Here is a 144,179-nt window from a genome sequence, read left to right on the forward strand (position 1 = left end):
ATTATACCATCTATAGCAAACAATAATAAATTTATTCATTTAATATTTCTTGTCTTTATGATTATTATTTTTAAGTTACGATGAAAATCAAAATTCGATTTTATCGAAAAATGATAAGCTGTATATTTAACCGAATAAAAATATTCGTCAGTTTTTCGCGATTATTGATAAAACTGTTAAAAAATTCATAAAATGCCCCAGTTGAAAGTATTAAGTAACTAAAATGTATTACCTATTTTTTAATTTTTGTTTCATGATGATTGGAGCACTCTTTCTAGTCAAAATCGTATACTCAGTCACAATAAAAACACATCAAGGTATCAATATCCAATACATTTACTTGTCACTTAAAATATAATAATGAGAAATTAATATTTTACAGTTTTTAAATCTCAGATGTTTGTAAGTATTTGTTCTGGGTTGTTGTTTTTATTTACAATTTGGCATTTTAATACTACATAAAATAAAATACTAATAAATGTAGTTGAAATAGACAAATATTACTTACCGTTTGTTATAAGGAATACTATTTTCCTATAATTGTAGATGATATATTAATTTATAGGTAATATTTTTGTAAAAAAAAAATAAAATACTGTATTAATAATATGATAATTATAATGATGAATTACTAAAACAAAAATGAGTAATTGTGATTTAATGAGTATTAAAACATGTACTGTTTGATGATTATAATATAAAAACAGTACTACTCGTATTTCAAAATCCTGAACAATAAAGATTATTTATATTATTTTTATTCAAAAATCTATCAAATCATTTTGTATTTTAAATTTTTATATTTTATAGCAATGTTCCATAAATGTCATAAGAGACAAAACGCTGATTATATTTTGAATTGAAATTCTATGAATACTAATCTGTTTTAACGAAAAAACAATCGTTTATTTTTGAATTTATAACAAACAATGCTAATAATAGTGTATGATTGATTTCCTGTATAAATTATGAAGTCTGATTTTAGTTTACAAGAATACAACAACCAACTCGCCCTTTATAAAAGTGATCGGTGAGACAATTAATTTCGGGAAAATTATGTTACCTGATTAAAAACTGACAATGCACGCAAACCACCTGCCGAAGTATGTAACACGCCCATTGCTCGACATTACGAACGGTACTCGTATGTATCATTAATTTTTCAACAGACTATTGTCGTATTATTTATGTATTGAAACAATAACACGTATAATCAATTAGTTTCACGTTTATTTCTGCTCGAGCAATAGTCGACCACCGAAAAAACGTAACTGTACAGCGTACAGTCAGCATATGTTTAGGCATTCCGTTTCATTCGTTATTTGCTTTTTTTCGAACTCCACCAGCGCCGAAATGAAACGACACGATAAACGTATATTAAACTTTTTAATTATACGTCTTCGCCGAGGCATAGTAGAAAATCGCCTGCACCCTTTTAAAAATCGTTACGCCGTCAACGTTGCGGTGACTGTATTAATGATTTTCGCGCGTGTAAATGAACTTCGTCAACTCGTGTTTGACTTTTTGAACGTGATTACCGTGTTCGCGGCGTGCGTGCAACTGCCGAGGAGAGAAACGTGTCGTTTTATAATCAATATGCAGCCGTGTTTCCGGTGTTTCCGGTCTCGTAACGAAGTTTTACAGTTCGATACGAAACAATTATCTAGCTACGTCGGCGCAACGCACTCGGAAATCAAAATTTCGAATTTTGTTTTTTTTTTTATCGAGAATGTACTATAATTTATAACCCGAAAATTGAAAAGTATGACTAAAAGCATAACACTTAAAACAACGTTCGGGTTGCTGCTGTGCTGACGAAGGTGAACCAACTATCGCTTGTCTTTAATATCGTCACTGTGTTGACAAATGTGATGGGAGGACGAGGGTAATGACACAAAAACGGAAAAAAACAAAACTGATTTTGACTGACCGTGTACCGTGAACCACATTAAGCAACGTATTGATGGTGGTTTTTCAAATCAACCGAAAGTGATTAGATTAAACGTCACAAATAATAATACCGCGAACTTTTTTTTCTCCTCAGAGGGGTGGCGAGGCCCGGGAACTTCCTCCCCTTCTCCGGAAACACGCCACTGCATAAGTACGTCAACGCTCGAATCGTAGTTTGAGCACAATACAAACGGCCAACCAATGTCTAACAAAAAAAAAAAAAAGACAGAATCGAGTTTCTCCTTGACAAATGTATTTTCCGTTCGTCGTGAGCACGGCACACTCTGCGAGTTATGTTATTAAATACGTCACGGTGATACTTTTCTATTTTATGTTAAACAATATATCACAGTACGTACCTGTGCCCTGCAAACTGCAAACAAACAATACGTCAACAAAACTCGACACGGGTTCGGTCGATTATATGTTAATATCGTAACGGCACGATCATTATACCGGGCAATAACTGAGACAAACGAGTTTAGAGAGGATACAAGAATGCTACCCCCTCCTATCTTACCCATAGGACCATGGTATATTTGTTTTTGTTCTTGAACGTGAAAACAAATTTTTCGTTTTGATTGCAATTCCGCTAAAGTTATTTTAACAAAAAATTGTCTTTTAATTTTACCAACTCAAATGGTTAAAATTGTTGAGACTTAGTCACGATGAAATACTAACCGATGGAACAATAATAACATATCGCACAATAAGTCGTGTTGAACACATATGAACATAAACAGGTTCACACTGCAATCTATACAATTATGGGCACATTTTCCATGAAAAAATTATCAGTTGAAAGACTTGGTCAAAGCAACCAGTACTTGTCTTTTTATTCCTTATGACTTTTTCAGATTGTTAGTATAATATATATCATATACATGGCATGTTAATAAATACATTGGTTATACTCGGATAACAGCTTCACAGCCTTTGGTCAAATTTAAATCGATTTGAAAATATTTCCTACAAATCGTTAAAATGTTAAAACCGATAGTTTGAATGGTTCTCAGCCTATTTTTGTACTACGAGTCCTAAATTAAAACCAAATGACTGTCGACATTTAAATTATAATTAATTGTCTTGGAAAAATAGTCAACGTGTGCAAACTATTATGGAAGAGGATTATTAAAAATATATTTCAATAATTGATAATTATAACGCCGTAATGAGTCATTCATCTGCGATTAATTTTATAATAAACAAGAAAAATAAATTTACATTTATAATTAATGATAATATTAATTAGTAATGGATCGAACCCTGATTTTTTAAATCGAATCGAACTTGGACCGAACTTTAAATTATTTTTTGGAACTCGAACCGAACCGAACCTATTATGATTTTAAGTCGAACTCAAACTCGAACTCAGTACTTTTTATCGTGTACATTGTACCTACCTACAAATTAAATCAACCATAATTATTAATTACTATTGTATTTTAAGTTTTCGTTTTACCTATTCTACATTTTAACTTTTAAGTCTAAGTAATTGTATTATTTACAATACGTTTAAATTTTAGATAATTTCTTATTATTATTATTATTTTTCAAAACTAGTATTGTACTCTCTCGTGTTGTCTTGTAACTTATAAAATATTCATTGAGTATTGAGTATTGAGTGTAATATGACAATACAATCAGTATATTTTAATGATATATAAAAAAAATAGTGATTATAACTATAATTCACAAATATAAAATGATTAGTAGAATTTATAATGTAAGACGTAAGCTCTAAACATGTTTTTATTAACAGCACAGTCGCGGTATCGGAATATTGTCATGGATTTACCTAAAATAAATTTTAACCTCTACAATAAATATGATAAAAACAAAAATAGCTAATTTATGAATGTAGATACACTGCCTATATTGGCGATAAACAACTAATTAATGTTTTGGTCGGTGGAGGGTGGATATGTAACATGCAACTGGAAAAATAACATTATTATTATTATAAATAATGCATAACGTGCCCTCTACAGATTATCACTTTCCATCGTCAACAGTCTAATTATTTCTAAATAATCATTATCAATTTTCATTTTTCAAAAATAACGTTTGAAGAATTGTACAAATATTTGGTTTTCGAACTAGCGTGGCCAGTAAGTCTTGTTCAACAAGTTCGATTTTCAAACAATAAAAGATGCTTAATAATTTCGATTTTTTTTCATTGCGAGTTCGATTTCGAACCGAACCGAATATCAAAGGATCGGTTCGAAATTCGAACAGTTCGACCCATCACTAATATTAATATATTGGTTGTGCTTTATAATGATATACTACGGTACCAAACAACACAATCCTTGCAAGTAACTTCGAAGTATTACACCAGTCCGCCAACATATTATTTTTGTATGACATTCCAATGTATTATTTTAAATTATACGAAATTATACGTATGTTTTTAAACGAATGCATAAAATACAATTAAAAAGCAACAATTGCTAAAATTAGTAAATAAAAATAAAACTCAAAAAGAAAATAAAACATTATACCTGTGACGGTTTTAATTGCGGTAAGTGTAATTTTTATACGTAAATAATCAACGAAATTATAATTGGATAAAAATAATTGCAATAAATTTGTCCCGATTCACAGCAATACATGAAACAAAAAACTTTTGAAATAATTACCTAAAGGTACATTCAAATGAAAAAAAAATGCTAACCGGTCAGAGCGTAGATGAAAATTTTATGTTTAATGCTGCTCATAAAACTTAAATTTACTAGAAATATATTTGAAAACTAGAAAGTATGGAAGCAACAAAAAAAAATATAAAATTATTTAATAGCCTCCAAGTATATAGTTTATAAAGTGAAAATAGCAGTATATTAATCTTAATTTAATTGACGAAGAACGCGCAAAAAGTTTTAATACTTTTAAGTTTAAAAACTCTGATGACGCAGACAAGTTTGACGGGGTAGTAAACAATATTTTAAAAAACATTTGAAGAAAAAAATTCTACTCCGTTTATTCATAATAGTTTATTTCTCTCATAATAGAGTATACAAGTTTGCACTTACAACTATTACTTTTACCAATTCCGTTACAGAACTTAAGAAATTGAACATTGTTACTTCGTCGGCTCATTTATTCGATATTTCGAAAATTCCGCAATGCGCCTATATATAGTGTATCAAAATATTATTTTGTTCTCATTGTCTATTTTTGGCGACTTAGTTTAATACCTTTGATTGTCTTCGTATTACTTGTACTTAAACAATCTGGAAAATTAAATATTTCAATTCTCGAATATACAATTTTATACCGGTACCAAAGAAGATCAAATAATATTACTAAACAATTTCTACTGCTATTATGATGCTTTTTATTAAATCGATTTTTATTTTAAACACCCGTAGACAAATAAATATACGATGTCTAAACATTCAGTATCGTTCAATAAAATATATAACTAAAAAATAAAATCAAACGAAAATAATGAACGTTCGTCGTAATAAGTACTGCAAAATATTATAATTAGATAATTTTAAATATTTACTAATTATACATCTGATAATAAATTGTTTTTATTTAAATACATAATCGTTAATCATAATTTATGAAAACATTCAAAATAAATGGTAAAAAAATGGTCACGTGCCTAGGATCAGGTACACCATAGTATATTTAACCCATGTACTTGATACCTATGGTGATAAGATGTAACCTGTAATTTAAGAGAGTTTCTTGATTTTTCAAAACGCTTACAATATTGAACATTTTACTTTATTTCATTTTATATTTAAACGTATGGGTTAATTTTATTAATTACTCGTACCTACTAGAATACTTGAATCTATTCTGTGATTAAAATACGAACGAGTGAATTGTGCATTTCAAAAAATAATAACTGTACAGTATGTACCTAATATGTGCTGTGGTTTTTTTTTCTTTAAAAATATGATCAGAACCTTGTTTTGTATTACATAGTATAGTTCATGTTTTTTGTTTCAAAACCAACCGATTATTATTAAAAGAATTACACGTTTTTAACGTTTCAACGTTTATAAATAATATTTGTAGCAGGATTTTATAGACAAAAACTAAAGTTATCAAATTGTTAATCCTTACTCGATCGTTTTTTTTTTTTTTTTATTATTACAATATTATTAATAATTTCCAATTTTGTATTTTATTTCAAATACATCGCATAAAATAAACAATATAATAACGAAAATAATAAATAAATAAAAATAAAATTAATCATTTTTATATTATGTGTATACATTTAAAAGCTATAATTTTAAACATCAACAATTTTTGATTACGGTATTTTCAAACATATTTTTTATTTAAATATATTTTTCACGTTATAAATAAAAAAATAACCATCAAAAAATAAATAAATAAATATAAAATAAAAAAATCCATAACTAACCGCTTAATTAATTTTTCGTATCGTTATTTGATTACTTACCTGTTTAATAATCCTAGTTATCAAATTAGTTATCAAATCAAGTAAAAAGTATGTAGAAAACCTTAATAAAATATGTAAATAAATAATAGCAGCCATTTTCAATAGTTTATTTTATCTGCCCCAAAAAATTGTCTCAAAATATTTTCACTCCGCGAGCCTATTTGTCTCAATGGAACGTAGTCTCAACTCAGAAATTACTTAATTCATAGGCTAACAAATTATACTGTCATAAGATTATCAGAATAATTCATCTGGTTAAGATTATGTAGTTAGATAAAGAAATATATATGTAAATACATTATGGTAAAATAACAAAATTTAATTTGTAGTAAAAGTAGTAAGACCAGTAAAGTTTTTTTTAGTTCAAAAATGTATTTTATCGTTTTTTTTTAAAAAAATAAAAATAAAAAAACAATCATTTTTCTTAAACGAATGGGATAAGTACGTATACATCTATTTACTCATTGTAAATTGTTTAAACTTTGTTCACTTGTTCTTTCTTTTCATTTCCAGCCATAGATGTTCGGTATGAATCGTTTCTAGTGAACAAATTGTGACATGCAAAACTTACAATTTGGCGATCTCATTTCGATCGCCAACGACGCGTGTGGAATCGATTTACTGTCAAGTAATTGTACTTCTGTCAAATTCCTTGTTCGAAGATGACTTACTAGTGAACAAAAAAACCTAATCTATGGTGACTTTGTGGTCGAGGTGAGCTAGTAGCCGGATTGTTTAATCTCGTGCATAAATATAATTTATGTTTACAAAAATGTTGTCGGAAATGCGTTAAGTCTGGTAAAAAATGAGCAGGAAAAGTATAACATTTATGTATTAGCTAGGTTTTTGGTAATGTGTAAAATATTGATTCAGAATTATACATATTTAAGTATGTATTTGAGTAAATAATAAACACATTGACTGAAAACATTTGTGATTTCTAAAGACTAAACCATAACGATCTGTATCACGTAGTAATTACAGTCTTTATACTCGTAATTCCAGTTTGTAAAAATTAGTATAATCCTAAATTATATAATAAAAACTGATACACATATGATGTATTATATTATTGGTGTGCTGCAATAAAAAAATAATACAGTTTTATAAATGTATACACATATTTTGATTGATCATTTTTTTTTCTATGCTGAAGATACATGACATTATTAAAATAATTAACTTTCCCCAATATAGATTCAGATTTTCATAGAAATCATAGGAATTGTATACAGGCATAATTTAAAATGTGTCAGCATACTATATTATATATTACTCTTAAATGTTGAATATTGAGTATTGAATAATTATATTATATACAAAATTGACAGTACTTAAGTGTTTAAGATACAGTGAATGATTTTCACAATATAAATTTAGCACACTGCCAAAGAGTTTGAGCAGAACTATCTTTGGCTGTATAAGGACCCTTGAGTACACAGAGTTTAAAGGCCCTTTTACTAGCAAAATTATGATAATTATTTCACATCATCTACTAATTTCAAAATTATAACAAATCTTTGGACTTTTAAACGATATTTTTAAACCTATCTCTTTGTTCAGAAACGTATTAACGATATAATATTACCGTTAATCACTGTACGTCGATAACTTTTTGTTAATCAAATTTATCGCTTAAGAAGTAATCGTCGTATCTACAGAATTCACACTTTGAGTTGAATATTATTTTTAAACTATCACTTATTATTTAAGTTCGACAACTTCACAGTCAAATATTTAGTTGAGATATGTTGCGCCAACATGTTACAACGTGAAGATGTATATTATATTTTTCATAGCCTCCGTTGGCCGAGGATCCTGGGCTCGTGTCCTATGAGTAAATACGGCATTGAGTCAGAGGGTTTCCATAGAATTCCCAATATTGAATTTATATTTGTGTCTGAGAGTATATTTTGAATCTCGAGTCATTATCCGCTTACCGTGTCCAGCCCACTCGACCGTATCCGACCGTTACTCGTGAAGTATTAAGCCCACCAACGTATCTACTACCTACTTTACCTACTACTACTATTTTACCTACTCGATAATATAATGTCATGTTATGTATACCGGTATCACCACTACCTACGTCATTCAATTGTAATCACTGTTAAAATCATTGTTATCGACAGACTACATTGATGAGTGTAGGGCCAAGTGTTTATCGAGGGTAAGTAAAATATAAGCGAGATTATAGAAGCTACAACGGCAGTCGGAAATAAAACAGATTCTTTTAGATTTTTTTTTTTTATAAAATTCAATACTATTCGGCTAAAGAAAAACTTGAATTTTTTGCTTTCCTCGTACAATTTACATCGACAAGAGCCTATCCATTCGATTTTGAAACCTCTCATAACGCAGCGACAATTACTTCTCTAGAGTAAAACTTCCATTTTTGTTCGTTAACGATTCTTTTTAAATATAACGTTCGTTTCTTGTTCGTTGTTGCTTGTTAGTCCTTTCGACGACCGTAGTTATATGACATGAAAAGGTTTATCATATTTCTTTACTACGTATTTCTTCAATACACACTTCTTCAATATAATTTATTTCTCGGTAGCAAATAATAGTAGTGTATGTAATAAATGTGGGTTTCATTAATATTATTATTATGATTATTATTATTTTGCTTTACTACAGGCCGGTAAATTTATAATGCTGGGATTAAATAACAATATCATCTGTATAGTTAATCTCAATAATTTTAAGCAAGTCTAGATTAAGAATAGCCAATGCTAGCCAAATCTGGATTAGATAGGATTAGTCCTAAACCCAAAAAGTTCAGATACCCATTGAATAATCTATTCAACTATTACGAATTTTGGTTGTGTTGTAATCATAATTTCCGCTAAATGTTTTTTTAGATATGAATGGAGCGACTGAACATTTTGATTTTTCTACAAGTTTTTCAATTCACCCTTTTCAGAGCAGTCAAAAAGTTCCTCGGACAACCTTTTTAAATTAGAAATTGAACACAGTCATTTTAAACGTACAATGTTTAGCATAAGGTCTTTTAAAAATCCAGTAAAAAAAACTGTTAAGTAAATATTGTAATATATACAAACACACCCAATTTTAACGAGAGTTTAATATTTTTTCGGAAAAATTGAGCTATACATAATCATTTTTTAAAGCGATATAACTATATTGTTCAGTTTAAAATAATAACATATTAATAATACGACTACTCTTCAACGGAAATTATTAATTCAAGACGGATGCTTGCCCGTATTGCAGTAAGCGAAGAAATAAGTATACATTTAAAACAAATTGATCGCTAAAAATAACGCCATAGCTGGGCCCATTATACTCATAATACCTACTGTTCAAGCTATTTAGGAAAAATTTTCATAATCTGCAATTAACTTTAAACAAAAGTGGTTTTTATGTGTAATAATTTCAGAACTGTCAGCACATCCACTGCTTTTACCGATTAAATGTGATGTAAACATTTTCATTCGCAGTCCCCGTCCAATCTATGAACATCGAATGCGTTACAACATTATATTTATGTACACATTGTCTGACGTTTTATGTTATAAATTAAACGTATTCCGACCTTTAAAACCACACGTTTGTGTAGCTCTAATATGTGTACGGAGAGCTAAACATAAATTCGTACGGAAAATTGGGAAAATTGTTCGAGAAAATCGAAATTCATATGTTATACGTTTTACGGTTATTACAGTGTTATAAATATCGCTAAACAGTGTATACACATGCAGTGGAACAATTATTATTTCATCGTCCTAGCACATAAATTATTTAATAATATTTCACGTACCTACGCGTACAATAAATTAAAACTTAACGGCGCAATGGATATTCATTTTATAAATAAATTAATGCTTAGCCTAGGGTATTATTATATTTGTGGCATACGACCGGTTTCGAAGTAAAAATTCGTCAAGTACAGTGCATTTCTTAAACTAGTTAACTAGACGACACAAATATCGCCCAGTGCATATATTTTATCGTATAGTTAATAGTATTTCGAAAAACTGGGTGAAACATAATTAGTTTTCGAAAGCAGATTATTTTTCAATTATATAAAAATAAAATTAGGTAACGTATGATAGATAAATTCATATACAATACAGTATACTCGTATTGTCATTTTAAAGATGTTTACTTTTTCTTGATTCATTTTTAATAATTAAGGGAAGTGAATGTGAAACACTACCATTATACTATTATACATTGACTCTTTTGAGAAAAAAAAAGGTTTGTCGCCCAGCGTAAATGTATTAAAAAATGTATTGGTCAAGTATACACAAAGTCGATGAAATATATTGAAATTAGACTCGAGTTAAAAAAAAAATAGTCGCAATTTCGTTCACTTTGTACGTACTCGTTTACCCGACGATGAATTTTTAATTCGAAACCAGTCGTACTCCACAAATCTAACAATACTTGGGGCTAAACATTTATTTATTTATTTATTTCTATACGTAAACCATTTTTTTATTTATAAATCAATTTACGGGTGTTAACCGTTTACTAATTTTTGATTTTTATACTATATTTTTATTATTTTATTATTTATTTTTTGTTGTAACTTTCATCGGACCGTCTACGTGACGCGCCGTACGCGCGCGTTTCGCTGGATTTTTAGAAATATTAACTATTAACGTCTCTATGTTTTTGTATTGCACGTGTTGCGCAACACGAAGTCGGATTACTTGGTGAACTTTGCACCAGCCGCAGCCGTTTAATTATAACACCTGAAATGTACATGTTCCGGTGTATGTACACATGTAACAACACTTCCTGGTCCGCGCGTACGACCGCCCGCACCCGTGCTAAGTCCGCGTGCGAAGTCTGCGCGTGTACCGCACACGTTTAAATATTGGTCGTTTCGACTTCGCGCCCGGTCCGATCCGAACGAATCGGTCATGGTGTACAATCGAAAACGATAATTCGTAATAACAAAAAAAAAAAAAATGCGCGAACTCGACGAAAAAGGTTACGCGTAATTATATTATTCTAAATTAACCGACATCTTCGGTCATGCAGAAGCAATGATAATGTAATGCATCAAATTACTGAAAGTAGGGGAGAACATTTGTTGTACAGTTGAATATTGTCTAATTCGACGGATTCGACCGTTTTCTCTCTCGCGGCCACATACGTGCATGCATGTGTACAACAAGTAAGAAGTAACAAATAAAATACAGACACGCCTGTACCGTATTGTGTTATAATATTATAGACTCACGTGATGTGGTTTGATAAACGCGATAAACACTCTCTGATATTTATTGGAATTCGATACCACCAATTAACGGGTATCACGTTCCGGACACGCGCCAAGATCATGATTTGACCTTTACACACGAATAAACGTTTCTGGGCTACATCATGTTGTGTATACGGCATATGTGCGATTATGCACGTATTGTACATATTGTTAAAAATGAGCGGCTTCGGCTGTTTTTGGCGTGCAAACATTTACCCAGGGCAGTAGGCTACGCCATGGAACATCGCAGAGCATTAAATATTAAAAATTCTCGTAGCTTTTTTATTTCGCCGTAAAAAAAAAAAAAGGGAAAATGGAAATATAAATACGAGGCGAAATAAACCGAAAACGAGGGTACGGCGTGTAGACCGGTTATGGTTGCGAGTACTCGCTCAAATGATAATTGCATTAAAAAAAAAAAAAACACCATTCCAAAAATATGCATACGCGCGTATATAAATACGACTACATGGTTCACTTCAGCTGTATAGCGAGTCACATAACACACGTACAAAACATTGTCGAGGTTGTTGCACTAAAAATACTAATTCGAATGCATAAAAGAAATATAAAAAGCGCAATGTTTTAAACATATATACGTACGCAATGAATAAAAAAAAGAAAAAAATTAAAATAATGCTACGGTTTTCGAATGTCGCATTATACAGTACATCTTTGCTCATTTATTTTTATTTTACACATTACTCGGAGGAGAATTTTCAGGCGCTTTTATAACTTCGGTTTTTTTTTTCTCTCGGTAAATATTTACTTGACTATTTCTTCTATTGATATTGAAACGATACCGTAGCAGCTATAAGACAAGCACGTACTTACAAAGTGTTTCATACTAAAAAAAAAAAAAAATTGAGCTTTTTCGCAAGAGACGCTAAAAACGTAAAAACATTATATCTTGATTACGACATTGATTTCAGTACTCAGAAGCAATGATCAAACAATTTTACAGAGTATTTAAATAAGTAATTTCAATATAATTACTTCGAGGAAAAATTATATGTTCTGAAAAATAATTATTGCTGCGACTGACAAAATAATATACAATTACGGTAATAACTATTACGTTAACGGACGGTTGTTAATGGATTTTCAATAAAATCTACAACGAGCTGTCATGGCGTATAATTATTATAATTTTTATCGCGGAGATTCCGCAGGTAATAAGATGTGTAATAACTCTTTTTCACCCGGATCTGTACCGGCACGAGTGGCGCGAAAAGCTGTAAGTCCATCGTGCGGAATCCGTGGTGCAATTTCCGCAGTTTTCAATTATGACTGTTGTGAAATGGTAAAACGATTAATTATTTTACAGGACCTAATCTGACTAAATTGCAATGATTCTCTGACAGTTTTTACTGATTTGTTTTTACGGTTCATTGGTGGATCAACATACACATTTTAACAACCAATGATCGCATAATCGTTTGTTTTTGGCACTCAAGTCAGCACGTAAGGACCTGTTAAAAATGTACTGCGTGTACATAATATATATTTTCAAATATAACGAACGATTGTCAGCTCCGAAAATATTAGCTAGGCGTACGGAAAGCGTTGTAATAGCTTCGGGATTTATTGCCGATGATTCAATGGACTCGATCGCAACGATCTGTGCTGTTACGATCGAACGGTTTTGTACATGCGTGTTTGGTTTCGTAAACGGAGGAAAAAAATAATATAAAACCCAAAACCCGTCCTACGATCGTGTTGACGCGTTTCCGACGGAAAGCGCTTTTCATCGCGATTACATTTTAAATTTAAATTCAATCTAGTCACATCGGGATGGCTGCTTTACGTTTACATAGTGAAGCGTTGTTATAGAAGTGAAAAAAAAATGCTGGTGTTGTTCGAAAACCGAAGCGATTGTGTTGCACCAGCCGTTACGACCCGCGCTCGTAACCAGCTCCATCTTTATCCTATGGGCACTCGGGGCACGTGCCCGGGGCCCCGAATAATAGTAATGACAAATTTGAATTTTAATCTGTAACGTATTTATACAACTGCCTGTAAAAAAAAAAAAATCTTAATCGCAGAAAATTTTTTTAGACAAATAGCAATTTTAAGATATTAATGTCGAACAAATAATGAACGCTTAATTGTGTGAGATTGCATTAGATTTATTTTATTTTTCATTCCATTGTTTCAAAAGATTTTTCATTCAAATTAATAACTCATATCTTCCGGCTGCACAAAAATCATCGTACAAAATAAGCTTTTGATGTTTTTACTCACCGTTTTTTGGTTTACTAAAATTACCCCTAAGCTTCAGGTGCCCATGGACCCTTGCATAGCCCAAGACGGCTTTGCTCGTAGCCATCATACTCCGATGTCGACTCATTGTGTGAGAGGCGCTCTGTAAAAATTCCGTCGAAGATTTTATCGCCGCTGAACCAAAATTATCGGGATTTCGGGTTTTCTCGTTTTGCTCTGGTCGGCAAAACCCGCGTAAGCCAAAGAGATTCCTCGTAGAAACTTATGAAATTCAATATAGGTATGCCAGTGGCCGCCATCGATTTTCGGTTTTCAACACCGCATTGTTCGGATAATTCGAACCCTTCGTGTATTGTTCAATTAGGTGTACTATCGCCCGGGTCTTTCAGCATCATAACGTGTGTATTATTGTTTACGTTGAAGAATCTTTATCGGACTTAATGTATTACACTATATCACTGTACATAAGATGTTCATAGTTTTTAAATCTTGTATCAAGTTGATTTTGAAAAATTACTGTTCTTTATCGGAACTGTAATCGTGTATTGCGGTTTGTGAACATCCTTAACCTGAAGAACAAACGTTCAATAATGAATTCTACACAATTTGAGAAAAAAAAATGAATTCACCTGATATTAAAATATGATGGTATAGCGAATTGGCAAATTGATCAATAGGTAGAATTTATTATATCATATAGTTGCTCACTGTTTAACGATAGCATTGCTATAAATGGACATCAATCATTATTGGCGAGTGCAAATCGAATATAATCAGAATATTAAGGAAGGGCACAGGCACACAGTTGAATATTGCAATCGTTATGGTGTAATATTATACATGTATTTTTTCTTCCTAATAAATAAATTCGTATTATTTATAACATAACACGTAACCACCTTGAAAAATAACGAATAGAAAATATGAATAATTATAGGAATACAATTTTAAGAATTATACCTGTCAACCGCTCGGACTACTTGTATGGATAAACGTTCAATAAAATAAATCGAAATCGTACAATTCCTACAACAAAAAACGCACTGAATATAATTATAACTATTAATTAGCGTTTTCTAATTTTATATACGATTTGTAAATACACTTTTTTGAATTTACATATACTATCTGTGCATATAATGTGTACTTTATGTTGTGAAAACACATTACCTTTAATCCAAATTGAAAACATTTACTGTCTGAAACAAGTATCTAATTAATACAATATTATATTTACTGAACACAATCAATGTAATATTCGAGATAAAGTGTATTTAATTAATTTCCAATTCACTCCGATTGAGTAATAATAATAGTTATACCTAAAATAAATAACAATAATATATTTTTAATTTTCTACCGATAATAAAACAATCAACTTACAATATTCCGAAAATACATTACGCTTTGTTTTAATTTTGTTTTCAAATAAAACTCAACCTTTATTATAGTTTCGATTTTTAGTAAAGTTTTTGCGAAAACAAAAAACAACAATAATAAATTAACAGCGTGAAAAAAAGTCATATTTTAACGGTTTGGTATTTTTTTACCGTATACGAACGATATTTAATTCTTACCGTTATCGTATTATTAACGAACTTAATTTCAAAATCAATAAATTCGGAGTGATTATATTTTTCGTCTCGTCATAAAAATATTTTAATAATCATCCGATCCCGCAACGCCTGGTATTATATCCATTGAAATGGTTCCAATTACACAATTAAAAAAAAAAAAAATCCTGGTTCAACTATTATACAGGTCATGTTTGCGCCCCGACGATCGCAGCCTTTCAAGTATAATTACTATTCCGTCGGAACCGCGCGTCGCGGTACGCATTGTCCGGATACGATTAAACCGCGAAAGCTCATAGACGATTTTTCGATTTTTCGGTCGCTGCTATCATTTCCAAGTGTACGAGCAAAGCAATCACTCCATAACACCGTACAACGGTATACACAGTGGTCGCATAATCATATTCATCTCGGCGCGGTTTCTGTTTCGGTTCGGATACGGTTTGTATTTTTTTGTTTTCCGTCTCCAACCGGTCCAACCCCGAGTAACTTTCGTGCACGCGTAACACGCGTCCCCGACACATCGTTTTCCGCGGCGCATTGTGCTCGTGTTAACGCGCGTGCGTTTACGCCTATCCGCACGTACATTTACGTACACATATTCGGTCTCGGATGTACGATTGCGTTTTCCCCGTATACATCATACACTACACGCTGACGTTCTGTAATGAGTACATTACAACGCTTTGTACCCGTGTGGCCGTGTCGCACTCGCGAAAATGCTGATTCGCAATCATTTCCATCTGGGCACGGAGCAGTGGCGCACACAGGGTGGTGTTAAAAGGTCATAACGCCGCCCCGCCCTACCGAAATGTCTTCCTTCATTAAATTTTAACCTTAACTTACCAAGTTTTACAAACGATTTTACAAACAAGATTGCCATTACGTTTATAGGAACTATACTGTTATGCCGTACATTATTCTATTATAACACGTTGAAAGTTTTCGTTTAGTTTTCGTTGACCTTATAAACCGTTCATGATAAATTAAGAAGTTATAAGTACATAGAACAATAGCAAATAATATCGTGTTAGGCGTTTATTTTCCATGTACAAATATAAATAGTATACACTGTTTTTGTACAGCGTTTAACAATATGCTTGCATAGGGTTGACATTAATGTAGCATTAGGTACAACATCAATTAATATAATAAATTATTATTGGCAACACCCCCCCCCACTGAAAAAAAATCCTGTGTCCTGTAGATGGTGACGTCGGTCAAAAATCGGAAGAGTACTCGAAGAATTACATTTTTGTGTAGAATTCCATACGACCGTTAAACTAAACTTAGATAATTATAAAATACTTTTATAGTGTTTGAAACTTTTCGTTATTAATTGTTATTTTGGTTCAAACACAAATACTCGTACGTTAAAATACTAATAAACCGTGACTATGAAAATAAAACAGCCAAACGTTTTCACCTTTCGATAATAAATTTACCCGTTTTGTTCTACGTGGCTCTTAATTGTATTAAACATCGAGCATATTTAATTAATGGCAATCTACACTACATGGAACAGTAATAAATAATTAATAATATAGTTAATAAGAAAATATAATTTCAAACACTGTAAGAATATATCATGTTTTATTATTTTTTACTTCGTAATGACTAGACATTTAACGAAATTTTCGAGCGGATGGTTATATTACATACAATTTCTTGTCAATTCTGAAATCTCTAAATATTTATTGATAATGCTAAAAATCTAACTAGTACACTGCTCTTGCAACAATATTAAATTTTTCTCGAATTTATAAAAATATAAAACTAAACAGTTATAAACGAAAATTATTGAAAGTTTTTATTTAAAAATTTCTAATAATCATTACAGCAAAGTCACTTAGAGTTGTGACCATAAGTAATCATCCCACATTTGAGTGATTCATTATTTCTCGACCGTTGGTTTTTAATTCCAAGAGAAGCGAAGAATTCATTTTTATTTTTAAATAAACGTATCATTTTCATTTGTTATTAGTTTACTGTCACTTCATTTGTATACTATTAATACACACCGTACTATATTATTTTATTTCGTTCCTATTTTAGTGTTTAACTTAATTTTCCTTTCAAAGTAAAAATCCTAACTGCGCCACTGCACGATGTACATTTAGATTTTATGGATAAGTCGACAACATGTGATACGATGCGACATCTTCACAATCATGTACTAATAAAAATAAAATAATTCTACTCCCCGAGCATAGCACTTCAGCTATTGTATTGTACTTTGAACTACAACTCATTACATATACATACCATAGTCAACATTACTTCATTATTTACAGTAAACCATTTTTCATATTTTAATCATCTGGCCGCTCTTTTCTCCAAAATTATAATTCCGCAAAATATTTATGCTAGAATCGTCAGGCGTCGCCGAGTAACTGACCATAATGCATTATTTATGGGTTTCGAGTACAACGAACACATTCCACGATGGTTTTGTCCAAAAACATATATTATTCAACGTAAACAATAACAATGAATTTTATATACAATATTGCACAATACAAAGAGATCAACGTTTGAAAAATAACGAAATTAACAATAATGTTGTAAACCTTAAGCACATTATAATAGACGTAAAGGGGTTATTAGGATAAAAAAAAAAAAAGAAAAAATCGTTTTGAATATTGTGATTTCTGTGTGTCATGAAATATTCATGTTTAAATACAACCGCTGTAGAACGTGGTTAAAGATCATATTTCCATGACCTAAGGAACATTGAACCTGTACGACAATGGAAGCTTAATACGAAAAAACCGTTTTAAATCCGTATAGCAATTTTAATAATATACCGACGGATAATATGATATAGTATGGACATCGATTTTAAAAATGTAAAATGTTTCCTACACACTACCGACTAAGACAAACTTTTCGCCGTCGTTCAAAATACATTTGTGATCTCGTCAGCGAAGGACGAAAGACGGATAAATATAAAATATAGATCAAACGGCGCTAACATTTCGCGTTTCTATTACAAACGAAATCTGATTACATCCGAATATTCGTTGTCACGTAGCTACGACCGAGGAGATGGATGTGACTTGATGCATGTCCACAGTTGTACTTTGCCTAATTTTTTTTAAAACTACTTTGATCGAGAAACCATTAGATAATAGATAAATAAATTCGTGAACTGAAAGTCAACTACTTTTGTGCAGTTGAAATATGTTCACGATCACGTAGTCGTGCGAATATATTCCAATAAATTATAAAATGCTATCGTTCGCGGTTGATACAAATTGTTTGAATGTAAAAAAAAAAAAAAACTGTCCGCTATTCCGAAAAGATAACGTGAACAATAAACATAAATACTCGTTTCGCTCAGTAAAATAATTGGAATATATTTTTTTTATTATTGTTCTAATTTGTAAGCCCCGTAGGATTTATATCAGAGAGGGGTTTGAAGTTGTTTCACGCAATTTCTTTCAAGTTTTCACTATATTTTAGTACTAGCAATATATTATATTTATAAACTAAAAATATAATCTTTTTAGTATTACAAATGACAATCACTGATGCACTTATTATGACTAGTATATCTATTCAAACAACTGAATTTATGTATATCAATATTATATAAAAATTAATAATAGAAGACTTCGAGTCCGAAATCCCCCTAAGTGTAACTTTGTAAATGTGTCTTAATTGATTTGCCTATTTTTGTAAGATAATGATTAGTTAACCATATCTTATATTATAAAAATATATTATATATTATATCTACTCTATATGTATATATATATATATATTATGTAGATGTTTGTACGTATGTGTATCTATTTTATACTCTAGTTCCCAAGTTTGTTAATGTATTTTTTTATCTACTTTAAGTTATACTACATTTGCTATCTATAATCACTGTATAAGTATTTATAAGTGGACAACATTTGTCCGTAAAAAATTATAATAAATAAATAAATAACACCAATAAAGTATGAATTCAAATATTAGCAAATTTTATTGACTAATAAATGTGTGCATTTTACTATTCCACACGTATTGTTCCATCAGCACTGAATGTAAAAATAAAAAAAAAAATTAACACATAACCGTATTTCTTCGTATTGAACTTTAATCACCCATTGCAATAATGTTGCAATTAAATAAGATTATAAGAAATAAATACATGTTATAAGAAAAATGCAATCAAATTTGATACCCATTACGTTCTTAAATATATTTAAATTAACAACAACATTAATAAATAATGTATTTCTTGAATTTGATGCAAGAATAAAGTACAAATCATTTTTTTTTTTTTTTTGCAAATATTTTTATAGGTAACAACAATTAATCACTCAGTCTATGCCGTGTAACTGTTCAAAAGCAATCGAATTACGAGTTTTCTCACAAATTGGAAATTCGTACAATTCAAAGAAGTCAACTTAATTCTTTTCGCCACTTTAATATCAAAAGATAAATAATACATAAAATCCTAAATAAAACTTTCATATAAAGAACTTTTTCTGCACTTTTTATTTAGTTTTCACGAAATAACTGTAGCAACATTGTATATTTGAATGGTCTTATATTTCGGTAATATAATAATAGAAGAATTTCTTTTCACTTTGGATGTAAAGCGACACACAATAAAAAGACAAGTATAAATTTTTTTGAAGAATCTACAGGAGAGATTTCGACATTCATATAATATAAGCATATACTTATACACGCGCGCACACGCACACACATACACACACACACACACGCGCGCGCGTATATTTATATATATATATATAAAATAATATAACCGGGTTTGAATGACGAGACTTTTCCTTGAAAGTTATTCAAAACTTGGAGTATCAAGTTGTGAAATGTTATTGTACCTACTATATATATATATATATATATATATATACATAAAATTATAGTGTTATAATTATATAATTAGGTCTATAGACCCATAAATACGATAGACTTTTTGATCATAGTATAGTATACTATTCATTAGTTTAAGTATTATATTTTTTCAATCCTTTCATTAAAAATATAATATATGGTGTCCAAAAGTCCGGCTGTAGAAATATTAACGTTATAATGCCATGATAATAACACATTATATCAAACGAATAGGTTAATAAAATATGTATAATATGTCTGTATGAACTATGGCTGGTAATATATAGGCTATAATTATTTTATTTTAGTTTATTTTATTATTATTATGATAAAGAATAAAAAATGAATAAGACTTTTATTATTAATGTTTTAATTAATCAAATTAATCTCTTTCTTAACTGTCTTATACTATGTAATCAATTATAGTTACGCTATATTTTAAATAATGTAAATAAATTTAAATAAATAATTAAAGTTGACGCTGCATACTTTTAGCCTAATATCTACTCATTTCCCAATAATCTTGGCTCATAATTTTTTTTAAACCATACATGCTTCAATGTATCAATGCGTATATTTAGTTTTACTCTGCAAATTAAAATGTTTTACGAGTATAATTAAAAATATTATTTAAAATAAATAAAAATAAGATGCATTTTGTACTGTGGACTTTCTCGACGTATTTTCATTGTTTGAGAACATAAAAAAAGAAAAAATCCAATTAATATCGAGAACAGTCACAACTTTAAGTAAAAAAAACCAATAAAAAATAGATGCTCAGTAAAAAAAAAAAGCTCTTAATTGTTTCTCTATACTAATAAATTCGAAATTTCAATAGAAATAAATAAAATCTTATAAAAATAAGTATTGTACGTTTGGTGGTCGATGCAGCACAAGGAGTGAAGTGGCATTGACGGTGATGGTGGTAACGGCCTAAGCGACTATCGCTCCAAGATGCAATATTTCGGAAAACAATTTCGTTGTTCATCTTAAAATATGCATAACAGTACACCAATATATAATAATATTGTCGTACAACAACGGTGTATATAAGATGTTCCATTCGTGAGGGTGGGGATGACACCAAGGTCGGCGAGGAAGGGAGGAAGGAGCCGTGATTAATTTTCTTCTTACAGTCGACAGCTGAACCCTTAATATACGCTACTGATTGTAATATTACTTCGTAAAATAATAAAGTGGGTTGTTTCGTGAAAGTTTCGAAAATAATACGTATTTGAACAGGAGAAAACTAAAATATGACTTTGCGCTCGTGTACATCGTACAAACAAGTATATCAATTTATTATCATATGTACCTATATGTATGTATCATCTACATGTATATTACCGTAAAAATCCGATCACATGGTAATCCTCAGTTTTACTATTGAATGCTTAGATTTATAGTGTTTTTGCTCAGTTCAAGCTTAAAATCATAATTTTATTCGGGTTTTTACTAAAAATGTTGTGTACATCTTAGGATATACAAACTGAATTAGTAAAAACTGATTAATTTTAATCTATCGTGCATTAATCACGAATTAATCATTGATCTTTTAAAATTAAAATATGGCTAACGAGCTGCTTTATTGCTCAGATATTTGATTTTATGAGGTACCTCTGTATTTTGGATTTAACGTGTTGGACGAGTCCATTTTATTGATGTGTATATGCTGTTTTATCTACGTGTAGTATTAGGTATATAATATTGAATTGTTATTAACTATAATATCTATTACCATCTTAATTTCAAAATAAAATATCTCAAAAATAAAAAAAATAAATAATTTTTATTTGAGTGAATATTATTATTCATCGATGACATCACCCGAGCGTCATATAGACGGATGCTCAACTTCGCAGGTCTTTGAGTCAGTTCCGGATTAGACTGGAGTTGCAATTATTATTTTCGTTGGACAAAGTTCGTTATCGCACACTGACGTTCCTATGTAAATGGCACGTGTACGCGAACTTTAAAAACATATATAAGTGCACGTAAGTTTTACTATTTAAAGTACGAACTATGCATTTACGCGTGTACCATAATCGAGATCTCGGATCTATAGGTAAATCGTTTATCTTCCTACACGAGTTTTATAGAAACATTTTTATTGAATTAATCATTCAGACTAAATCGAGTACGATTAATGTTCACTTAAATTTTTTTTTTTTTAAGGTACGCATACGTTTTATTTGTGCTAGAAAATGGCGAGTAACATTTAAGAACCACATATTATGCCGTTTCGTGTAACCGAGTACAGCGTAATAATTATTGTACGCATGGTTTGCGTTGGTTTTCCTATAAAACACCTACGTCTGGGTCATTATACATTTATATTAACTTTAACTTTCTCAAAAACATAAATACTATCGAAATAAAGATTATAAAATGTTCATCTATTTTTAATCTAGATGCGTGAAATGAATTAGTTTGTTACCAACCGAACCTGGATACGTTTTTAATCGTATGTGCTTAAATATTGATGCCATTTAACGTGGAATTGAGAGAAAAATGTTTCCGGATTTAAAATTTTCTCGACATTATGCAATTCATAATTTTATTACGTCGAACGATTCTTTACTCCTTCTGCTTAAAAACATCACGCATCGCACGGTCAAATACTTTAACCATGTTATGATGGTTCCGATAAGGTTCATGTACAATATTATATGAACACAAATTAAAATAAAAAATAAAAATACACATTAAATGTATTATCATTTTAACAATCGGTCAATGACCGTCCTAAATTTTAGATTACGGGGAAAAAACGCGTACAACAACAAACGCCAGGGTAAAAAAATAAATAAATGTGAAAACGAAAACGTATAATTTTCTCGTATTTTCGTTAGCTATATATAGTACACGTTATTAACATATAATATATCATATATAGGTATACGTGTGAGGCAGCCGTATCATGATCACTGTGATATATTATAACGCGTTGGCACGTCAAACTTACCACATGCATGTATAATATTATGTGTACACGGCCTCCGATGAATCCATAAACTTCTAAAAACCTGTACGATATTTGTTTTCCAATACAACCGTTAACCCCGAATGTTTGTTTAATTCGTTCTAGAAATATTTCGGACATGTTGCGACGTCTGCTTGATACTGTAACATTATAATGATTGCACTATATCAAAAATTAACGTTTTACTATTAAACGTGTGGTCCATCTGTACACTACAATATGGATATGATGTACAATGTGTTTAATCTGCAAAGCCATTCGGTTGTAATAAAACTGTCGAGAAATCAGTTTTTTTATTTATTTTTTTTTTTTTTAATGCGCCTGTTTAGATAGATTAGAACCGTTCTCGGACACGAACTGCAAGCTTATAGGCTGATTATTGACATCACGGACTTCATTTTTTACGTTTGCTTTATCTCAGAATCAAAAAAAAAAAAATTACAATTACCAAGTAACATGTAATGTTTAATTGAAAAAAAAATTCGTATTATTAATATTAAGTAATACGTGGTGCAGAAAAAATTATTTCCGTTTGAACAATATCATTGGCCACAGTGAATTTTTGATAAGAATACCATGCTTTGGGATCGTGACTGTGGAAACAGTTTGATTATAAAAAATTTTTTAATTTGTTAAGGAACGTGTATATTGTAAAAATTCAGTGTGTTACACAAGGTTTTTTACATAAATCATAACGTACAGGTTATTTAATTTAATTGAATCGCAGTTATATGTCACCTTTAAGTTATTTGAAACGGATATTGAGTTGTATTGTTGTACGATAAAACGAGGACATCAAAACCGTATTCCAAGAGATATTCAGAAAAAAGCATAGGTAGGTACTATTAGTTGAAATATATCGTTATCCTGTCATCTCTAGAATATTTATGAATTGATGAATTTCTGGACATGTTGAAAAAGTTAAATAATTCCACACTTCGGAGAAGTAAGGTACTTTCTATTTATAATACAGATACCATATGCATTATATTTTGAGTTGTATGGCCTTTAGGTCTCATACATATATATATATATATTCATTTTCGAATGTCATTTTTTTTTTTTGTCAATGTATGCATTTCATTTTTATAATCGTTCTGTAGAATAAACGTATTAAATTCATAAATGAATTAATGAATAAAATTAAAAACTATCAACGATTTATAAAACTTGTTGAAATTATTTTATGATTGACAGTCATATATTAAAATCTATGTTTTACAATAGCTGAAAACTTTAAAATAATTGAAAATATTATTAACCGTACAGGATTTATTTTCCTGAATGAAAATTTTTCGCTACGTACCTATACAAGATTCTAATGAAATTCGACAATATTTTGGGAAGAATCTTCAAATACAACCTTATTTTGTAAATAGTCTTCTGCAAACAGATTTTATACATGTGATGTATTTAATTTATCCAATATAAAAATTGTATGTATAAATATAGTTTATTCATTTTTTTTACGATTGTAATAATGTTAACCTTATCTTTAATTCATATTGGATACCCCAAAACGTCAGGTTTAATTGCATTGAATTGATTCCAAGACTGTTTGAGGAAATGTCTTGAATATTTTCTTAACATATCCAAAATTCCAAATTTTAATCAGTTTCCTTCGTACATTATTGAATTAAGTTTTTAGAATAAAAAATGTTGAATTTATTTAAAATGATAAATATTGTTGTGTACTAAATAATACTTAAAATGAAATGAAGCTTGCGCCTTTTTATTATAATATTTAAATTGTTCAATATCATTATTTAATAAATACCATAGTTATATTATATATCAGGGATCTTTAAACTAAGGCTCGTGAATAAATTTTAATGACTACAATTCCGACTATAAAACCATAACATACAATTTCGGTCCGACCACTACGACAATAAAATCTATAACTCATAAATATTGATACACTTGATAATATTAAAAAATTAATAGATTTCAGTTTGTAAAAGCTCTATCATTTAAAATTTTATCAATTGTATACATTTTTAATTTTTTAATCGTCTAATTTATTTATTTACCATATACCGATATTTTAGTTTTCAATTAATAACTATATACCATACATAAGAAACTTTAAAAAAACAAAATCATACCTGTGTTCTAATTTATAGGTAACTGACAGTCCTAACTAGAGTAGTACAGATTGGGTACCACTGGTCTCCTTAATGTTTAACAATTTATGTTTATGATGTACAAATATCTCAATTCGTATAGTCTACTCGACAGTTTCCGAATGAAAGAAAGTTTTTACAATCATTGGATCCTTTGACGCCATATATTATACATTGTGAGACTTTACGGTTTCGGTAAAAGGTGATGCGATGATAATTTTAATTTTAAATAAGTTTAAAGAAGAAACTACGTTTCTATAAGCGTTTTATAGATTCTAATAGATTAGAAAATCATGAAAATCCTCTAATAAAAGGCTTACATATCTTGTCATTTCCTGGAAATCCCTGTCGCAAATTGAAAATAAAATGGTGTAGGGATCATCTAACATAATCCTAATTTTAATTTTAATAACGTCACGTCCAAGCTAACTAATGCTACTAATGGGTGGCTTTTAATTCACGAAACCCCATAATGTTTTTGTTACTCCAATCTCACATACTTATTGTGCTTAATTTTATAGACTGTACATTTCTTGTAAAAATAAAAAAATAAATAAAAATTTGTTCCATATATTTTCGATACCGATGATCGAAATCTCAATAATAATAGGTACTAATTGAATAATAACAAAAATAACGAACATTATAATAATAATAAATTATTTCTGTATTACTACATATCGAATTACAGTGTTTAGATAGATAACAATAATTTTAATAAAAGTAAATTCATAGAAATTATTAAAAATGAGTCATATTATAAACCATTTGTTACTTTAGTTGTTTTCTGTGTACTGCTGTGCACTTAAAAAATATAAAAAAATATATTTCTTGTACGATTTGTACACTCGTCACAAACATAAATGTACAAAAACTATATTTTAAACCGAATGAGAAATTATTCATGTACTCGATTCATCGAATCACCAAATGTACCGTTCATGAATTATTTTTATTCGCCTTCTATTTTTAACCTTTAATGTTTAACAACATTTCCTAATTAATTGTTGAGTTATTTTATTTATTTTAAATTCCATATGGAATATATATATATCAGTCTTTATTCAGAACTGTTTTTCGGCTGCAATAATTTATTATTGCTTTGAAATGTATTTGTAAACATGACTATATTATTACATTAATCCAATACAATACAATAGTCTACTCTTGAAATTAGTAACTTGTTTGTTTTTCATACGAAATATGTATTCTATAATTTGTAACATTATAACTGACTGTAAATAGTTAATAGAGTTATATTATTTCAGTAAATCAATTCATATAGATTCATAGAAGATGACGGTCAAATAATACATTTCTTGTACGATTATTATTTGCTAACAGTATAAAAATAATATTTTATTCGTAACAAGTTTGTGTATGGAAAATAAAATGAATAACATAAAAATAATAATGTACAGCATATCAAATATTGAAGAAAAAAATCATCAAAAAATATAAAATATAAAAATAGTAAAAAAATTGGTTAAAGGTGGAAGTTAAAAAAGATAGTACACATTGGAGCACTCTGTAAAATAATAATATGCTCTAAACTTACAATGCTACAAAACTCTCAACGTTATCTTATGTATTTCTATATTTATATATATGAACACAATCAACAGAACATCGCGAAGAAATATTCCCTGTGTTGGCATGTCTTATGATTAATTCAACCAAACCCAACCCAACCTAACCCATTCATCGATGACCGTTACCAGGTATGCTTCAAGTAATACAAGTTATATAACGTTGACCCTGACGTAAATTCGATTATCACAGCACGTTATTGATGTTTTATTGTCCACGACATATTCGACTGTATCGAACTGAACATCAGCTAGCACACTGTCTTAATGTGCTATAGCCAGAAATTGTATTTAGATGGGGCACTTTCTTTAGTTTTTGCAATACATACTTATCGCCATTTGCTTTATATTAGCGTTTCCTAACCTAAGGGTGACGGACCAAACATTGGGCTGCATAATATTATTGGTGAGTCGCCGTTCGTAAATCAATGACTGGGAAAATATCTAAGTTAGTATCTTAGTTATATTATAATATAATTATATTTATATTAAAAATTCAGTTATATTAAGAATTCAGTTTTGAATTATTGAGTAAGTATTATATGATATAACTCCTTATAGTAAAATTATTAGTAATGTTATTATATACGTATAAGCATATACGGTTTTTTTTTATTTTGAGAGTCGTCAACTCAACTCAAGGACATTTATTGCCTACATTAGCATAAAGGTTGCGAAAAACTGCTTATGACTCCATTTGCAAACAGAAAAAATACATGCATCTAATTTTTTTCTTTAATTAACTGTACAGCTGTTGGCCACTACCTTATATACTATATATTATACATTTAACATACCTAACAAGTTCCGTCGTTGGCGGACGGGCAACTTAGGCAAATGCCTGGACCAGAGGTCGGGAACCTGCGGCTCTTTAACATGCAATATGTAGCTCTTTGGAAAATACATCAATATTGAGATCCATAAAATATAAATTATATTATACGTTATTAGAGCGATAATATTTCTAAATTTTTTAGTAACGATATTCATTTCAGGTAAAAATAAAATAATATTTTATCCATAATGAACCCACGATACGAGTATTTATTATTAATTTCTATAAAATTTTCATCGTTTTAAAACATAGCGATATTGTGAACGAGATGTCTTTAAACGAAAAGCGTAAAATTGAAGAAGGAAATAAAGAAACTAGAATTGAGTGGACTGTTACTTTTGCAGTGGTCTAAAATATCACGAGACAAACAAAATATCTGATTTGCGCCTAAAATAAATTCGGAGGCTCACAATTTGTCAAGTTATAATACATATGTACTGTTTTTACCTTTAGTCTCGTAAAAGCTTACATAGCACTGTACTTAACAATATAGTAACATTATTGTAAACCACGGATTTATATTTATTTATATTGGTAATTTGTTAAATAATTAATACAAAATAATTGTATTAATTTTACATCCTAAATTTACAATTTAACGTCTTTCTTTTCTGTTGGCAAAAACATTGACTTTTGATTATACGTCTAAGTCTCTGTATACATTTTTTAATGTTAGGCCATTCGATCAATTTCATAAATTGAGTTTTTTGGGTAAGTTTTTGTTTGGTCAAGTGATAAGAAAGCTTTTTACAACCGAAGTGGCTATAACTGTCAATGTTGAAAAATATTTAGACCTTTTATACATATTAGGAAAAAAATATTAAAGCTTTTCAAAAAAAAAAAAAAAGGAAGACATTTAGAGGGGTCTATGTTTTCCTCTTTGGTTACGGCACTACTGTCTTATGATCGTGTTATAATTATTTTTCCCCAAAACTTAAAGACGGATTCACCCATGGATATTGGAATTTCGCTTAACTAACGAAAGGACTCGTAAATATAAATCTACGACCTCGTTTGTTTTTCGTTTTTTTTTTCTTTCTTCTTCTCGATCGTTCGATTTGTACTTCGGTCGTAACATACGTTCGATGATAAGTGCAGGAAACGTACTTGAACGCGTGAGCCCTTGATCGCCTTACGCGACACAGGGTTAAGCTTATCAGGGTTAGAGACACGAGTGGTTAACGAGAACACTGATAGTCAACAATACGATGATACAGCACTGCAGGCTACTGTTACGATATTATTGTTCCTCGCCGGGTCGAAAGCGTTTAAAATCAATAATGACACAACCGCAGCGGTTAACGACGTATTAATTAGGACTTTAGGAGTGTAAAACGATCGTGGCTGCAATCCTTCTCCGATCGTCGTCGCGTGGATTTTATAACACTATGGTAACGCGCGACGTCGCAGTACAACCATTATTATTAATTGTTCGTCACGCGCATTTGATCTTATGGTCAGCGAAATGTCATCAGTGACTGCGGTGTCCGTGCAAAGGGTACGTACAATAATAGACAGATACGCTTGAACTCCCATTTTGTTCTTCCAACCAGAAATAATCGCAGACATTTCGCGCGTGGTCCTCGTCGGACGGTCGACGTTTTTTTCGATTCGTGACTGACAGGAGTACGCGCCGTCGTAGTTGTACGGCCGCGGTCAGGTCCGCGCGTATATCGAAGAAAGCAAACTGCGCGAATCACTGCGGAGACGAATCGGAAAAACGACAACAGGTCACCGATCATCGTCGGAGTTGACCGTCGACCGGACGGATATGGGAACGAGCAGAACGCGCGTCGCGGCAAACGGCAAACGGGTGCCGGGCGCCAAGGTCGGCCGGGCGTCGAACGCGCCGGTTACCGGGGTTATCGCGCGGTATAGACCGACGCGCGCGCCACCGGTCCGCCGTCTCGCGCAACCGGTCTCGTCGCGCCGCGGCACCGTTCATTCGACCACCGCCAGTCGAGCACGTACATCGCGGCCAGTCCGTTACGCGTACCGCAAGTGCATCGCTCCGCCGTTTCGCTCCGTTCCGCGCGACATGGGCGTGCTGTACGACGTGCTGTTCAAGCCGATCGGTTCCGGTTCGGTGGTGACCGGCGGCGGTGAAGACGACCACCACCAGTGGACCGCGCCGGAATGGGTGTTGGACAAACGGGACGGCGGCCCTTTGGTGTGGCGCCGGCACGGTTTGCCGTCCACTCACCGGAAACGCGTCGAGTTCTTGGACGCCATCGAGGTGCGGGTGTACGAGCGCGACGACGACGACAACGACGACGACGAAGCCGGCCAACACCGCCAACCTAACCGTGACGGCCTCGACGACGACGACGACGACGACGGTCAAATGTTCTGGACGGACGATTGGTCGTCGTGCGACGGAGAGCGCGTCGGCGACACGGAAAAGACGCTGTTCTACCGGCAGCCTGACGGCAACGACTACCCCCTGCTGTTCGCCGCGTCCCTCACCGTGCTGGCCGTGTGCGTCGGGCTGACCTACCTGTTCGCGCCCGTCAAATGGCTGTTCCACCAGCTGATCGTCGACTGATCGCCGCGTCCCGGGTCGCGATCACGGCACCCGTCCCGGGCAACACGGCCGCCGAGCGCCCGCGTCCTATGAGCGCAGCACGCCGGTACGTTTCGACACGTACGCACGCCGTCGGGTTTTTTTTTTTTTTTTATATATATACGTCATTAGAATATATATAATTTTCGTCCGACTCGCGAAACACTCGCGCACGACTCCCCTCACCGGGAATATTTTATTTACATAATCATGTTCGGTCGTACCGTGCGCGCACTGCATCAGGAATACGCCGTAGGACGCGACGCTACCGGCCGTCGGGTGCAAACGTCGGTCCGCGTTTCGACGTGCGCCGTTCCGCGGGTACGCACCGGTACGGGTTGACATTCGCGTTCCGTAATGATTTTGGTAACCGAACCGGAGCGTGTTTCGCTATCGTTCCGCCGCCGACCCCTTAACTCGTGCCGCTCAACCCGCGCCCGCGGTCCGTATTATCGTATTTATTCGCACGCGCGTTCGGAAAACACTTTGTTTTATCCTTAACCCCTTATCGTTAATTATTGTAACGCTGCGTTGTTGTCGGTGTCCACGTTATTATTGTATATATTACTTACACATGTGTACATACTACGTTGTTGTAGCTAAATACTTTGAATTATTATTGTTAAGTTCTGCATAAGACTGAAAAGAAAAAAATAAATAAATATGTGTACACTAAACACACCCCCGTGCTCGCGCGCGAAAACCAACATCGTTGTACGCGGTCTACCCGGGTGCATAATTATAACGTGTACGCGCGAGTACGAGTGTGTGTGTTTTTGTATACCTATATATGTATACGTTTGAAAATAAAATGTGTCGTTTACGTTTATCGTCACCACCTCTACCCTACACTCTTATGATCGAAACGTTATTGCTGTTGTTGTTGTTGTTGTTGTTGTTGCTGTTGTTGTTGTTGTACTAGTTATTGTTCTACTCATCGCGGTCTACTCGGACCCGGAAATTACGAAAACTCGTAACTAATTGCGCGCAGCACACGCAACCGTCTTCTAGTAATGGGCATTTTCGCGCACACGCTGCCGCGGAGTCTTCGCGGTCGGGTCGAGGACCAGCGCGTCCTAACCGTACCCCGACCGTACGGACGAAATGGTGTTTTAATGTTCACCCCCGTTATAAACTGCACCGGCGCCACCTACACGCCCCTCATCGAACGCCGGAAATCGTCGTTGCACGTCGTGTCTCAAGGAGTGCGCCGTAACGACGACCGAGTGATCTGCGGACACCAGGCGAGGCTCCAAGAGAGGGGCACTGGGGCCATGGCCTCCCCAGGATTTTCAAAAATTTAAATTTTTCAATACGTTTTCGTCCTCGTGAACTGTAAAATCCCGATCGTTTAATTAGATACCTACCTTACAATTTTATTTTGCCTAAAAAACCATATTATGATATCGATATGAGGTGTGTATCATAATATAACAACGTAATGTATAAATATTATATTAAATAAAACCTTGTATAATGTGTAAATACAGGTAATTATTTATTGGCAAACTTGAATTCCAGGTCAGTTTATTCTCTAAGCCCCCTCCGCGATTTAGCGATAGCCAAAAAAAATGGCCTCACCTTTGGTAAGTCTCCGAAGCCGCGCCCGCCGGGCACCTGCGGCAAAGGGCTCGGAATTCGGTTTTGATTTTTTCCGAACCGTTCGATTCGATTTTATCGCCAACGGCTCGACACGACACCCGAAAATCGCCGTTATCGACGACCCGTTTGCTCGCGATGTTCTCAACTCGCAACACTGGTCTTCAGAATCGGTAACATAATAATTATATTCATTCGTTGCTGCGAGAGAAAACTTTGCGTATAAAAAATAACACTGACGTACGACTTCCGACTTTCGGATTCATTGATTTAAATTATTCAACAATATACGGATTAAGTCGAAAACACTTATTTTCCATACTCTCAATAAGAAAAACTGCAAAAACTCGTGTAGTACCCACACACATATATTTACAACATTATGTTCCCGAGCAAGTGATTTTCATTTTGATTCTTCGCATAGCATTATAATTAAAAGTCTTTATCAGCCATCCTTGTGTCTACCAGTATACACTGCACAGCTAATAAGATATAATAATAATCATAAACTTCAAACAATAATATTTTTAAAGAAATTCTCAATATACTGCATTATCTACGACACATGTTTCGTGTGGTAAGGTCAATCGTATAATATAATATACGTAATAATAATCTGTTCGTATTAATAACGTAATTAAAAAAGAAAAACCGCATAGGTAACGCCATTTAATTTCATGAACAACGACGGGAGAATCAGGATTTATGCATACATCAATCTTACGACGTTATGTTTCAACATTTAAACGTTCTAAATCCATTATAAACCGCTTTGCAAACATTTGACGTGTTCAAAATCTACATTAATTACAAACAAATCTCGGACGATTAGTCATGAGACAAAACAATAAAATCTTGAGAAAATATTAATTATCAAAACACTGCGCCGCAACATTAGTGCACATTATATGGGCATATTATTGTTTTCAACAATCGGTTTTTGTATTTTACCACACTCATCCCCAACACCGATGTATTTACCGACGGTTTTCGACTTTCGAATAAATTATCTTTTAGTGCAACCTGTTGCTAGGAACAACAACAACAACAAACGACGCCCGAACGAAAAGCATAAAGGCCGGATGCGTTAAGTTTCATTGAAAACAGCCAGCTCACATGTGTAATGCGCTCACTGGTAAACACGGGTTGAAACGTAATATGTTTGTTCGTTTTCTTTTCCCTTTTTTTTCCCCGCGTTCGAGTGTGAAAATTGCACGCGTACGTACACAATTTAAAAACACGGTCGAAGGAAAAAATAAATATATAAAAACGTATGGTTCGCTGTAAACGGAGAGGAAAAACATGTTTATGTTTGCGTTATTGCCGTTCGGGGTGCGGTTTGGTATATTGCGCTGACCAGAGAGCTGAAAACTGTTTGCGGAACGAGAATTAAAGAGCGCTGTACGAAATTGAAAATTGTACACTATGTTCTATCAGCCGCGTACACCGTAGGGAGACGGCCGTACGTTTATCGACCAGGTAAACCATCGATTTAAGTAGGATTTAATGACCGTGTAATTAATATGAATGTATGATATTGCGTAACATGATAAACTACGCTTATGCTGATATAATAAACTACGGAATAAAGTAGGTGCATATATGTATGTTCGTTAATTTGAAAAACCTACTAAATCGTATGGTTTAATTTTTTAAACGTCTAGGTCATGTGTTCGCCGCACTAATCGAAATTCACTTGGATGGGTTTTCAATAACCCAATGGTACGTTATGATTATTGATCGACGAGACATTTAATGAAAATAATTAACATTTTTAAAGAGAAATGCGGTCACTCGTTGCTTATTGCTGGCCAAACAGATGTTCTCCAAGGGCTCCGAATTCGATTTCGTGGTATTATTTCATTTTCGTGCTACGTACTAGCCATTATAATATGTCGATAACGAGTCCATATTATCAGATCCAAAATTTCAATTTCGTTCCGATATAACGACTGTACGAACGTAGTAATAGAAATGTACGTGTATAGTACACTTGTATATAAACATAATCACTTATATAAACTAATACGATTTATGTATTTATATTAATTTTACGTAATCTTAAGTGATGCACGATTTCAAACAAACAGTCGTAATATAAATACTTGATTTGAGTTTTTTTTTTCGATGAAAATTACAATTACACGAAAATTCATAACATATATATAGGTATTAGTAAACGACATTGGCAAAAAACCGGGATTCATCATTTATCGTTGTTGACTTTCAAGTACAACATTATAATTTTGTTTTGTCGAGTCTGTGTCAAATCATCACCGATAACAGAAATAGCTTACGAAATGTCTACAATCTACACACGTACTCGTATTGTATATTACGGCGAGCCGGCGAACATCAAGTTCAACCGTGAATTAGAATACAAACAGCGAAAGATTATGCGCGACAAGGTCTAAACGACTCGATTGAACACGTCGTCCGTTTGGGAAAAATAACTCGTGTCATCGTATACGTTAATCGTATTTAATATTCGTGACTGTTGCCACGGAAACCCACGGTGACACGCATAACACTACTTCGTAACTATCTCGATTGAAAATCTTACGCGGGAGCATATTCTCCGGTGTGTTAAGGTTTATGTATTTTAATCAAAACAATTTCATTTTTCTCGGAGCAAATCGATTTTTAATAAAAAATTTCGTACACTGTATTTATGACTGGATCGAGTTTTTATTGCTTTTTATTCGATAGCTCCGTAATAGTATTATGTAGTCGCCGCTGTACGCTGTAGATCAATTAATTTCCGACGAGTTATTTACATAAAAATGATAACACGACTTCGGCCTTGAAAATACTTCGATTTTCAAGATTTAAACGAGACATGTAAGTACAGTTCTAAGTACGAAAAGATTCGAAAGCGTTTCTTGGGATATTGAAAACAACTGATTTAAACACATTCAAGAATCGAGAAGCTATGATTTGTTAAAAATTTAAATAGCTTGATATCAAATAGTATAATTTCCAATTTAAAATGAACACGAGTGGATTTAGATGAGGCTACCATAATTTGTAACCCAGCTTGATAATTTTCAACCTTTTTTAAATCCATAATATTCAAATTACATCGTTTTAGTTTTATTTTAATGCTTGATAACCATTTATAAATCTCTTGCAGAAATCGAATTATAGTTTTATTGTACTTGATTTATTTTCATCTCACTAACCATATAATTTGCAATATCAGCTCAATAACAGTATTAATTATAATTTACCAATACCAAACACGTTAAAAAAATGTTAACACGTATCACACTATCAATGATCAATTATATGTTGCAGATATCGTTAAAATTAAAATCAGAACAATATAAAGTAAAAACAAAACATCTTACTACAGGTTTTTTACGATTCCTTAATAATATATATTTATATGTGTGGTGATTGCAATGATTAAAAACTATTAATAATATTGTTATATTTTTAATTATTATTTGTGAAAATTTTTTATAGTTATCTAATTCATGTGATTGGTTCTAGTCCGTAGTAGATAAATAAATACATAAATTAATTGTGTGTTTTTTTTTTTTTTTATCAAGATTTTCGGTTATCCGTCTACACATTACTGTGCGATATGACTATGACACTATATGAGCATAGTTTCATTAATACTGAAGTCAAATTAAATAGCTGTGTTCATCATAAAATATAAACAGTAAACAATAGTCCACACGAGAACGGTGTACAAAAAGGTTACATATATTATGTACCAACATTGGCTTGTAGGTACTTAAACGATAAAAAAAACCTGTCTCTTGAATTGCGATTTAGACGTGTATTTCAGATTATAGTAAAATTACAAATTCTTTAATTAATTTTATTATATAGGGTAGGCTACTACCAATACATTATCCCGGTCCCTTATAAAATATAGAACACAAGAAAATTATGTGATTCGTGCATACACAAAAATGCCTTGTCGTAACACACAGTCTTAGACATTATATTTTAAAATATGGCAAACTTATCGAAAAGACAATTTCATCTGTGAAATAAAAACAGGTAAAATGTATAAACATTTCTGGTGGAAAGTTTCATCTATAGAATGTTTTCGCAAAAAATTCAATACTGTAACGGAACGACTTTGTATAAAATCTTTTCGTTTGGCAAATAAAAAAAGTTTGTCTTGACGGTATCAATTATCATTTAAACGAGCAAATGGTTTTCTGGAAAACGAGTCCCATCGATTTGCAATCAATTATTTAAAATCTGTTTCTGAATTAAACAAATCGCGGTGCATACATAATATGGACAATGGAGTTGGTAGAACGCAGTTATAATTATTATATGTAGATTTTGAATAGAAAACGTAACGCTATAACTAATTATCATTATTATTATTTTATTTTATTTTTTTCTGCAACATTTAAGCCGCAACGCGAACGTTGTGTTATAAATCTGAAATTTATAATACATTACATTTTTCATCGTTATAAATATTCTAATTTAATATTGTAATATGATATACGAGCTCCATTGCAACAGACACACGTTTAGATTTTCATAATTTTTCACGTGCACGAACGCGTTCACTGTCGATAACAATAATACAATAATATGAATTAATTTTTATCACCGCGCAGCATATTGTAATTGTATTATATATAGTTTGGACTGTTCGATGCATGAGTAATTACGACGGACTGTACGATCGGAGGTAAAAGATAATAAAAACCGATTTACCTACCCAGCGAAAAGTGAACATGCTAATGCTGTATTATTTTAAAATAATTGCACGGCAGCGACGATAAGTCGAGTTCGAGTACAACGTTTTATAATTTTATAAGGTGTATGCGATTTACAGGTACTCCCGGTGCATCAGGTAAAAGTCTATTAAAAGAGACTTAATGTTGATATTATTTCGTTATAATTACAATGCTATACTGCACTGCAGGTGGATATAGTACAGCCGATGTATGTCATTAATTGTTGCGGCGCAGTAATGTAACGAAGTGCGCGAAAAGTACGCGACTCGACGATGTAATAATAATATTATTTCGCTGTATTATTTTGTATTGTACTATAATGCATAATTATTAATTACACGCTGCGTATGCATTTTTGTAATATTATATTCATACGACACTGCAGGATACCTAACCCGACTTTACGTATACGTGGGGTACTGCGGTGCCTCTTGCACACAACATTATTACGCTTAATTTTTTTCAATTATTGTTATTTTTTTCAGGCGTCTAATTGATTTTTTGACTCGATTAGAAAGCATAACTTTATATCACAAATGTTTACCCATTTTAAAACAATCCTAACACTTTTATTGGTACGGCCATTTTTTATGATCAATATATGAAATTACGTGGTCTCGAAGTCAAAATTTGTTTTTATTAAACCGTGTTTCATTAATTAAAGGTTCGTTAGTAAAATTAAAGTTAAAATTAACGCTTCGATCTGATTAAATTTTTAGTACATTAATAAAACAAAAGCAATCAGAAGGGGATATAACAGTTTTTGCGCCGTAAAAGATAACTAGCGGACCACTGTTCCGTAGATATTATATTGTTTAATAATGGTTTCCCTTGAACATTTTATTGATAACCATCCGAGTTCTTCTTTAATTTTGATCGGCGATTGAAGTCTAATTGGTTTAAGTATAATGATACCGCAATTTAATTAAATCCATTAATTTATCAACATTGGTTTAAATCTGTGTTTAATTTTGTATTTAATGTTTTCGGTAATAACATTTTATAATGAGGTTTCTAATATTTTTGATAATTGGAATTATGTGGCTAAAAGTAATTGTAATTATTCGAAATATTAGGATGTTCAATACTATGCGGTACGACGGTCCGTGTGTAGTTATGCGACCCGGCTGCAAGGTAGCCATGGCTACATTTATATTTCAGACCGTTTGAAGACGTTTTTCAGGGTTCGCCATCCGGATGCACTCGGGCGTCATCCTGTACACGTGCCACTCCTTCCCTCATACGTTGATAGGCTTAAACTTGTAGTTTAACATTACATAAGTTGCGTATTGTCCTGATATCGTTTCGAGAACGGATACGGATCGGGCGCAACGTATGAGCTCATTACGTACAGTTGGCCGGCGGACACACAGCCATTGTTACCGCGGACGAAACGTCACCTCTACACGAATTTGACTGTATAATATTATACCGTTGTTCGAGGAGGGAAGAGTTTGAAAATAATTGCCGACGACTTTGTGCTAAGTTTCAAGACGCGCAGATACGAGTGCGAAACGTGATTTTAAATGCATAATTATACGAATGTTTACTCAACAATAATGCGATTGGAATCGCATAATCCAATAATATCATTGGAAATGAAAGAGCTGATAAACTTGCTAAAGAGGCCATCGTGTCACCAAATGCAATCCAATGTCAAGTGTATTCAATTGCCGACATCAAACAAATAATTAAAAAAACAATCCTCAATATCTGGCAAAATGAATGGAAATCATCTAATACTAAATTAAATGAAATTAAAAATCATATTCTCCCTTGGCCTAACAACACACTCACAAGGAAAGAAGAAGTAGTCATCAATAGGCTCAGAATAGGCCATACCAGATTAACTCATGCTTTCCTAATGAAGAAAGAAGACCCACCTATATGCCCTACCTGCAACGATCCTTTGACAGTTAAACACATCATCAACGATTGCAGAAAGTATGAACTACAACGTCAAAAATATAATCTAACCCACCATATTGCTGAAAACCTTAACATCGATACAACCAATGTTCTAAAATTCCTCAGAGACACAGAACTTCATAAAAAAATTTAAAATGTTTAGAATAATATTTTCTTTAAATGTATTGTATACCCTCTTGTAATGTATTAATGTTAAATCTAGACACAGTCCTATTTATTAATTTGAACTACTTGTCACTATATCTATATATATATTCAATATCCCTCTTTTTAATGTAAATAATATGTAATTACTTGTAGCCAATGGCCCTAGTCGCCGAGGCATTTGTTTAATAAAAAAAAAAAAAAAAAAAAAATAATGCGATATTATAATGGCGATATCGTTATTTATTTTCGGTATACGTAATGCGTTGTACATATTTGTATAATATTCGTGTAAGTCTTACGTTTTGATTTACAATACAATATTCAAATATATTATCTAAACATTGTCATTAGTACAATATCATAAAATATGTATTCGTACCGGTAAACCGAATATTAACTTTAGGTAATAAAATTAAGAATTTTAATTTTTTCTTTCATTATCTCTCAGAGTTAAAAAATTGTACGAATAACAATACTATTTTATAGTTTACTGTCATAAATATTATCTACAATTTAAATACTTAAAATTTCTTTTTTCTCTCTTTTTCTTTGGTTTATATTTTACAAATCCAAATATTGTTTTAATTTGTTGCTCCTAGTTACATAATCTTATTATGTAGTATGTATACTGAAAAAACTAACCATGTATTTATCTTTCGGTACTCTATGTCCACCGGGCGTCTATAAATAAAAATAATATAATAAATAATATAATACAATAAATATAATTATACATATGTGAGGAAGGTTCATTTAACTGTGCGTTCGTTTTCCCGGTCAAATGTATGCGTTTTTAAAAACAATTATTTTTTGTATATTTTTTTGCTAGTGGAAAGTACTTATCTTCAAAATTTAAATTCATAAAAACATAATAACTAGGGAACGGATTTACATGTAAATGCATATTTTTATTAAAACGAGATATTAAAGATTCGATAAGAAATGTTCATCATTTAAATCATTCCAATTAATATGATACTACTTTTATTTTACATATTTTTACATATTTCACTAATTTGTAAATATTTTTAAACATATTTTATCATTTCACGTCTTCTTCGTATGAAAATACAAGAAATTATTTCTAATTTAGATCTAGTAACTTCTATCGCCATAAGAAAAGCTCAAAATATTATGCAAAATGAAACATTGAAAACTAATTTAATTTTCATCTCAGTGAATTTTAGTTTTATTGCACATACATTTACAAAATAAGAAACAAAAATATGTCCTTGAATGAAAGTATGCAAATTGTCGAATCAACGATTGCAAAATGAAAACTCGTAAACGGACCAATAGGCGAAGTTGTAAAAAAAAAAAATTCATGTTGTTACAGAAAAAAATTTCAGGCGATATTGATTTTAAATTAATCAGTGACATAATCAGTGGTAGACACCATTCTAAAAATTTAGAATTATCGCCTTCTGATATTATGCACTTCAAATATGCTTCAATCAACCAATGTAGGTTGATGTGGAATGATCATTTAGCCGTTTTAAAAATATATTCAGATCTAATAGGCGACATATAATAATTAATAATTTAAAAGGTATTGTAATAATTCAATGCAACATATCATTTTGATAATTTAATAATTATAATTTTTTTTTTTCTTACATATTTGGATGTTTTTTGCACATATTTTATAAATTATCCTTACACACATATGTACATATTTCTGTATTTTTATTACATATAAATCCGTTCCCTACTAATAACGAACTATTATAGTTGACACTACATTAAGTGTAACAAATTTTGCTAATCACTTATAGCTAGGCTGCAAAGGGATTTACCACAAAATGTTAATGAACTATGCCACTTATTTCAAAAAAAATTGTTAATTTAGCTGCTCAGTTATTTAATACTCAATGAGTATTTGATAGCACTCAGCTTTGATATCCTTTTCATAGGCGTACCCACGGGGTGTGCCTATTTTAAATTGTTGATCAAACATCGTTTAATTATTTAAAACTGATTATTGAGAGTTGGTATAATTTATTCTGTATCATATTATATATAATATGTTCATCGAGATAACGCAATATCTAATAATAATAAATCTAATATCGATTGTAGTATTATTTGGTATTATGTTTATGACCGTGGTCAAAGATTTAATTACGAATTTAGGTACAAGAATTTTTGATTGATAGTGTTTCCCTTCAATTTTTTGTGTTTATTACATCAGTTATTTAGTATTCTGGTTTTCAATTTATAAAATAATAACGATTAATATCTAAGACATGTAAATTTTATTCTGTACTATCATTAATGTACTGAATCTTAATTTTAAATCGTAATGTTTGAAATTATATTATAATTGGTATGGCTTCAAAAAAACCAAAATAGATTGTTGAATTTTTTCAAACCCAAAGAAAAACAAGGTAAGAAAAATTTTGTGAAAATACTAAATGCATTTAATTACAAATTTTATTTTAGATAACACATTTTCTGATATTAATGTTCCTACAAATGATCCAGATAATCCAATGTCTATTGTTAAAAACACAGACTACCCGGATGACTCGTTGTTGATGTGTGATCAATAGGGAATGGATTTAAATGCTCTAAAAAACAAGAAAAATGCCTTAAAAAAATGCTTTAACATCAAAAATGCACGAAAAAAATGCCCTAAAAAACTTTAAAAATGGGTTTATATTCAATAAAAACAAAATTTTGAATTTAAAACTTATAAAAAAACACATAATTATGAAAAATCTAATAAAAAATAAAAAATATTTAAATACAATACAACCTTAATTAATTAACTTTCAATTATCTTGATATATATCATACTATCTTCTTTTTACCCTAAAAAATAAAAAAATTAATAGGTATACCATTTAGATAGGTATATTCGTTATACTTTTACCTTTTGTTTCATAGCATTGTACTCGTATAATCAGGTGCTGTTTAATATTGTCAAACAGAAATCTTCGACGGTTATCGGCCAGTATTGTTTTGTATCTCAAGAAAATTCGTTCCACGTCAACTGACGTCATAGGTGCAAACTTCATATGAGCCATATCATCAGCAGTTAGTTCTTCAGATATTGTACTATTTCGAGATGTTGCTTTTCCTTCCAAAATATTTGAAATTTGTGTCTACACATGTCAACAATAATTTCGTAATTTCGTAACATAATACATATTTAGGTATTTTAATTTTTAGAAAGAATGTGGAAAAAATGTTGAAAAAATGACTTAAAAACCACAAAATGCACTTAAAATTTCAAAAAATGCTCTAAAAATACATTAAAGTCTTAAAAATGCAAAAAAATGCAAAATAAAAGTTACATTTTTTAATTCTTTGATGTATGAAATGAACTGTTTGCTTGGAAACCAATGTTTTCGGACATTCAGAAAAAATGCAATTTGCATTCAAATCTGTTCCCTAGTGATCAATCACCAAAAGTCAATGATTTAAGTAAGATATTAAAGAAAACAGTTTTACTGATTCAGTCAATAAAATACAATTTTTCTTTTATATAATACATTAGATAATACTATAGAGAAAGAATCAGACTTAAACAATTCAAAGATAGGTATGTACTTTCAATCTAATAAATTCTATGAAGTAAATGTTAAATGTAATTATATTATTTTGATGTTGTTTAACAGGGACCTGATTCATGTTCTAATGTGTCTAACTAATTAGTAATCACTAATCACTATCGCTGTATATCCTAAATATTGTGTAATGTAGCCAGTCATTGTTTTCTGTTGTACCAAATTCAATGTTTCAATTACATTATAATTTAAAACTAAGTATTTATTTTTATTTTATATTCATAAAAATACAGTAACAATAAATTATAGGTATTATAGCATTTGATTATTTATTTGATTGTTTTGGTAGCTCTTATCAATAACAAGCAAATTTATAATTATAAATTCTGTAAAATTTATGTTATAATGTATGTTGCTATAACTACTGCTGTATAACTAACATTGTACCATTTAGATTTAGTTATAGTTTTAGCTTGTTTTAATTGTATTATAATTTACAAATATATACCAGGTATATTATACCTATACTATTACTTTCAGATTGTACTATGCTCTTACCATCTAATCAGCCCAATTGTACTCTCCTGAACCCTCTAGATCCAGCAACTCCTTTGCCTTCTAATAAAATTTAATAATCTGATCGTATAAAAAGAGATCCTTATCAACCAATTCTTGAAATTTATCCAAGAACCAAAATTTCAAACATTCTAAGGCAATTTCATAAAGAATGATTTAAGTGTTTCAGCTGGCTGGAATACAAAGTTAAACTAGATCGTGCTTATTGTTTCAGCTGTAGAGTTTTTTTTACACTCTAATGGAAAAAATAATGGACAATTAAATAAGACCTTCTCACATTTGGGTTTTAGTAATTTGCGTTTAGGAACTAATAAGTTTAAAACACATAAGCTTTCCAAGTCCTATATAAATAGTACTACTTCAATGAGTATTTTTTTAAACTGTAAAACTATAGATGTTCTGATAGACAAAGGTAATGAAATTCAATTTGCTCAAAAAGAGAAATAAAAATTTTATAATAGACAAATAATGTATCATCTTATTGATGTTACTTTATGCTTAGGACTAGATGGCCGTGAATTTCGTGAATATATTGAAAAAATTTCAGAATTACATCAAGGGTTGTTTTAAGAATTAGTCAATTTGCTTAAAAAGTATGATCCAGTATTAAAAGATCATTTAGATATGGACCTTGGAATGCGTTATATACGAGTGACCATATCTAAAATGACCTAATTTTATCGATTTGTAATATTATTTGAAGAAAAATTTCTACTGAAATTTGTGGAAAAAAAGTTTCAATCATTGCGGATAAAACTAGTGACGTTGGTCACAATGAGCAAATGTCTTTTGTTATCCGATATTATTCATCCGAACAAAAAAGACCAGTTGAAAGATTTTTTTGTTTAAGAAGATTATTACATGGAGATGCTCAAACTATTTTTTTGAAATTATGTGATGTATTGAACAATATATATATATATTGAGTGGCATAATGTGTTATCGGTTTGCTTCTACAATGCCTGGTAATGTAGCAAGCGTTCAAGCTAAATGTAAAGAGATAAATTCAAAGCTTTTCTATGTTCATTATTATGGGCATTGCTTAAACCTTGTGTTAGTAGATTAAATTGGAAAAGAAAACCGTGTGACATTTGATTTTTTTGGTACCGTTTAATTAGTTAACAATTTAATTGAAGGTAGTTGTGTACATCATGCTATATTAGAGAAAATTTCAACTTCAATGAATATAAAGTTAAAAACATTGAAGACACTGTCAACTACAAGGTAGGCATGCCATTCTGAAGCAATTGAGGCAATTAAACATAATTATATAGCCATATTAAAAACATTAGAGGAAATATCAGACTAAACAAATCTTCCAGATGTAAGAGCCAAAACAAAAGGTCTCATTTATTCTTTGAAAACTTTTAAATTTGTTTTTGCTATGTGTATGTTAAGCCCTATTCTAAATTTAGTAAACAAAATTAGTGCTATATTACAATCACCTAACTTGGATTTACATACAGCAGTTACACTAATAACTGCTTTGCAAAACTCTCTTAAAACAATGATATCAGACGAAACATTTAATATCATTTTTGATAAAACTAAAGTGGCTTGTACTAAAATTGATGTATCCATACCTGAAGTAAAAAGGTGTAAAGTATCAACTACAACAGATTATGAACATCATTCGCAAAAATTTTTTGAAAATACAAAGATGAAATGAAGATAACTGTATATAACAGTGTTATTGATAAAATGTTAAATGGCATCAAAGTTCGTTTCAATCAAGATACATTCAATTTAATAGATAGTTTTAGTAACTTATTAAAACTAGAAATAGAAAAAAAGCATACACAAACTATTTCTGAAAAATTTAGTTTATCTTTTGATCAACTCGACAATGAAGTGAGATTGTTTACACAAATAGATGACATACCAAGAGGAAGTAATAATAGTACAATAACTCAGTGGTTGAGTTATATAACTAAGGATGGAACAGACTTTTGATAATATATTTAAAGTTCTACAAGAATTTACTACCATAACAGTCATTAGTTGCTCTTGTGAAAGAGCTTTTTCAAAAATGCAATAGTTAAAAATAAATTAAAAAGTACAGTGGCTCAAGATAGATTAGATGACTGACTTACAATTTTTATTGAACAGGAAATTACAAAATCTTTAGATATGGAGGAAATTATTGATGAGTTTAAAACACTAACACCAATACAAAGAAGATTACCATTATAAAAGATAAATGTAAATGCTATTGACTATTGTATATTCAGTAAATTTAGTTGTATAATATGTAATATGACTAATATGTAAACTAATAATTATTTTATTTTAAAATTAAAATTTATTATTAACTAATTATTATAATATTAAGATAATATTGATCTTACTGAATTACAGTAGGTCAATTACCCCTACTAAAATAATTCCGCACACCATGTGAAAAATTCCTGTGCACGCCTATGTTCGTGATTTATGATTTTGTTGGTTCCGTGGGTATCCCGATATGTAAGCCCGGATAAAGGGGGGCAAAGGGGGTCATGGGCCCGGGCCCACAATGGATATCAAATAATAGTAGGCCCCTGGTGGATAGTAGGTTTTTTTCGTTTTTAACTCTTTTTAGCTCGTATAAGAAATAAGTACAAAATAGTATATAGCTTTATGAATTTGTGTTCAGAGAGTTATGTTTTAAATGTAATTAATATCGATGATAAAATTAAAGAGTTTGCTTCACAAAAAGAAAGAAAAAATTATTTATATAAATAACATTTTAATTTTTTGTATTAAAAAAAGCAAGAAATAAATTTATAAATTAGAACATATTTTTTTTTTTTACCTCTGAAATATATTTATGTGTGGATCATCAATATTTTGATTATGGTTTTGGGCCCCTAAAATTGTTTGGCCCCGGGCCCCAAATTATCATAATCCGGGCTTGGTTATATATGTTGACTATATTATGTTTGGTATACGTTATTATGCCTTATATTCTGATAAACTGAAATCGATTAAGTTTTAAAAATGGTTTTATAATATATAATATATATATTTATAATATATAATAATAATAAAAAAAAAAATGTTCGTTAAATTTTTATGTGCGTCCCACGTAATATGTAAACTATTCATTATATTTGGGCCACTTGATACTTCGAGTTTAACATGCCTGTCCTATTGTATACTGATCCACTGTATTGTCTCTCTGGCAATAACGGGATTACAGAATACAGATAAACAATATTATTTTAAAATTATTTTATTTATAAATAACGAAAAGACCCAGCCATAATAGAGAGTAAGGTACATGTGATGAGGTGCAAGCGAAAGCAACTCTCGTATACGCACGCACATATCAATAAATGGCAAACAATTAAATATATTCATGTACTCATAACCTATAAAAACTACTTCCAAAAACGGTTATAAATTAAACGTACTTCCTGAACTTCGATTGTAATTTGGAAAAAAGGGTTGAATTTGTAAGCTTCTTAACTATGCTTTTTTTGTGGGAACCACTTTTTTGATTTAAAGCCAGATTTGCTCAAAATAAATACAAATGTAATGCAATAATTTCATGATTATTATATAAATACATCTTAATTTTATAGTCCTTTAAAATTGAAAGTTGAAAATCGGATTCTTAGAAAACCTAGATATTTTGTTAAAGAATTCATGCATATGTTAAAAATTGAAATCGGAAATTTGGAAGTATGTGTAATTTATTACTGTTTATTGGTCTATAACGTACGAGAAATACATGTTATGCGATCCCCTTAACACTAATGATTTCTTACTACTCACAAACATGTAAGGCTCTAAAATTTTTGCTTATACTGAACCCCTTAAAAACTGACTATTTGCAATCCCCGTAAATATTATACAAGTTTTTGTGTTCAATTTGTATGAATAACTTAAATCGAATTTCCGATCAAATGACGCTGGTGGAAGCGGTGGTGATCCTATGCGCAGGGGCAGATCCATAGCAAGGCGTTATAATGGATTTACTCCCTATTCGAAAGTAAAAAAACATGTCAATGAACTGACGACCATTTTGTGGAATTCCTGTAATTTAAATTTGGCTTTGTCGAATTTGGTTCTTCAGTATTACGGATTATCAGTTATAAGTTGTATAACTTTATTTTTATTGCAGTGACTAGTATTTGAACACCATCCTTAATAATTACTTGTTTGCTATTTGAATCTTTAGCAAAATTCGTGCCAATTTTGATCAGGCCCTCCTAATATAGATTTTATATTTTTAGATTAATACTTTTTTATAAATTATATAATCATGACCCTTGAAAGACATTTATCATATTAAGGTATGGTTTACAACCTGTGGCAGGTTGCAACAACTGGCCACTACATATTGTCTGGTTTTCAACGAGTTATGCAAAACACAGCATTGCAGTGGAAAGTTCAGTGGGTTCCCAATAGTGCAATGCTCAGGCTAATTTATAATTTATTTAACTATATTTGTATAAACATAAATAATTAAAATTAATAACTACATACTTAATACTACTAATACTAAATTAAGACTACTAAGATGGAACAAATTATCATCAACAATAACAATATAATTCAACTGTTATTGGAAAAATAGCAAGAAGATGAATTACAAAATAATCTTTAAATAGAAATTCAGTTAATAAAATTATTTTTATTATTATTACTATTAGTTAATAAAAATATGAAAAGAAGTTTTTTTGAAGTGTTAATTTATGGATATTTAAATCACAATAAACAAAAAATGTAGTTTTAGCTTAGCTAGTTTTTCCATTTAAATGATGACCAATTTTTATGTATTTACATTGAAATTGTAAAACTAAAAAAAATTTTTAAATTTGAACACAGTGCAACTAGTTCTAGACCAGTGTAATTGACAGTCATGATAACCCACACCCACACGTCAATTACATTGGAAATTATGCTAAGGTACTTATTTAAGTAACAGTCTATAGTACGATTGTTGCAGTCGGTCGTAGCTCGAAAACCTTAAATTTACACAATCCCCATGTAACTATACAAATTATTATTCATTATTATATTTATAGAAGATTTATACTTTTATATGTATATTGATGCAATATATATATATATTAATTACAAATGATTTTTTAAAATTGATAATTATCATTTTATCAAAGTTTATAACAATGTCGGTGAAATTTCAAAATAATATTGGATTTTTGGAGGAATTTTTATAAGAAATAGGTTCCACATTTATAACTCATTAAGTAATTAAAAATATTACTGATAGTCATGAATGTCTATTCTGTTAGGTTGATTACTATTATATATTACCACCCTTGTAATTAGTTGTTTACCTGTGTATATATTTTTTTAATATATTGTTATTTATTTAGTATTGAACCATAATAAAATTGGGTAACTAATTTATAAGTTGACCAACAATAAAATATATCTTAAATATGTTCATCAATGTAAACACATGTGTTGTATATAATTTTTTGTTATATTACCATTTAAACGTTGTTATTAATACATTATATTAATTTAAATGAATGAATAGGTTCAGTAGTACTTCATTTTATATAGGTACCATAAATATGAATTTTATTTAGTAAAAAAAATATATAATGGTTAATTTTTATTTTATTTAGGCCGATGTAAATTCATCATGGACCCATGATATGTATGAAGGACCTAAAAGACAGCAAATTAGAGGTGGTCTTTCAACTACTAATATTCATAAAATTATTATATCAAACTTGGACTTTGGAGTTACATCTACAGATATACAGGTTTGAATAAAAATTGTAGGAATTTTTAAATTTATGTCTTTTTATACTATAAAAACTTATTAATGTCAGTTTTACTTAAGTGTTGATAATTTTAAATCTAATGCAAGTATTTACTTATATTAATATTTATGTTAAGATATAATCAATTACAATATATCTTAGTTCTATAAATTTATTAGACAATAAATATCACTATAAAAAGTCAATGAAACTACCAACCAAAGTTTATTTTTATCAGATGCATTATAAATATTCATATTAATAGGGTTTTTTTTTGTAAATTATTTAAATTTTATAAGTTTCCATATTCACTTATAATTAAATATGAAACTTACTATTTAGGAAAAATATTTTTAAGTATGAAATATTAAAAACAAAAAAAAAAAATGCATAATAATCTTAATAATATATATTTTCTAGTATCATTGTCTATAATAATGCTTGAGTTATTGAACAAGATGTTTTAAGAAAAAGAAAAAAAAGATTTTTATTATTGACTGATTTCTATATTAATTGTTAATAAATTATAAGTATATGTTATAAAAAACTGGTATATTAATTTTTCCATTCACCAAAATATAAATAAAATTATTTTATGTTGATAGGTTAAAATAGAATTTGATAGATTTTTTGAGATGTTTTTTACTGAAAAAAACTAGGTTTCATTTTATTATCAATGTGAAATTCTTCTCAGTAACTTGTGACTTTAAAAAAGTACCTAATCTATCTACTTGTATATTTCTTGATAAATTTCAGGATTTTAGAATATTTTAACTTTTGCCTTGTGAATGAATGTTTTGTGTTGGCTTGGAAGTTATAATTTGATTAATTTGTGTGTTATATATTAGTTTTAATATATATATTTTTTTTTACAGGTAATATTCAATGAGTTTGATCCATTGAAAACTGCAGCAGTTCACTATGATAGATCTGGTAGATCTTTGGGAATAACTGATGTTGTATTTGACAGTAAAAATGCCGCATTAAAAGTAGTATGTCAATATAACAATGTACCGCTTGATGGTATGTATTTCAAATATTTTGTAATTCTATAATTTTATTGTTAATTCATTTTATTGATTATTTAAGGTCGCCCTATGAAAATTGAACTTGTAACTGATTTTTCAACTGTTGCCAACCTTGCTACTCGTCTCAGTAGACCAGCACCATTGCCTGAACGAAGTATTCGTGGTGGTATGTTCCTATTTTGTACTATATTTATTTATATATTATAAATTAAATTATAATAGTTATAATTCAAATTTTTCTCTTTATAGGAGTAAGAAGTAACCGGGAAAACCTTAGAAATATCCGTGGTAACTCCAAAAGACGTGGCGGTAGAGGTGGCAGGAATAGCGAAAAGAAAATGCCAAACAAAGATGAATTAGATGCACAACTTGATAGATATATCAAATTTAACAAAAACAAGAATAATTGATTTCATGTTTATATTTTTGACTTTCTTCTAATATTTTTAGTAAACTATGTTTACTTAAAGTTCAAACAGTGTTACTGAGTTATTTGTCAAATGATTTAATAATTTCTTGATAGGTTGATAATAATTTTGACCTGTTGATCTCCATATTTGGTCTTTAAATGTATATTATGTGATTTTGTATTGAATTATGATTTTTATTATATTTTTATATTCAGTCCCAGACATTTTTGTTTATTTTTGAAACTTAAATTATACACTATAATAACGATTTAATGTGTTAATGAAATTAAGAAGTAATATGCTTCAAAAGAGATTAAATAGCTTTCAACTATAGAGCAATAAATGGCAATAAATTAAAATTCCAAAGATATTGGTGATATTAAAAACTAGACTGAACGCATAATTGTTTTATAATCAATTATAATTATTTATCAAATTTATTTTGTTTATTCATCTAAGTATATACCTAATCATGTTTTTTATTATTTACCCTATTTAAATATATCACTCAATCCATTTCAAGTGTTATGTATTTATTTTTTTTTTCAAAATTTATTTTAAATTTTAATTATCAAGACTGTTATAACAATGAGGAAATGGCTATTCAGTCATTTTTTTAGGAAAAAAAAAAATTAAAATTTTAAATTAAACCGTTAGGTATTTGGATATTTATGTAAATATTTTTACCTGCATTTTGAACGCTTAAGTTAATTTTCAGTGGTGTTGGGGCTTGGCAGAAGCACCTTTTTGCATACTCTGCAAAAGAGGTCTGCGCACGCCTATGATACCTCTCATAATTTTACAAAATATAATACATTTTATAACCGAAAAAAGTCAAACCATTGGATTTTTCAAATCAACATTTGGCCGGGTTATTAATATTTCATGCATCTATAACTTCCAAATATATACGTAAAAATATTACACGGTCATATCCCTATAATTTAATATATTTTGCGTATATAATGCATACAATATGTAGATAATACGCTTAAGGCCGGTAAAGATAATCTGATCATTAAAACACTATTGGTGTTCGTAAATAACGGCAAGTGGTGTTTTTGACGTTGATGATACTTTACAATATAAACAGAAACGGTGAGGAATTCATATTATGTATACCTATATAGGAACGACGAAATGATAAACCGAAATATCGTTACGTGATACTACAGGTCCCCTCAAAGTTTCTATTCGTGCGCCTATATAATATTGTATGTATACGAACAATGTCACTTGCCAAGCAACTAAAAGCCTTTTAAAGGTTTTAACGGTCACAACAAAAAAAAATTTCATTATGCTGATGTTTATTAATTCATTTATTGATAATTAAATAAGGATCGAAAAAAATCAAATATAGTCTGCGTTTTTAAATGATTCCATATAAATATATTTTTAATCTGCTTGGCCTCCACATACATAGTAAACTATTCTTACTCGAACTTCTATTATTTGACAAATTGTTCTCTAACGATTTCCCAAAAATTTAACATTCATTTTATTCGCTTCAACTTGGCCCTTAAAAATAGGTTAACAATTATACGACAAAAATTTTCAATTATTTTTTTTTTTTTTCATAATCACATAAATAACAGCATTTTTTAAATATTGAATTAGAAGAATATTATTATTCATTATATTAATATCTATTATTATTTCTAAAAATACTCATCATTTTTTTTTTTTTGTTCTATTCTAAGCTTTATTGACTTGATACTTCTACACATCGAATACTGTTTTTTGTTCCTTATAGTTTTAGGAGGTATACTATTTCTAGAAGGGTGTACGTTCTAATAACGTTATTTAGTTTCTGTAAACAATACGTAGTTCACCTATACTGTTGTTAAACATTATCGATAATAAGGTTAGACTTAGAAGACTACCTCCTACTCAACAATAATTGTTGGTTAATTAATTATGCTTATCAATATTCGATTCAATAAATCTTTCATCCTTTTCATCCAAAATAGTTCCATAAAAATAATTTATAAATCAAGATTTATAGCTATAAATCAGTTTAAAAATCTTCTAAAAGGTTTTTTTGATGAAAGATTTATTTTATGGTATTATTTAGTAAAGAACTCTAATCACGCTAAAATGTTATGTTTTATCTTACTTTAATTTGTACATGCAAAAACCATTTTATTTATACTGAATGGAAATACTAACATCTTCTTCTCTAGAACCCAACTTTTGCTAATCTTAATCTAAGTGTATGACATCTTGCTCTGACAGTGCAAATACTAAAATTTGAACGATACAAAGAGATTATCTTGCCCATTTTCACTATACATTTCGTATGTTTATTTGTATTGAAACGATCCGATGTACGTACTTATTGATAAGTAGAGAACGGATTTATATGTAAATGCATATTTTTATTAAAACGAGATATTTAAGATTCGATAAGAAATGTTCATGATTTAAATCATTCCTATTAATATGATATTACTTTTATTTTACATATTTTTACATATTTCACTAATTTGTAAATATTTTTAAACATATTTTATCATTTCACGTCTTCTTCGTATGAAAATACAAGAAATTATTTCTAATTTAGATCTAGTAACTTCTATCGCTATAAGAAAAGCTTAAAATATTATGCAAAATGAAACATTGAAAACTAATTTAATATTCATTTCAGTGAATTTTAGTTTTATTGTACATACATTTACAAAATTAGAAAAAAAATATGTCCTTAAATGATAGTATGCAAATTGTCGAATCAACGATTGAAAAATGAAAACTCTTAAACGGACCAACAGGAGATTTTGTAAAAAAGAAAATTTATGCTGTTACAAAAAAAAATTCCAGGCGATATTGATTTTAAATTAATCAGTGACATAATCAGTGGTAGACACCATTCTAAAAATTTAGAATTATCGCCTTCTGATATTATGCGCTTCAAATATGCTTCAATCAACCGATGTAGGTTGATGTAGAACGATCATTTAGCCGTTTTAAAAATATATTCAGATCTAATAGGCGACATATAATATTTAATAATTTAAAAGATATTGTAATAATTCAATGCAACAAATCATTTTGATAGTTTAATAATTTTAATTTTTTTTTTTCAATTCAATTTTTTTCTTACATATTTGGATGTTTTTAGCACATATTTTATAAATTATACTTTCATACATATGTACATATTTCTGTATTTTTATTACATATAAATCCGTTCCCTATTGATAAGTATAGTGTGTCTTGACCAGTGTTGGGAATAGATAACGCAAAATTTATCTAGATAAAGATGAAAGATAATATGTCCAAATTCATCTGGATAAAGATAATAGATGAAAAAAATTAAAATATCTAGATAAAGATAAAAAATAATTTCATTTTTATCTAGATAAAAAAAAAAGATATTTTCAAAAAATGTTATTTTTTGGTCAATATTTCAAATTCTACTAATATCTATGAAAACTCAATTATAATCATTTTTATCAATAGGTACCTAGGTGTTTAATGTTTATTGTAGTAATGTAGGTAGTGTACCATTAAGCAGTATTAATATATAATGTACAGTATTTAATGATAGTCACTAAAATGTTACACAAAAAAAAAAAAAATGAAATTTGCTCTGTACATATCAAGATGAATACAGAATACATAAAAAAATATTTTAAGTTAATAATATTGTTTTCCATATAATATTAATTTGATGATTTTCATCATTCTATAAGTAGTTACGACTTTACGGGTTCCAAGAAGGAAGTAATGACTATTCAGCGTATAAGTGACATGTTTATATTAAAATCAAATACCTATTATATTTGGAACTTCCGTGGAAAAATAAGAAATTAAGTTTAAAAATACCAAAAATATTTACCCGACATGAAAATTCAAACAGAATGTTATACCAAGAAATAATAATTACTTATTAATAATACACGAATTATGATTATGAATACAAAATCTATATGTATAAAAGAAAGTCAGGTTGTTTACAGAAATTATAATTCAAGAACGGTTGGACCGATTTTGATGATCTCTGATTTGTTGAATTCGTCTCCGTACAAGAATAAAAATTACTTTAATCTTGGCAAGAATACAGACAACTATCAAGATAAAATTATCTAGATAAGTAAAAATTTTATCTTAGATAAGTAATTAGATAACTTAGCGTTATTTATATAGATAAGATAAAATATGACAAAAAATCTATCTAGATAACTTATCTAGATAAGTCCCAACACAGGTCTTGACACGTTGGGCAACTCACTATTAAATAAAAGTTATTTCTCTCTCTCTCAGAGGAAAAAATGTAATAAAATGTAGAAGCCTGTCATTTCGAATTTTTTTCTTGTTACCAATTAATGTTTAGCGCTGTCTATGCATTATTTATAAATACATAATAATTAATATATGGTATCCACTGTGATTGTCTACTCTAAGATTTTAATTTATATTTTATATTTTTTATATATTATCCTATTTTCTCTTTTCTGATCATTTCCCCTGTGATACATTTACGTCTTTAAGGCTCCTGAAAATAGGTTATACCCACAGTGTCACACCAACATATTCGTATGGAGTAGGTATACTATCGTCCTACGTATCCATCTAAACCAAAATTATTTATCATAATATCAATCGCCTGCAGAGGCATAAGTATAACTACAAGGCTGAATAAAATATGAATTGAGGTGAGGTCAATATGAAGTGGGTACGTTTACTGGTCGACCAGACTTAACTTTGAAAAATTCATCGAAACGTTTTGTAACGCAAAAATCATTTTTCAATTTTTTTATTTTCTTCCATTCACCGCGTCTAAATTTCAGTACTGACAGCATTTTATTCCAATTTAATATATATAATATATAATGTATGACAATATAATAATAGTTCACAATGCCAATCCCAAACGAATTATTATTATATGGGTCTTGATTTTTTTTTCCGATCATTCATCATTGTTACTTAGAGATTACAGACAATATCACAAGTTGATTACGCTGCAAATATCGCTTCAAATATAATCGTTCACAAACTCTACGGCATTATTTATATATTTTTATTTCGTTAAAGATAAAAAATAACTACGTTCAAATAATTTTGTAAAAGGGCAATCTTTACGGAAAGTTTATCAAATATTAAACGTATATTTGAAAATATATTGATATTCTCGTGTGTAGGCACAACGTATTATACAATCACGAATTTATTTATACATTCTCATACACTTCCAACAATATATATGGTTATTTCATTGTCGTTTGTTGAAATACGGCCTGAGAGAGGTAAAAAACTAAGTATATTAATTTTTGACGCAAAATTATCAGTTCGCATATCATTATACCTTGATCATTACTTTTATAGGCATTGGTTTGCATCGACTCAGTCGATCAAACTACATATTGTTTTATTTTATTGAAATGTTGACTATAAATAACTTTAAAATTGGCCTACTTGATAATAAGCCAAAATTCTAAATAGACTGCTGCGCTATATTACATACGAATTGTTTCTCTGGTCGACCTGTCATCAGTTGTCGATATAGATTGATTCGCGGCATCTTGAGTACATAATTTGCTTATTCGATTTTGTTTTACCATATCTAAAATAACAGATTTTAAAATGAATTCTGTTTATTTTTTTCTTAAACGTTGATATTTTAACTCGGTATAATACTGTAAATGGAACTTTCGAAGCAACGAGCACAAAGAAAAAAAACAAGGTTCAAATGGTTCAGATATAAGACGTTGAATCGAAAATATTTCATATGAGACGAGATGAGGATCACATATAAAATCAAAAGATCCGGTCGAGAAATTTCCTTACTTGAAAGTTATCTTTTTTTCGTACTTACGAAATAAGGCAATATAATATTTTTGGAATTTCGGAAGATATATAACCTTTGCTAAACTATGCGGCTGATTCAGACGTTAAAAAGAAAAAACACGTGTATCGACTATGTAATATATATTACATTCCTGGCTTGTTGCTCAGGATCTAATAGTTTTTAGGGTGCAACGGTGAAATCGATCATTCCGTTAGAAAATTTTTTAGCAACACACTATTCTCCGTATTTCAATTTGTTGATGTGTTCGGCATTATCATCATGGTGCAATCATTATGACCTATTATATAAAACTTACCGTAAACAATATTATCAGTAATTTAATAGTAGCTTATTATTATTATTTATTTTCTAAAACAGTTATAAATATAATTTGAAAAACACATAATTAAGATACAGTTAACTCAAATATTACAAAAAACCTTAGACAAAACACTGATAATATTGTAATTTTCAATAATTTATTCATAATAGGTCATGTTAACATTAGTTGTGCATGCAGAAATATAATAAGTTCAGTATTATGAGGGCAACTTTACTAAATTACATAATATTATGACGCATGGACTTTTTGCACATGAGCAATATGTGAACATATTTCTCAAGTCCAATCGGACAGTAGAATCCACTATAAAATTAATAAATAGTGTACTATAACTAAATTGAATACAGCACATATTAGGAAAAATCAGTGACAGATCCACGTGGTGGGGGGGGTTAACCCCCCCCAAATCAGGAAAAATATGTATTAAAAATCAATAATTTTCATTATCGAGGGAAAATATTTTTCAACCACCAAAAAAAAAAAAATTCAAATTCGCCACTGGGAGGAATAATGACTTATGTGCTACAAAGGTACATTGAGTAAAGTTGACATTCAACCTGAGCTATGCCGTTGACAATACATCGTCTCCATTATAGACACACGCGTACCGCCTCAACACCTGCGTAAAATAAATGGAGTGTTAGTATTAGTTTGAAAAGATTTAAATAAACTTGGGCTTGGGGATTAAACTCCTCAAAAAATTGCCCTTCTCCCTTCCTCAACAAATATTTTTAGCTGACATTTGAAAAAATAAATAATATCATATAATTACGATGTTAACAATTTGCTTATTCGGAGTTGTGAAGGAAAAAATATGGTCTAAAAAAAAAATCACTGAAATAAATTTCAATCGTTATTTGCATTTATGCAGAGGTGTATCTAGTTCTAAAACGCTGTGGGCACTGTATCATCAAAAATAACCCTATGAATCTGGTAAAATACACTGGTACAAAAAGAAAAATTTATCTTAAATCCTTAAAAATGTTAGTAAAACGCTAAATAATTAGGCTCTCGATCGAAAATAAAAAATTTGAAGTTTTTTTTTATGTCGATAAAATAAATTATTCTAGAATAAACAACACTTTATTGAATACAACAAATTAGATACATCTGTGGTGACGTAAACAACACACCGCGAATCATCCAAGTTGCTTACAATATTGTCAGTGAATAAGGGGAAATCCCATATTCTAGAATATGCGATGATTATCTCGTTAAGGTAATTTCGAGAATGTTCTAGACAATCGACGCCGATATATATATACCGGCTGGTCAGACGCTCATTCAATCAGTCCGTGAATACAATCCGCGACACACCGTGAATTACACTCCACGATATATTCTGCAATTCCTCCGCAATTGTAACGCGTATCGATATTTGTACATACATATTTATATAATATAGTGTCTATTTTAATTAAATTAAATTGTGAGTGATTTTTATTACTTAAATCTCACAAATTGGTGACCTCGACGTGATGGCAGAGACAGACGCAACGATTGCTCGAGTGGCCGTCAAAATACCGGATTTCATTTCGTCAGATCCCGAACTTTGGTTTGCTATGGTCGAAGGTAGTTTCGCCAGCGCGGGAGTCACAGCTGACAGCACGAAATTCGGGTATGTGGTTGAAGAATTACCGCCGAAGTATGCAGTTGAAGTCAAAGACATAATTATGACGCCGCCCTCGGACAGTAAGTATGTCAAAATTAAAGATGAATTAATAAAACGTCTTAGTGCCTCCCAAGAGGAAAAAACACATCAACTTCTGGAGCACGTTGATATTGGTGACTGTAAACAAATGGCCGTCACAATTTTTACTCCAACTCCAAAACCTGGCTGACTCTTCCGTTCTGGGAACATTATTAAAGACACTTTGGATGGGCCGCCTACCAAAAAGTATACAAGTGGCGTTAGCATTAGTTAAAGATAGTAAGCTTGAAGAACTCGCTGTCCATGCAAACAACATCGCGGATGCATCTGGTCCTTTGCTACCTCAAATAGCAGAGACATCGAGAAGTGACACTCTTGAAGCCATGTTGAATCTTAAAATTTCTCAGCTTACCTTGAGTATAAATCAGGAAATTGTGACGTTGAGAAGTGAAGTGGCAGCGATCAATACTCGTCCCTCGCGTAATCCGGACTCAAGACCAATTACTTACCGCTCAAGATCTCGATTTCGGAGCCGTACTCTCCATGATGCAAATAGATTATGCTGGTATCATTGGCGTTATGCATCACAATCGCGAAAATGCAAGGAACCTTGTACCTATAATTCGGGAAACGTTACGAGTCATCACTGATGACGGCCAGTGAGACCAGACCGTCCCCGCGCCGTCTATTCATTACTGATCGAACTTCTCAAACTCAATTTCTCATCGACACGGATGCCGACCTATGTGTTTATCCACGTAGTGCTGTTCCAGACCGTCGAGTAAAATCCGATTACGTCCTATCAGCAGCCAATGGCACGCCTATTAACACCTACGGTACTATCACGCTCAGCCTCAACTTCGGACTTCGTCAAGATTTCACTTGGAGATTTGTGATCGCGGAAGTATCCAAACCCATCATTGGTATGGACTTCTTGAGTCATTACAATCTATTGGTAGACATGCGTAATCAATGTCTTTTAGACGGTGTTACATGACTCACCGCTCATGGTCACGCTGCTGAATCCTCCATACCATCCATAAAGATTGTCGTGGGAGAAACGAAATACGGACTGTTTACTACGGAAATTTCCCGAGATCACTCGATCATATGGAGCGCCTAAAGACATTAGGTACAGCACCAAACACTATTCAAACGATATCAGGACCCCTAGTATCTTGTAAACCACGACGCTTAGCACCTGATAAGCTCAAAGCAGCAAAAAAAGGAGTTTGAAGCTATGATCCAATTAGGTATTATTCGACCGTCCCAGGGACCTTGGGCATCACCATTACACTTGGTATCAAAGAACACAACGGACGCTTGGCGTCCTTGTGGGGATTACCGTGCTCTAAATGCTCGGACTATTCCAGATCGGTACCAGGTTCGTCATATTCAGGACTTTGCACATTTTCTCCACGGTAAAACGATTTTTTCAACAATCGACCTAGTCCGAGCATATAATCAAATTCCTGTAGCTGAAGAAGATATTCCTAAAACCGCAATTGTGACACCATTTGGACTTTACGAATTCCTCTTTATGTCTTTTGGGCTTCGAAATGCAGCACAATCATTTCAACAATTTATTGATGAAGTACTTTTTGGACTTGATTTCTGTTACAGCTACATTGACGACATATTGGTGGCATCTGTTTCTGAGGAAGAGCACATCAAATATTTACAGATCATTTTTGAGCGTCTACGTGAATACTCTCTGGTTGTCAATCCAAAAAAATGCGTTTTTGGACAGTCAGAAGTAAAGTTTTTAAGCTACATGATTTCTAGAGAAGGAACACGTCTTCTACCCGACAGAGTCACTGACATTTTGAGCTACAAGAGACCATCGTCCGCTAAGGGTCTACGACAGTTCTTGGGTATGATAAACTTCTATCGTCGTTTTATATCTGGAGCTTCAGATGCACAAGCACCACTAAGTGATCTTTTGGTACCCAATTTAAAAGGTAAGTTACCTATTAACTGGACACCAGAGGCTATTTCGGCTTTTGAAAAATGAAAGGAAAAACTCGCCACAGCCACGCTTCTCGCACATCCATGCAACAACGCTCGACTGGCTATTGTAAGTGATGCTTCAAACACCACAGTTGGCGCAACTCTCCAACAGTTCATCAATAATGAGTGGCAACTTCTTGCCTTCTTTTCCAAGAAGCTCACAGCAACCGAGACGAAATACGGAGCCTACGATCGGGAACTTCTCGCGATCTACCTTGCTGTCAAGCATTTTCAGTATATGGTGGAAGGACGCGATTTGTTTATATTCACTGATCACAAACCCATCACTTTTGCATTTCAGCAGAAATCGGATAAATGCACACCACAACAATTCAGACACCAGGACTTTATCTCACAATTCACCACGGATATTAGGTATGTTCCAGGTAAGCAGAATATCGTGGCTAATACCTTATCTCGCGTTGACGCTTTGTCAGAAACAATAGACTACACTGCATTAGCGATATCACAACAGGGAGACGATGAATTAAAAAAATACGAAAAAGAAAACATTGGACTACAACTCAAGCAAGTTCAATTACCAGGTACAAATGTCTTAGTGTTCTGTGACGTATCAACTTCAACCGCCAGGCCTTTTGTCACAAAGCCATTCCGACGTAAAGTTTTCAATAATATACATCGCCTTGCACATCCAGGTGTCAAGGCCACGACGAAGCTTGTTAAACAGCGATTTGTGTGGCCAGCAATTGACGCAGATTGCAGACATTGGGCGAGGGCGTGTGTAGAATGTCAACGAGCCAAAATCACGCGCCATGTCACAGCACCTCTTGGTTCATTTTCTTTACCGTCTCAAAGATTTGAACATGTTCATTTAGATCTAATCATTATGCCTTATTCTGAAGGATTTCGCTATTGCCTCACGTGTATCGATAGATTTACTCGATGGCCTGAGGTAATTCCATTGGAAGATCAAGAAGCGGTAACCGTAGCACGAGCTTTCTATACGCATTGGTTCGCATGATTTGGTACCCCTCTTCGATTTGTCAATCATCGATTGGTAGACGAACATTACCACACACCTATCAATTTATCTGTCAAACTTCAATTTGTCAGCAAATCGACAAACCGATCGTTATGTGTATGGTACGCTTTAGAGCGAGATTTTCATGTCGACGACAGTAACATTGAATATAATTTAATAATAATAATAAACAAGTACGTATGGACCGTGTAATGATTTAAATTCTAAAAATAAAAGCTTCGTTAATAATGTAAAATAACGATTGGTAAAAAATACTTGTTATTATTATTTCAGACTTATTCTGAACACTTGCAGTATTACTTACAAAAAACTAAAATTTAATTAATGTGTATGTATATTCTTAATTGTTATTATTCAATTTTTTTATTCGCATCATTCGCATTAGGGTGTGCCAAGGCACACCCGGCCAGGTGCGGATACAAGGGGGGGCTATGGGAGCAATGGCCCCCCCAAATTTTTTAAAAAAAAAGGTCGGGGAAAAAATTATATGTATACATACTATATAATATATTAAAACAATATTTAAAATTATTCTTATAACATATTTTCTTTATTAGATTATAATGATTTGTAAAATTCATGTTGGTTTCGGTCGATTCTATTTATAGTTCTGTAATTTCTATTTTTTTATAATCGCATCGGCGTTGGCTAACGACGGCGTAGATCGTTCACGTTATCTTATCGTCGTAATCACACATACTACATTGACTATTTCTATTATTACAATATTAAATATAATAAAACATTATCATTAAATTTAATTTCAATCATTTTTATGCTAGTGTCAAAATAATGTAACATAATAAACCCTGATAATTAATTGATATTATTTGATGGCCCCCCCGTAAATCTATTCTGGATCCGCGCCTGCACCCGGCACATCCGTAGGTCCGTCTATGGTACCAAACGTGTTTGTCGTTCAGTAAGGGTTAAAATATGCCTGGGTGCAGTGGTGTAACCAAGAGGGAGGGGGCTAAGCGGGCTATAGCCCCTCCCCCCTTACGAGTTGTGTTTATGTGTATGTACTAAACTAGTATACCTACTACTAATTGGTGTTTAAATATTTCAAAACTTTGGCGGTAACTAAATGTTGACGAGGAACGGGTGTTCGTCATTGATAAATATATAAGTGTATCTTTTTGGTAGATATCGTGAAAGTTGAGGCAACTTTCGTCCAACACTTACATTTTATAATCACTTCAGTTTTATGTACCATGTCATGTCGTAGCGATACTACCGCATGCGACTACCGTTAATTTATTATTATTAATCATATTTTAATGAATAGGTATTATTATAACTATTTTAAAATGCTGGAAAAACATTTTAAACTTTGGCGGTGGGGCGGAATAGTGGGTGAACTCTTAAAGAATTTCTCACCCAACCTTCCCAAAAGTGTTTAACCCTCCCCCCGTTCAAATATCCTGGTTACGCCACTGCCTAGGGGGGGGGAGCGTATGTAGAGTAGGCTCGGTCGGAAAACGCATATTTTCTTTTCGTCCAACAAGAAACGACCACGACGGGTACGGATCAAGTCGAGTACGTGTGCGCGCGCAACACCGTCGGCCTTCACAGTTTCCGTTGGCAGCGCTGCGACATCCGCGACACCGATAACCGAAATTCGCGAAAAAAATAGTTTTTACATTTCAAACAAAAAAAAAAACCATTTTTAATTCATTTCAATTGTTTTTTTTTTTTTTATTTAAACAAAATAATTTTTCTTTTCTTTTTCAATTGTTTTATACATGTTTTAAACATTTAAACATTTTAAAATAAGGAAAGAATTGTTATAATTTACTTTTAATGGGCAATAGGAAATGGCACGTATGTATGTATGTATGTCACAATATTTATTTTCGAAGCTGGTCATAGTTTGGGATTCGAGGGAATCTATGTAATCAACACTACACAATAGTAATCAGTACCTCACAGACGTATAAATGTAATTTAAATTAGTAATCAAGTAGGTACTTCAAGTACTTTAGTTAGTTTGAATGTTAACAATTGCTCGTAGTTACATGTTTGTCTGTCGTCTCCAGACCGAAGGGTTTTGATGAGTGCAAAACGGGACATTCAATAAAATCGACGTTTTTTAAAAATTTGAATTATAATTTACCATCAATATCAATTCATATAGTTTGTTGTTATTACTTATTTACAAGACCGAAAAAAATGAAATTTGAATAATAATATGTGGTACTCTTTTTTTTATGTTTTAAAAGAATTTATTAAAAAACATTAAAAAACAATAAAAAAAAAAAACATACAATGTAAAAAAACATTTTTCAAACAATCTGTACCGGAACACGTTTAAATCAAATGTTTAAAACTGCGAACCCTGCCGATAACGCGACACCGTCGTTCCGCGGAGACATCGAAACGTTGGGCGCTGCGTGCGCGGTGTTGTGCCGCCGCACGGTGGATTCGTCTCGTGGTCCATTTTTCGTGGACCGATAACACCGCGCCGCCGTCCCATGTGATAACACCGGTGTTATCACGCGTGGGCCGCGCGTACCGTTCGCGTGTGTTCGCATCGCCCTACGTTCGCCCTGTGCCCCCGTACGGAACGTCTTCGTTGTGCCGAAATGTCTCGATCCTCAAGCGGCAATTGCAATACCGACGACGGTCCGCGCGATTGCGAACGCGGCTGTCCGCCAACACGATAACGACCGGCAATCGCCCGCGAACCGCTCCGGTTGCGGTTCACCGCGAACCGATGTCGATTGTTTATCGATTGCAATTGTTCCCGTTCGTTTTCATCTGATTTGCATTTCAAATGTGTTTCGTGTGATACCGTTCCTTGTCCCGTTTGACAGCCGTGCGCCGTCACAGATGTCGCAATCGATCGTCGATAGTTGTTATTGGTCGCAGTTTTTTTCTCGACTATGGTCAACCGCCAAACCAGTGTTCTGATCACGTCCAGTTGTGCTCGGTAACTTCCGCCTGATCAGGGAACACTTCTCCGAGATGAGTAAGGGTAACAGTGCCACCAAAAAGACCTCGGGTATGTTCAAACTGTTTACGTCTCGATGATTCGAAGACGAAGCACAGATTCAAAAATAATTTAAGATGTAAAAGCCAAGAACGGAGCCGACTCGGTGTGGCGAATGTAAACCGTTTCCCGTTGAGAACCTTTTGAACCATTTATTGTTTTATGAGAATATCTGTTGTTACTTGTGTGCACCCACTGCTCGTTTAATATTTCATCAGTTGATCTTTAATATTGTATTAAACCTGTCCAGGTTACATTTATGCAAACTCCTATCCTTTATATTTGGTTTATTCGTATCACGGATGGTAGTTACCTATGACAACACACAGAATCTCGAAACATATGTTTCCTTGTTTTAGTTGTTCGAGTTGTTCATAAGACATTAATTGTATACATAATATAATTAATATTCACTTAGCTTATTCAATAAAGTCATCTAATATTTTACTTAACTTTATTGTCTACAAATATCTTTTGAATACCTTCAACCAGCAGAGTCTCCATCTATAAATAAATTGTGCGAGTAAAGCTGCATTACCTCTTGACTCATAATAGCTGGACATAATAGCTTATAAGGCATATCCTATATATTTTATTTACCAATTTTATCAATTGTTTTCTATAACACATTAAAATATAGTAGTATTTTTAACAATGTAATATGATTTCTTACCTATAATTTAGAATTAACAATATGTTTTTATTTGATTTATCACTTAAATTGTTATTAATTAATTAAATCATGGTAATACTTTGATATCCGTATAAGTTCCATAATTTATCATATTATATTAATTCAAATTTAAATAGGTTTATTTTTTCTTGAATAAAAAAATATTTTGTTAATATAATTTACCTAATAATATAATTTCACTAAATAATATCATTGCAGTGAACAGTAGAAGTTATTACCATTTTAGATACTTTATTATTGTCTTAGAGATTTGAAGTGAATAAATTATTTTTGTAACTAAAAATTATAATTTTAGGCATACATTAATCATTAATTGATTCCATTTAAAATAAAAGCTTTAGCTTTTATTTTGAGTAACTTTCTAATGCAATTATTTTTTCTTTTCATAGGATCTCTATGGGATTTCATACGTGTAGAGTTTACACGTGGCTATTCGCTGGAAAATGATGAAAAAGAATTTTCTGATAGAAGAGAAAAAGTATATACTTTTATGAAAATACCTTTAGAGGTAGAACAATTCATGTTCTATGGCTTTTGTCAGGTATGAAAGTTCACTAGTATTTAACTATAATTACATATATATATATATATATATAAGTACATAATGTGTACAATATTATTTGAAAATATTTTCATAACATTATTATATAATTATATTATCTTGCAATTTAAGTGTGCTGATTCATTCCTATTTGTTTATACATTCCTACCACTAAGAGCATTAGTTGCACTAAAAGCATTAATTTGTCGATCTATATCAAAATTCAGGTTAGTACTATGCAATCAAATATAACTAACATGTTAAATTAAATGTTAATTTTTTAGGAAAAAACAAAAACATAATCGGTTATCTGCTGCAGAAGCATGTGACTTACTTAAGATGGCCGTATTAATAACATGTTCACTGTTGCTAATGCCTTGGGATACATCAATGATGTATCATGTAATTAAGAGCCAGTCAGTTATTAAATTGTACATATTCTTTAACATGTTAGAGGTGATATATATGAATATTTCATTTATGGTATATTTATAATGTTTATACATTTTTTTATTATAGGTTGGAGATCGGCTGTTTTCATCATTTGGCCAAGATATTTTAGATGCTTTATTTTGGACCGCAACTGAACCAAAACATAGTCGACGTGAACATTTTGGTGTTTTACCACATTTCATAATTGCAGTATTTTATGTCTGTATCCTTTTATTATTTTGAGTATTTCAATTAAATATTTAGAATACTTTTAATTTAGAACAAATTTTAAATATTTCTTAACTCAGAATATCAGTTTTACATAGCATACTTGTATTATGCCAGGCCACAACATTAAATGTTGCTATAAACTCTAGTCATAAAGCATTGCTCGCAATCATGATGTCCAACAATGTAAGGATTCATAAGTCGTATATTATTTAATGGAGTTTAAATTGAAATTATTTTTTAACAGTTTGTAGAACTAAAAGGAAGTGTATTCAAAAAGTTTGATAAAACAAACTTGTTCCAGTTATCATGTAGTGATGTTCGTGAACGATTTCATCTATTTATATTGCTGTTAATTGTCGTCGTGCAAACTATGAAAGAATATCAATGGAATAGTGGTTAGCATTTTATTAGTACATTTTTTTTTAAAAAAAAGGTTTAGTTTGAAGAAATAAATTTTATAATAAATTAAAAAATTAAACGTACCAAGTTTTTTTGGACTATGACCTTTTCTTCTTAAATTATTTTTTTCAATTTTTTTATTAATAATGTATTTTATTTCAGAGTCATTTTGGGAATTGATACTGGACTGTATGTACGTTATGTTATCAGAAATGCTAATTGATTGGACAAAACATGCATTTATTACTAGATTTAATGAAATTAACTTGTCAGTATACAGCGATTATGTATTGAGCTTTGCTTATGACACTGCACAATCACGTCACAAAAAAGTAAAAAATTACTGTTGAAACATTGGTTGGTTTCATTAATGATAATTTGTACTTCCAGGCCTTCACTGACCATTCAGATTTGGTTGCTAGACGAATGGGTTTTATTCCAATTCCATTGGGAGTAGTTATGATTAAAGTTCTAAGTAGATGTGTATCTTTTGATGGACGACTGGCTTGCATGGTTTTATTACTATTCACCTTTACTTGTCTAGTTACATTGAAAATTGTCAACCTTATTTATATATTAGGAAGAGCTTGCAAATTAATTGATTTTCATAAAACGGTATGTAGCAATCAAACATAATTTAATAATCTTATTTATATTTCATTTATGTAAAAATATAATTTTACTTTTAGTCTCTAATAAAAAATCATCAAATCATTAATGGTGTAAGCTGTCAAGATATGGCAACTAGTCCGATGAGACCACAACTGCGTAAAAAGCAATCTTGGAATGATAACAAAGAAAATAAACCCTCACCACTTATTGATGTGCCTCCTTTAGGACCAACACCAATGTTTGCTAATAGCAATGTTAGTATAAACTACTAAATCTTTATTTTTTATTTATTTTTCTTTAACAATTTTGTTTTAATTAATCTCTTGTGCAATATTTGTCTTATAGGTTGACATTAAAGAGGCATGCCTTAATACACAAATACTAGAAGATATCATAGAAATGGATATGACTCGTAGCGACCCTGATTTAAACATAACTATGATGCGTGATGCCGATACTCTTAGTACAAAATCGGCTTGAACAATTAGAATTTAATTTTATCAGTTTTATATTTTCATATTATGATACTAATAAGACTGCTAAAATGGATGTTATTTTAGATAAGCTATTGTGAACTGGTCTGGTGATAATACTATATTGTTACAAATGTTACAATAATGTTATGACGTGGTTTCCATGGAAACTTAACCATGTACTCTTTTTACACTGTCTAATGTTTTCAAATATGTGTTAAAGATTGCATATTTATTGTTTTATTTTTATTCAGTTTATTGTTATAATTAATTATAATTAATTTATATAAAAACATTTACTAAAATGTCAAAAATTGTTGATGGTAACTACACTTCAGTAGTTTATTCATTGGTAATACTAAAAAATAAAAATATTTTGTTAATCAATAAAATTGTTGATTATTTAATCCCAATTTCTTAGTATGAATATATTGTATTTAATGATTATTATAATTTAGATCAAAGATAAACAATACAATGATGTTATCAAAATCATCACAAATATGTCGGATAGAAAAAGAAACGTAAACTTCTTATAATTGAAAATTAAATATTATGTATTCTTATCTTTATTTAAATGTATTAATTTTAATACATTTAGACAAGGCCTGGCTTATCTTTGTTGGCCTACTGCTACTATTATACAGATGACTTTCAAAACGCATCAACTATATATGAACAACTAGCAGCATTATGGCCACAAGAAACTGATTATAAACTACATCACGCTCAATCACTTTACTCTGCTGGACGATATGAGGACGCTTTGAGAGCAGCAAATGGAATTACCAAGAGCGGTTATGAAAACCAGGTATTTACAGTATGAGTATTAATTGTTCATTACGTTGTATTTTTCGCCTTTTAACAATTAGGTTCGGAAACTAACTGCTGCAATTAGATATGGCATGGAGGACATAGCTGGTGCTAGATCTTTATTGGAAACCAATACTGGACCCAAGGATGATCCTGATATAGATATCAATTATGGATGCCTTCTTTACAAGGTGTGTTGAATATAATACTAATGTAAGCAACTGATTCTGAATAATTATTTCAGGAAGATCGATATGAAGAAGCATTACAAAAATTTTTAAATGCTCAAACAATGCTTGGCTATAGACCTCATTTGTCGTATAGTGTTGCATTATGTTATTACAAGTTAAAGGATTACACATCAGCACTGAAACACATTGGTTGTTATTTAACAAAGTTTTTGCTCAACTACTGTTATTAATCATCTGAGTTGTTAATTTTTAATTTTTTGAAGGCGATATTATTGAAAGAGGTATAAGAGAACATCCGGAACTTGGCATTGGTATGACAACAGAAGGAATTGAAGTTCGGAGTGTTGGTAACACTCTGACACTGCATGAATCGGCTCTAGTTGAAGCATTCAATTTGAAAGCAGCTATACAATTTGAAAAGAATGACAGTAAATCAATAAATATAAATTAATTATATAAATAAATGTTATTGCAATTATTGATAATGGTGATTTTTTTCCAGTTGACAGTGCAAGAGAAGCATTAACTGATATGCCGCCAAGATGGGAAGAAGAATTGGACTCAGTGACATTGCACAATCAGGCGTTGTGTTCCATGGACATGTCACCTACTCAAGGATTTCATAAATTACAATTTCTCATGCAACAATCTACTTATCCACAAGAGACCCTTCAAAACCTTTTAATTTTGTATTGTAAACATGGATACCATGATTTAGCTTCTGATGTCATATCGACGTATTCACCAGTCAAGGATAAATATCTTTCCAACGTATGAAAAATAAATAGATTCTGATATTAAGTAGTTTGTTATTGTGTGGTATTATTTCTAGTACATTCGTGAATTTGTGGATGCTGTTATTGCGCAACAAACATCACCTGATGATGCATACCGTAAATTGGACAACATGGCAAATAAATTAGCAGATTCTTTGCGTAAAGTCACTCGATCTGTACAGGAATCAAGAGAAGCCAGAGATGATAAAAGAACTAAGAGAGCTTTACTCGACTATGAAAACACTCTTGAAAAGTATTCTCATTTACATAATATTTAAACAACTTATTAAGAATACATTTTTAAACAATTTTGTAGATTTATTCCTGTTACAATGGCCCAAGCAAAAATTTACTGGGATCTGGAGAATTACGCCCAAGCAGAAACTATATTTTATAAGTCTGTTGAATTCTGTAATGAAAATGATACATGGCGTTTACATGTGGCTCATGTCTTATTCATGCAAGAAAAATTTAAAGAAGCAATTGCATTTTATGAACCAATTGTGAAAAAAAATTACAATAATGTAAATATTATCAAGTTATTTATTTCACAATTTTTGTTAATTTTTTTTATGCTTTTAAAATAATTTGATGGACATTATTTAGATCTTATCAGTGAACGCCATTGTGTTGGCCAACCTATGCGTGTCCCATATAATGACAGCGCAAAATGAAGAAGCTGAAGAACTGATGAGAAAAATTGAAAAAGAGGAAGAACGATTATACTATCAGGAACCTGAAAAAAAAGTTTTTCATCTATGTATAGTCAATCTAGTTATTGGGTAAAATAATTATAGTTTGATATTTCAATGACATAAATGAAAGATATTGTGTTTTTAGAACCTTATACTGTTCAAAAGGAAATTATGAATTTGGAATTTCACGAGTAATTAAAAGTTTAGAACCGTACAACAAAAAGTTGGGAATGGATACATGGTTAGTAAATTATTCTTTTAAGTATTTTTCTTTATTTTCATTACTTGAATAAAAATATTAAAAATGTCATTGCTCAAAATCTACGAACATTAATATTTCAGGTTTTATGCTAAACGATGTATGTTATCTTTAATTGAAAATATGACAAAACACATTATCGTCATGAGAGATTCCTTTTACAATGAATGCCTGGTATTTCTTAATCAGTGTGAATGTAAGTAAAATATATATTTTAAGTGTATTATCATTGGTTATAAAAATACTATAGTTTATATTCAATGTTAATATTAAAGATAGTAAAAATAATTGCCTATCTTTGTTATTTATTTATTTATGTTTCTATCGTTTATTTTAGTTCATGGTAAAGAAGTCGCAACAATGCCAGATGAAGAAGATCCAACCAATAAAAAAGAACTGAACAACGTGACCTGTGAGGCAAGACTATTAAAATCACTAATTCTCCGCCAATTGGAGTATTAAAAAAATATTTATATGCAGTTAACAATATTTAAGTATAGTAAAAATAATTTTACTATTCATTTTTGTAAATAATTTTTTTCAGCGTGTGTTAAAATATTTTACAACTGTAAAATGTAGATATTAATTGTTTGAATGTTTTTTTAATTATATAAACAATTGAGTGGATAGCTTAATAATTATCTTCATAATAGCATACCTACTTTTCTTAACAGAAAATTAAAAATTAATTTTTTAATAATCGAACAATAATCTATTGGTTCATATAGAAAATTATTTTAAATAAATTTTTCTGTGACAATTTATTGTTGGTTTTTACTTTTTTGCCAAAAATCATTCTTTTGTGTCAAATGAGTGTGGTCTGCAAATTTGAATTTCTACTGAAAAGAGACTAAATAATTTAGAACCATAATAGTGGAAAGATAAAATAAAAACACACAGTTAAAATCATGTATTTAATGCTAAAACATGTTTATTAATATTCTTTTTATATAAGTAAAAAAAAATAAGTAGGTATCCAAATGGTATTATTAATCATCGATGAACTATAAACAAAAAATGTATAATAATAAAATTATAGAATATTAGAAAATAATATAATAATTTATATATAATTGTATATTTTATTAGGCATTATCCATACCCTGTACCATGACATTACCTTGTCAAAATTCATAATAATAATAATAATAACGTGCACATATGTGGATTAACACATGGACAAGATATAAGTTTGTTAATTATTTATGTGTATAATGTATACGCCATGGACGAGATGGTGTATTACTACACATCTCATTCGAAAATATTACTTCTCGTATGTTAGGAAATTATGTAGTAGGTAGTTGTTCTATGTAGGTATTGTTATTATTATTATTATTATCATCATAGAGATTAGTCTTGTTAATCATTTAACAATTTAAATTTCATTATAAACTAAATATTATAGTAATAATAAACGTATTACTATGTTACTCGGCGTGATTGCCGGCTGACGAGTACAACAACGGTTTTAAAAATAATAACAACGGCAATACGACGCGGTGGTTATAGTTTACAACCCGGTGAAGACCCGCTATATGAGGGGGGGGACAGGATAATCAGACGGGGCGTATGTGCAAGACGCGCGTCATCGGTTAGAAATGCATTCGAGTGATGCACTAAAAATACACTGTAGTGTATTTTTTTTTTCGGATTCCGATTGGGCCGATCGGCAGGTCAGGATCCGACTACAAGAAGCGCAGCCGTATGTTTACACGACGAGAAGTGTTGCAGCTACCGTCGGAGGGATCAGTCAGCTCGACGAACGACATTTCGCGGGTTCAGGGATCGGAAGGATTGCTGTGTTGTATTATCGCGCGTGCACGCCAGCTCGACAAAAAAGCTACCGGATACAGTAATTATAATGTTGTTACACGAGTATCTAATAAAATAAAATATAAAATCTATACATAAATATCACCTATATAATAATAGAATGTAATGATGGGCCTCATTCATCATTTTTAACATTTAACCGGAGCAAACGGTGTACGGGCGGAAAGGATATATATATATATATATATATATTATGTAGAGCGTTTAGTGTGGATAGACTAAAACCGATTACGAAGTCGACTAAAAACAAAAATCAATCGCGCCCGCGTTTTGATCGGTACGAAAGTGTACAAACATTAATAACAATATGATATAATAAAACACACCTGCCTACATGAGGGAGATGTTTTTTTTTTTTGTTTTTTATATTAATTTTTCGTAAAACAAAACCGTATAAAAATAATATAATGATAAAAACGCGAACACTAGAAGAACGGACGATATTAGATCGAAGGTTTGGCTGCTTGAGGAGAGTTGTGGAACCGCCGGTAGAACGTTTGCACGTACGTGAACACACATTTCCAATCGGGTTTCCTCATGACCACCATGTCTTCGACGTCCAGCAGTGGAGCTATACCGGCTTCGTCCCTGCGTCGAGATCGTAATAAACGTTTAAAATACATATACCGAAATTATACGCGAGAGCCTACCTAGATGGGGCTTGGTCCTAAAACTGATCAGAGTCTTTCGGATATTAATGCTATGCGCTTACAACAGTTTATTTAAACGGTGGGGTTAGAGCCCCCTCTGAAGACTTTGGGTCTAGTTACGTAGCTGACCACGCAGTGAAATGTTTATGAACAGTGAACGGGAAAATTAAAACCCACTGATAATATAATACTACGAATATGATCCGAAATTAATATCACTTAAATTTCTCGATAAATCTTTAAAATTTTACTTTCGACATGGATTTATCTTATCGCGGGGGTCTTGCTAAAATATTATCAGGAACGTCGCACTTGTCAATGACAGGGAAACGGTTCATTTTACTCGTTAGTGTTGTGCGGACGACATATCCATAAGCCAATGTATCCGTGTACAGCGTGGAAACTTTAAGACTTTTCTTTTGTTGTCGGTCTTAAACGATTTGTCATAAATTCATACTTCGCTCAGTATTACTCGCAATTAGTGATATCGTATGGAAACAAACGAATAATACATTTTTATGAACTGCAGTTTCAATATTGTGTTCAAATTAATGTAAGTTCAATTATAAAATGTGTACCCACTACTGGTCTCTTACTAAGAAAGCGTTTATTTTTCGGTGACATTCATTTTAAAGAATAAAAATCGCAAAATCAGACCAAATGTTGTAGAAAGTAATCGAAACCATTATTGAATTTTAATTATTTTTCAATTTTCATTACAAGTCGCATACTTGGACCATCAAATTATTAAGGAAAAACAGACAGGTCGGTATGTCAGTACATTTAAATAGGTAGGTACATGATAATATCATATATATATACTCACTCGGCTACTTTGAATGCAATTTCGAAGTTTTCTCTACGGTTTTCAGGTTTTAGTTTATCGAAGTCGAATGCTTCCGGGTAAAAATGATGGATGAGGGCGCAGAACGCAAGACCATCACTCCAACTTGTTGAGAAATTAGTTATTTGGAGGTTCTAAAGTAAACACATAAATTGTAAAACATTAAAACTTAAAACGTATCTTGCGCACATAATATGATATTATATATAACACACACACACACAGGCATGCGCGCACACTATAGTAGTACAACGGAAAAAATAATAACAATTGTAATAGTATTGATAAAATATTAAACACGAAGCTTATTATTGTTTAGTGTCGAAAATAAACCCACACAGCGGTTAATAATAAATAAAAAATATATATATTTAACATGCATTCGCAACAAGTATATGTTAAATCCGACATTAAATGAAATCCCTTCGTGTTAGCTCTGAACATTGTTAGTTTCGTATAACTATATGCAAGTTCAAATACTGTTTATAGTCGCGAGAAAAAAAAATGTAATCACGCATTTACGTGCGTATAAATAGGTACACCCGTACATGTATACGAAACATTCATCACGCACGCCATCTCGGTGAGCTTTTAAATCGTAGTACTACTACACCTGTTAAAGGAAAACAACAAACAAAATGTATACCTTGTATTCCTTTGTCTGAGCTTTAACCCAGTTGAGAAGGCGATCTTTGATTGACGAAGCGCTCCGCGCCAGGGCGGGATCGGTGAATTTATAGCAAGGGCGCGATTGTGAGCTATAAGCAAAATGCCCCGAATAACGTTACCAATCATGTTACAGAAAAATTCGTTCAAGCATTACTACATACCGAAGTAAACAAAAGTTCGTGAAATATACACGAAATATATATTTGACGAACAATCAACTATATATTTAAGCATATCGTATACGTTTTCCATATTATATTATGTATATACTAATACAGCGCCGAATTCATCGATAAAGTCGTGCCGCGTATTGGCACCGGGCTTTCGTATACAATATGTTAATCATATTAGTTTTTTTTTAACTAAGTAAAGTATTTTTTGGTAATTGAATTCGAGAAAAAAGTATATTTTTTTCTTTTCTTGGAAACGTTCCGAACTCTCTATCTCATTTCGTTTTAATTAAACTTTTCACTGACTATAAAAAAAAAAAAGTTTTTATGTTTCAAGTACACAAAGAAAATATCCATGAACAAGTGTGATACCGTTTTTTGATTGACCACTTGACCACCGTCAAAATAGATCCCGGATTTATTTAATGATTGCTAACTATTAACGTCTATTAAGATCGTTACTTTTATCCTATAATAAACAAATAATTAATTTGTTCAATAGAATGCAAACTTAAATAATATTTAGCTAAGAATTCGATACTTAAACTCGACATTGTATTAAATATACATATATATACATATTGATGGCATATACTTGTTATAATTAATTTATATACAAATGTATATAAATGAAAAGAGACGCAAAACGTCAGAACTTTTATTGCAGTGTAATAAGAATTAAACTAAAAAGTTATACCATGTAAAACTATAAAAAAATCTATATATATATATTTATATATATAGAATATTTGTTGAGTTATTAATAATCTACCATGTCTACGTGAAATTGACAATAAGCTACTTTTGTCTACTAGGATCTTAATTTTTATCTTTCATTTTTTTTTTTTTTTTTTTTAATGTTACATATTTTATAAGCAAATAAGTCTAGCTACAAAATTTTAAAATACAATTAAATATAGCAAGGAAGAGCTATTTATTTTAATGAACGAAACAATATTAAGAACTAAAAACATCCTAATGATTTTTAGATTATTATGATTTTATACGCGTCACTTGGAAAAATTCACGGTATAAAACAACAATTTGTAATACCAAATTACAAATGCGATATAATTTTCTTTTTATAGTTATACGCGTGTCAAAAACTTTGGAATGATAACGATATAGATCAAATTTTGATTTATTTTACTTATTTTGGTTATTTATTTAAAAAATAGTATTAGATGTTGCAGATTTCATCGCTAGATACCAATTTCCCATTAAAAATTAAAACTTATATTCAACAACCAGAACCAAATTAGAGTTAAATAAGTAATAAGGAACATGTATAATAATTATATAAAGCTAAGAAGTATTAACTGTTCTTAACCTTTATGTATGTATGGTAATATATTAAATGTTAGTACTTGAAATAATAAATATTAAATGATAATCCGAAAGATGGGTTTTGAAGAATTTTTCAACTTTAACATTACTATAAAATAACATATTAACATATATCTGTTGATCGTAATAGACTCGCGACAGCGAGATTTAAATGCAAACTACTTACTTCGGAGCCGAGTTCTGACGTTCGAGTTGCTGGAACTTGGCGAACGGCGAAGAACTAACGCTGTTGGCTGTAAAAAGAACGAACGAGAAAAATCGTTATAGGTATACATTAAATGGTTACAAGCACTGTGTGGTTGATTAAACATATACGGTACATTATTGTATTTGAAAATGAACAGAAAAAAAAATTACCTTTAGTCAGACGGTTACTAGAAGTCGTTGTCCTAGTATGCACTGTGAACACAGAAAAATAAAACGATTTTCAAAAATGTTCCAACCTCAACGACGTTTAATGATGTTTGATTAATCCTAAGCAAGTATTACCTTCAGTTTTTACATACGAGCTGCTTTCCGTTTTGCTGGACACGCTCGACGAATTCGTTTCGACGACTTCTGGAACAAAAACAATTGCAAACGTTATAGAAAGGAGGCAGTTGTGGTATTTTTCTAAATAGTGCACAAATGCTAAACGATATTGTACAATGCGATTTGCGGATGAGTATCAAAATAATTAGGTTAAAGAAAAAAATCTTCGCATAATAAAACATTATTTAAAACAAAAAAAAAAAAAAATGTTTAAAAAATAAAAACAACAAACAACTTATGATTAATCTAAAACGGTTCTGAATATTATTATAATTATTATTGTAAACCATTAGTGTATTTTATACACAAAACATGAAGCATGTGCGGTATACACGTTAACATTAAGCTCACACCTTTGGCTACAAACTACCAGATGATGGGACAAACGAGCGAGCGGATTCAACGCATTGATAGGTAGAATAATCTGATATTATCTGATCACAGCTTACACTAGACGACTTAACGTAGTTTTACAGAGCACACAAGACACACGGGCTAATGACGTAGTATTATTACTGCGTCCTACGTACAATATTACGGAGTCGAAAGACTTGAGACGAGGGCGGGATGGACACTAAATCAACCCGTTGAACTTAACACACGTTTTCGTGTTATTATTTTTAACGATGTACTGTGACGTGTACGATTATGGCGCAACGATGATCGATTTCGTTATTGCGAGAAATGAAACGTTTGCGTCCTATCAGACACCGTTGAAATGTCTTTTTATGGACACAGTTTTCTATTTTAAATTGAAAGCGCAACAATTTTTTCGAATTCATAAACCAATAGAGTGACTTTTAAGCCGCGCCCAGACCAAGAAACATTTGTCGTCGACTTTGTCAACAATGTCGGCGACAAAATGTTTCTAAAAATGTCACCAACAAAATTTAAAAACAGGCGCGTCCACACCAAAGCAACATATTTGCTAAACATTTGTGAATTAGTCTTGGTGAAAATGTGGAACGAGAAAGACGTTGCTATTGCTGCAGCTGCTTACGTAATTTTAAGTTTGGAAACGAAAAAGACCTCCAAAAAGAGGTATTGGGTTCGTCCTAGTCTTTTAGCAAAACAAAAGTACAGTGGAAATGATTTAATGACTGATATTAAACGTGATGACATTGGTCTATCTGGAGAATTGGGGTAAAATTATATTTGTTACAAATTAAAATATCAATTTATCTTTATAATTAATTACTTAAACATTTTTAAACATTTTCTTATGTAGGTGTAATGGTAGTTTTAAGAACCAGATTTCGCCTTTTTACATTCCCGATAAAATTGACTAATCAAGTTTTTCATTTTTTTTTTTCGACTTCTAATTTTTCAGTATTAAGAATTTTTGAAATTTCACACCACGCATCATTTTTTTTAAATTTATTTTTGTACTCGGGTTGAGTTTGGTCCCATAATATTTGTTTTTCATGGTATAAATCAATTAGATGACAAACACTTTCTTTCGACCATTCCATTATTTGATAAAAAAAAAAGTTAAATATCCGTTCAAAAGAAATGTACTGGTTAAAATATGCGATACATACAGACGGACCAGGTGAACTTAAACGGATAACCAAATATGACGTGTATTTATAAATGTTTATCGACAAAATTTTACCGGTCTGGACGTGTCAATACATTGTCGGTGACTATGTTTATAAACATTGTCGCCTTTTTCCCGAGTCGAATGGAAAACAAAAATTTGTTGGAGACAATGTCGCCAACACAATTGTTGGTCACAAATTTCAGAAACATTTCTGATTTTTGTCACCAACATTGTCGGCAACACATGTTTCTTGGTCTGGACACGGCTTAAAACGATAAAAAGAATTTCCATGGAAACGGGTGATTATAAATAATTAAATCTGGCAGAATAAAAATCAATTTGTCACAACTGTACATAACCTAGGTATCACAATCGATGAAACAACAAAACAATAATTATTACGGAAATAACAAAACTTCCCCTTATAAAATTCGTTTAGAGAAACGTTACTTTTCTATTTTTCCGATAAAATGTCGAATGTCGACAATAAATAAAAAAATAAAAAAATAAAAATATTTCTACCGCTATTTTTTTTTACCATACATTAAAAATATACCGAACTTTTACGAGCCAAAATATTGCTTCGAGGCGGAAATATCTCAAATTATTCGGCTCCGTATACTGTACATAAAAATAATAATTCGACGAGGTTTAGTTTGAAAACCACACGTATCACACAAAACGACAGGCGAAAGAACGTACTTTTGTGTTCAACGTGGTACATATAGATGCGAAGAAGCTATATAGGAGACGATAATAGTAGTAGTAGTAGTAGTAGTAGTAGTAGTAGTAGTAGTAATAGTAGTAGTAGAATATTTATAGGCACTCTTCGTTTTAATGTTATCCACTCGCTCCTAGGATATCCTCGAAATGCAATGTGATTAATAAAATATTTAACAAAATAATTATCGCGTATGAATGCACGGCGGTTAGGTAAAATGAAGTATTAAAAATAACAAAAATAGGTATCGCATCGTCGTTCGAACGATATTACGACGATTGGAACGTGGCGCGAACGACACGCGCACGGTGCACGCGACGACGTACATAATATGACAATGTAGTAATATAAATATAGTGTTGGCGCCGTAGCACATGTGTGTCTAAATGGTAAAACAAAGTAATATAAAAAGAAAAGAAAAAATGCAAATATCACGAAAAATTAAAAAAATATACTAAAATTTATCGGACAAAAAAACAACGCGTGTCGTCCATCGGGATCGGACCGGTCAGCTGTTCATTTGGCTTTCGAGCACGCCTCGGTGAACAGACTCTCGAAAGTGTCGTCCACTTTTTCGAAGTCGTCGTTGAGCTTGGCCATTTTCGGTGACGTGCGCGCGCTGCTCCCGCCGCTGCCGCCGGCCTCGGGCGCTTTCAGGTACTGGCGGACGAGCAGCTCTTTCCGGGCGATCTCCTGTTTGCTGGGCGCGTCGACCGGGGCCGCTTGCGGTCTCCCGAGCGGCAGTAGTCGCTGGTTCGCTTTGGTCTGGCCCAATATCAGCTGGTGCCACGACTCGGACTTTTGCAGCACCGAGGGCAAGCGCACCGGCGACGTGGTGGGCGACCTCTGCTGCACGACCATACGTTGAGGGCTGCGACTTCGGGCCGACGGTTTGGTCGAACGCGACGGCTGATTGTTGTTCGTCGTCGGTCCCCGGTACGGTTGCGGTTCAACCCGTTGCGGCGACGGTGGCTGCGAGGGTTTCATGAACATCGAGGGCGCGGACGGTTGCAAGGGTTTTATGAACATCGAGGGCGCGGCGCCGTCGAACACGCGCATGTTGCTCTTCACTATGCTCGCGGTCTGCGGGCTGCCCATCACGCGACTGACCACCGTGCCGCAAGACTCGCGCACGTCCGCGGGGCTGTTCGACCGACTGTCCCACTCGGACAACGCGTTCGTCCACTGCTGCTGTCCGGCATCGTCGACCGGCTGGTGGACGAACGGCCGGTGCGCCGTGGTCACCGCGCTGTTATACAGCGGCAGGCGTTTCGACACGTCGGCCACCGCGGCCGGTCCCGGTACGGCGATCGTCGCCGGATCGGCTTTTTGCGCGACCGGCTTGAACGCGGACCGGGCACCGTGCGAAAACCCGTTCTCGCCGGAACTCGTGGCCGGTTTGAACGACATCCGGTAAGCCATGCTGTTTTCGGACGGACACTTGCAGATGTCGTGCCAAAACGCTTTGGCCTTGTTGCCCTTAGGCGAGGGCGTCGGGACCACGCCGCCCGCCCCGCTCATGTTCTCGAATGTGTTTTTTATGCGGCCGAAACGATTGTCCCAGCAGTTGCCCAGTTGCTTGACTTGCATTGGGTTGTAAGCTGACGGCGGCTCCGCTGCCATATCTTCTTCCCGGGTCTGTTGCAACAGTGCCAGGTACTTCTTGTCGCTAGCCGTCTTCGGCTCGAACTGTGGCAGGCCCCCGGCAGACAGCCCCATTCCTTTCATCCCGGATCCGTGTTGCGGCGGCTGTCGCTCGTCTCCGGATGAGTGTTCGGCGGCCATATCCAGTCCAGTTCGCTTCGACTTCGTCCGTTTACCATGCCGGAACCTGCGGTCGCTGGACGCGATCTGCAGCAAACGCTGGGCCGACGACACGGTCGCCCTCCGGTGGTTCTCCTCGTCCTCGTCGTAGTCCTCGTCGTGTTCGTCGTTGTCATCCGACGGGTCGCCGCAGGACGACGACGATTCGGACGAGAGGCCGCAATCACGCATTGCCGCGGTTTTGCCGCCCCCACCGCCACGGTCCAAGTTCTCGACGACCACATGCTGCACCGGAGGGCACGAGAACGAACCGTTCTGCAGCGACTGCTTGAACGGCTCGGGTATGTAATCCTCCGCGTACCGGGCTGCTCGTTTCGGTGGCGGCGGTACGAACTTGACCGGCCTGAACGTTTTGGACGTCGGTTGAACGGCCGTCGTCGCGGCCGCTGCCTCGTAGCTGCGTGGTGTGTTGCACGCGGACAAGACTACGGGCGTGTTGGTCGCGGTCGGCAGGGTCACGGCCGCGGAACCGTTGTTCTCCAGATACCGCCTGGCGTCCTGCAGTTCTTCTGACGACACGCCCACCGTGTGCCGGTCCTGTCGATCCTTCTTGGAGCCGCTGCCGTACCTCCTGGGCGGCGGCGTCGGCTTATTGCACGACGACGACTGCCGTAGGCTGATCTGCAGCTTGGTCAGATACTCGATCACGGACGACCGCCTTGCCGGGTCCAGCGCCGGTATCGCGCTCTCCAGGTTGGCCAGCGCCCCTTGCACTTGCACCAACATCTTTTGATTCACATCTTCGCCCGATTCGGTGCCCGAGTCGTCGACCACAACGGTCGCGTTACCTTTACCACTTAAGTTACACAAAGGCTTCAACTCACCGTTCGATTGATCCTGGGCCGTCACACTGCAACCGGTGCTCGCCTGTGACACGACGTCGGCGCACGCTGAAATTTACAGATCCGAATATCAGGGCACGGCGTCACAGTTTTTAGTTTCTCACGACCGATATCATTAACTTATTCTCATAACTCTTTTTTTTTATTATTACCAGGGACATGGTTTCAGTTACTAGAATATACGCCCGAGAGCCCGCGGTAATAATGTTACAATATATTATTATGTATCTACGCCGGAATGACGTGTTTAATGATTTTTTTTCTAATTTACATATTATTATTATTATTGACCAAAAACCGTTTTCTTCAAATGTTATGTAGTGTAAATGTCATAACGGTCTCGATTTGTAGATAATTGTTTTATATCTTCAAATATGTTCAATATATTTGCATAAAATTTGTTTGTAAATATTATACATGTAAATATACGTACTAAGTAAATATTAATGAAATATATATGTATAGAAAAATACACAAATATTTTATAAGTATTGTTTGAAAAACAAGATGTTCGAAATAACGTCAAACGACCCTCCGATCCCTGTTCTTTTGACTACCGCAGTTTTTATCTGACGAGAAGCCGAGAACTTATATTTAATTTATCCATTGATTTATCCTATATTGTCGTACTACATAATTATATACTTATTGATTTAAACTTTAAGAATATATGACTCCGATACGAATCCAGTAAAATATTTATTGGATTCGTATTATATGACCTTTGCCTGTATAAAATAACGCACAAGTGTCAGTGAGACCTATACGCTGAAAAATACATGGATATCGTATGAAAGTAAAAAGAATATAGTCACCCGTCACCTATACATTTATGTATGGCGTACAATTTGTTATTTGCCCGCACAAAATAGGGACATCTACTAGCATTTTTCATTGCACACCTTATTACGTTACATTATATTTATAACATCACGGAAAATAAAAAAAAAAAACGCGGGGATACCATGTTCGTCGTGGTAACGATTTTTCGAGACATCTACATTATACGTGTTTCGTGACACATATTTTCGCCAAAATTATTAGATATTATATAATCATAATATAAACATACAACACACATCAAATCTTAAGGGGGGAAAAAACGTAAGAAACGTGCACATGATACAGGTGCAAATGTCGAACTGCAGGTTCTAAGTATTGAAAGTTTAAAATTCACACAGTTCAAATGATCCCGGTCAAAGAGGTTTGATATACAGATACGAGAATGTAAATCGAATACTCTATGAAATTATGCCAGAATCTAATCTCAGAATGCCAGTGAAATGCGTTTGAAAATGGTGGACTACTATGAATATAAAATAATAATGTCTATTACATAGATATACGTTTGCATTTCTTTTATACGACATCGTTCTACTAGTGTTTTCATACGATACGACGTGTTTGTTTACGTAAGACTGGGCGGTATATAAATAAATATAGCAATAAAATGTCTTGTGCGTCTTTACAAAACATTTTCGGCTCGCTGGCGACTGGAGCGACGACGAAAACGCGTCTGCCGCAGGCTGATCTGCAGCTTGGTCAGATACTCGATAATGGATGACCGCCCGACTGGGTCCAGCGCTCCTTGTATTTTAACCAAAATCTTTTGATTTACCTCCTCGCCCGAATGTATACGTACTGAGTAAATATTTATAAAAATTGTACACAGTATGTGTACCTATAGAAAAATATACAAACGTTTTAGGTGTATTGTTTGAAAAACAAGGTGTTCGAAATAACGTCAAACGACCCTTCGATCCCTGCATTTTTTACTATCGCGGTATTTATTTAACGAGAAGCCGTGAACGATGACGTTTATTTATCCATTGATTTATCTTATATAAATATACAAGTATTGTATTGTCTCGTATTGTCTTATTCTGCCGTACACTTATATACTTATCGATTTAAACTTTAAGAATGCACGATTCCGATACAAATCCAGTAAAATATTTATTGGATTCGTATTATATTGCCGCTTGTATAAAATAATGCACAAGTGTCAATGAGAACTAGATGCTGAAAAATACATGGTTATTGTATGAAAGCAAAGAAAGATATAGTCACCCGTAAGACTGGGCGGTATATAAATAATAAAATAAATATCTATAAAACATTTTATATCAAGTAAAGATATAATTTGTCTAATAATAGTTTTGAATATTTAAAATTAATATTTACTAAATCATGCATATTATTATTTCAGTGGTTTATATTATTACCTAGTTACATTAATTACTTTTTTTATTATATTCAAAACTTTATTTTTATGATATTTGTATACTAAATGATATTAAGTTTATAAATGTTTAAGAAATCCTGTACACTAATGCCCTCAGGTGTCAAGAATATAAAAATAAATAAATACATTTTAAATGTACATAGAAACAAGTTTCTATCGTTGACAACATTTGTTTTCAATTCTCTTATTTTTTTTTTTTTTTTGTATTACCTAATTATTTACTTATCAAACACATAATTAATAATTAAAATATTCATAATTGATTAATTTGTAATACATTTACCTTTATGTTCTTCCATGATTTGCCTTAACCTGGCTCTGATTTTTCTTCTTTGATCGTAGTCTTGGCACGATTCCAACTGAATAATTAAACTTTTGTTAGATAAACAAAAATGTAAATTGTGTTTTTAATAAACTTACCAAAATTTGTAATTGTTTTTCGTCCCAAATATTTTCGAGCTCTTGTTCGTTCAGGTTCTTCTTTATCACAGGGGATTTCTGAAAACAAAAATGAAACATAATACAGTATTAATAAGTTGATTAATGATGTAGTGTGCGAACCTATGTTGTACACAATAAGCACTGTTTTATTCAACCGGTCAATGTTGTGTTAACAGGTGTCGGTCTAAATTAAGACCCTCGTGTATTATACACATAAATAAAAATTTATGAATTCGCTTGTAAAATAGTTGGCAACAAGTTTTATTTATTTGTTGGGACTCGGCCAAATATTGGACTAATAATATTCATGGAACTACATTTTGGAGTTTTTCGTATCAAAAGGCCCATGATCCCATGACCCCCCCGACCATGGGTTAATATGAAGAGAAAAACGAAAACCCCTTAAATGGACCGAATGCGGCTCGACGTGAGCTTAGATCGAACCACCTGTTTACACAGACGTAGTTCTGCGTTTACGGAAGGCCGAAAGCGCTAAAATAGATAGAACCCGAATTATTTTTAAACGTCAAAATTGATATATTTACCCACTCGATTGGATTGAACGTGAAATATACACCTCTGCGTGACGCGGACGATCGAGCCAACTGCGAATCGAAATATTTTTGGGAAAAAAAGAAAACTTTGAATCGCAGCGAACAGAAGTCGTGTGTTGTTGGGGAGAGGTGCACGTGTGTTTGCTGCGTCCACCGAAAACGAATAATCGCGAAGAAAAAATGATAATAATAAATGAAACGGGACTAAAAAGTCGAAAACGTTTTTCGTCGACAACACGAACACGCTCGATGTACACCGAAATAGTTGCGCGCGGTGTAGCCAAGTATAAACTGAACTGCGTGGCCAACGGTGCATTCGACGTCGAGAGAACCACCGCACTGACCAAAATAGGATTTGCCTTCAAATATTATTTTCGTCATGAAATGCGCAAAGCCAAAATACATTGTCCAACGGGTAGGGAAATTAAACAGTGCACAGTCACTATTATTGACCGTTGTTCCGTACGCGTTATTTGGACAAATGAGCCAATTTTTCCCCCTACCGCAGCGGCGATCGAGAACGACCGATTAAAACGAATCCCGTGGCTCGCAACAATAATTACTGTCCGAAAACAAAAAACAAAAAAAAAACCTACACGCGGCGGTCGCAGCAATGCAAACAAAGAGGTGAGACGGAAAGTCGACGGAGCAGTCATCACCGTATTTATATTATAACAAACCACAACATATATCCCAACACATATGATTACATAAATAAGATGTATGTATATGTATGTAATCATCTGTATTTATAATACAAATCATCGTTCCAAAACTAAGTAACTACTTATTGTGGGTAACGGCTATTGTTCGTATTCGAGTAAACATGGCGTATTACGGTAGGTACCCAATACGATATATTTTTTTTGTTCGTCATAGTATTGCCGCGCTGTTGTTGACAAATCTTTTAAAATAATTATCATCTAATCGTATTGTTTAATTTTTTAATTCGTAATTGTGTTCAATAACTGCGATGACCTTTAACTAAAATAAAAGCAAAAATGATGCACGTTATTCACAGTGTTCGTTTTTTTCATATATAAATAATAATAAAATAATAATAACATGCACGTCATATTATGTTCCGTGTAAAAAAAAAAAAAAAAAAAATAAATACAATAATATCAATAGGAATTTTAATAGAAAACTGCTTTAAAAATGTAATAACTCGATTCATATAGATAGTAATACATGGAAAAATATTAGTTAAATTGGTGTTAAAATATTTTTTTTCGATAGAAAACTGTACTAAATGTTTGAAATACATGATAGGTACCTTAGATTATAAGATCTTAATGTTTTTAAATGATATCTAATTAATGTTTTAATATCTGATTAGCAATTATATTGAAATGAATCACACAATGCAACATTTACTAACATTTACTAACCGTGAACAGTGAAAAGTATAAAACATTAAATGGATATTAATATCCATATCGTCTAAGCTTGTAATATTTATTAAGTAAATTACGTTAACATACATTTCATTATCATTTTATGAAAAAATTCGAATTTACTATGGGATGAGCGATTATTTTAAAAACAAAGGATATAAAATCTCCATTACTATTTACTTCGTCACTGTTAATCGATGATTCCTCGTATGTGTTTGTAAAATACTACGTATTATACTTAATATAACAATTAAATCAACTTGGGTTGAGTTTTATGAAATATGTATGAGTGCTCAATCTTTTCAAAAAATTATATAGTTACTAAATTAGTTTTGGTAACAACAATAATTTCATAATTATATTATCAATTGTTTTTTACAAAATAATAATTTAAAATATTTAATGATTGGTTCATCTATCGATTTATTAATAAATTTAATTATTAAAAACATAAATAAAAAAAGCACACTTCATGGTAAAACGAATACAGTCTTTGTTTCACTCAAAATCTAAAATATTAGGTATCATAGATGTACATTGAAATTATAAAAAATGATACTTCAATATAACTAAAATAAAATTAAGACGAAAAAAGGAATAGCTATTTTTAACATTAGAGAAAATGCGCAATAACTATAAACGCAATCGTTAAATATTTTCCAAACTATAAATAAAAAAAAAACATTTTTACGATTGTATTAAACACAAAAATCAATCATTATTTAACAAATTTGTTCATACCTACTATTTTTTAGTAAAAATATTCAACACTAAACTGTAATTATTCATACTATCAATATCTTGCAGTTTATTTATTATTTATTATTTATTATTTTAATATTAATACTAACAATATTAAAAATATACTGAACACGAATTTTACTAACATCACTAGAATAAATTCTCAAATACGATTACATTTTTTTTTAAAAAACGGTTTGATTATAAGCAAATATTATTTTTGGACGATTATATTAAATATTAAATTTATTGACAATAAAAAAGATAACTATATAAAAAAATTAACTATCCTAATATTCATTTATTTCCTGTTCTATAAGTATAAAAAAAATTACTTTTTTATTTGTACCAGAAAAAGTAAATTTACTTTAAAATAAACATTAGATCTTATAGATATAATTTATAATATATAGTTTATATTTTTTAACTGTGTCAATGATCATTTAAGTAATATTAATTTATTTTAAAATCCATAAAATATATTTCCTATACCTATAAGAACTTTTTAAATTACATTAAAATAAGTTAGATTTAGTTTTACCTTAAGCTTGGAAATTAAAAATAAGCTTACGTTTTATTTGAATAAAAGTATTAATGATTTTCTTCTAAATTTATTGTTATTAAAACTAACTGTTAACTGTTATTAAAATATTTTTATGCATTTATCACCTTATGGTATTTTAACAAAACAATTCTTAGGTCTTTGTCAATATTATGACGGAATACATAACAATAGATTATGCTATAAATATCGATAAAGATATTTTGAAATTTAACAGAAACAAAATATATTTAACTACACAAATATTTTATCCCAATAGTATCATGGTTTACATTTCGATTTTATTAATTTTGAACTGATACAAATGCATAAAAATATAGGTTGATTTTTTTAAGTTGAGCATGAACATTTTACCTGAGCCCTTTGTTTTTCCACCTGATTAACAAGTGATGCACTGCTTGTCGTTGTCGCAGAAGGATTAGATGTTGGAGACTGTCCTCCATGTTCCATACCATGTAGAATGACTGATGCACCTAAAAACTTGTTGAGCAGTGAACGGGCTTCAATGTCTTCATTGGTATCACCATTTTCAACAACTATAATTTAAAACAAATAATTTATAATTAGTATCAGTATATTACACTTCCAAACCAAAAGTTCTAATTACCTAGATCAGCATTTCGCATTCTAGTTAAAACATCTTGAACACCAGTCACTCTTGAACTATTATCAAGAAATGATGAAGCAGTTACACTACTTTTTGAAGCATTTACTTTAGTAGTTACTGATTTTTCTTCAACTTGTCTATTACTATTAGTTGAATCAGATTTAGAAGACCTGTTTTGTTTCAAACTAGATGAAACTGAAAATAAAAATAAAAAATAAATTATTATACAATAAAAGCATAATAACTATTATCAATTACCAGTGGCTTGCTGAAATTTGTGTTGAAGTGCCTTGATTGAATCGCCGCGTACTAAACTCGTTCTCGGCGTATTCTGAGTTGAATCTTCAGTTCTTTCGTAACCATTTGATTCTTTTGACGAACGTCTACTGTCTCGATCAAAATTTTCTTGACTGAATCTCTTCTGGATACTTTCAAATTTGTCGTTAGTACGACTTCTTTTCACTACTTTGTTACCATCAATATTATCAGACTCATTAAGTTCTTCAGTAATTTCAGTAATTTCAGGACCGGTGCCTTTACCGATGGGAGTAGTAACTGTAGTAACTTTAGCAATACCTTTTTTGAGATCTGAATTATCGGGGCTCTGATAGGTATAATGTCCCCGTGTAAGTTTACCCGATGGTTCTTGATCATTCACAGAAGATACTTCACCTAAGAAAAAATATAATAAAATATATAATCATAATATAAATTAAATCATATAACTTTGTAACATAATAATAAAATTACCTTCTAAAAGTAAATTATGCTCCCATTGTATTTGTGAAATTCGTAAAGTTACAAAAGCTATTATAAGTATAAAAAAAACTACAGGCCATGCATATGAAAATATTAGAAAGCTGAAAACTAGGCCAATGTTTAAAACACGATCCCAAGACGGATTCATTTATAAATATAAAATGAAGAAAATTAAAAGCACTAAGTTGAACGTTTGAAATATATGGTCCTAGCACTAGCTGTTACCATACACAAATAACGACTTTTGAAGAAGCGCTTCTAGATTTTTTTGTATTTTAATTACGTATTGGACGAAGTCCAATTTGAATTTGTCTTATATTCACCTAGCCTAACGCTTGATCACATGTCATTGCAACACCAGAAAATATAATATAAATTCGGCAATAATCGTGTCATAAAATTTTTTTTATGAAGTTAAATGTATTAAAAAGCATAAACAATATATAAAATATCATATTAACCTTTCAAGAAGTCTTGTGTAACTGAAACTTTTCCAGATCCATCAGATCTCATAACACTTTTTGACTGAAAAACTGTTGACTGACTTTTGCTTGTCTTCAATATAGTTTCTAATAAAAAAATTAATATATTATTAAACACAATTTCAGTTAAAATTATTTTTCTATATATACCATTGCAATTATCATCTTCAGATTTTTTTATAATTGAATGCAATGATATTGAATTGGGGTCTGTATATCCATTTTGTTCAAAAGTAGAATACAACCCCTCATCTTTAGTATCAAGTATAAAACTATCTCTAAATTTCGCTTTTGGTTTTTGTCTAGGTTGCTCATCAAACTTAGAACTCTCTTCTAAAAAAAAAAAAATTATAATCATAAAAAAATAAACTTATTTTACGCGTATTAGTTTCACACTATCTTAACAATATTAGTTTTATTTAAATATTTTTAGACAAAAATTTTTATTAGTAATCAGTTACTAAAAAAGTAAAATAATTTGATCAATTTTTATGTTTTATTATTAAGATGAAAATATTTGAAATTTAATATAATTAAATATTACAGATTATATTAGAAAAAGAGTAAACCATAATACATCGTTTTTCAGTTATAATAAGTACCTAATAATATCTAAATTTTCTTTTTTTTTAAAGAAAAAAAAAACATTAAAATTCAACAAACACACATAAGTATTTTATACACTTCTTAAATACATTATATAACAACAATATAACAGGACTCATGTTCTTTTTTTATCTGGCCGTGCTACATTTTAAAATAACTTCAAACATTTTTAGCATTTATTGGTATTTAATTTTAATTAAAAAATTATATATCCATATAAGCATAGCATTTTAGGTATAGGTATTAGGTATTTATTTTATTGTATTGGTTCAGTCGTAAAATTAAATATTATAAAATAAATGCTAACTATCAATTTTAATGACATTTTTTTTTTTTACTTTCTTTGCTTTGACCCGTCTGTTCTTAAAATGTTATAAATTGACCCTACGATTACTTTAAGTTGTCCATCTCAGTTATATAGATACTATAATTATAATATAAATGATTAACTTTTATTTTCGAGTAAGTTAAGCTGTTTCAATTTTATATATAGTTAAAAAAAATTTAAAAAAAAAATTGAATTCGATCTCATATTTTAAAACCATGTCATTGACAAACAATGAATTTAACTATAAAATTCATTAATGTTTTACACTTTTTCATCAACATTTAATTAAAAGAATATTTAACATGGATACACTTTTTTAAAAGACCGGAACGTTTTCAAGTTTCTAATACCAACACAGTCAAAATTACTGGATAGTATATCAACAGAAAAAAATATTCAGAAACGCCTAGTTAATGGTTAGGTTGGATTATTCGTTCTGATAGTCAACCCTTTTATGGCAATAACAACGTAAAATAATGTTAAAAAAAAAACTGTACATACTAGCATGTTTTTCGTGTTTTAGAACTAGCTCTTTCAGCTGCGGAGATACCGGTGGTTCTGGCATATCTTCGTAAATAGGTTCTTCTTCGTTTTTACCAATACTCTGTAATGCTTTCAGTCCAAACAGCGGTTTACCTTTGTGGTCGGTGATCAATTGATCAACACCACCTTTTTGTTCGGAAACTTTCTGATGAACGGTCCTCGACTCTTGTACTGAGTTTTCACCTTTCAATGCCTTCAAACCAGAGAGCGGTTTATTTTTATGGTCAGAAACGGACGTATCAACGAGATTGTCAGTTACAATGCTTGCTAGAAAAACAACGAGAAAATAAAAACGATATAAATTATTAACAGTAAAGAATAAATGTTCAAAAGATTACTAAATACTTGTTGTTAAGTATTATTAAAGTCTAAAAAGTAAATAAACACATAGTTACCGGCGGGAAATAATAGAAGCACATAGAAGTACATAGATCACTATGTGAAAAATTAAAAACAAATATTTCCAAAAAAAAAAAAAAAAATGAAATACGATCCATGATGGAATAGAAAATATGAGAAGGAAAACTAAACCAAATAGAAAAACTATTTTCGATAATGTAAGAAAACTACAAGACAGATATTAAAAACGCTTTACAGCAAAATTAATAAGACAACACTTCAACCAATATCATCTCGACTAGGAGAGAGAAAAAGACCAAAAACAGCAAGAGAAGAAGAAAAATTTACTTCTGTAACAAAAAAAAAAAAAAAAACAACAGACCTCGCTCCAATATACTCGTAGATTGAACTAAAAATGAGCAAGTTGAAACAGAACTCAAAATAAAAAAGACTGAGAGTAAAACATCCATAGAATTAAAGAAGCTAGCATATGCAGGAATATTAAAAAGAAATCTTACACCAAAGATAATGGTAACCAATACTATCAAAATAACTGGAGACATATATATAAAATATATATATATATATATATATATATATATATATATATATATATAAGAGCAGCAATAGTACAATGCGATTTAAATATTGTCATGCAGACAACATTCAAACCAAAAATACTAATTTACAATGTCGATGGAGAATTCACAGCTGAAGAATTAATTGATGATCTTATAAATTAAAATTCAGAGCTCAGAGACACCTATAAGAATCAATATAACGCTCTTACAAAAATATCACCGTTAGGAAAATTAATGTCAAGAAGAGTATTCTTGCTAATACAAGTAGATTTTGCTATCTATAAATGATAAGTTGATAAACAATTCTTTATAGGAATGATATACTACTGAGTACAGCCACAAGATCAAGTGTCCAGATGTTACATATGTCAGAGACACGGGCATATCGTACTGTCGGTACTGTCCGACAATCATACAAACATGTACTCGTATGATATGTTCCTCGAAAAAAAAATATCACGATTCGACAAACTGCAGAGCAACTCTAATACGTGTTAATTGTGGAATAAATGAATCGTCAAACTACCTGGACTGCCCATCACGTTTGAAAGCAATCATCCAGAGGTGCAGAAAGACAAATTATGTATGATAACTAACTCGTCGTGATAGATTTGAAAGTAATCTAAATAAATGCAGCGAGAAGCCATATAGTCAACGACGAACTTCTACACTATAGTCAAAACATAACGACATAGATATCATACTCATTCAAGAGCCAAACACAAGAATAAATGTTATATTTATCTGAGCATCTACAGTAACTGCTGCTTAGAGTAAAATACAATAAAAAGGAGGTAGCAGAGGGCAGTAGTAACCACTACTATCGACCATTGGCGAGTTTTGCAGCAAAACGGTAATGGAAGGAATTGATGATGGAAGCTTGAAGTTATTTCAAATATTGGCTTATCAACTGCAATGTGGAAGGAGAGGGAACCCATTATAATTTCTAGTAAAGCAATATGGATCAAGTAGAAGGTTTACAAGTTACAGCAACAGACATACTCGGAAATGTTAGTGTCGGCTGGGGAAGTTTCATGGCTTCTCAAGTCGTTAGTAAGTGAAATCCATAAAAAAATATTGAGACATGGAACGTTAGGTCTATGCTAAATATTAGCAAATTAGAGAACATTAAACTAGAACTGAAACGATTGGACATAAACATACTAGGGATGATTTCTGGTCAATACGACTACCGTGTCATCTATTTTGATAATGAAAAACCAGGAAGGGCTGGTGTAGGATTTATTACAAATAAAAAATTGAGCCACCAAATAGTGAATAAAATAGCATATATAGAGAAGAGTGAAAAGCGAAGTAGAATGAAAAACTAACCTTAAGGGTTGAATACCAAAAATAAGAAGAAAGAACAAATAGATTTATTTGCCACGTTAAATAATACATATGATGCGTATTTACCAGTAAGCGATTGGTTGGTGTTAGTTTTCCTGAGAGCTCTCAAACCGAACAATGGCCTACCATTGTCGTCAGTTGGGCCTACACCGTAGCTGGATGTAATCAAATCCGTAACATTCTGTTCTTGAAAGGTGTTGGTACTGAATTGTTCACTTTTTACTACAAAAACAAAACAAAACAAATTAAAAATTTTTAATTTTAATTAATTTTATTTAAATAACGCCCATAAAACATCAGAAGTGTGCTAAAATATAAATATAATAATGAGAATACCTAAAAATATAAATATACTGTGTCATTTTATAGCAATTCTAAACTATCAGTAAAATAAAATTGAAATAGTTAGGAAATAAAAAAAAAAAATACAAATAATTTTGGCATAAAATTAAATTAAATTCTTAAGTAACGTCAGACACCAGATAAAAATATGTACACAAAAGTTATTTAGTTTGCAGACTGCAAGAGATACGGGGCAGTGATTTTCTTTTATAAATTACTAATAAACATCGAACGTGTTACTTGATGTATTATTATTAATATATAAGTACCAATCAATCTTATAGTTATAAATAAAAAATGTCTAATGCATAAAATTACTAATTTTTTTTTGTACCTTTTGATTATTTTTAAATCGAAACCGGTAAATACATATCATATTTTCCAGAAATATCGTTTATTTTTCTATCTTTCATATTATTTTTAATATTTGTAATATATAATAACTTTTAGTAATATTTTGTAATCATTAAATCAAGTTTTTGCTTTTTGTTGAAATTATTAATACTGGCTTAGTTTTACATACTACATTAACCTAATGTAGTATGTAAAACTAAAAAAAAAAAAATATGTTAGTGAAATTGTGGACTCAAATGGTTTTATTTTCATTAAACATAAATACAATATAAGTAAGAGCTAAAAAGTTGTTTATTTATTTTTAATATAACGATTTGGATGGTACATGTATTTTTTGTAAGATAATGATCGACGCCACGCCGATGGCTTAATCTATACTGTATTTAGCTTCTAAATACACGGCCGCTGCGTACCTATATAACTGCTAAACGTATCATTATTTTCGGTTTTAAAGTTCAAATCATGTTTACTTTAATAAATAATAAATAATAAATGTTATGCAGACATTTTTGAACAAAATGTGAACACTCTAGTTAATCGTCTAGTAATGACAATTTAATACAATTCTTTAATAACAATGTATTTCAATTTTATTATAGCACCTTGGTATATTTAACGTTTCATCACAAACTTGACTCAATGAGTTAATAACTCATTTATTACGATCGAAATTCAATAATATTTAAACGGCGTATAGATGTGTTATTTAAATTTAGATGCAATTCATGTACGATTTTCCGTCAATAAAATTCTTAATCAAATGATAAATAAGCTAATTTAGGTCTATTTTTATGTAACTTATTATGTAAGCAACGCTAAAAAAAATGTATTAGAAACATTTTCAAGATCAAAAATATTATTGGTGCGTAATACGTTTATGAGAACCCTAAAATTCTATAAGTGCTGATATCAGATTAAGTCAATGATACCACGGTACGGTTGATGATGTGCGTATCGAATGGGCTGTCGTATTATATTATTTATTATCTATGGGAAAGCATCAAATCTATAAAGCAGTGTCAAAGAACTGTTACATGTTTTATTTATTTTTTTTTATTTCTATATCAATTATGTTACGTAACTGCAATTTCCGATCTTGCGGCGGAACAGACATCTAAGCGCGTAAAAAATAATGTTAACAATAAAGCTTGCGTGTTAGAAAATTTAAAATTGTTAATTTAATCTGAAATTCTTTAACAAAACTAAATAAACGAAAAGCACATTACTATTGCATAAACGGTATGAATATTATCATATTTATTTGGCTGTTTTTCGACAAATTATATTATATAAGAAAAAAAAACGAATAGTTACCTATATTAGACATTTTAAACGGAAATATTTTTTTTTGGCAAAAAAGTTAACATGAATGCTGATATATTTAAGTTAAGGTAAACGAACAATTTTTTTTCTGTTGGAAACAAATCAATTTGGAGCTAGTCGTTTGAAATTGAACTTGTCATCTAAATAAATGGACTATCCTAGAAACAATTACGTCAACTATTCATAATAACTTCTTATTATTGAGATTTAATGCATTATTTATTTTGACTAATAAGTAATAAGTAAAACAAAGAACACATAAAAAAAAATTTCAAACGATTTATGAAATTCAAACCTATTAACTATAGCTGAACTACTATTTGACGTTTTTTAAATATTTTTATTAAAAATAAAACAATATCTACAGACATAACAGAGAAAAACTTTTTTGTCTAATATTAAGAATTAATAAGTCCAATTAACATGATAAAATATAATAATACTGTAATAAGTAGAGCACAAGTACATTTCTGAAAAAAAAACATTTTTTAAACATTCTATTTCTAAACATACGAATATGCTAAGACAAACAATATATATACAACAAATGTATGATATTTATGTAGTTACTTTTAGATGATTTCAATGTATGTAAAATACCTCATTTTAGTTTTCAATGTAATAGTATGAATTTTGTATTATTCGCAGGAAATGACCAACGGAAATATGGTTACGGACTACAAAATAATTGACTGTTACGCGTATGATTTAGGTGTGTCAGTGTCACCCTCACCCACATAGCAATAACGGTGATGTATCCATAATTTATTTTTGAAATATACTTTCAAATAAACTTATGCATTTTAAAAATATAACCCAATAGTAATATTATTTAAATTCAAGGAGACTTTATTACGATGTATAAAATCCGAAGAAAAGTAAAAATTATTCTCAACTATAACAATTTTTTAACTATTCTTTAGTATAAAATAATATTTAATAAATTAAGCGTATATGTATTTATAGACAAGGCGTATATGCATCAAGAAGGGTTTTAATTAATGATAAGGTGAATCGATCTCATTAGTTTATGAGTTCATACTTCGCAACTTTCAAACTCCTTAGTTATAAACATTTATCGTGACGGAAACAAAAAGGTGGCTAGTTAAGTGAATAGTTTTTCTTCTCTACCCGTGTTTAGAATGTTTATGGTATAATACGATATCTACTGTATTTATAGAACCGTAGAAGTACAATTATACTATTCCTTATATAATTATAAAGAAAAAGGAAAAATGAAAAGTGAATAAAACGTGAAAATTGAAATCATCTCTATTAGGTAAATCGGTTATGGTTCGAAAACGCGGTAGCTAAACTAATTGATGTTGACGCAGAAAAATATAATTTATTATTTAGGAACATTTTAAGCTTTTAAGTAATAAAATACTACTAGTAAGAGAGAGTAATCCCACTCAATTGTAAAATTAAACGAGTTAAAAAAATTATTTAGTTTGTTAATTTTAATTAGAGCAATTTCTTAAAACCAGTGCGAAAAAATTGGCACGACTTTCGGCAATACTTCGCATCTGAGTCTAATAGCCTTCGAGGGTTATTTTGATCACAGTTCCTAGATTTCTGGAACTAAATATACAAATACATATTTGTAGCTTACACCGATACATATAACTTAAAAGTTACACATACTTTTATTGACTTTATCGTTTTTTTTTTTTTTTTTAAATTCCATACAACTATTTAAGTTTGTTTATGGAGGAAAGACGTGATGTCATTTATTATTCATGATACAAAAAGTGCCTGGCAATGGGCCCGTAACGAATTATCACTACTGACACGATTTTTTTTTTTATAGTTAAAATTAAAACGAGTGTATTACGCACCATCACTTAACCAGTCATATAAATGTGTGATACCTAATATTGATAGCTGAAATATAAAATAAAAGTTGTCAAAAAATTTTTACGCTGCAAACAGTATTTGTGTTAAAATAATAGTTATCATAAGCGTATGCCAAATACAGATACCAATACTCATAAATCCTAAGAAGTGTATTTAATAATACAAAAAAAAAAATTTTAAATATTCTCATACTTTCAATCTACACAATGTAACTGTTCTAGAAGTATAATATAATTTTAATAAACTAATTTTTTGGTTTAAAAGCTAGAACTATTTAATCTTCGTATGTAAGTAATACATTTTAAAATAATTACACTACATGTTTACTTTAATAATTGAAAATTATTTATGTAAATATATTTTTCAAGCTTAAATACGAGTAGCTTATTTTATAATAAAAGGGTTGTTAATATTTATTTTATTCTTAAATTTTTAAACGCAGCTATAACATTAATTTTAACGTTTTTCGCATTCAGGTGCCAAACACTACAACTTATATCTTAATAGTCTTTGACGCACTTGGTGTTCATTAATGTGTGACTTGCATCACATGCATCTACCTTCCGGGTACATACAAATTTTGTTTAATTAGATAATGGCTTTGGTTTTCGTTGTTTGAATATTAACTACAATTGAAAAACAATAATGACACGACATTTATTACTGGATAATTTACCGATTATTGTGAATGATAATGATTAAGACATATTGAATCATTTCATTATTTATCTTATAAATCGATACTATAGCAATGTTTAAGTATCTTCAAGAATTATCGAAATTAATACTAAACGCAAGTGTAAGAACTAAAACATGTCGAAGAACTATGTAAACCAAAGAAATAATAATTGACGGATAAAATTAATTAAATTTGAGCAAAAATACTATATGGTTGAAAAATCTTAAGATTAAGTCGAAGGGCATTAAATTCTAAATACAGGTACAATTGAATCGAAAAAAAAATCTTAGAAAGTAAAATCTCGCCGTGACGAATTAAAATTACGGTTCCGGAACAATATGTGTTAATTTGAACAGATTCCGTTTTCGTTTGAAAAAATAATAAAACATGACGAGTAAGACCAGTAACTGGGAATAACTAATTCGCAAACATAACTCGGTGAACATTTTTCCGGCAACCTTTAAAAAAACGTTAAAATAAATTATGATTCTCTTTCAATTAACCTAATTTACTTTTTAATTTCACATTCTAAAATTGTGCACCCTATTAGTTAAAATAAAAATCAAAGATAAGATAATTATTAATTTTTGCAAAACACGAATTCAACAAAAATTCTTTAACGAACTCAAAATTATAAAATATAAAGTTGCTTCCAGGCTAAAGCAATTATTTTGTCACCGATATGATTGTCTTTTGCTCAGTAAGCGAAAACAAATTAATTTTGTCGACAAAATTGCTTTAAACAAGATATGGCTTGATAAGAGTTTTAGCAAATTGCGTTTGTACGCATAAAAACAAAATTAAAAAGTGTTATTTACTTCGAACATGGTGATGTACCGAATTCTATATATTTATGTAAAACATAAAATTCAAAAATACACAAACTATTTAAACCTAAAGTATTTCTTGGGAAAACTAAAGGAATAGAACTACAAATCATTTAAAATAACTAAAACAATTTGAAATTTATAGATAAACCAACACTATAGTGTACAATATATAGTGAATAATATATGTATTAAATTAGTAATGTTTATTGAAGACATCATCAACTTTTTGATAAAAATAATATCTCTTCGTGTCGCTCTAAAATTAGCGTTAATGGTATATTTTATTTATGGAACGCTGTATAAATCATGAAATTGAACTCAAGATTACTTTGTAACTACAACAAGATTACAGTCATTGTTTTTTTAACCATAGATGTTTCTAAAATAAAAACAATTTTAATTTTCAGCGAGCTGTTGATGAAGTACGCAGCACGATGTATCATTACCACGGTTATATTACTTCAAGTTTTTGGATTACGAAGTTTAAAAATCACGCTAATAACATGTATAACCAATAAAACGGTAAAGATAAATAGGTATTCGTTCTGGTCCTGTCGGCCCGCGGGTCATTAGAAACACACGTGCACGTTTGTCGACTCGTTGTATTAGCGTTTGGTCCCGCAGTTAGACGTAAAATTGATCGGAAAAAACTGCTGATTGTTCCTGCTTCGTTAACCGACGTACGACAACTACGATTGCGCGGTCTACAACATTCCGCGACACCGGCGACTCTAATTGGCGAATGAAATGTTGTTTTTCGTAAATTTCGTTTTCAGACGATAATGTGAGAAACGAAGAAGAGAAATCAAAATCAAAAACAGTTAAAGATCGTACCGACCCCGGGCAGTTTTCGTTCACACCTCGGAGACCGCGACCGATTAAAACGCAACGGCCGACGTTGTCGGGACGTCGACGGACGGACACGGAAAGTGCCGGCCGCGGTCAAACGCTTAACCGGCGATCGACAAGTGCGAACAAGGATTTTTGAATTTTTTTTTTATCGATTTCATTTCTTCGACGGTTAAAAATACACCCGCCTTGCGCAATGTCCATGCCGATCGAACGCTGACCGGATTTTCTAAGAATAGAACCGCACGCGCGTATCGGTCGACACCGATTCGATACGTGATTGCCGTTCGGAGCACGTGCGTATATCGGTTCACGCGTCCGACTCGACGGCGGAAAACCGCTGCGAAACCCGCGCTAAAGCTCTCGGCGTTCCTAGCAAAACGGACGCGTAACGCGCAACGGCCGTTAAGAATATCGTCATGCGATGTACGTACCTGTTCGGGACGCGACCGTGCGGTAGAAATGGTCTTTTCCGAAGACTCGGGTCCTCCTGTTGCACGGTAATAGTTGACGCGTTTGAACGGAACAAAAGTGTTAAAAATCTAAAAACCACAACGGTAACAACACCGGTACGTTATCATTACGGCCGTGTCGGGCGAAAGATTGAGAGAATACGTTTTCGAGAGACCGGAGGTCGTGTGTAAAATCGCGCGACGAGACGACGTACGACCCGGTGCCGTTTGACGGATTGTCCGGCAGTGCCGCACGCCCGATGCCTCGTACCGCATCACGCGCGCTCGTCACCTCCCACCCTCCTACCGTCCCCAAACCGGGACGTGCCAACACCGTCGGGCGCCGCCGGTTAGCGAGGCGCGGGGTCGACGCGGACGCCGGTGCCCGGTGGTGGTGGCATGGACAGCCGCAGCCGCCGTTTACAAAGGTGCGTGCAGTGCCTGTGTGCATTATATATTGTTATTATATTTTATTGCATACAATACGACGTATAATAAAATATTGTGAGGAAAATAATAATAATAATAATAATAATAACAACATAGTTATTGTAACTTGTAACGCGTCGGTCGCCGGCCGATAACCCGGCAACACGAAAACTGTTCGGGACAAACGTGTGTGTGCGTGTGCGCGTGTGTGTTTGTACGTGTACGTCCTACCTACTACCTGTTTCACTACTGTGTGTGCATGGGTGTAACGTGAAAAGCGTAGGGGGAAAAGGCACGCACGCAGGGACAGTTTTAGTACCCCCAACCGCCCGTTAAAAAATCATTGTATTTCTCTGTTCAATAGAACGTCTTAATTCCAATAAGTAAACGATAAACGGGCAGTCGATACCTGATATAAATCAATATATCTTGTAATCATTCAAAGAGCAAAAAAAAAAAAAGGTTATTAATAGGATGGTACGAATATTCCTGTTCACCACCCAAATGCTTAATTAGGGGCGATTGCCCCGAAATAACCGTTTCGACACGGCACGCACGCGCTAAACGGCGTTCTACACGATAATAATAATATTGTAATAATAGTGTAATCTCTGCGCGCGCGCGCGTATACGGTCTTACTACTCCAAACAGGTTGTTCACACGGCACGCTAATGCAGTGATATTACCACCGACAATGGTCGACACATTTTTCTGTTTGCACGCCACACACACGCACCTTACGTTCGCACGCACATATTGGACTCGGTGGCGGCTCCAGGAAACGAAAACTACACTACCCCCTTCCTATACCCATCGTTTGTCAGTGATCGGATTATTAACTACGGAATCCGAGTTTATTATCTTAACACACAAAAAAAAAAAAAAACCAGACCATCACTTTAAATTGTACCTAAGTGCATAATATATTTTTCAAAGTTGTACGGTTCTACTAATACGAAAAAATTACATCTTATATAAATCCCGATTAGATCCGATTGTGAAAACGATTTAAAATGTGCGTAGGAAATTTTCAATTTTTAAGTTATTGAACTATTGTAAACTACTGCAAGGAAAAAAGCTTAGGTACTTCAATTGTGAATTAATATTTTTGCATTAAAATTTAATAACAAATATAATTCGAAATGTATATTTTTTATTAAGTACTTATTATATACTCAATATTATAGCCAATATTTTATTTTTAAACATAAATGTAAGCTTTTAGAATTACTTAAGCGATAACATGAAGAGCATTATAGTTGGAGAACATAATTCACTTTTTTTTATTTATGAGTAAAATATACTCTCTTGCATAAATATCACAAACACCCATGATATAAATCGATAAAAAAATCCACTTGTATCAAACAATGATTTTAAAATTATTTTAAAAATATATACACAAAGAAATATATTCTCTGATGCGCGTCCATGGAATACCAGTTCGTTATAATTTATTATAGACTTTTATTACGGAGTGAAATATAACGTTTCGTTGTGCGCGCACCCTTGTACTTGTTGTTATTTATTACGACCGAGGGTAGCCAGTGGATAATAAGAATAATAATAATAATTGGCGGGAGAAGGGTACGTGTAGGTATAGTTGATGTGCTACGTTGTACCAGTTGTGATATAATGATTAGGTTTGGGGACAAGACTCGTCTGGCGCACGATGCCCGCGGTTGACGAGACGTTTCTTCCGAGCGCGCGCACTGATTAAAAAGTCTCCTGACTCGCAACGTATATGACTGGATTTAATTGGAACGAATACCGTTAGCATACAAATAATGATGTTACCGTTTTTTTCTGCTCGTACCACCCGATGGTGATATTCACATGTACACGAATTGCTAGAGTCATCGTGATTTTCGAGGTTTCTAAGCACGTGATATGCAAACCAGATAAATGTTAAGGTTTTAAAATGGATCGTTTTCGAAATGTAAAAAAATGTTTTCTTCAATTTTTATTTTGTTTTTCGTCTGTTAACGTCTATTCAATGCAGACCCGTTACGTGGTGATTACCCTATAGCGATCGCCCCAATTGCCCCCCCCCCTCTAATACGCCACTAATTTCCACTAATAATCTAACTTATAGATCGGTGTTTTTGAAAGGTTCATTACTGAATAATAAAATTGCACCAATACTGAATAATGTTGAAAAAACAGACATTGCCTTCTAAGAACATTATGATGAAATTTAATATATAATTCTCATAATGTAATAATTATAATCTAATTATTGTCATGCTTATGAGTAAATTAATTTGAACATTTCTTACTCCCAACTATACAAACTAATCTTTGTTAAGATACTCCGTTATAGTTATAGTTTATAATAAAAATTAAGAAAATTGTTCGGTAAATAACTAGCTTGTATAAAATGTTTATTTGTATATATTAAAAACCTGAAATGGTTATACGGTATGTACATTATATATAAAAACGAGATGCAGTGCTCTTCTTACAGTTGAAATATATGTGTCAGTTTACTTATGTCAAAAAAATCGTATCTATTTTGCGGAACGTATATTTTCGAACACATTACATATTTACACAGTTATACGAAATATTTCAGACAATGTTTAAGACAAAGAAGTCGACAAGACGTCTGTCTCTCAAGAGGTCCGCGGAAAAATCAGACGAATAATATTGTATAGTTATAAAGAAAAAATGCCGATAGTTTTTATTGACATAAAAAGACACGATTTCATACATGTAAACAAGTATATCTGTTACACTTAAATATATAGACTGCGCTTTTCTTGTCTCCCCGCCAATAACAATCAATCGAAATCATGGCGTGAAAGAGAAAGACCGGAGTAGCGCATAAATAGACGTAAAAATAAACGAGAGAAATAGTTGTCGAAGTGGGGTATTCACTGTTGTATATCGCCTCTATAATCGCATACCGCCTCACTCGTTCAACGCTGGTATTAAAATAATTAATTTATCAAAATCTTTCAATTTTTCTTATAGCACATTGCGATGACAAACACCGAAACACCATTACTTACAACGATATTTATACAATACTCAATATTTGTTATGATTTTCACATGTGAACGTCATTATTTATAAACACGTTTATTTGGTAAAATTTAAAAGGAATCTAAATGTATGCCTTCAATATGGTTCTGACATAGCTCAACAGAGGTAAAAGTATAACAATGCGGTTTTTGAGCTTAAATAAATTAATTATAACCACCGTAACAAATCGAAATTCATAGGAACCTTTTTTTTTTTTTATTCCACGTTTGAATTTAACATCATTGATCGTTATAACTTATTTGTATTTTAAAAATAAAACCTGAAAAAACTAGTTGCTTTGGAAAAATTAAAACTTATTTTATAATATTACCATTAACTATTATGATAATAGTATATAGAGAATTCATTTTCATAATAATATGCTATTTTTTGGTGTAAACCAGTTAAGATCCGTTATCGGAATGTTAATACTTCCGAAAATTACTTAATATCTAAAGTTAGAGGACAGAACCCTAATTAATATTATATTCACTGCCCAATAAAATCCGTTATTAAAAATGATTAAACTTTAAATTATGCCTAAATAAATAGACATTATAACTAACTGAAGGCTTGATCGAAATATTATCATAATTTTAATTTTAAATTTATTTATGGCAATAATATCCCTTAATTTAATTTAATTAGTTTATTTAACAATATTCATTATTGAAGTTAGGGACCGTGTTTAGTTAGACCGTGAGTTTCATTAATAAATTACTGCTCACATCTAGCAAAGAAAAAAATATATTTATTTTTTTATTTTAGGTACATTTGTTTAATTCAGTATCTAATTTATGATATATAATATGTATATATTACACCCCTATCGAATAGTATATTAATTGTTCCATAAATAGGTGTAGCCAGACTTCGTGTTCATGGTACCTATGTAAGAAAGCTATAACAATAAATAATGTAAATGTGCAAAAATAAACTTATAAAGAAAAATATCAGTCTTCAAAAAAGTAGAATATAAGATATTTTCATAGGCGTTTAGGGTATGCAGTTGCATACCCTGTGGCCCCCTGGCTAGGTCTATAGTTCCCTATATATCATCAATTGCAAATAAAAATAATCCAACTACGTTATACTTGTAAGTTGTAATATTAGTTCCTACAGTTGTAATTTTTTTTTTTTTTTTTTTTGGCATGGACTTGATAATTTTAAATATAAATTTAACACGTCATATTCCCTCAATATTTTTGAACATTTATATTTATTTAGTATTATATAGAGTCTATGTATAGATGTATTGTATATGCAAAGTGTTTTAATTATGATACGTGTCTTTAATATATATTAATTTTGAATTAATTCTACATTTCTCAGTATCTATATTGGAATATTACCGAAATTGGTTCGATCGTTTTAACTATTTATAATAATTAAAGCCGTATATTATTAAAATGTATGCGAAATAACAAATATTATTTTTTAATACGAAATAAAAATCTTGTCTAATTATTATCAACTAGTGTGTACCAATAACTTTAATTATAAGGCAAAACACAATATTTCAATTTTAACTTTTAACAAAAATGACTTTTAAATAATGGATGAAATGGAAAAATGGATGGTATGAAATTATTATTTGTAAATTAAATTAAATTTAGTACTTAAACTTAATTTTATACTTTATTGAGTATCTAAACATTTTATTCCGCTAAAAATCATTACTTGTTACTTAAATAACTTATATTTTAATGACGGTCTAATTTTAAAAAAAGAAAATTTAAAACAACAAGGTTTCCTAAAAATATTAACTATATTAACTATATATTAAATATTTACTTTCACAGAAACTATTTTCATCTTTTCCTATTATGAAAAGTGTAATTATTCTCAATGTACTCATTTTAGATTTAAAAGTATAAAAAAAATTACTCAAGATATATTTCAATAATGAACGTTAATTAATAAAAATTTCTATTTTTAGATAAAAATGTATCACATCTGAAATAAATTTAATTTTGCTAAGATTTCATCTCTCGTTCCAACACCACTGAAACATAAATCGCTTCATAATAAATATCAATCTCATATTTACTAGTAGATGATTGTAAATCATCCGGATAAAGTTCACTTAATATTTTGTAATTCTATGTCATCAATGAAGACGAATAAATATTATACTTGGGTGTTATAATTTAATATAACTATCAAATTTAAAATTGATTCAAATTTCAATTGTGCAGATTTGTGTATTTTAATTATATGCTTTCAAATCTTATTACATTATACATTCTATAAGAAATAATATACCATCAATATACCTACATAACCGATTTTAAATAATCTAGCAAGGATATACATTTGTATTTTTCATTGCTTATAAAATATTTAGAAATTTAAGAATTTAACTAACCAAATGCATTCAATAAAATCACCAAAACCACCATAATTAATAATGGATAAATAAATAAATTAACAAATAAATAAATGCCTGAAGTATAATTAAAGTTGTATTTGTGAAGTATAGCTGGTATCGAATTGAAAATTCATTGTCAGGTATATTTATTTATTTCTATATATAAATTATTTATTTATTTATATATTTACAAGTATTAACCATTTACTAATTTTCAATTTTTTATTGACCTTCTGCTAAAATCACAAATATGGAATGCAATATTGCTTATTATATTGCGACTAAATATGTACAAATTGGACATGGAAAATTCGTATTTAATTTATCAGAAGATATAACACATATAAATATAAAATTTTAGCTTATATGTGTATATAAAAATATAACTAACTTTTAAATTTCTAAAAAATGTTATCGTCTAAATTTGCATTCATAAAACAACCTTTTGTCTGATATGTATAAAATATAATATGTAAATTATTTAACTTTAGTTGTTGTAGTGACTGTTGTTGAAGTAGTGGTTGTACTTGAGTTTCGGATAGACTTTTCATTTTTGTTCAATCTTGACTCTAGTTGTTGCTTAACTACAGATTTTTTCGGTGAGGGAGATCGAGATTTTTCAACAGATGTATTGGGTTTTTGATGAGAACCTGATCGAACTTTTTCCACTGGTGTAATAGTTTTTTGGGGTGAAGGAGATCGAGCCTTTTCAATTGACCTTGAAATTTTTTGAGGCAATGGAGATCGAGTTTCTTCAACTAACCTTAATGTCTTTTGTGGCGAAGGAGATCGAGAATTGCTAATTTGATTTATATATGATTTTTGTGGTGATACACTTCTTTGCTTTTGAACTTCGGTCTTTTTTACATACTCTGTCTTTTCTACGGTGACATTACTTTGTTTTTGGTGTTTAACTGGCACAGTATTTTGAATGTTCTGTAATTAATATTATTATTAATATTTATATAATATATATAAATTTTTGTATGATAATAAAATAAAATAATTTACCTTCGATGCACATGTTTTAGCTGTTGTTTCATTTACAGTTTTTGATTCTTGTTGTCGTTTAACAACTCGTTTTTGTGCTCTTATTCGACTTCTGCGATCGTAACCCACTGCTTTTTCCAGCTAAAAAAAAAAAAAAAAAAATTATAATTCAATAGGAACTTATACGGTTTGCTCTAACAACCAAACCTTTTTATAGTTTTGTTTAAATATAGTAGAAATGAGAAAAGACGAAAAGAATCAAAATAAATTACACTACTTGTACAACGTAATAATAGAACATTATAAAAAAATAGATAATTTTTAAACTTTTAAATTTTTTGAAACTATTTGACTATTTTCAATACTCTTCAATTTTTTGAATGTTAACTATATAACTATATATATATATATATATATATATATATATATATATTAATTGTATAAATATGTTAACTAGCTTTCAATGCATTAACTTATATATTATATCTGGATGATTTTTTTGATAATATCACTTGAAAACTACTCTTTTTTTAATTGCACGGCGCCAAGAGCAGGCAACAAAAATACAAATATTTAATTGTTTGTTTAAATAATTGTATCCTTATATTATAAGGAGTGCAGAATAAGTTTATAATTTTATTATTAGTCATTGCATTTTTTACAAGGACATTACGATTAACATAGTTAAATCATACGTACATTTAATAAAATGGAAATAATTTACTAACCATAGATTCTAGAATTTGTAAGTCAAAAATGTCCTCTATTTCTGCTTTATCGTCAACATTAGGAACTGAAGTTAATTTGGACGTTGTTAATGTAGTTTTTGGTGTAGTTGAAGTTTTTGTAGTTATTCCAAATTCAGTTTTGGAAGTAACAGTTGAATGTTGCCTGGATGATACAGTTGTATCTTGAATATGGCGATTTTCCTTAGTGTCTTCTTTTGTTTTCAATGTTACATTTTCAAAATTCTTAGGCTTATTTTTGTCCGGAGTTTCCACGACTTTTCTTTCTGGACTTTTTGATAATACTTTTCTGTTTATACTTTCATTGAATTTATTGGTAGTAAGAACGACTGTTGTTTTTTCTGGACTTTTTTTGCTTCTATTTGGACTAGCAGTTTTAGACGATATTTGGCTTGAAGTTACAGTATTGACAAATGTAGATGGTTTATTACAGGTTTCCGATGGTCTACCTGAACTGGGAGACTGATGTCTAGGAGTTGTTTTATTTTCTTTAGTCGACTTTTGAGTGATTTCATTTCCTTCGAAAGTAGTGGTTCTATCTTTCACAGTATTGGATCCTGTCACATTTCTAGATTTATAGATTTCATTTACTTTAACGTCGAATATTTCTGTTTTAATGACTTTCGACGGACTTTTGGTTGTTCGGTCAGGAGAACTATTCTTAGACTCAGGTGATCTTGTTCTAGTTACATTTGTTTTGTCTTTCAATGGTGTTTTTTTATCGGCCTTAGCTTCAAACGAAGCACGTCTTTCCTTTATAGAAGACGTTCTTGTTATTTTTTTGGGGGAAAGATTTGTTGTTTTTGCTTGTATACTGTTTGATTTTCCGTTTTCAAAAAATTCTTTTCGAGTTTTATAATCAGATGCTCCTGAAATTTTTCTAGTCAAAAGATTAGGCTTTTTATTGATATTTGTTAAATCTTCTTGTACGTGAATTTCAGTATTTGATTTTTCCGATTTGCTTGTATCTTCTTGAATAAAATCGGTTTCTTTAACTTGACCTTTTGCAATAGATTCAAAAATTTGTTTTGTTTTCCTTACTGCTTGAGGACTCTGAGGTATTTCAGACTTTTTTATATCTTCTTGTTTGTTTACTTGATTCAAAAACTTTAAAACTCTATCAGCAACTGTTACATTACTATCTTCATCCAAGTCTGTCACGATATCATATCTGTTACTATTTAATGTATAATCATTACCATCTTCTGGTTCACTCACAACATCAGCGTATCTTGGTAAACTTGCATCATCTGATACAGAACAATATTGGTGGCCGCCAAATCTTGCAGAATACTCGGGTGACGATTCTCTAGATGATTGGGGCAATTGAACAGTAACATTTAACAATGCATCTTTGTTTGTCATTTTTTTACCATATTCTTCTTCTGCTTCAATTCTTATATTATTTAGCTCCTTAATTTTTTTTTCATCTACATTATCATCATCGGAAGATGAAGAAGATGATACAGAGTCTGATGTATTATTTTTGATATATTTTGATTTTTCAGTTGAATCGTCCAAATCAGTATCGCTTTCAAAATTATCTGGAGGTAACTCGTCTTCTAAATCTTTAGATTTTAATTCTACATTTCTAGTCACTTCAACTTTTACAGTCTCATTTAAATTAGATGTAGTAGTTTTTTTTACTTGAGGTTTATCTGTAGTTATTGTTGAAATCGTTTTAGAATAATTTTTTGTTTTTCTTGGTGTAGTTTCATTTATATTAGGTTGGGCTGAAGTCAATATCTTAGGTTTAGAAACAATTGTAGAAGTATTATTTTTTAAGTTTATATTTCCAATATTCTTTTTAGAATCTATAGTTGTTTTCGTTTCAGTACTTGATTTCATAATATCCATTTTTTTTTGTGAAGACTGTGGACTAATAGGTTTTAATTTAGTCTTAGAATCTTTTTTCTCAATCATTTTTAGTGGTTCTTGATTCTTGGGCTTAGTTTCTGGGTTTGTTACCTTATTTCTAAATGATATAGTTGTTTTTTTATCAATAAGTAATTCTTGGCTGGGCTTATTAGTTACTGTTTTTAAAGTTATACTATCTTTTGAGTTCTTATGTATTAACGTTTTACTTTCGTTTCTAGTAATTTTAATATCAATTTTTTCTCTCGACAAATCTTTTTTAACAGTTTTATTGGATATATTGTTTTTTGAATCCTTATGTACAAGGTTTTTCTTTGAAGAGATTTTTTCCAAACTTGAAGGTATAGTTTTCTTTACTGGTAGTGGTACTTCTATCGTCGTTCTTTTAGTAGGTGTAATAGTTTTATTATAAGGAAAGTGTGATATTTTTTCTGGAGTCTTAACATTTGGGTATGTTTTAGTATCTTTCAGGATAGGTTTTGTTTCTTTTATTGGAGATTTTTCCCTAGGTTTCACAGCTATGCTATCATTTATTTTAATGGTCTCATTTACCACATTTAATTTTTCGTTTTCAATGAAATCCTCGTGGTTATTTCCCTTTTGTATAATTTTTATAGGTGATTTTTCCCTACTTGTTTTATTAATTTTAGTATTATATTTCTGTTCACTTATTACTTCAACATTGTCGATTTGCTCATCTAATTCACAGTCTTGTTCATGTATGATGAACTGCTCTTGAATAGATTTATTTTTAGATTCCAAAGTATTATTGACATTTTCGTGGATGAGTTCTATTTTTTTATTTTTATTTAAAGAAATTGTAGCTTCTGGTTTAATAACTTCAATTAAGTTGTTAACATCTACTATTTTATTTTTAGACGAGTAATTATTAGTATAAATGTTGTCCTCTCCTGTTATAAGATCGATTTTATCATTTTGAGTACTAGATTGAACTTGAGATATTCCATATTGTTTTACTGGTTTAAAAGCACTTCTTTCAGGGCTACTTTCATGTGAACTATGTTTTGTTATCAACGAAGCCTTTCTTACTTCTTTTCCAACTGATCCATCACTACTATACCCAGGAGATTTTTCTCTTGGTATTGGACTTTTTGATGGTGACTTTTGTCTTTGTACCGGACTTTTTGATAATGATTTTTGTCTTTTTATCGAACTTATTGATGGCGATTTTTCTCTTTGTGCCGGACTTGATGGTGAATTTTGTCTTCGCACTGGACTTGATGATTTTTCGTTTTGTGCCGGACTTTTTGGTGGTGATTTTTCTCTTAGTGTCGGACTTGCTGATGGTGATTTTTGACTATATTTTGTTGTTGAAGTTATCTTTGTTTCTTCTTTAAATAAACTTCTCTTCGCATCGTAACCTTTATACTTATCGTAGGTACAATGAGTTGCACCAGAACAATCAGAATCATCTGAAGAATCATATCGAGTAGGCGTATTAGCTCGTTTTTTTGATAAATCTTTTGTGTTTGTGGACGAAAGTTTTCGTCTTGTAGACGACTTAAGCAATTTAGGAGGACTCGCTGATTTTTCTGGTGACACTCTATATTTTTCGGGACTGGCTGATTTAAATCTACGTTCTGGACTGGCTGATTTAAATTTACGTTCTGGACTAGATCGTTCTTTGCAAGGTGAAGGACTAGATCTTTCGGGTGTTGATCGTAAGCTCCGCGCAAACGCTTCATGTGATGGGCTTAAATCAACACTTATCTTTGGTTGCTGATAAGAATGTTGATAGGTAGTGGTATATTGACCTTCAATGTTTTCTTTTGATGAATCTTTAATTTGATCTTCTACTTTTTTTGATATTTTTTCTTCGTTTGACGCTGTTAAATTTGATTTAGTAGATACATCGATCTTTTCATGTGGTATAGATAAATTAGAGTCCAATTTTTGAATTTCAGTTATAATTTTATTATCCGTTGTTATTTCGACATTTTCGGCCTTATTTAATAAATTATCTGATACATATGTATTATCAATATATTTACTGTTTATGTTCAATACATTTTCTGATGTGTTTATAATATTATCTTCGAATGTATTGTCGTTATTTGATACAAATTCTGATACACTTGCATTATCTACACATTTACTGTTTTTGTTCGACACATTTTCTGACACATTATCGACGTATTTATTATATTTTTTTGATACATTTTCCGATGCATATGTATTATCAACATATTTATTGTTTTTAATCGATACATTTTCCGATGCAGAAGTATTATCAACGTATTTATTGTTCTTGTTCAATACACTTTCTGATACAGGTTCAAATGTATCGCTATTTGATGTGTATGTTTCAATGACTTTTTGATGGTCATTTGAATATTGGCTTTTATCAATACAATCAGTGTTTTTAGTAGATACTGATTCTAATATCTTGCTTTCAACATTTGAATTGTTTGATTGATTGAATGATGTATCGTACGTTAGCTGACGGTCGTCGTTACTCTGTTCGTTAACAATAAATTTGGAGTTCAAATTTACATCAGCTTTTTGAATTTCTTCTGATACAGAAATAATAGTTTGTGACGATTCCCATTTAGAAGTAGTAGAGCTTGACATTGACGTTTGTTTCATAGAATCATGTATATACTCTTCATTTGGTCTTATTCTAGAACTAATCAGTTCCATTTGAACTATTCCTTTATTGTCGACTGAATCGTCACTTTGCGATGAAACATAATAATTTTTATTGGTATTAGATTGTCGTTGATAATCTTCTGTTGGTGATTCGGAATCTCGTATCTCTTTAGTTTTCATGGTCATAAATCCTTGATCTGTAATAGATTCCGTGTGTGTTCGGGCTGATGAGCGCTTAGACGTAGTTTCTGTTTGAGCCGTTACACCTGACGTATTTGTGTACAAATCTTTTAATCGTTTTTCCCGAAGCTTATACATCCTCACGCGAATCTCTTTTTTCTTGCCAAAATCTTCAGTTTGTATCCACTACAAAAAAAAAAAAAAAAAAATTAAAAATTAAAAAAAATAAAAAACTATTAGTTTTAAACAAAGTTTAATTATATTTTGACTTGAAAATATACTACCATTCTGCGCAACACATCTTCATCTTGTATAAGTGCAATATCCGATCCTACTTCGGTCGCCATGATGTTCAATAGCGTTCAATAACCTGCTATTAAAAATACATAATTACTAAACATAGGTTTAAATATTTATTTTTTTGGTTTTACGAATCGTACACATAAAATATTTAACAATAAAACAAGAAGTGACAACGATTCTATTTATGGTTATAGTGGGTATGTACAATATTTCCCCTATAAACAAGTTTTCGTTGTAAATCATCATCAGCGCCATACTCCATAAACGGAAAAGTTGGTTAACATTTTAGACAGTAGTGGTAATAAGAATAAAATTAAGCATAATATGGCCTTGTATTCACATGGCTTAACTCCAAAAATAGACATAATAATATTGGTCATATTACTTTTAATTACAAACATGCATTTTATTTTACTTTTTATCGTCTTGTATGCAGTTCTTTGATAATTTATCATTTTTAAATAATAATAGAAAACCTATCGAATGTAGACTGCTATAAAGATTTCAAGAAATGTTCAACCTACACAGATATAACGAATAAATGTGGGAGAACAGTTATTTGCAAAAAGAGAAATTCAGGGCCGTAAACACTTTTTTTTTGACACTATAATATTGAGTAGGCAGTTTGGTATAAAAATAATAATTAAATTCAAGCACCACTTTCTATCAACTCTTCTTATAATAAATAATTTAATTATTGCTGTTCGTAGCTGTACGTCACACGTTATCTGAAGATTCGGCGATTGTCAACCTATGGTAGACAATCTAGGTCATTCCCATACGCTTTGGTAGTAGTAAACTGTCTGTCCTTGATAGCTTAAATAGTGTTGTAGTACGAAAAGACATTTAGCACCAAACAATATCGATATATGTTACGAGACCCCGAGGATTTCCTTACAAGGAAGTAGTTTTTAACCGAGAACATTGTAAGTACAACGGCCTAGACCTCAATTCGAATACATTCCGTTTAATATGCCAATGATTCCTAATATTTGCAAAGGGATAAAATATCCATATTTGTTATTCAGAAGTTATACAGTTTATTTATTATTGATAGTTTTGATTTTCATATAATGGTTATAAATGTGTATCTAATGTATCTAACTTGATGTCAAATTGACCAAACCCACGCATTTTTATGTTAAGTACCAATATGAATAATCCGCCCAGCACATGGCTGTTAGTTTTTTACTTAAATTAAATCAACGAAACCCACGATTTCTATGTTGCGGTGATTGAGGCATTATTTAGTATAATGGATAAAATAATTATCAAGAGTTTAGTTAAAAGACGGACATTTTAATACTTTATACTCGTATAGTTAACTTTAAATTATAATCTATAAAATTCAAATGCACTGAGAAAATATTTTTAAGTAACTCATATTTTGTTAATAAAAATTGTTTAAATTGTATTTTCAAAATAATACACCGTGTAAATGATATGCGGTCAAAAATTAATAAACATTTTATATTAATAAGTTATAATAAGTGTCTGAGTTACGTGTCTGAGTTGTGAAATTAAATATTAAGCTTAATTAAGTATTTATTTAACTAGGCTGAGCATTGTATAATAATAATATTTATAAGACAAGAATCATAGGATATAGATACATTTTTAACAAATTTCAGTACATGCAAATACAATCGCATGCCATTATGAGAAATGTGATGTTTTTATACTGCTACAGTACTTATTTTTTATGTTAACTATATACTATAATAACACAATACATATATTACAATAGTAGGTATATTATATTTTCTTGGCTTTACTTAACAAAATATTTTAACGTTCTTATAAATCTTATACAAATGCGTATAACGTTTTATAATTATTTAAATATATAACAGACAACACAAATGTTGTCAACCATAAAAAGATAAGTATGAACAGAATAATTATAAAGAGTTAATGTATAATATATTATCATTATTATAATAGCATAAAAATTATAAATGATTAATTATTGTCCATATGACTGGATGAAATGCGGGGGTAGAGTAGAAGGATCATAGTTAATGTGATCACTACATGTTTAGACTATGACCGATAATAGAATAATTATTTATGTGGAAATAGTTACAGTTATAGTTATAGTTCATTTTTATGGTTTTACATTTATATTTTACAACTTTTTAGAATAGTAATTTACACATTCTATGTAGATATGTTTGTGTATTGAAGCATATGTATAAACAATATAATAGATGTTATTAATTAATTGTTATTCAATTGAATTATGACGAATGATGTGTACGATTCCTATTTTAGAAAAATAAAATTATCTTCTCTTGTTTAACGTACAAAAATGATGAATCAAAAACTTTTTATTGCAATGAAAGTACTTATCGGACAACATACTTCCCAATAAACATATATATTATATACAATTTTAAAAAGCTTCGTGAGTCATTGTAAGTATAGAACATCAAATGTGCGACGTCGAATAGAATAAAAATAATAAAAATAAAGGAGAAGAAAAATAAAATTATAATAAAAAAAATCCACCTACGTGCGACCACTATATTAATGTGGACAGTTGTTGTGAGTGCCCGCGAAATCTATAATGTACGTTATATTGCATGTATATTATGTATGTAAATTATATTGAACGGTTTAGCAGAAATTAACAATTGTTTATTTTCGGTATGAGTAGATACCTACAGCAAATAATCGTTGGGATTGATGAATCGCATCTCTTGTACGCTACTATTGCATACTTAGTGCGTGCGTACGTATGTGTGTGTGTGTAAATAAATTTACACCAATTCAAAACAATGTCATAAGCAAGTTTATATTGGTACAACTACGAAGGAATTATGCACACATACGCTCCGATTATGGACCTGTAATGTACCTATTATTAACGTTATCGGCGACAGTGTGAGTCAGATCGCGTTGTGTTCGATAGAGGAATTCTTCCATAATAATACTCCTAAAGTACAGGTGTTTACAATATTATTAAACTATTAAAGTAATCACGTATACGAAACTGCGTTAACGAGTTAATTGCTTTTGTTATTAACATTAAACGCAATACACAATACTTTTGTTATTCTTACTTAAAAAAATAATTTCATTGTTAATACTATAAAAATGATGCAGATAAAATAATGTATAGGAGATTCTAACCATAACTATTGCCAAACATTTGAAGTTTCAATGTAATTGAAATAATCGTTATTGCACAAAACCTTCAAAGAATTAAACGAAAATACCGTCAACAATTAAATTTATTTAATTATGTATTTATTCGTTTTTATGATTTAAAAATATAGTGTTTACTTTACTCAAACCGTGAATGAATACATTATGTTAAAATCACATGTCACACGCTCCTTGTCACAGTTTTGTCATAATACTATGTAAAAAATTATATCTCCACAAAAAAAAAAGGCATAAAAAAAAATTGTATATTATAGAAAAAATAATTTTGTTATTATTACGCTATTTTTCATCGAGAAAAAATGTATTATTAGATCCATAAAAAAAGCTTATAAATACCGGTAAACTTACTATTCTTAAATTTTATTTCATTTTTAATTTCTAATTACATTTTTACCTTTATACGAAATATACTAAGTAATCGTAATATTTTACTTTAAATACATTCATTATAATTTATTAAATATATATTGAATATAATATAATGCAAATTATATTTTTTAACACTAAAACAAACAAATATTCACAATGTAAAATAATAGAGAAAATAACTAAATTGTTTAGAAATAATAACATTTTCTTTTTTAATATAATTATATTCTTATCAATGAAATATTATCATGGTTTAAAATGATAATTATTTGAATGTCAATGAAAAGTTAAAAACCAATGATTTAAATAATGTCGAATGAAAACGTAGCAAACACTAGTTCATAAATAACATGCATGAGTTGTCATTTGAAGAAAAATTTTAAGTTATTCAGCAATCAAAATTAATTGAATTGAAGTAAATTAAGTGGTTATGTATAGCTTGATAAAATTGAAAACAAGCCGTTTATGGGGATAAATATTTATTGCTACGCCAATTACCTAAAACGATGTAGTGTTGGAAAATATGAAAAAGGTTATGATACGTTTAAATAATATGTTGAAATTATTGAAAAATAAAAGAAAATTTAAAAAATATTAATGTAAGTACAAACATGTGTAGTCTCAATAAATTATACCATCTTATCAAATTATTATAAAATTATAAAATTATCATTGTTATAGACGTGAGGGTGGCGTATTGTTGTATCATTATAGTATCTATAATAAATATTAATATTGGACCAATAAAATTTAAAACTACCACAAGACTAGATTTTTGCGACTCTATAAACGGAACAATGTTAAAAACACAAATATTTAATCATATCTAGTACACATAATTTAGACTATTAATTTAAGTAAAAGATTTTTTCTTATATATTTAAAATTTTTTTTAAAAAATTGAACTTTTGTTATTTATGAAAAAATAAAACGTAAAATTATGTTAAAAATACACAAATTTACTAAAATTAAATGTTTTATGACGAAAGAATGTGATTGTAAAAAAGATTAAAATACATTTAATTCAATGTCCAACTAAAGAATTATAGACATTATAAACTGTTTATTTTTCTTTTTCGTTTCTCATATTATTTGATACAATTAATTTCAATTTTATTATTTCGATTGAGGATAAATTTATTTTAGTATATTTTAAGTACAATTTTTTTAGAGTCTAGGAGTATAGCACATCTTATAAGTATAGTAGCATAATAATAGAATTGTAACATACAATAGAATATATTGTCCGTTCATTAAGCATATAACGTAATGAATACTATTGATTTTTGTTTTAAACTAACCGGTCTTATTAAAAACTCACTAATCAGCACTAGAACATACAGAAATCTTACAATAGAAACAATTGTCCAAGTTTTCTTTAGAGTATTTTGTATATTTTAAATTCGATTACTATCAAGTTTTAGTACGAATAATTCACATTAAAATACAAATATTTAATAGCGTTCAATTTTTTACGTTCTTCACCAATAAGTGATACGTAAAAAGTAATCAGTAAATCTAATGCTGGGTACACAAATGTCAAAGAAACAAAACATAAACCCAAATAAACCAGCATAAGTTTCAAATTTTTTTTTTTAAACTCGTTAACAGATTTATTTTTTTCCAACACGAAATACATAAAAAAACAAATTATTATACTTGTACGATATTACGATTTATATACATCGATTTATCTTATCATCAATATGTTGAATATATTTCTCAACCGATAATCCTGAATAATTTTCTATAAATGTATTTCTCATAGAATAAATATTCTTTGTGTCATTCATTGATTACAATATAAGAGAGCAGGGAAAAATGTGTTTTGATTTTAAATGATTGAATAGATTTTTTTTTTTTATAACATATTAATAATAAACAATACACAATTGATTTACGATACCTATATTGGCAACAGTAATACACCATTAATTAATTATGATTATTATTAATACTTAAGGCTAAATGCCAGTGGCTGGTACTTAAGTAGTATCGGTTTCTATTACATTATTACCATTGATTAGTCCAGACTTATAGGGAAATTCATAACTAACAATTTTCTTTCTCTTTAAATGTAACGTCATGGTGTTCTATTGAATGAGCAAATAATATAGGTAATATACTTAAATTACATAATTTTAAAAATGAATTAACATTTCGGAAATTAAAATTGGTCGGGAACAGAATGTGGATATAAAAAGGCTAAGCAAGTAGTCTTATAGGCGTAATGCGTACACTATAGTTTAGTTATGTAACTATACCTATGTACAGTCAAACCAGACCGTATGGAAAAAATAATACCAAACTATACTTGTTTAGAATATGTATGTTGAAAGATCATACAAGACTGATTAAGGAAACCAATTTTTTTCGGTTTTTACTCATACCCTCTGTGATAACGTTTTCTGTAGTATTGAATTTTAAGTCAATAAATAAAATCAAAGAAAAAACTTTACTTAATGATTATTATAAGAATTCCCAACGATGTATTTTTGAAAGAAAAAAAAGGTTCAAAAATAAATAATTACTTGCTAAGATAATACAAAGAAAGAAATCATTAATTTATACTATGTGGTTGTAAGTAACTCTTCATTTAAATTTAAATATTAATAGAATAATATAATGATTAATTCATACCTTATATGTATTATTTATGTTATATAAAACACTTGTTTAAAAAAAAAAAACTATAAACCCCATCCTCCTACAAAAAATTTGAAAACACGCTACCCAGAATTCCTATATCAAAACTTGATCGTGTACAAATTTTCCAGAGAGTTTTTGTAAGGGTTGCTCTAAAAATAGTTTTTAACTTTTTAATACCTACCAAAAATATTTCTCACGAATAAGACAAATGAAAAAAATTACTTTTAATACGATTAAAATAAAATTGAAATAATTAATTAAAAACAACTGGATATCATTGTAATTATCGTATTATTTCACATGAACTAACAATAGTATTATAATTAAAAACAAAATGTATACAATTCAATTTGTAACTTCTTCGAATAATAAATAAGATACATGCACATATACATATACGTACATATTAAATATATGAGAAATCTCTGTAATATACATAATTCGTAGTTTTTGTCTTAGGGTCATTAAAAATGTATCTATTGCCTGGGAAATTTAAAAATTAAAAATCACCCTATACGAAATATTTTTTTATATTGATTGAATTTCATAATTTCATGAATTTTATTTATACAGATATATCATATCACGTATGTTAAGATATGTGTTAACAGTTTAACATAATAAGACTGGATATGGAGAGAAAGTGACTCTTGGGGCTAAAAATGTAGATCCACTTATGTGACTGTTTAAGACACATTTTAGCAATTTTTAACAATGTTTAGGTGATTTTTATTTCATATACTTTTATTAATTTTCAGTTTATTAGGGATATTTAAATACGTTAATTATGTGTCTAAAACTTGTAAATATAAATAAACTATTATTAGTACGTATTAAACGTGAGAAAATATATTTTAATTCAATAATACAAATGAATTCTAAATTAAAAACATAGTTTTAATAAAATCAACGTAATAATGTTACATTTTTTTTAATGTAATTACTTCGCAGTTAAAGATCACTATATATATATTTATGGATAATTCAAGTGTATTTTTTTTAAAGTTTGTATTGAAACTTATTTTTTTATACGTATAAAAATAATAGTAATTCAAAGTAACACTTACTTATAATAACCGCGTTAAAAATTGTCTGATTAGCAAATAATATTAGCTAATAATATTTTAAATGTTCACTAAGTTTTTATAGTTAATATATAATTAAAAATAAATATTTATACGTTATTTATTAATGTAGTTTGTTTATAACTATGTTAGCGTGTTTTTTGCCATAACATTATTTTAGATTTTCAAGGACTATTCAATAATAATATCAATGAACATGTATAATAATTTATAAGCTAAGCTTGTCATTTTGGATAGTCAAATAGTTTAGAAAGTAAGATAATTGAATACTGTTCATAAACGAATTGAAATTACAACTTTTTACAAATGTTGAAAATATATGACTAGTGAGTTTAATGTTTATGAAATCACGTAATGTAATGAACTCGAAAAATAAAACCCTGTATCATAAAAATATTTATTGACTGTTATAAATGTAATTATACAACACTTTTTTTCTAAAATACACGCACAAGATAATGTAATAGCATACATAATGTCAAAATGTGTGTAAATTATTGTTCACTTTAATAAACTAACATAACTTGATGAATAACACGTTCTCTTAAAAGTCACATACCGCGATAATAATGTTATAGAAACAAATTTACAAAAAGTTGTACCTCGTAATTTTTCAGTCAAACTATATTCAATGAAATCCAACGATTCGATTTAAAGTCGGATATATATAAAAAAAAAAAACTTCGTTTTATTACTTGAGTTAGTTAAATGTGAAATATCCAACGATTAAAAACTGAAATGAAAATAAAGATTACATTTTTGAATAAAGACGGGTAAATAAGACTGGTGTTTAGAGGTCCGTGTGTATAGTATACATTGTCCGCCGCCGATACGGCTTATTAGTAACTACCTATACGTATATAAAACGCGAAGAAGAATCTAAACTGGTTGCATTATTCACCCATTGCATTCCAAGAAACGATATCTCATTTTTATTCAAATTTATGGACACTGCCACCACGCTACATAAGACCCCATAATAAGTATATTGCATCATCATCGGTATATTATCATTAGTAAAATTCTTTACAAAGCGGTTTACTATACTGTAATCCGATCTATATGTCTCATGTGGAGATGAATGATGATACATTTAAACATAAATTAATTACTCAAATTTCCCAAAATAAAGAAAGAATATTTTGGATTTTTATTATTTAATTGCCATTGAAAACATGATTCTCCTGTTATTTTATTTAATAATAGTTCTAAATATAAATAGTAGATTACATTTGTAATTTATTGATCATCTTAAGTATATAATGCACTCATAAGTACTAATTGATTCTTTTAGATTTACAAATATTGAATGAAACCTTATCAACGAAAAGATTATAATATGTAATTTAATGAATAATTCAATAAGATAATAAATACTTTATTTATCTAGATTTTTTATTTTGAAAAATCTTTAAATAGGTATATAATATAAGGGACTTAGAACACCGAAGATAACCAAAGTGAAATGTATTGTATCGATACTAAAAGGACCTCATAGTATCATTCAATTCATGTTTGCTTGATAATAAATCATATGAATCCTCGGGAAAAAAAATCGGAAATACACAATATGACTATTAAACCTTCGCTAAAGAAACTGGTAACACAATCCTCCTGATTATGGACAATGGAATGACTCATCTGGTTATACGCGGTATTTTGCGACTAAGCATTACTTTTTCTTTCTACTACCTTTAACCTGTAAAAATTCTACTCTTGTGTGTTAGATTTAAATGGATTTTCACGAGTAGAATGACTATAAAAATTAAAAATAAATAAAATATAAAAAACAATTAACATTGCTTCGAGATCGTTATTTATCAAAAAAAAAAAAATGTTTAATTATTCTCATTTATAAATACGCACGTTCTGTTTATGTATACGTTTCGCTTCGACCCTAAATATTATAATAATTTTAATTTATTCTCCGCATTGGAATAAATAAATATGATACAAAAATATTCACACACTCGTACATTTTCGATAAATAAATAATAAATGTAATTATATCAGCGTTATTAACTTATAAATAATATGGTTTAGTACGACATTCATCCAAATAAGTAAGTTATAATAATATTTGTGTTTATTATATAAATATATAAGTACCTTTAATATTTATTCCGATGTTAATAGATATTATCTTAATTCGTATACGAAGAAGCACATTTGAAAATCCGTGTCGTTAATTATTAAAAAAAATTAAATCACAGTTAAATTATATGTTAACGTGTTAATATATGAAAAAAAAAAGTTAATCGACTAAGTTAAAGCTGGATAAAATAAAATATAAATATACAAATGTATAAATACGCTCTGCGTTTCTAACCTGTCTCGCAGGGATCGCAGATATTTTGTTGGTTTGTTCAGCGAAATAAATAAACGAATAAATAAATTACGAAACGAATATAATATTACAGATGTCGAAGCGTTTGGTAGCGATATGTATAACCGTCGCCCGATGAAGCGCTATGGATACTAACCGGTGTGTCTGTCTGGAAACGTTGGCGATTGCGTCGCGGGCCGTCCTTCGCCAACTCCTACGGGGCCCTACGTCAGGCCCGGAGGTTGTACGAGCCTATGCGACTTCTACAGAACGTACAACGTGTACGAAATACACTTCTCTTATCAGCGACGAATCCCACTGCATTCCTCGTGACTCGGATAGTCGCAGCTCTCACCCGCACGCGCGCGCGTACCACTCGTACGCACGCACATGTAATGTAAAGTCACCCTCTAGCCGGTGTGGTGTACACGACGAATATGATTTTTTTTTCTCGCAAGTCATACGAAAACCAATCTCCGTACACACGAGCGAAACGAACTCGGACGTATAAGTATGGATCGCGTAAGACGCAACAATAACAATATAAATTATTATGACTCGATTCCAGTTCTTCTGGAAAAAAAAAGGGGAAAAAATTGCCCCGAAACAACCGTATTATAATAATATCTATTTCGATTCATCCGCGTTATACCTAATAGTAATAATTATCATGTTTTTTTCTAGATCACCGCACGAATACGATCGTTTTACCATATCGTTTAACGTTCAACATTTTTACTATCAAAACGAGATACCTGTGCCTGCATTGCATGTATTTACTTATATAATATATAAGTGAAGTCGTAAATATAATTTTAAAAACATTCGTTAACATTTCGACTAGAAAATACCGATTCGTCTTTCTTTAAGTGTTAAGTGGTGTACAAAATGATATGGCAACATCCGTGCAATAACCGGTCAAGAAAAATGCTTTACAGTAAAGTTATGGTAACAACAGTTGACAAACTCATCTTTTACGGCCTATTAGAGAATAATTATAAACACGTATTTTCCTAATAATCTTATAAAATTTTTTCGTTTTTATCAAAAAAATCTGGTAGAATATTTTTAAAAACACTTTTGTGATAAGTTATTTAAAATCATTTTTTCTCGAGTCAAAAGACCACTTTACTCATAGTATATTTTTATTATTATTACATATTAACATGTTTATTTTTCCGTTACTACGTACTATATAAAATATTTAAATAATCATACCTTGACAAAAAAAAAAAAAATTGAACCATTTACGAATATAATACATAAAACATTTATTTTCTAATGGTTTACCAAAAATACAAAATTAGCCATGTATGTCCATAGAAGTTCTTTAATTACATTTAATATATTACTAATAATATATCTTTTAAGTATAATTATAATTACTAAGTAGGTATATTTTGCTAAATATTATAGAGAATATTAAATTAAATAAAATAACTAGTTTGGGAAACGCTGGACTAGACAATTATAAAATCACGATTTATTAATATGTACATATGTATGTAGACACGTGTAAAAAAAAGCCCCCCCCCCCCGTATCTGTGTTAAATAATTTCGCTCGTGGAACGCAGTTTTTAAATCGTTGGACTGAGCTCCTCTACTCAACTTTTTCCAATTCAAGCATTGCTAATTAATACAATCTCGATTTTAAACAAAATATTTTGAAATTTTCCATAAAATAAAATATTAGACAACGCAGTCATTCGTTATGTTAAAATATTATTTAGAATAATAATTGTATTATATGTTATTATAGAGCTTGAATAAATCACCCTCAATATATAAATATAAATGCGTACACTGTTAATTTAATAACTTTATATAAGAATTTCAATAATAAGTACCCGTTATACGTATTTTTTCATTTTTAATGATATGATATTAGGATTATGATAAAACTTCGTAACTTGACTTAAGAATTTTTTTTTTTTCAACTTCTAGTTATGAGGTTTTGATATTACGATTTAACCGTATAACAGTGTATTGTACACTACAATCGATTTTACAGTGTATACATTGTATACTGTACAACTTACTTACGTTATCAATGTTATTTTTAACATAAAGTAAAATTTACAAAATTGATTAAATTACGTAGTTTTGGTACGTAGCTGTCAAATCGTCCTTATAAATTATTGTTTAAATTAAGAACTATTTTCCTGGACTAAAAAAAACATGTTTCTATAAATGGGCACACCTCATTTTTTTGATAAATAGTAATACTATACTCATATGGTGTATTGTATAACTTTATAATAATTAATAATTATATATGTGTACCATGAAACAATTGTACGGTCTTCCCAGTTACATATTGTGTTTGAATGTAAAACCCAATGGAACGGAGTACACTAGTGAAGGGCGAATGCGACATTTATGGCTTGGCGTTTGTAGAAGAGACTTTTTCAGTTACAATTATTATTATATTATTCCAAGGAAATGACAATCGATGATGTCAAACAATTTTATTTTTGCATATTATCCGATTTCCCGAAATCGAAATATTAATCATTAAATTATTTATTTTAGCAATACTTTGTCTATTTATGAGCAAAAAAAGTGCATTTAAACACACAATTAAGGAAATGAATAATCGATGATGATAAAAAATAATGACTATCTTAGATATTTATACAACTACGTTGATTTTTGTTAAATTTTTTAAAATTATAAATTATCATCATATTTTACTTTTCAGGTATGTTAAATTATATGAATTTATTTATAATAAGTAATAGTACATTTAAAATACAAAATCACGTTCATTAACATATTATATAAAAATGTAATTTTCCTTTCTTTTTAGTAATAGAAAAAATTGTGCTTTCAAGTAATTTGGTAAGAATCATTAATTATATATAAGATAAAATGTATAAACAAATATTTTAATAATATATTTAAAGATCAAACCATGTTTTTTAATAAATATTTAACCGTTATTTGTAAAAATTAAAAATTTTATAATTTTATTTGAGAGATAAAATCACAAATTTATCTCTTGTTAATGACACACACACACACATATATATATATGTGTGTGTGTGTGTGTGTATGTGTCAATGTACATAATACGATTTTTGCCTAGGTATTATGCATAATGCCAATCGTGGAATAGGCAATATGCATAATGCCAATCGTGGAATAGGCAATATGAAGAAAAACAAAATTGGGCATCGCCTATTACCAACAACTTTACTTGTCGTTTATCATAAATGTGCGTTCACGATTTAACATAATAAAGATTAATATTCTTTTACTACTACAATAATAATTCTGGTATAATCTATTAAACGTACTAATAATATTATTACAATATCGTAATTTTTCTCGTCATTTTCGTGTCTTGTTTTGGTGTTGCAACTATGCATACAATTTATATGAAGTCAAATTTTTTTAAGAATTGGCCACTAATACTAGTTTTTTTATCTGATAATATAATAAGTTGATAAAATTAAATTTACAAGAATTGGCCAAGAATTTTTAAAATGTGTTTGTAAGTCCAAGTGTCAAAATAAAAAATTGTATTAGCCTTAAAAATAAAATTAAATGTCACTTTTCTACAACATATTATAATAAGTAAATAGTAGTTTAAGTAAAATATTTATATAATAGTAATAATATAATAATAGATAAAAATTAAATTTTGTCTGTAATATGAGTAATAATATAATAACTATAAGTATCATAATATAATATGACATATAATAAAATGTTTTATATTTTGCCTAAAAAAAAATTAGTATTTTGCATTATGCTTAGGTATTTTATAAAATACCTAGGCTATATGTAAAATAATATTGAAAATCATATGTTTTATTTACTTTTCCTAAATTGGATCGGTAATTTGCATAATGGCTAGACATTTTGCAAAATACCTGAATTATCCATATTGTCGGTAACATATATATGTATTTGAGAGCTATCAAAATTCCTACCAAACATATTGTATACAATCCAATATAAAAATTATCAATGAAATCAGGATTGTTTATTAGTATGCATGAGAGTAAATTGTAATAAGTGTATTTTATTTACTAATTTTGAATAATATCTATCACATACCTATAACTCTCGATCAAAATAATTATAATAATAAATAATACATTATATACTATTTTGATATCAATTATTAAAAGATATAAAAGAGAACGAATCTTTCAAAATTTTTTATATTAATATAAAATTGTAATAAAAGTAATAAGTAAAAATAATAAAGATATTATTATAACATAAAATTACTTAATCTAAATATGACTACTTATTTTTAATACTACTAATTTTTAAATTGTTTTTAAATAACTGAACCTGTTTTTTAATTTCAATAATATTATAATATACTTTTCCAAATATCCCGTTATATATAACTGAATATTGTATTATAATATAAACATTCAGGCTTATTTTTAGGAATATATTACACCTTTATTTTTTTAAAATTAGATTAAAAAATAAATTAAAAGAAATACTAACATAACAATTTAATAAAAGGAGCGGAAATGTAAGTCTAAAAATATGGAAAGTAAATACTTCACAATTTATTTATTTATTATTTTATATTAGAATTAAATTACGACTCAAATAAGTCGAAACTTAGTAGGTATCAAATATTTTGCAAAAATATAATAAAATTATTTTTAGTTTGACACTTTTTCCTGGTTAATTATATCAACAGTTATTTAGTTTGTTAATGTAATATTTAGTATTTCCACTAATTAATTTTATACTATTTATTCATATTCAAAACACCACATATAAATATTATAGTTTTCTTTAAACTCATGTAAAAGTTTAGCAAAAATATTAAAAAGCAATATATTCTATCGAGGACAATTGAGATTAATGTTTATTAGAATAATTCGAAGGCCAAGGACTCCTCTTCGATACTATTTTTCATTTCATTTAAGTATTGCCTGTTAAGGCTCTATCTATTTTCAATGACTCATATGCTAGTATACTACTTTACTTGTCTTTTAATTTCCAAATTATGCCAAACTGTATTGTAATATTTTTTTATTATTCATGAAGTACAACAAATCATAAATAATATAATTTGGTCACTTATTCGACATTTATACGGTATGAACGTGCAAGAAAAATTGGAATCTTATTAGAAACTATATTTCAGTTATTAATGTTTATAAAACTGAAAATTAAAATTTCGTTCAATCTCGAAATTAGTTGATGGGCATGTCTAATAATAAAATATAACAAAAATGTTGATTAAAATATGCCTATCAATTAAACGTATCCAAACCATATTTATATGATTTAAAAATCTTTAAAATTCTAAAATAAAATTACATTTTACAGTATTGTTCAACTTAAATTTCAACCATGTTTTTAAATAACTTAAAAAGTTGATTTTTATTTTATATTATATATTTTAGACTCTAACTATAGTATCGATTTTAATCAACAGTTGGGGACACTAAAAAAAGAAAAATTATAAAATCTTTATTCATAATTGAAAAAATATTTATGATGTCAATTTTACCTTTTATGATTGCCCAACATTTCGTAAATAATCTTCGTTTGAGTCTCATAGTCTCTTAGTAATTTCTACGGCTGCTAATCTTGTTGGAAGGTCATAAATATTTTTTGCGTGGGATACTCTACCACATGAAAAATAAAAACAATAGTCTCTTAATCTTAACCATTTATCTGAAAATTAAAACAAAAAAAAATAGATTAATTTATGCAAAACTAGCTTAATTATTCGGCTTTTCATAGAACATTATTGGTCGGCACATATTTTTTAATTGATTACTACACTATTTAAAGCCTAGTTTGGTGTAACTGTTGCTTATATAACAAATAAAACGACATTTTAAATGAATGGATGAAGTAGTTTTGGTTGTACGCTGAATTACCCAAATTTCCATCATGGAAACGTCTTTGGCGGTGCCAATATTTTTTAAAATCCCTTCTTATTGCACGTCTAAAGTAATGGAGGGATCACTATGTCAAATTTCAAGTTCATGCATTTCGTCCTCTTTTAGATAGAGTAATGATTAATAAGTGAGTAGTACTAACTTTTTTTTTTAGATAGATTTTTATTTATTTATAGTTGAATTATTCAACATTATCCGATAAGAAAATTGTGTGTTCAAATCCTTTTAGGTATTATTCGCAATATATGTTAAGCACTTTTAAGTGTAAATTATCCAAAATAACGGTTTAAATAATAATTTTTAATACCTTGTAATAGTTAAATATTTGATATAGCTACACAATCAAAAAAGAAACGATGAAATATTGTTTTGAGAGAAGAATATAATAGCTTTTGGAAATTATTTTCAATTTAATATTTACATTCAACATTTTCTAAGTGCACACTGAGGCGTGTGACAGGAGATTCCTTTCTGTTTACCAATTGTTGTAGCAACAACAAAACAGCTTAGACTTATAGATATAGATAAATTATAGCAGAAATATTTTACAATGATAATTGTAATTTGATGATTTTGTTATATATTATCTATATTATATATTACAATTCTACTGTACTAAATTATTGCAGTAGTTAACAATATGAAAGTTTAATGATTTCCAATATTTTGTTTTTACAATTTCAATACAAATATAATATTATAATTTATTATTATGACTTTTTTATAAATTATATGAAATATTTTTTTATTAGTAATTATTTTTTTGATTGTAGGTATCTTGAAAAATATTTTCTTTTCTACTATTTCGTCTTATTATTGTTCAAGCCTTACGTATTATTATAATATGCAAACGTTCTGAGTAAATAAAAAATGTAAAAACTTTCATGATAAGTTAATATAACTTTATATATTAAAATATAAATATATAGACATATGATAACTTAATAAACATTTGGAAAAAACGTAAAAAATTTTTATAATGTATAATTATGTATTCACTTAGTATCATAAATATCACGATCGTTGACTATTTTATTATTAATTATATAATTTTACTCTAAGCATTTATACTGAATTGTTTTAATTTTTTAAACCGTATTAAAATATACTAATGCAAATAAAATTTTCTTTTTGGGATAAGAATATTATATTAATCCAATAAGACTTTAACATATTTATATTTTATATTATCCATATAATATATAATATGAAAAGAGTGTTTATTTTTGCTTTGTTGATTTTTTTTTTTTTTTTGATAGTGACTCAATCACTTTACTAAGAAGACACGTAAGTTGACGTGTTTTAAAAACCGACGTGGAAGAAAACAAAACAATATTATTAGGGCCATGTAGTTTCTTAAGCATTTCAAATGTATGTTATATTTCTTAACTAAAAAAACTCATAATACAATAGTAGGGAAATTATTTTTGTAAATTATTATATTTTTATAAAAGTAATAAATATTATATAAAAACTTTTGTGTATTAAATATGTATTCAAACTATGTAGTTTATTAAAATATATTACCTTGCAATGAATCGAAATTAAATTTTATAAATCATCATATTTTAAAGTAGATTTTTAAATCATATTAACGTATATTTTGAAAAAAATTATATTCTTCAATTTGAATCGTACATTTTTAATGGTTTTACATGTAGTTTACAATATTTAAAACACAGCGTGATATATTTATTAAATATTTAACCTTTATATTTTTAATAACATTTAGTATTAAAAATAAACATTAATAATTTTACATGTACACGTATAATACTTGTACTAGAAATAATCAACTAATATATTCCAAATTATTTTATAACTCATGCTAATAAACTTAATGATACTTTGCATGTATTTATGCTACAAGTTGAAATAAATAAAATAATTATTGCTACTTATCATTTTCAAGTTTGGGCTCATAAAAAAACCTACTGAAAAAAACAATTTCGCAGTAAATGTTTATATTTCCTCATTATGCATCATATAATGATATTAGTAAAGTCGAAATAATATATAAAATAAAGTACCATACATGCAGCTGCACAACTATAAGATGTATAAAAGTTGATTATTCTCTCATTTTAAATAAGCAATATTTATATAGTATATTTACTAAACACAGATTATAGGAAATAGAAAGTAAAAATATCATAACATTTTGGTCCTTAATTGTGGTCATTAAACAGTGCCGTGAAGCTCTAAAGGATTAGTTAATATAGTCTAGCCAAAATCTTAATGTTTAGAAAATGGTAGAAAAAAGTAAAAATATTTTATATAAAAGGATTTAATCAAAATTTGTTTTAATAACTCCAAAACGTTTTTGTTCTAATTTTATAAAGGTGTAATATACGGTTAATTATATGATATGGTAAATCTGATGTTCTTAAACAAATTATGAAAAACTACTACTAAGGAAATTAAATTTTATATTAAAACTAATAACTATGATATTCTTTATAATCATATATATATACCTCATCTAATATTTATTTTTATTTTTACTTGTTATATATGATGCACTTTGAATTTAATATAAATATAAATATAATATTCATAAAAAAATAAAAACACTAGCACTTACAAATTACAAAATAATTATTTAAACTTTAAAATTTTATTCAGTTCTATTCATATAACATCTTTCTCACCAAGAATTTTAAATTTATCTATATTTTTGAAGTAGACAAATTGTAATAGTTGTATTTTCTATCAAATTTATTGATTTATGTTTTGTCATTATGAATATAGATATACAAAAATATAATTTTATTAAAATAAAGAAAATGATACGGTAGTATATATGATTTTTTATATATATTTTGAATTGTTTGTAGACATTACAGCATCACAGAAAGTACTATGAAAAATTTAATATATAAATTATTTTTACGAAAAAATTTAATAAAAAAATTACTGTATTTACTTTTTTTTATGTTTTAATTAAAGGATAAATTGTATGGCTACACTCTATCTATCGATACACAGCAATATATGGTAACATTATTAATGAATCAATATAGATAAATTTAAAAAGATTTTATTATATTTTAGTAAAAATATTTTTATTATTATGTATCGACTAGGAAATTATTGAATTAAAATTATATAAAATATCGTACCTTCATAGTACATATACAGGCTCATATTTAAGGGTTGGTTTGGGGAGAAAATAGCCCTCCCTGAAAAATTTAAAAAGATGGACAATTTTTTTTAAATTATAAATAAATAAAGCTATAGGTATGAAAAATAAATGTAATATTGTAAAATTATTTAAACATTTTAGTACTTATGAAGTAGGACATTCAGACCGAAGGGTACCACCAATCAGTTTTATAAAAGACAATTTCTGTAACTTTATTTAAATAATTAAAATACAGTTTTTATTTTGAATTTTATAATAAATAATTAAAAATATTATATAATAGTGTAATGAAATAGAGAAAATTAATTTTGAGCGTAGCAAACGGCTTTTTATTGAATATTTGAAAACACTTATTTTCAGTTCTGCACTTTAGGGAAGAGAGGTGGCAAAATGTTGTTGCCCTTGGGTGGCAAATTCTTAAATACAGCCCTGTATATATATATATATATATATATATATATATCATGGTGTAATAAGATGCATTATTATTACGACAAATCAATGTACTATAAAATTATCAGAATATTCATTTTTATAAAACATTATTATTGCATTGAATAGAAATGTGTACATTACGCAACGTGGGTCATTCATATAATAGTAATATAACATGGCCACAAACGACGTACATGTATACGGAGTTTTTAAAACTTCACGTGAAGTTAGAAATAACTCTTATGTACAAATTTATAAATAACTGAGACTTAATACAGCTAAATAAAGACTATGTACAGTGTTTACATTAATTACATATAACAATTGAATGACCCTGTATACTATTACAATTATAAATACACTCGATACACCTATACACATATCTGTATGTACATAAAACCTACCACGTCGTCACAATGTATAAATCTGAATTTATTGGCCATTTATTTAAATTTATTTATTTACACGACTTCGCAATACGCTAGCTAATGCGTAGTCACCAGATTAACTATGAAAATCTCAGAATAATAAACTTAACCGTTTTTGCGATTCATGCAATGATTCGATATGGATAAATTTGGTGGCACAACTATGGAGATTCAAGGTGACATTATCTGTATTATTTGTACACACATAAACTTATATTTTTAAATTTACAAAAGAAAAACGTACACTGGCAAATATTTGATTTCGAGTATGTGCACACGAATCATTGACTCTGTTTCTAAATCTATTTGACGGGATTAAGTTGGGAATAGAGTCCACAATAAATATGCATAAATGACGGGACTCCATGCATATTTGTGCATAAACGATGCACAAACGATGCATAAACAATTTATGCATCCAAAATACAAAAATTCAAATTTGCAGAATTTTCCATTTATAGGGTCCGCCATTTTCCAATAAGATTTAGGGATAAAACACTCAGTTCATGTGCACGAACGATCCACAAATGATCGATATGACGAGAATATCAAAATATTGAGTTTGACGGGTCATGAAAGTGAATCTACATGTGGCTATATAAACCACATAATATTTGATTATCTTTTTCCGTACATAAAGCTCCGCGTTTGCATCCCAATCCGACGATGGCTGTGTTTACGATTATCATTAATAAAAAACCAACTTCATATATATTCCTTGTTTTACGGAATAACAAGTGTTCGTTCAATATTATACCAATGTGTTAATACTTATATTACGACCGTTAGCAGAAGCCCAAACCTCAGACGATTATTACATCGATCCCACTATTTTAGATCTTGTAACCCTTTGTTGTTGAAATCGCCTCGTGCCGCTCTTTTTTAAGTGCGACAACCTAAAGAAAATATCCAACGAGAATGATCGAAGAAACAATCGACCACGGTCACCACGATGACGCGATGTCTCGTCCAGAATTATGTTTGTAAGGCACGCGATGGCTATAATAATAATAATAATAATAATAATAATATTAATAATGATAATAATAATGTTAACAAAATAAATACAGACGGTTCGGATGGTTCGTAGATGGTTGTGGCCTAATCAAAATTTTTAACACTTTTAAAAAGACTTTTTAAAAACACTAAACACTTTTTTGAGCAGATTGGGTAAGAGAGAATTTAAGAGTTCACTCTTCACCCCTCCACATCAATCAAGTACATAAATTCATTTCCATCATTTTAGAATAGTTTTAACAATATTTATTAAAATATAATTGATAATATTATAATAATAAATTAATGGTGGTCAGCTGCGGTAATATCGTCGCGACGTAACATGATATAGAAACTATAATGATAATACAATTATAGATTTAAATAAGAGTCGCCACAACATTCTTTATAAAAACCACCATGAAGATAGTAATCACGGTAGATCAGGGGTCGGCAAGTAATTTACATTGGAGTCCTAAAGTTTAAAATAATAAATCAATGAGGTCCAGTGAAAAAAAAAATTTTCAAATCTTTATATTTTAAAAATATTAGTATAAAAATAAAAATAATTATTTGGTTATTACAATTAATTTATATTAAAAATTACAATATTAGAAGTATGAAAATAAAAATTGACAGGGTCCAGAGTATTGCCTTCCGCCAGTTGCCGAACTCTGCAGTAGATGTATATACGCTTATGTACCAACAAACAAACACCCGATATTCGTCAAAATTTAATTAATACTTCAGTTTTAAAATACTTAACCCTTTGCCGACCAACGGGACTTTTGAGTCCGCTGTGTATTTTATCCATTTAAACATAGGTAAAATAAATTAAGTACTATCTGACCATAGTGACTTATAAGTCACTCCATTTTTAATCAATAATGTTCCCGAAAATTTTCTGTGAAATCAATAGATGGCGTAAAATACATCACATAATAAAATAAATATAGTTTAGCCCATAAAATAAATATCGATATTTATATAAATAGCCACAGCGCGAACCAGTATAGATAAGCAATGGGTTTTATTATTATTCTTTTCGTTATAATCCCGAGAAACAGAACGTACCATTGAATATCATTATTATTGTGTATAAATATGTGTTTATTGACAATAATCACAACGGACTTTGAAGTCCCTATGGTCTATTGCGACATTTTTATAGTTTTGACGAATATTCTCAGTCAAGCACTCGCGCGCCAAGTATATTGTTTATACGCATGCTATTTTTTTCGCTCTTGAGTGTTGTTTGTTCATTTATTAATTATTATTTACTCGTTAATTTTTTTAATTTATTTAATTGGTGAAATGAATAAATTTACAAAATTAAACGATCGTGAGATCGAAGATATAAATCAAAAAAATGGTGGCATAGATTGTTTTGGGGTGTTATTGATATTATATTTGTTAATTCATTTGTTATTAATAACAAGCTTAGTGAATCAAAATTAACTGTTCTTCAGTTTCGAAGAGCAGTTGCCCAAGGACTAATAACACAAGGTAAATGTGGCCTAAAAAGAACAACGGATATATCTCCAGGGACTTCAATAGGTAGACCATGTCTACAACCAAGAAGGGGCAAACAGTTGTTTTCAACAACTTCAGATGTGAGGTTATGGAACTTAGGGGCCCACTGGTTACAATTTAGTAAAACGAGAGGTAGATGTGAAGTGTGCAGCAAAAATAATATAGAATCTAAACCATATACTAAATATTCTACTTGTAATATTTTTTTATGTTTAAATGAAAAGAAACCATGTTTTAATGAATATCATTCAAAATAATGTGTTCATTTTTAATATTATAATTATTATTTTTTTTTTTTTGTACATTACTATTATGTTTATATATTTTTAATAAAAGTTTTATTATATGATAAATTATGAATTTAACATTTATAATATTAAACATAGTAACCACTCAATGTTCTTAATATTAGTCTGCTATATAAAAAAATTGACCATTTAGTTTTTGATACTATAACTATTTTCTTTAAGTTTATATTGTTGTTAATTTGAAACATGAATTATATACATATTTAAATGGTCATTATATTTTTAATTAATTATTTAATTAAATTTTAACTAATTATTACTTATTTATCATAGGGAATAAGAAAATAGTAGTGTCGTAACGGACCATAGGGACTTTTAAGTATAGTCCTTAAATGACCAATGGGACTTATTTGTCCCACTCCTTAAAAAAATATTAAAAAACCTCCAATTTCAAATTTCTTAATTTCTAAATTCATCAAAAAAATAATAATTTATAAAGGTGCAAAAAAAAAATCAAATTTCTATCACCATTTCATTTTGGTCTACAAAGGGTTAAATACCAAACAGTAGTGAACTAATATAGTACGTACACATTAACATGATCCATAGAAGGGGGGATTATAGCCAGTGGCGTGTGCAGAAATTTAGTATGGGGAGGGATGTCATATATAAAAATGTATTATTTTTAATTTTTATTTTTTATTATTATACAAAAAAAAAATTCAATCAAGGCGGAAATTCATCCTTCTGGTTTTTACACTAAATTTAACAATTATTTCTTCTGTGGATAATGGAATGTCTCATGTATGTTCATTAAAGCAATCCGTAAATTGTATTTAAATTGTATTTCTTAAATACGTTTTTAAACGTTTAAGACTAAAAAAAAAAAAAAAGCCCATGGGGGATATATCCCCCTCATTCTCCCTGCGCACGCCACTGATTATAACCTTCTTAGCTACGACTTTACGGTAATACGATTAGCTGTGCGTTAGTTGTACTGTGTGGCGCGTAGGTTCTGTGATGTTTTGTCCAACGTGGATCTATTTCCTATTGTCTCTTTATTTTCCTGCACACGTACTCGTATAACGAATTAGTGGCTCGGTGCACACGCATTAAACATGTTGTAAATATTATGAACTATCGAGAAACGACAAGTAAATTGTTAGTCTTCTCAGAACTTCATACTTCTTTGAATATTTATATTTTATTTGTTGAAACCGCGCCTATCTGAACTTTTTTACGTATTGACGATGTTTACTATCAGAACGAACGCAACACAAAAAAAATAATGACCTCAGACGAACGATAATGTGTTTTTGATGTACACAATATTTCGGAGCTCATCGATAATATTCAGAGTTTACTGATCTCTTCGATTGATCGTCGAGTACATACTCGTATTATTTGTCTATACTGTACGCACGTGGACCGACAAAATATTTATAATAGTTAACAGTGTACCAGTATATGATTAATATTGTAGAGCTATTTTAGCCCACTTAAACACAAATCCGAACAGATATGTTGTTGTCCGCTTTTTATTTTGTTTTCAATTAATCGTAATAACGTTGATTTATCACGTACAATGGAACATATTTTTTCGAAAATATCCTAATAATGAAGCATATATTCATGTATAGAATGTGAAAAGATAAATTTTTTTATATCGAAAACATATATTGTAGCTAGTATACTAAATATACGTAATTTCTCCTCCTGCCCCCAACCGATAGAGAAAAAATTGAATGACGGCCAGGACATAAGCCGTACATTAAGCCAATGTATTAAAATAACGAATGACTGTGTGATGAGTTATCATCACAACCGTGGACAAGTAAAGAACAAATAATTTTTCTTTTGGTAGGCGACAATAATGTAATATATGGCATAAATAAGACCTGATTTATTCATGTATAACTGAAACCAAAAAAAAAATTAGTAATTTAAGTGCAAAATCATTTAAATTTATGCTGCTAAATTAAGTGCATTTTTGGTTATAGATTATGATCTTGACGAGTTATGATTTTATTAATCATAAAAAGTCACTTTTTTAATTTAAATTTAAAAGGTTCTAAACGGTTAAACATAAAATAATTGTTTGTAAATGCTTTGTTTATTACATAAATTATGCTTGGTTTATTGAATAAAAATAACTCCTATAAAAAATAACATAAAGCAGTTAAATGAGATGGAGAAAAACCATAAAATTGTAACGGTAATTTTTAAGTAAGATACTCTTTTCAATTGGTAACTAGTGTCTCGACTAAGTAGAACAAAAAGTTGAGGCCAAACGAATGTGTGGTTAGTGACATTGCCACTGGCTAATTATAAATTGGTTTTTGTGGGTAACGTTTGCACACCAATAATAGCGCGTGAATTCGAAATTGTAAATTCGAACACAACGAGTCATTCTTTCGTATGTTCACATGTAATTCTTCGTACTGTCCGGGTTCCTTGCTTACAATAACAGCGTACGTTACCCGGCAACAGCTTTTGCTCTGCCGCGTGCGGTATATCACCTCGCATTGGGCGTAATCGCCGACCGCAGTCACGTTCGTTTGGCCACGATACTATTTATTTTACACGGCAACTCGTAAACTATGAAAGCGGCCAAAGCAAATGCTAGTAAAACTTGCGAGTGACGATAATGCCACTTAAATCGAGTGACTAATGCATACCGGTACGCATACAAACCATTCCAAGGGAAAGGGTTCACAAAGGTCATTTAGAGGGAAGGGGCAACGGGACCATTTTACCCTAGGTCCTATTGTTGGAATATTCTTTTGGGGGCCACCATAGTCTTGATATATAATAATTAACAATAAAGCCTCGATTACACTAAGCAATCTTACACGTTGCTCGTTGGCGATTAATGTCGCGTGCGTGTGAGCGTGTAGCCATTTGTCCGATTACATTGAATGATTTAAATATAAATAATATGAATAATATTCATTTCTATTATGTAAGTATGTAATACAGTACATGAATTTAAATGAGCTTGATTGGTTAAAGTTTGGAAAAATACGTTTGCAAGAATTTTTTTTTTCATATCTTATTATTATGATCGAAGGGCTCCCAAATCAATTTACCCTTGGCCCCGAAAAACCTTGAGACGACCCTGGGGTTCACCAAAAATACGCGAAAACAACCATTGGTAATTGCACGATGCCGAAGAATAAAAATAAATGTAAAATTTTTTTTCTTTTTAAAATAATTCTGCGGGTTCAGAACTCTTCCCCCGTTTTGAATTGATTACTAGACGTTTGTAGCACAATGCCGTGTGCCCCGGCGTCCGATGGAAAGTCGGAAGACGACGTTTTGTCTGCGCGTAAACGATAACTGGTCTGTTCCTCGTGATGGACGCGGCGCCGCTGCTTGACTGCCTTGACTGCTTGACAGCCCAGCGAACAATCCGAGACCGCGTTTCGTTTGAATACCTACGCCGAAGTGAAATCGCTTGCCGACGGCACAGCGACGATTGTCAATCATATAATCGTATAATATATTGCCGCGGAAATACAGGCAAATCGTGTTGATGCTGATAAAAATGCTTCTTGTTCTTCTTGTTCTTCTTCTTCTTCTTAGGGTGTATTGAGCCTTTAAGACCATCCCGTCTCACAACTAAGCTTCCATCCTTCTCTATCCAGTGCTGGAGTTCTCCAATTGAAGTAACCTCTTATCCGTTCAACATCATTTTTCATAACATCTTCCACATTTTCAAATGCTTACCATTTTTCGTATTGGTATCGAACAACGATTTAAGCTTTTATTTTCTTATAGTCATTTGCTGTTTTTTTTATCTGCAATAAATTCGTGCCACAAAATGATCATATTATTTATCGTTTGTAAATTACGTTCGACTATGTAATAAGAAAATTGAAAAAAGTCATTTTTAAATCAGGGGCGTCATTTAGGGGGGGGGCAGACTATAGCAAAAGCTCCACTCCAAGAAATTTTAAAAAGTCGGCAATTCTTTGTCCGATGATCAAATGCTAAAATTAGTATAATAGTAAATTTTTATTTACTATTATATACTCAGAAATCAGATAATATTCTCTTTTAAATACACGTTCACGGTTTATTAAAAGTTGGGAAACATTGGCTCCTGCCGGGTTTATGATAATCTTTATTACGCAAACTTTATAAACTTTATATTTAGTATATTATATATTTCTATATATGTGATCTTTATATAACAGTTTTCGTGATATCGATACCATAAAAATTGAGCTCATAATCTATAAAAAAAACCATTAAAATCGTTCCTATTCACCCTAAATTACGGTACATTATATTTGAGATACAATTTTATATTTTTATAAATAAGTTCTGTAAAGTATTAAATATACAAATATAAAATTATAAGTATTTATTTAATTAGATTTATATTAATATTTCATTAAATCTATTGATAGGTAACATACCTTATAGGATATGTAAATAAATTAATATTTTACTATCTATGCTATTAATTAATTAGGTAAATTGAAACGTTTCATGTTATTTGTTTATTATCATGATATCATTATTCATTACTAATCTTTATATTTTTACTGTTCCGAAAAAATATTTTATTGATTGTCTATCACATGGGCGTATTTTAGGGAGGGAGAAGGGGCGACCGCCCCCCCCCTTGAATCTGTATTTAAGGAATTGATTATATGTGAGATACACAATTCAAATTTTTTTTAATGTGGATCATTTTATAACGAAATCAAATTACGCGTGACTGTGAATACTGAATTAGGCTTTTTGTCGGGTTTTAGTGAAAAATCAAATAAAATACAAGCGCATCTTCAAAACACAGACAGGTGTTAAAAAACAACTACACAAAAGTCGATTCTAAGTGGATCCGTCATTAGATTAAAAAAAAAAAACCACAAATATTTAGAATTCACCTGATTTAAATATTACCAAAAATTTTACTTGTAAATTTTGAGCCTCAATTAAAGAAAAATATCAGTCCCCCCCCTAGAAGTAAGTTTAAATACGACCCTGGTCTATCGTCCATAAAAATGAAATATTTAAATATATAGGTAACCATAATTGTTTAAATATTATGAATGTTATGAAGTCAGCAAATTTAATCAGTTGCCCCACCCTTTCAAAAGTTAAAATGATGCCCCTGTTTTAAATAACATCTAATACTTATTCAGAACATTTAACAATTTTTGAATATAGTTTAAAAGTTTTCTGTGACATATTACCCAAATAAGTCCAAACTATACTAGCCTTGTGCAGTAATAGTATAGTACGTACATTATTACCTAAGATAGTGAATTCCACTTATGTGATCACTTTGGTGTGCCATATGTCATTTTGATTCTATATTCATCCGTTGATTCCATAAAAATGGTTATGTATTTTGTTAGGTTTTGTTAGTCAAGATAATGTAGTAATCTGTTTTGGCATATATCCATTACACACTATCATTATTTATCGTTTGGGACTTTATTAGTCGATGAATAAATTTTGGACAAAAAATTAATAGTTTTTTTCTCGGCAAATGTTCTCAACAAAAATAATATGGTCATTATAAACTTAACAAATGTAGGAGCTCGAATATAAAATCATTGAAAACATATGAAAATTTAAAATTTAAATTTAGTATTATCGTGAAAAATTTTCTTCAGAGCTCGTAAATATTGAATGCAAAAAAATCTTTTTTTTTTCATTAACTATTACACTATCGATTTTAAAAATGTATACAATTATTCTGCTCGTACCTATAAATATAAATATATATATATATATATATAAATTCACAAAACAATTTTATTGTTATTGTCAAATGAAATTCAAGTAGTGAACTGTTGACGATTATTTATTACCTTAAGCATTGTTTTTTTTTTGTTTTTTTTTTACTTTGAAACAAGATCCTATTTAATTCGATAATGTATAATTCGGAAACAGAATTGCGTGGACGGAGAAATATACTGCTATACACGTTTTGTAATCAGAACGCTTTCGCACTACTCGACTTTTGGACAATGTTGATTATCCACGAAAATTATACCATTTCCTTTTTAAGAAGGGCATAATTATTGACAACACGTGCACCAGTATATTAACTTACATTCTGCTGTTGCTGTATTGTGACGTGCAAGTGGGCGACACCCGTTATATCTGATCCACACATGCATTATTTAAAGCGAACCAAATGACACAAGGTTTTTCATTTCGATACGTTAAACTTCAATTCGATAATATTTACCGGATGTGTATAACTATTTTTCACATTTCTATACTCAAAACAACAAACTATTCGGTTACACTTTGTAATAAAAAAATATTAAACGTTTTCGTTATGTAGGTTTTTCTTAAGTCATTGATACGATATGGAAAATCAAAATGTTTCGTGACGTCATAATATATTTTGATATAAAAATAAATATTTTATTTGCCTACGAGAAAGAAATTTGGATAGTCATGATTATTATGCATAAATGCAAATATGAATGCGCTCAAATCTTGTATATTATCTTTACCACACATCACCGTCTCATATTGCCATGGTGGGAGTATTATTTTAATGAACGAAAAATCAATTCATCTCGTCAAAGTCTAGTATCGGGATCACACTGATAGTGAATTTTTAATCTCTGACTTAATCCGAGAACAATTTTTTGTTTCAGTCGTTTTTTCACGGTGCATAAACTTGAGCAATGCATAATAATTATTATTATATATATTATATATATATATATATATATATATATATATATATATATATATATATATATATAATACTCACCGTGAGAACTATACGTCGTAACGTTAGCATTAATTACTAAAAACAATGCATTTCCTTTATTATCAAAACGATCAAATGGCGTTTTTGCTATTTCAAACTTTTTATCGTTAATTATTGGCTATATGTATGTGTAGTAATATAATGTGTTTCAACCCGAAGCACTTGATATGTGTTAAAACAATAATAACAGGTAATATAGTCTACAATGCTGAGAGCTACACAACATATAAATGTAATTAATGATTTTACAATAATTGTGATCATCTAGTAATTTAGCAGGTTTAATTGATTATATACGTAACGTAAAAGTTGTAATAAGCCCGTCGAATAGGCTAACTAAATTAATTTAATTAAATAATATAACGACGAATTAAATTACTATATAATACTTTAATAATTTTTACACAAGAAAAGTTTAGACTGCAGTTCTCCACTTACGGATTACTTTAGTCTTTACAAAATACAAGTGAGAAGTGGGGTCCTGAGTAACATATCGGTTCCCTTTATACACTAATGTTTTATTAACTAGATCAGCACAATTCGTATCCTTAGATTAATTGCGAAATGCGATTAATCGATGACAAGGTTTTTTTTATAACTATTATATAATCTACGTAAAATATTCTTAACTAACACAATAATGAAAAATACATACACCACGTAATATTACAAAGTACATAATCTGTTTTTTTTATTTTTATTTATGATTTTTAGACCTACAGTTCCATTATTTAACTTGAAAATATTGTGTAAAATAATATTATTTTATTTTAAAAACCAAATGTCACTTATTTAAAAAAACAAATATATATTTGAGTATTATATCTATAGGTAACATGATGTTCATAATAATTTTATGGGATTTTTCCTAAACACATTTCCTACATATACTTGAGTGGGAACAGTAGCTAAGTCATTTAAATTCATGGCTACGCGCGACGAATCTACTAGTAATGGTCTGAGTGGGTCATGATGTCATCTCTAGTCGATTAACTTTGACAAATTTTACAAATCGCTTCATTTGAAGAGTTACCCGTCAGTATTTTGTGAGGTATGGTAATGATTGATCTTAAAAATGTCAGCGTAATAGGAAATCTAACCAACTTCTCGAACACGTATTAATTTGTACACACATAAAATAAAGTGAAAATATAAAAAAATGACAACTATAACAAGTTACGTAAACAAGATCAGAGTTGGTTTAAGTAAACGATTATAACGATAGTGTTGGTATTCAGTTACATTATCGACAATACATTTAAATAAACTTAAACGAATCATGACGTTTAAAGATGAAATGTAAATCTATTTAGTAATTTTAGAAGTAAATATTTGTATAATATTAGTATTTCAATAAAAGCATTACAAGAAATAGCTGAGCGCTCTTACGAAGTTCATGAATCCAATGCAGTCTAATACATGGAACTGCATATTACACGTTGTGCGTTTCGCCCTGGATTATATTACAGTTCATAAAATAACCATTAATGACTAATTCTTATTATTCGACACCACGTTATCTTGTATTTTAACTTGTTAAACCTTCATATATACTTGTAGGTTTTTTAATTTCATAATATTATATAAGGTATTTCCGTTAGCCAATAATATTCTACGAACACAATACTCTTTTAATTCTATACTCGGCAACGATAAGTACAATAATAATAATAATGGTTGGTACATGATACAGTTTATCGTAAACAGAAATCTTGATTAGTCATGACATAATGCATTGTCAGCGATAAATACCTAAAACCAAGCTAACGCACATCAAAATACAAGAATTATAATTGAATTAAATATTTGTTGTATCCATACTTGAAAAATGTACGTCAATTTGATATTTTGCCCAGTTTTCACATTCGTAACAATACATTTTTGGATTGATTAAGATAGAATATATGATAAAATAATTCAAATCAATCATGGGTGCCTGTGGGTAGGATGCTTAGCGGTTGTATATCCTCCGAAAACTCTTGAATTTTAATAGGTATCTAAGGTAACATTTAAATGCATTAAAGTAAATTATTTTATTTGGTTTCAAAAATATTCATGTTTCCTATAAATAGCGTTCCATACTATACTCGTCCTAAAAATAAATTTTAAATTATTCTCCATTTTAATTTTTATTTTAGTAAAGTACTTAGTATTAAAAACCCTAATATTTGATTTTCTAGAATACATTATACCCCTACCTAGACTTTCCCAGACGGGCGTCACTTGCAAACATTTGATTATTAACATTATTTATTCATAATAATTTAAATCACGCCAACGTTAAAATTTATATAAGAAGATTTCATAAATAAATATATGGTATAATCATAAAAATAAATGTTGATTTAGTATTTACACACGTTTTCTTATAATACAAAAAAAATAAATATTAATGCTAATCCTTTGTTAAAAAATACATCACTATTATTATAATACATATATTAAAATGTTTTATAAAAACAGTTTGATAGTAAATCCTAATTCTGGGATTTAAGACATAAAATGCGTACATTTAATATGGATATAAAAACAAATCGCTCCATTAGAAACATATCATCTATAAAGATAATTCACGTGATTTCCGTCACCTACTACTAAATCGTCCAACTCTCTCCTCTAATAGGCTATTCCACAAAAAGCAGTTTGCATCTTGAGACATCAATTTTTCTTACATAGAACCAATATCTTCAGACAATATATCTTTTATCGAATCTATCCTTCATTTTATTCATCTGTCAAACGCATATGATTTAAATTAGGACTAGGTATGAGCTTTTCACATTTATTGCTGTAAATAAATGTTTGTTCTTGTTTAGTACGCAAGTGTTAAATTATAATAATTTATGTTAGAATTTCTTCAATAAAAAAAAAAAAAAAGTGAATTAAAAATAATTCTATTGCAAACATTTTTCAAACTGTTATAATAATCAAAAATTCTGAAAATTATTGTTTTTTGGTTTTGTAGAAATTTTCCTACTAAATGATTACGGAAAATGAGTATGACATTGAACGGACATTAGAAAAAAATTGATACAGAAGCCGAATCAGTCACTAGAAGGTATTGTTGAAACACGAAAATAAAGATAATAATAGCTAATAATCTATAAAAATTATTTTACTGAAACTAAGATTATCAAGCTATTGAATATAATCGTAGAACTGATATTCAACAAAACTTAATAGTTTAGTAAATTAACTTGGTAGTGTTAATACAGATAAATTTAAAAACATATCAAACATATTTCATATTTTTAAAGGTATTTAAGAGTCCAAAGCTAATTATAAATCTCATAATTTATGAATACAAATATGCATATTATATAGTAAGTATAGTTATTAATAAAACTATATGCTGATTTTTGTAAACATATTTACAGTTGATCAATTTTTATGAGAGTTTCAATCAAATAATAATAAGTGTATAGACGACGAAATGCGCGTATGGAAATCTTAAGCTATAGGAAGTATATTTAAAGACACGAAAAATAATGAAAT

At 30.2% G+C, this 144,179-nt stretch overlaps 4 protein-coding genes across 10 annotated transcripts; 3 read left to right on the forward strand and 1 right to left on the reverse strand.

Moving 5' to 3' along the window:
- The first annotated feature begins 44,517 nt into the window (after positions 1–44,517).
- Positions 44,518–50,016, forward strand: LOC112679539 (THO complex subunit 4-like). Its single transcript, XM_025549385.1, has 6 exons — positions 44,518–44,743; positions 46,731–46,828; positions 48,438–48,578; positions 49,454–49,601; positions 49,668–49,772; positions 49,856–50,016. Exons 1-6 carry the CDS (start codon positions 44,518–44,520, stop codon positions 50,014–50,016), a joined length of 879 nt encoding a protein of 292 aa, XP_025405170.1.
- Positions 50,017–63,781: 13,765 nt separating this feature from the next.
- LOC112679561 (protein TAPT1 homolog) lies at positions 63,782–67,195 on the forward strand. Its single transcript, XM_025549414.1, has 11 exons — positions 63,782–63,818; positions 64,890–65,041; positions 65,174–65,268; positions 65,326–65,497; positions 65,561–65,696; positions 65,790–65,887; positions 65,949–66,099; positions 66,266–66,435; positions 66,494–66,718; positions 66,793–66,969; positions 67,061–67,195. The coding sequence occupies exons 1-11, from the start codon at positions 63,782–63,784 to the stop codon at positions 67,193–67,195; spliced, it is 1,548 nt and encodes a 515-aa protein (XP_025405199.1).
- Positions 67,196–67,492: 297 nt separating this feature from the next.
- Positions 67,493–70,449, forward strand: LOC112679560 (tetratricopeptide repeat protein 30A). The gene is made up of 13 exons (XM_025549413.1): positions 67,493–67,540; positions 67,647–67,712; positions 67,790–67,999; positions 68,061–68,192; positions 68,246–68,381; positions 68,456–68,620; positions 68,695–68,963; positions 69,025–69,221; positions 69,285–69,492; positions 69,575–69,750; positions 69,809–69,904; positions 70,006–70,118; positions 70,260–70,449. The coding sequence occupies exons 1-13, from the start codon at positions 67,493–67,495 to the stop codon at positions 70,382–70,384; spliced, it is 1,941 nt and encodes a 646-aa protein (XP_025405198.1). The 3' UTR covers positions 70,385–70,449.
- A 442-nt stretch (positions 70,450–70,891) lies between these two features.
- On the reverse strand, positions 70,892–121,511 carry LOC112679599 (calponin homology domain-containing protein DDB_G0272472-like). 7 transcript variants are annotated; one of them, XM_025549469.1, is made up of 21 exons: positions 121,409–121,511; positions 111,633–111,721; positions 106,666–111,534; positions 105,959–106,078; positions 105,433–105,883; positions 92,501–92,656; positions 90,123–90,431; positions 88,838–89,020; positions 88,667–88,774; positions 87,705–88,118; positions 87,447–87,641; positions 87,194–87,375; positions 83,565–83,642; positions 83,428–83,503; positions 80,882–80,947; positions 75,928–75,996; positions 75,796–75,837; positions 75,605–75,671; positions 73,899–74,010; positions 73,235–73,386; positions 70,892–72,346 (listed from the first exon to the last, which is right to left on the reverse strand). In XM_025549469.1, the coding sequence occupies exons 2-21, from the start codon at positions 111,693–111,695 to the stop codon at positions 72,202–72,204; spliced, it is 7,857 nt and encodes a 2,618-aa protein (XP_025405254.1). In that variant the 5' UTR covers positions 111,696–111,721; positions 121,409–121,511; the 3' UTR covers positions 70,892–72,201. The 7 variants fall into 7 exon arrangements, with proteins under 7 accessions (XP_025405254.1, XP_025405257.1, XP_025405256.1 ...); XM_025549472.1 differs by having other exon boundaries at positions 111,633–111,718; positions 121,409–121,495; XM_025549471.1 differs by lacking the exon at positions 121,409–121,511 and adding an exon at positions 121,255–121,398 and having other exon boundaries at positions 111,633–111,718.
- Positions 121,512–144,179: the final 22,668 nt, after the last annotated feature.

The sequence above is a fragment of the Sipha flava genome, unplaced genomic scaffold (genome assembly GCF_003268045.1).
Source record: "Sipha flava isolate LNK unplaced genomic scaffold, YSA_version1 164_pilon_pilon, whole genome shotgun sequence".
Taxonomy (NCBI): domain Eukaryota; kingdom Metazoa; phylum Arthropoda; class Insecta; order Hemiptera; family Aphididae; genus Sipha; species Sipha flava.

Excerpts from the sequence above, each read along its gene's own strand:
- LOC112679539 (XM_025549385.1), top strand. The coding sequence starts at position 44,518 with ATGAAGATAACTGTATATAACAGTGTTATTGATAAAATGTTAAATGGC. Across the intron at positions 46,829-48,437 it reads GATTTACTCCCTATTCGAAA|GCCGATGTAAATTCATCATG; the intron begins GTAAAAAAACAT and ends TATTTTATTTAG. Across the intron at positions 49,773-49,855 it reads TGAACGAAGTATTCGTGGTG|GAGTAAGAAGTAACCGGGAA; the intron begins GTATGTTCCTAT and ends TTCTCTTTATAG.
- LOC112679561 (XM_025549414.1), top strand. The coding sequence starts at position 63,782 with ATGAGTAAGGGTAACAGTGCCACCAAAAAGACCTCGG. Across the intron at positions 65,498-65,560 it reads TATTCTTTAACATGTTAGAG|GTTGGAGATCGGCTGTTTTC; the intron begins GTGATATATATG and ends TTTTTATTATAG. Across the intron at positions 65,888-65,948 it reads CAATCATGATGTCCAACAAT|TTTGTAGAACTAAAAGGAAG; the intron begins GTAAGGATTCAT and ends ATTTTTTAACAG.
- LOC112679560 (XM_025549413.1), top strand. The coding sequence starts at position 67,493 with ATGTCAAAAATTGTTGATGGTAACTACACTTCAGTAGTTTATTCATTG. Across the intron at positions 67,541-67,646 it reads CTTCAGTAGTTTATTCATTG|ATCAAAGATAAACAATACAA; the intron begins GTAATACTAAAA and ends ATTATAATTTAG. Across the intron at positions 69,751-69,808 it reads ATAGTCAATCTAGTTATTGG|AACCTTATACTGTTCAAAAG; the intron begins GTAAAATAATTA and ends TTGTGTTTTTAG.
- LOC112679599 (XM_025549469.1), bottom strand. The coding sequence starts at position 111,695 with ATGGCGACCGAAGTAGGATCGGATATTGCACTTATACAAGATGAAGAT. Across the intron at positions 111,535-111,632 it reads AAGATGTGTTGCGCAGAATG|TGGATACAAACTGAAGATTT; the intron begins GTAGTATATTTT and ends TTTTTTTTGTAG. Across the intron at positions 87,376-87,446 it reads AATGCGAAATGCTGATCTAG|TTGTTGAAAATGGTGATACC; the intron begins GTAATTAGAACT and ends TTTAAATTATAG.